Source organism: Ixodes scapularis, unplaced genomic scaffold (assembly GCF_016920785.2).
Source record: "Ixodes scapularis isolate PalLabHiFi unplaced genomic scaffold, ASM1692078v2 PGA_scaffold2__306_contigs__length_199485367, whole genome shotgun sequence".
NCBI classification, from domain to species: Eukaryota; Metazoa; Arthropoda; class Arachnida; order Ixodida; family Ixodidae; genus Ixodes; species Ixodes scapularis.
In genome coordinates, this window is record NW_024609857.1 from 21,926,109 (window position 1) to 22,066,810 (window position 140,702).

General features: G+C 45.8%; 10 protein-coding genes and 2 long non-coding RNA genes across 18 annotated transcripts in view; 7 read left to right on the forward strand and 5 right to left on the reverse strand.

Annotated features, from left to right (window-relative positions):
* Positions 1–1,441: 1,441 nt before the first annotated feature.
* Positions 1,442–5,821, forward strand: LOC115324241. 4 transcript variants are annotated; one of them, XR_005715243.2, is made up of 3 exons: positions 1,442–1,534; positions 5,143–5,305; positions 5,660–5,821. It is a non-coding gene; the product is annotated as an uncharacterized LOC115324241 (long non-coding RNA). The 4 variants fall into 4 exon arrangements; XR_005715242.1 differs by lacking the exon at positions 5,660–5,821 and adding an exon at positions 5,507–5,630 and having other exon boundaries at positions 5,143–5,314; XR_003919279.2 differs by lacking the exon at positions 5,660–5,821 and adding an exon at positions 5,507–5,630.
* On the reverse strand, positions 5,085–14,878 carry LOC115324240 (iron-sulfur cluster assembly scaffold protein IscU). The gene is made up of 5 exons (XM_029984755.4): positions 14,655–14,878; positions 14,290–14,403; positions 6,738–6,848; positions 6,262–6,340; positions 5,085–5,283 (listed from the first exon to the last, which is right to left on the reverse strand). Exons 1-5 carry the CDS (start codon positions 14,736–14,738, stop codon positions 5,195–5,197), a joined length of 477 nt encoding a protein of 158 aa, XP_029840615.2. The 5' UTR covers positions 14,739–14,878; the 3' UTR covers positions 5,085–5,194.
* Positions 14,879–15,067: 189 nt separating this feature from the next.
* Positions 15,068–16,658, forward strand: LOC115312886 (tetratricopeptide repeat protein 32). The gene is made up of 3 exons (XM_029971826.4): positions 15,068–15,414; positions 15,627–15,784; positions 16,118–16,658. The coding sequence occupies exons 1-3, from the start codon at positions 15,254–15,256 to the stop codon at positions 16,219–16,221; spliced, it is 423 nt and encodes a 140-aa protein (XP_029827686.4). The 5' UTR covers positions 15,068–15,253; the 3' UTR covers positions 16,222–16,658.
* LOC121832869 (tigger transposable element-derived protein 6-like) lies at positions 16,429–18,296 on the forward strand. Its single transcript, XM_042291770.1, has one exon. The coding sequence runs from the start codon at positions 16,429–16,431 to the stop codon at positions 18,223–18,225; it is 1,797 nt and encodes a 598-aa protein (XP_042147704.1). The 3' UTR covers positions 18,226–18,296.
* LOC115324238 (ADP-ribosylation factor-like protein 13B) lies at positions 17,963–26,379 on the reverse strand. 4 transcript variants are annotated; one of them, XM_040209320.3, is made up of 7 exons: positions 26,218–26,372; positions 25,537–25,607; positions 21,898–22,147; positions 21,190–21,295; positions 19,258–19,463; positions 19,041–19,164; positions 17,963–18,903 (listed from the first exon to the last, which is right to left on the reverse strand). In XM_040209320.3, exons 2-7 carry the CDS (start codon positions 25,589–25,591, stop codon positions 18,694–18,696), a joined length of 951 nt encoding a protein of 316 aa, XP_040065254.1. In that variant the 5' UTR covers positions 25,592–25,607; positions 26,218–26,372; the 3' UTR covers positions 17,963–18,693. The 4 variants fall into 4 exon arrangements, with proteins under 4 accessions (XP_040065254.1, XP_029840613.2, XP_029840611.2 ...); XM_029984753.4 differs by having other exon boundaries at positions 26,209–26,372; XM_029984751.4 differs by lacking the exon at positions 26,218–26,372 and adding an exon at positions 25,900–26,092.
* On the forward strand, positions 26,366–29,031 carry LOC115312882 (CWF19-like protein 1). Its single transcript, XM_040209317.3, has one exon. The coding sequence runs from the start codon at positions 26,578–26,580 to the stop codon at positions 28,132–28,134; it is 1,557 nt and encodes a 518-aa protein (XP_040065251.1). The 5' UTR covers positions 26,366–26,577; the 3' UTR covers positions 28,135–29,031.
* A 3,630-nt stretch (positions 29,032–32,661) lies between these two features.
* Positions 32,662–49,807, reverse strand: LOC8034475 (tyrosyl-DNA phosphodiesterase 2). The gene is made up of 6 exons (XM_040209318.3): positions 49,517–49,807; positions 49,286–49,380; positions 42,215–42,406; positions 39,449–39,659; positions 38,397–38,567; positions 32,662–33,138 (listed from the first exon to the last, which is right to left on the reverse strand). Exons 1-6 carry the CDS (start codon positions 49,652–49,654, stop codon positions 32,854–32,856), a joined length of 1,092 nt encoding a protein of 363 aa, XP_040065252.1. The 5' UTR covers positions 49,655–49,807; the 3' UTR covers positions 32,662–32,853.
* Positions 49,808–51,603: 1,796 nt separating this feature from the next.
* LOC115324258 (GRB10-interacting GYF protein 2-like) lies at positions 51,604–62,370 on the forward strand. The gene is made up of 4 exons (XM_040209325.2): positions 51,604–52,025; positions 55,880–56,106; positions 57,109–57,375; positions 61,729–62,370. Exons 1-3 carry the CDS (start codon positions 51,768–51,770, stop codon positions 57,371–57,373), a joined length of 750 nt encoding a protein of 249 aa, XP_040065259.1. The 5' UTR covers positions 51,604–51,767; the 3' UTR covers positions 57,374–57,375; positions 61,729–62,370.
* Positions 62,371–63,698: 1,328 nt separating this feature from the next.
* LOC120839099 (U3 small nucleolar RNA-interacting protein 2-like) lies at positions 63,699–76,679 on the forward strand. The gene is made up of 6 exons (XM_040209326.2): positions 63,699–65,194; positions 68,765–68,899; positions 70,318–70,380; positions 71,859–71,992; positions 74,805–74,884; positions 76,433–76,679. Exons 1-6 carry the CDS (start codon positions 65,118–65,120, stop codon positions 76,637–76,639), a joined length of 696 nt encoding a protein of 231 aa, XP_040065260.1. The 5' UTR covers positions 63,699–65,117; the 3' UTR covers positions 76,640–76,679.
* Positions 76,680–80,427: 3,748 nt separating this feature from the next.
* Positions 80,428–81,131, forward strand: LOC120839100. The gene is made up of 2 exons (XR_005715244.2): positions 80,428–80,516; positions 80,687–81,131. It is a non-coding gene; the product is annotated as an uncharacterized LOC120839100 (long non-coding RNA).
* Positions 81,132–82,917: 1,786 nt separating this feature from the next.
* On the reverse strand, positions 82,918–89,994 carry LOC115312872 (kinetochore protein Nuf2). The gene is made up of 4 exons (XM_040213746.3): positions 89,231–89,994; positions 87,852–88,145; positions 86,352–86,562; positions 82,918–84,926 (listed from the first exon to the last, which is right to left on the reverse strand). Exons 1-4 carry the CDS (start codon positions 89,872–89,874, stop codon positions 84,720–84,722), a joined length of 1,356 nt encoding a protein of 451 aa, XP_040069680.2. The 5' UTR covers positions 89,875–89,994; the 3' UTR covers positions 82,918–84,719.
* A 42,090-nt stretch (positions 89,995–132,084) lies between these two features.
* Positions 132,085–140,702, reverse strand: part of LOC115331363 — a 20,737-nt gene continuing 12,119 nt past the window's right edge. The window contains exons 5-6 of the mRNA XM_042291234.1: positions 134,120–134,125; positions 132,085–132,092 (exon numbers count right to left, since the gene is read on the reverse strand). Of these exons, the coding sequence (XP_042147168.1) occupies positions 132,085–132,092; positions 134,120–134,125 (14 nt within the window). The remainder of the gene's footprint in view (positions 132,093–134,119; positions 134,126–140,702) is intronic.

Genomic DNA, 140,702 nt, shown 5'->3' on the forward strand with positions numbered 1-140,702 from the left:
TCTGTAAAAAAATGGAGCTACGGCCAGCAGTATCCAGAGAGCAAGTCGTCTGCTGCTTGTGCAGGAGTTGCGGTGACGTCGTTTGCAGTGACGTCGGAATGACACCCAGCTCTTATTGGCTTTGATTGAAAGGATAGTGGGTAGATCACGATGCTAGATGCTTTGAGGTCTACCCACTATTTCGTTTTTTCAATCAGCCAATAAGTGTTTGGCGTTCTGACATCATTGCAACCCCTCAAGAAGCAGACGAACTAGCGTTCGGCAATGAATTCCGGCAATCATTAGGAACCAGGACAAGGCGACGCTCGAGCAATGGGTTCGCCGGCGTTGTCTCCGGCAGATACGCCGGCACAATCTAGACAAAAGCTTTGTACCGACTAAGGGTTTGTGGACTGTACTTCGTGTTAGGTGAGGAACCGCTTTGTGATTGGTTAGGACAAGTAAAGCAGACAAAATTACTTGATGCAGTTCCAGTCTTCATTTGTGTAGCCAGCCAAAAAGTTCTAGGGCCCTTCCACTTCACGTGACGATGGAGGACCAGCGAAGCTTATTTTTATGTCTAAAACGAAGTTAAGGATGACTTCCAGGACGACGTCGAGGATGACTTCCAGGACGACCTCGAGGATGACGCCTAGAGGACGACCTCAAGGACGACTTCTAGGATGACGCCCAGAAAACAACTTATAGGATGACCTCAAGGACGACTTCTAGAACAACCTCGAGGACGACATCTAAGACAACCTCAAGGACGACTTGTAGGACGACCTCGAGGATGACGCCTAGAGGACGGCCTCAAGGACAACTTCTAAGACGACATTAAGGACGACTTTTAGGATGACCTCGGGGACGACGCCTAGGACGACCTCAAGGACGACTTCTAGGACGACCTTGAGGACGATGCCTAGAGTTGATAACGAGATCAGGACCTCACTATCTAATAATGCCAAGGATCGCTGGCTCAAGCTGGTTGCCCCCTCTTTTTATTTGCCACGACCATTTCTTTCAACATCCTCGGACGCATTTTTCTTAGATCCTGGCGCATAACAGCTTCGCTGTAAAAATTGGAGGCCCAGCTGCAGTACTGACAAGTTCTGCACAACTCTTTTTTTTGTCAGTCACTGCAAATGATTACATTAGCAGACGACACATTTTTTGCCATCCCACGGCACTCTTGCTAGGCGTTTTAGCATTCAAGTGCCGAGCGACGGCGCTCCATGTGCATTCAAGTGCTGTCCGAGGACGTTAAACTGGAGTCACGCTTACCTATTTTAACCTGTGTTCCATTGGCTGCTCGCCTCCAATTTGTTTTAGCTTCAAACGTGAGTGAGGCAAATGCCAGGGCTATACAGCACTACTACTGCTGCCGCAATAGACCGTTTCCGAAATTCAGTCTGGCCACTTTGATCACTATCATCATCTGTGGTACGAGTGACTAATAAAGGAAGACTTTGAAGATGCTCCTAACTGGATGATGTGAGGCTTGTACATTTGGTGGTTCATACGATGCGACATAGGAACGGAACAAAAGAGCTCTGTAAGCATTCATTGCTAACTCGGATTCAGTAAATCTCTGTTTGGCACACAATCAGCTTTAAAGGGGTACTTCAAGCATATTTTAAATGTACCCATTGTGTTCACAAATAGGCTGAATATAATCCACAATATCTGTATATGACATTTGCAAATTTGTATTTTGGGCCTGATGGTTGTACCTTTTGTTATAAAACGGCCCACTCTGGCAACGCTTGGAGAGGAGCCACAGAGAGCATGTGACATCTGCCGCAATCATGACGTAGATTGTCTGGGGACGAGCAAAGCTGCTGTGAGACTGACGTCAAGAGGATGTCCTAGCCGTTCCAGCCACCAAAGCGGCCGAAGCACGCCAGCGATCGGGCCACCGCAAATAACCCCAAAGCTGCTTTTGTACAAATATGGTGTGATGGGTTAATCTATAATCTTGTAGAGGGACAATAGCGACGTCTGGGACACACAAAAGAGTGTCTCGGGGAGAGGGGAGTTCCTCCTTCCTCTCTTCTTTCGTGGTGGCCGGAGGCAAGAGAGTTATCGTCACTACTTGTCAAGGTTCCTAGATGAGTATTACAAACGAGGTGTTAGCAACATCCACCAGGTGCTCTTTGCTAATCGTTTAATTTGTTTTAAAATTCCTTTTCGTGACTTTTTTAACAAGATAGTGTTGTGTTCGATGTGATACTGCTCCCTTGAACACGAATAAACCAAGAAATAGGTGCCAAAATTTCGTTGTAGTATCCCTTTAAAGGGATACTTCAACGAAATTTGAAATATACCCCTCGTGTTCAAAAATACGTTGAATATGACCCACAATATCCATAAATGGCATTTGCACGTTTGTATTTTGAGCCTGGTGGCTGTATGTTTTGTTATAAACGGCCCACTCTGGCAAGCACTCGGAGAACTGCCAGCGGAGACCACGTGGCATCCAACGCTATCGTGACGTAGTTCATCTCGAGACGAGCAAAGCTACGGCGAGGCTGACGTTGAGAGGATGGCCTAGTTGTTCCAGCTACCGAAGAGGCTGCTTTTGTACGTACTTTGAGTGACTGGTTAATCTTCTATAATCTTGTAGAGGGACAATAGCGACTCTGGGTCACACAAAAGGGATTCTCGGGAAGAGGGGAGTTTCTCCTTTCCCTCTTCTCTCGTCGTGGCCGGAGGCGCGACAGTTACCATCACTACCTCTCAAGGTTCCTAGACTGGTATTACAAACGAGGCGTTAGCGACATCCACCAGGTGCTCTTTGCTAATCGTTTAATTTGTTTTAAAATTCCTTTTCGTCACTCACACAGCGCTGCGAGTGTATTTTTTGTGTGTTTGGATTTTGAATAACTGTCTACTTGTGCGCTGGTTCATAATGATGCCTTACCAACTCGCCCAATCTGCAGTATTAACTGGCTTAGGGTCTTAGCTGAGCTCACTAGTTCACGGCCACTCAAGCGACCAAGGACGTCATGAAGGAGATTATTTTTTGCTTGTTTTTGTCATTTTAATTTGCCTATATCTTTTAAAAGGAAGTGAAATTGGAGGAAAGTTTCAGGGCAAGGACTTTTTTACTGGTTTTTAATTTGCACCGAACGTGAGCACACTGAACGTAGTAACTTAAAAAACTTTTCTCGAATTTCGCTTTATTTTAAAAGTTACAGGCAAATTAAAATGACAAAATCATCCAAAAAATAACCTCCTTCATGACGTCCTTGGTTGCTTGAGTGGCCATGAACTAGCTAGAGGAGGGGTAGTGAGCTTAGCGAGCGGTCACGGCTGCCGCACTCCATGTCAACGGCTCGAGAGCGTGCCACTAAAGCAGGTTCTGGCTAGGCTGTATGAAGCGGGCAGCCAGGGCGGCTCACATTCCATTTGCTGCGCGATTAAACATCGATTCAGCATGACACTTCATTGGCCACAAACGACAGCAAACAGTGACTTCGCACTGCCATACCGCCAAAAGGCCAAACCGCAAGCAAAAGCTGCTCGCCGAAGGCCTTGGGAACGCTTGGAACTAGTCGGATCCTTCAGTCCATACGACTGCAGCGCCGCCGCGTACATCCGGGACCTTTCTACGCTCGACGCTCGTGTGTGCCTTATCCCACACCTTTCTAGTATACGCCGCCTTTTTTCACCGCTTGGTGGCGGGTGTGTCGACAGGTCACTTCTTGTTTTTGTACTTTCTAGGCTGCGTTTGTTTCTTTTCTGATCTATAATAGAGAACAAAAAGTACTTTTATAAACAATTAAAATGGTTCGCGCCACTTATATTTTGTATTTCGACTAAACCCGTTTCCACCTCAAGAAAAAGCAAGTTTTGCGCATTGTTCATACGCGGCGCGAAGTAGTTCTTACGAGATTTGGTTGTCGGAGGAAAAAGCGATGCTTTTGGTGTTTGGAATGTGTACGCCTTGATAAACTAGCATATATCTTATCTAATATTCACCTACATATGTCTTAATTATCAACATAAAGGGGAAAATTGGTAATGCTCCGCGTGGAACCGGACTTTTTTTAGTATGGTTCTTAAGGTCAAAATGGGTATAGATAAAAAGAAGCTTTTAGCGGCCCTGACCAGTAGCAAGACCTGGACAAAATAAGTCATATATCATGCGCTTTTGGCACCGCGGGTCGCCCCCGTAGGTGGAGGAGGTTTCCGCGCCGTCCGGCCAAAATATGATACACCGATATTTAGTTACTTTCTCCGTGCCCTCTGGCTTGCCCAAACCCCGAGGGACGTGGAAACCGCAAAAAAGGTATGACGCTTAAATATGATTGCAGGGCCGCCTACCGCAAAAAGTTTGAAAAATATATTCGAAAAATACCAAATTTTTTTGTGCTTTATAAATTTAGTATGCAATACAAAGGCCAAAAACAAATGCCAAAATATTCATTATATGAGAAATCTTTGAATAAACTGCAAAAGAAAAAGGAATTAAAGTTCCGCTTCACTGAATTACCGCAGACAGTTCACGTCACCTTGCACATGGACGTTCAGGCCGGGCGTAGCAGTACTGCAGACAGTTCACATCACCTTGCACGCAAAGTGAATGCAAAATGTGGAGGGGCTGGGGGGGGCTTTTCTGCGTTGATTCCAGTCCAATGATGGCACGATGTCCTCGTCGAAATCGTCCGAGCTAAAATACAATAACTCAGCTGCATCGTTCTCGCTGTTCGATGAAAGATTCATTTCCTCGTCTTCTGAATCTGAAGAGACGTCACAATATCTTCGTTTTTGCCCCAATTTTGAGGCAAGATCGCCACTACGAACGCAGCGACCAGAAGTTGATGCTGCCATTTTTAAATCCCCTGTTGTTGGTGCTGGAATAATTTTCTGCCAAATTCAGAAATTCACTAGATTTTTATTTTCCTTGAAGCGCCATCTATCCACAGCAAAGGTCACTAGAAACACGTGGACTAGCCCAGTTAGTTTATGGTAGCATATTGGAGCCCGAATCAATGTGGACGAGCCCAGCTCGTCTTCGGGAGGAGCGGTACAAACAGTGTGGACGAACCCAGGTCGTCCATGGTAGGGAAAGGGTTAAGTAACATAGGGTGTGCATATTGTAAGCCTTTTGTTTCTCCTTTCTAAGGAACAACTTTATTCTCTCCCATTCTTTTACAGGGTCCGCTACAGCAAAGCAGTATGCACACATCCGGAAGATCAGGCTTGGCGGTCAACCATTGCCGCCTCCTGGCTGAGCCTGCTGCATCTTCTTTTTCTTGTAATCGTTCAGCGCTGCTTTGATGGCGTCCTCAGCAAGCACTGTAAATTGAGAATACATCTGGTGAGATAAGTGAGCCGTATTTGTCATAACCCTTCGGTGAGTTTCACACTTAAACCCACCCTTTTCCCACTTTCCTGGTGGATGCAGACGAGTTAAGCTAGATCTTGAAACCCCTATAATGAGCTTCTTCAAACGTTGCCTTAGTGTTCATTCTGAACCGAGTCCACTGAATATTATACAAAAGAGGTGTCTTCTTTTCAGTTGATCAGAATAAAGAGAAAAGGAACGATTTCCAGCTCTTCTACAAGGTGTTTTGTTCACATTGAACCCATCCTTACCATTCACATAGTTCTATGAATGGCAATAAATATGCTTAGTCAAGCCATCGAGCTTTTTATTTTTTCGTGCTTTCAGAATTATTCACGGGTCAAGCTTTGACCAACCGACGTGGTGTCGGTTGCACTGTCTGCTCTCAGGTCAGCAAATGGAGCATACACATTTCACATGACAGTTTCTTGGGCCTATGTGACAGCCAATATAGTTGCATGCCCTGGTCTGTGACATCATCTGGAGATCACGGACGAAACCATTAAGCAGAAATAACTCGGAACAGTGCCATAGGCACTGTTCCGAGTTAAAAATAAATGCAACTAATAATGGCAAAGAAAAATCTCATCATGTGAATACACCACCGGGCTATGTTTGGCACACCCTTACTGGGCCCTTGTCTTGCCGACAAAGCCGTCTTTTACAGCCCCCGAGAATTCAAGAGTGACTCAACCTGAACAGTTCAAATTCAGGGCAGTGAAACAATGATCAGTTCTCAGGATTTATTTGTAGATTCTGACAAATTATGAAGACTAACTGTATCACTGCATCAACTGCATTAGTATATGTTCTAAAATGTCCTTCAGACAGAGGTGGCTATTGTTGGACGAGGTCTTCGACGCTCCTCCCTACGGCAGAGAGGAATGAAACTTGGCACCGGTGTCCATAGCTTCAAGTGTTTGACTCACTTGAGCAGTGCAGCTTGACAGGAGGAAGGCTCAGCTCTTTTGCAATGTCTGTGTTCTTTATGGTCATGGCCTCATTCACCTGCATGCAAGAGTTAGGTGTGGCTGCAGTGCACGGGTCAGCGGGTCCAGGAAAAGCACAGGACAAAGCCACAGACCTCGAAATGAATCGAGATTAACAGCAGTGTCTCAAAAACAACCCAATTTATTGCGCAAGCACTGCTTACGAAATATTGTATAGAGGACAAAGGGACGCGCACGATAAATACTTGCAAGTTAACGACCATGTGCCGAGTCGCCCAGTGTCGCTAATTTCAAGCCTCTGGGCTTCGTACCAGAAGGAGGTAGACAGCCTTGGGAGTACCTTACAAGCTCAAACAAATGAATATGCTGGATTTGAGAATGGGCGCACTATAGGGCCTTGCCAATCTGCTTTACAAACAAAAAAAAAATTCAAAAAATTTCAGAAAACAGCTTACATTCTTGCCCTTGATCCATTCTGTGGCGAGAGAGCTAGATGCAATTGCAGAGCCACAGCCGAAAGTCTTGAACTTTGCGTCCACAATCTTTCCGTACTCGTCCACTTTAATCTGGAAGTGGAATAGCAGCATGATGTCCCAGTATTTCACTACCTTTCGTCTTCAGAATGAAAAGAGGGAGGTAGACACTCCTTAAAGCAGGAGTCTCAAACTCATTTGGGTGTGTGGGCCAGATAGTCTACCCCTGAAATGGCAAAGGGTGATGCAGGGCCGAGAAAAGGAAACCAACTACTAATTATGCCTCCATAAAAGAGAGCGCACATTTAAACAGCAGTGGTTTTTACATTGCAAAGTAGCCGAATCTCACAGTGGCACATTTAAGATTTGCTAGAGAAGGGACCTTGTGCTCTCTGCTTTTCAATAACTCGCCGTTTTGACATTGACATCTCTAGCCTTGATTTCTTTGTACCTACTTGGCCTCGGGGGTCTAAAATGACATCACACCGACAACGTGCTTGCATTTTTCAACAGAACAAGTGAGCAAGAACACTGTCGTTGCCATGTCACTCAATTCTCATAAATTAATTAAATTCAACATGCAAAAAAAAAAAAAAAAAAAACTTCACACAGCGGTTTTTGCTTGCCTGACCATTTTTGTAGTAGCGTTATAAGGCAATTCTAGTGCTTTACTGGTATTTTTCAACTGCTAGAAACCTGAATTACTAGCTTTATCTTTGAAAGTTGCTGCTACCGAGCAACGGTTTTTGCAGCAGAGGTGCACCATTCAGCCCACGCTCGTAGCTTAGTAGTGGGATTGACATACAAGCGATTAACATGAAAAGGAACCGAGAAGCAAAAATTAAGACGAAACAATACAGAGTCAAAATGAAAACGAAATAGAATATGTGAGCACGTCGTAAGGGCAGAGCTACTTTTCAAGTGTAAATGAACCGACGACATGAGACCATTATCGACGATGACGTAATAGCACTGGGGATGGGAAAGGGGGTTCAAAGTCACTCGAAGGCTGCGTTCCAGTGAATTGCAGGCAGCATATGTGAGACTCCTGCATTAAAGCATTCGCGACTCCAGCAAACTATAGGGGGAGCGCTCTTCAGGCAAAATGGCGAACGAAAAAAGGTTGTTTTCGTCGTTCAGCACGCGGACCACCAAAACATCTTGCACTGCAGCTTAAAATTGGTATTACATATTAAAGCAAAGCGATTTTTCGATGGTAGAAACTTTCTCCTAGTCAGTGCGTAGGAATGACGTGCCGGAAGCATAAAAATAATTACTGGAAACAATGTTTCTATCTGTCTACGAGATTCAAGCGGCGATAGAAAACAACAGAGTCTAAACAACCTACTCTCCTGAGCTTCTCGGCATTGCTGCTACGCAGTGTCAGTTTTGCATGAGTCGCCAATACTCAGGTGGTTTTTGACTTTGCCTTTATTTTGCTCCAACCTTTCTCTTGGCGTCGCGGAGGTGAAAACACGACAACTTATCCGCGCACGCACCCTGCTTACGTAAAACAAGCCCAAGAATTAGCAGTTCCAAGGAGTAACACTTTAGTAGGAAGGTGCCTGACGGCATTCTATCAAGCAGGAATGTAACCTTGACCGTTGTTCACATGGCGTATTAACCGAACAAGTAGTATTGATGTCAACTCGACCCAAGGTTCTCTTCAAACCCTCCGTTTAAGATAGAACTGGGATGCATATGCTCATGATAAGACAAAGTGAAAACAAAAATTGCTTTAGTGTATGTCTAAGTGTTCCTCAGATAAGGTTTCCTGTCAACCATATTCACCAGGCGCGACTAACTAGCGCCGTTTTAGGGTTAGTAGCATGACTAAGTAGTTGCGAGCTAAACGAGAAATCTGCGACTAACGAGCAATTATGTTCTGCGGTATTCATGAGCGCGAAGCGGGCGGGTGACTATCTAGTCCAGGGGTGGCCAAACCGCGGCTCGCGAGCCACATGCGGCTCTCTGCTGGTCACGGTGCGGCTCGCGGATCCCTCGTAAGGGACCCCCCCCCCCCCCCCCCCCCCTTTTTCGCGTTTCCCCAGGAAAACGGAAAATATTCCAGAATAAAGACCAGCTTTCGGTTTGGCAGACTTGTGCCCCCAGACGTACAGTGGAACCGCTTTTCACTCGTATGTTTCCACAGATCTTGTTTCTTTCACTGTTCGGGAGAGTTTGCCGGACCCTAGGGGGAAAGGCATTAAGGACAGGGACTGTCAAAACAGGCTTGCACGGCTTGGGTTCAAGGAAATGTTTTGTCTCGCGGCCTTTGCCCCTCGCCGGTGATATTTGTCCGCTTTAGGTAACGGATGTTCCCTCTATATCGTTTCTTGTTGAAGGTTGCGGAAGTCTGGGTTGACCCCATTCATAGCTTCCACTAGTCACAAACCTTATGTTCAAGTTCACAAAGGAAGAGGAACATTCTCATTGTTAGTTTTACCGACTTGCAGTTGTAACCCGAAAGCTGCTTTTTTATGCTTTCGGGGGGGGGGGGGGGGATAACCAGGTACCGGTGTTTGTTTTGCCCCCCCCTCCCCCCCTTTCTGTGGGCGGCTCTTAGAAGTTTCGGGGGCTTTCTTTGCGGCTCTTACGCCGGGTCAGCCTGGCCACCCCTGATCTAGTCAGAACTAACAAGCGGAAGTGACGTAAAAAGATAGGTCACGCATATGCACACTTAAATGCCACTGTGTAAATGGGTATTTTTTCGTATAAAAACTAAACTTTAAATATTTATCAGGAAAAAAAGTTACAATGAGAGACATATTGTCCGAGACAGAGTTTTACAAAGAAAAATTTAAAAACAACGCCAGGGAGAAACACGGAAGCTGCATTGTCAGCGACAAACAAATATGGAAGCGCCCGTAAATGAGTTTTTTTGCACCGTCCACCGCCCTGCTGAGGTCGCTTTAGCAATATCTCTGGCCGTTGAACGTGGCTATTTACACAATATTTGCTCCTCCGATTCTTTCTAGATATGTCCCCCAGCGTTCCGAGACAGTAAGTGCTTCGTTATAGTGCTGGCAAACAGAGGTGATACGAGTCGGCCATGGCGCTGAGCCGCTAGTCACTCGCTAAACTAGCCCTACCCTATGACTAAGATTTGTTTGTCGACTTCTTAGTCGCACAAGGCGACTAGGCCCTAAACACGACTGGTGAATACCAACCGCTCACTTAGCGGCGACTATCGCTTGCCACGGGATCATTTTAGCCGATGACGTCGCTAGTCAGTGGTTAAACAGGCGCTCCTCGCGCCTGGTGAATATGGGTGATTGTCACTTTGCATAGATAAGCAAGGCTATGTCTAAAATTTACTGATACAAAAAGTTAAAGAGAGAAACCAGTGTAGTCCTGACAAAATCCACTGTGCTTATTGTTGGGCGGAGGGGTTCTGAGTGTTAATAGAAGCTTGCTTTCAATCGTTCATGTATAGACGTTTGCAAGTATGGCCTCTGGGCGCCGACATTTTGCTGCTGGTGCGGGTAGATTGTCCGATTGTCAAGCACTGCTGAGGCCATGGACACAGCTCAGCAAGGCTTGATAATCAGACAATCTACCCACCAGCAGCAAGGTGATGGCACCCAGTGGCCATACTTGCAAACAGACGTCTACAGACCGTAGACTTTCCGGCGTTTATTTCCAAGAAAAATCGGGGGATTTTTTCAGTGTTTATTTATTATTCAAATTTCTGTGTATTTCGGCAATTCGTTTTATACAGACAGAAGAAAAACTAATTGTCGATAAAGAAAAAAATAAGAAACACAGGGTTTCTCCTAAAAAATTCAGTTTTTTCCCACCGCAAAAATAAACTATGCATCGCCGAACACTCATCCCCGCCCAAATGTAGCACTAGAGGTCCGAACCAGGTGCCAAAGTTTCAGCACTAACCATTAACTTATTTAGAAGTTATATATGATCTTCTAAAATTTGCAACAAAAATTAGGGCACCTTTTGCCCGTTTTCGGTACCTGATACATAGAGCTCCACATATTCGAAAGCTCTATGGGCCGCCATTTTCCCACTGAAAATTAAAAAAAACAAAAATGACCTATAACTTCTGAATAAGCTAACAGTTAGTGCCAAAACTTTGGCATCTGGTCGGACCTCTAGCACATTTGGGTGGACAATGAGCATTCGGAGAAACATTGTTTATTTTTGCAGTAAAAAAAAACAAAAAAACTGTACATGTTTTGGGGGGACAACCTATTGGGCAGGAGATCAAACTATAGGGGGCGCTCTGACCCATTTGTTTCCCCACACCTCGGTGTTTACTCAACACGAGGCCGGCGCACATGCCCACAGGCCTTATGGGCATGTCCATGTCATCATCTACAATAGATGATGACATGGACAATGTAAGATGTCCATGTCGATTGTGAGTATTTTTTACAATGTAAAAAATACTAACAATCGACGAAGCGACGTTAAGTGCCGGATCTATCCCGAAAGCAGTCGTCAAAGAATGAAAGCTTGACCCACTTCGGCTTTTGTGCTGAGCTGGGCACCGTGCATGCTGCATTGTCCATGCAGGCCGGAGTGGTACCCAAAAAGAGCCCCTCCTCCCCTTCACCGGAGAACACGAACACTGACGCCGCGTTCAGCTATGTCGGCCGAGCGCCGAGTCATTGTATTTGTTGTCCCTATCCGTGTAGTTCTAAAGTTAACCGCTTGGGGCGTCACGGTCTGTCCTTCTCCCCAATAGTAAATTGAAGGGGCGATGCATCAATTTTTGCACTTTGCGCAAATACCACTTAAAACGGATCCCATACGTTAATGACCCATGAAACACGCGTTCGTTTTTCACCCCACGCAATAGAAGTTCCAGAAAAAAAAAATTAAAGAAAAGCTAGCACCGTTCACCCCCTCAACTCGCAGCCAGAAGCGGCCACGTCATCTGGAGCCGATTATATGCCGCCAATGTTGATCACAGCCACGCGCTGGGGTTGGCAAAGCACAGGACACGCGGTGAGTTCCAGACATTGATATGGCTCGGCTATTGTTGTCGTTGCAGCGATTGTACACGGGCCACTACCCGAATGCATGTCGAGGAATCGATTGTCACGAGCCCAGATCGAATGCGTATGCAGTCTTCGCGTCCACTGTGTGAGCAGTATTTGAATATCGTTACCACAAAGCTCGATGACGCATTCCCGGGGATCGTACTGTTGCCATTGTCCCCACAGCTCAATCGTCAAATTTCGCAAAGGAGCAAAAGGCAGCTTTGGAAGGAGAGACTGAAAGAAAAGCTCCGCTTTCATCCTTTGAATTCCGCTGCGACGAAGACGCTTCTTGGTCAGTGGTGTTGCGTTCGAGTATTCTTGGGTTTCACTAGTGCGAGGAAGCTGGTGTAAAGTAAGAAACATTCCTACCCAATGTCGTTGCACAGCCCCTTTAAGATTTATTTTTCAATTTATATACACCTTTTCGCGATTTCACGCTTATCATAACGCGGCAATACTTGCAAACGACGGATGAGTTTGAACACAAGCAAGGTCGGAGGATTTTTTAAAGGGACACTGACAGGGTATTTTTGCTCGCCCAGGTTTTTAGCTGTATGTGACACATGAGAGCCCAACTACCCAGAACAGAATTTGCGGCTCGAAATTCGGTTTCTTTTCGCCCGAAAACCGCCGATCGAGAAGTGGCCGGTTTGAGTTGCGCTCACTCTCTTTTCCGTGGTCACGGGCTGTTTTCTAAGGTTTCAACGCGACCACCAAATTTAATCAAAGTCATAGGTCATTGAAGGCACACAGTCCATACTAAAAATAGAAAAAATATGCAACCGATTTTTTGTGGCTTCCAAAAAGCTGCAAATACGTTGATTGAAAAAAAAAAGGTTGCACAAACAACCGGAAGCATTCTGTGCGTTCACTGAATAATTCTCAACATGGCGTCGTTTCGAGGGAACTCGTGGGTGGCAGTGGACGACGGGCGTGAGACCTACTTCAGAACTGTTGTTTACGGTACCGGTGAATTCTATCGAAAGAGAAATTTTGAACCCACCAAAAAATTGATATTCATCCCGTACGACACGGCCGACCAGCAAGCCGATTGCAAGAAGACGTCGCCGAGCCGTCGTCCCTTCTCGCGGCTGAAGACATCGCTCGCTCAAACGTCAAGCACGAGGTGCGTACGTCGAGTTGAATACGCACGCATACAGTTTCTTTACTTGGTGCGAATGTGGCAAATGCGTGGTGCTGCCCGACTTCAAGCCGGGAGTGCATGTACTGGAGGGAAATCGGCAGCAAGCTTTCTGACATACAGTTGACCGCTGCCGCTGTCGACCCGGCAGCGGTTCAAGCCGGGGTGCATTGCTACGATTGAAAGAGTTCTTTCAGTAGCTCAGTGGAATGACGTTTGCTTCGCACGCAGTGGGCACGGGTTTAATCCCCAGTGTGGGTGTACCAATTTTTTTTTCAAACATTTTGCGATGTTTACATTTTTTTTTTTTTTTTTTTCACAATTATTACTGAAAAAAACAATTGTTGTGGGCGATACGTCGCTGAACGAAATGGTATGGGATTCCATTTTTGACACTTCTGCCGCACAATGCCACTTTCAGATGTGAGGCAGCTCTTCACGCAACATCTTGGGAATATTCTTTTCGGAGCCGATCACGGGAATTCCTTAAGGGCACTCACTACTAATTGCCAACACTTAAATGTACAAAACAACTCATCTTGAAGTACACAACAGCGAGCGGAACATAAGTGCAAAGGAATCGCACAGCGAACGGATCCCAAACGCATTTCGTCTGCTGCACCTAAAAAAAAAAAAAAAACTCGCACAGTTGGGTGTAGGCACGTGACTTCCGCCACTTACTCTTTCCTCTCCACATCTCCGTGCAGTGCGTGGGTTTCGGTTTCAGTGTCGAGCAGTTGCATTTTTTGGCTGTATTAAAAAAGATATGCGACTCTGTAGCAAAATATTAATTGGGTAGTATTCCGACACCATAATGAATTGCCTGGCAAAAAATGAAAAAATATATTTTTTTGGAGGGTGTCAGTGTCCCTTTAATGTCACCTTACATTCCTTGTACCCTGCTACCCTTCTGCTTCGTGTAACAACTTAATTGTTCTAAAAAAAAAAAAAAGTTTCCGCAGCGAGGAAGGTTTTTGCTTCTCTCGCAAGATTCAACCGATAACGACTGCCAGTGTAGTTTCGAATACTGTCATCCAGTTTGGACTGGAATAGAACTAAGAAATTGTGAACATTTGTGGCGACCGACTAACTAGAGTTTGACCACCAGGGTCAGCTATTCACTTGTTCGGGACTAGCAGGGTGCTTGATCCTCGGGGAGAGGCAACAGAGCACTCTGAAATAGGTCTTACGCCATGACATGACGATGCAAAGTTAAGAGTGCTCGTGCATGGCTTCCATCGGCACACGGAAAGAAAGCACGCGAGGTCGTTCTGGCGCTCTCAATTCTGAGCATGACTTGATTAGAAGTCGCGCCAGCGAAATCCACCGCCAGATGCGCGAGTACAATATTAATATAAAAAGAAAAAAGAAAAAAAATCCGAGTACGCACCTGGAGTTTCATGACGTCGCCGCAGGCCGGAGCTCCGACAAGACCAGTTCCAACATTTTCGTCGTTTTTATTTAACGAACCGACGTTACGAGGATTCTCGTAATGGTCAATCACCTGAGAGAGAGAGTTCGCAATAGGCATTCAGGCGATCAGGAGCGCAAGACATCAACGTAATTAAACTTGAGGAAGAAAACGCGAAAGGACAGACAACCACAAACCGTCCTTTCTCGTTTTCTTCCTCCAGTTAAATTATCGCTACCAACCCGCTCGTTCTGTCCTTACGTCAACGTACGTTTTTGAGAAATCGATATGCATCGGAACTGCGTAGTGGGGAGACAAGCAAGTATCCGACAGCGAAAACTTGCCTTTTCGTGGTAGTTTGCCGAGCTGACAGCAAGTAAAGTTTTTCTCGCAGGCGACAGAGACCTATGAATTGTCCTCAGCAGCATGTTTGATGAGATAGGCTTGCAAATTTTCCTTAATTTTTAGCAATTCCGGAAGAAAAACCAAGCTTCCGAACACTCAGCCGACGGTCGAATACAGTCTGCGGTCGTGTGCAAAACTACTGTCGATAACTCTCGTGTTGCGACTCAAATGCAACATGTTTTTAGGTAAATTATTTTAAAGAATTACACAAAGCTAAATATTGGTACTATTAAGTGGGAAGACGCATTTTCAGTCCGTTTTATTGCAGCTTAGCTAGTTTGAAGCAGTTTTGCGAGCGGTTTTGTTTTTCCTAGCACTTTCTTGAGGCTGATGTTGGCTTATTATGAGGCATTCAACCGAAGACAATCCTAAAACCCTAAAACCATTTGGCTATGGTGTAATTTGGCACTCAAATTATTCCCGTGGTGGCGTGGTGGTTATGCCGTGGTTCCCGTGTTATAAGCTATTCTGAACTATTTCTGTCTCCGAGACCACAAATATCGAGAATAATCTTGTTGGGGAAACTGCTTGACATCGCATGGATCTAGGAACCGAAACAATTACATCAAAGTACGAAGCCAAGCTTCGCCTCGACGATCTGATCGACGCGAAATTGTCCGAGTATCATTCCTTGCAAGAGTTGGCAGGAAGCACCGATGACCGCCTTCCACCGAGTCGGAGGGCTCAGCTCAAGCAAAGGTAATGCCGTTAGACGCCAATAGAAGCCTTATTATTTTCGGAGACGAGATGACTGATTCTATGGATGACTGATGCTATCCTGAGGCCGAGATAGGCGTCCAAACATCACAGGCTCGATAATGTGATATTTTTAGCTTTACCCATAGAATTTATCCTTGGTAGCACGACTTTGGTACGAGCGATCACAGTAGGGGATACCTTTCTACTTGCAGGCGACATGAACTAGCACTGGCGTACAATGACCGTGGACACATTCATTATAGGCTGATTGAATTTGACGAAGCTGTGGACGACTACACAGAAGCGCTGAAATACAACGACTGCTTAGCGGCAGCTTATTACAATCGGGGCACTGTGCACTACAGAATGGGTAAGTCAGTGTTGGTTCGGTAAAAAAAAGACTAAAGAAAGAAAACCGTCATGATGAATGATGCAGTTAATGCAAAGGTGCAAGTGAGCTGGACAAGAAGAACGATCATAATCCCTGAACAAGGGGGACAAAGGACAAGCGAGCTGGACAAGAGGGACAAAGCTGTGTTTGGAGAGTTGTGTTTGGCCTTTGTTCCCCTTCTCCAGGGATTATTATCGTTATTAAAAAACCGTCAGTCACATTTCTTTTTTTTTAAATTTTGAGTGAGATTTGTTGATGCATGTCTTCTGAATTGGAGTTAGGACTTAGCTCATCGCTCTGCTACCATTCCAGGTTGTTTCAGCACCGCACTGCTGGACATGGAAAAGGCCGTGTCTTTGGATCCTAACAACAAGGAATTCTTCAAAGGTCTGGAGGAGACTAAGCGGCGACTTTGAAGCTTGCATTTTATCCGGTGACAAGATTTGCTCAAATATCTCCAGCTAAATAAATTAAAGAAGAAAATCGTGCAGAACAATCACACAACCATAACTTCATTTCTTGACCGAAAAGAAACAAAGAAAAAAAAAAGCTATAATCAGGCCTTATAATTAGTTAGCCGCTTGCATTTTGCTGCATATAAATTCTTACGACAAACTTTAAACATGTCTCAGAAAGGAAAGAAATGTAAAATATCTCTTCAAACTAAGCTTAAGATTATCGAGGCTGCTCAACGGCAAGCCTCGTACACTTCTATTATGAAAGAATTCGACATTTGCAACAAGTCGACAGTAGCCATGATACTAAAGAATAAAGAAAAGTATATTGCTGCAGCACAAAAAACAAATCTAGAGTGCCACAGGATATCGTCTTTTTCAAGATATCCCGAGGTCGACTGTGACATTGAACATTTTATTTTCAAATGCGTACAAAACAGCCATCCGATCAACGTCGAAATTTTACGGAAAGAAGCAAAGAAGTGCGCTCAAAACCACGGGTACACCGACTTTCCCGCAAGTAACGGGTACTTAGAAAAGTTCTTGAAGAAAAAGCGCCGTCTGGACTCTGCCGTCGTGACCAATGCCATGCAAGATTGGGCCAGTAAACTGCTGCCGCAGATGGTCGAGGGGTACTCTAGGGACGATGTCTTCAACGGAGACGAGTTCTCTCTCTCCTACCGCAACATTCCCAAAAAGATGCACCGGTCCCTCGAAGAACAGGGTCGCTACAACACGGAGAAGGTCACGGTGTTTGTGGCTGCAAACTGGAGTTCTAGCGACAAGCTGCAACTTGTGGTTATCGGGAAATCCAAGCACCCTGTGTGCCTAAAGAACAAGGAAGCACCCATCATTTACCGGAGCAGTCAAACGGGCCTCATGACCCGGGAAGTTTTTGAAGACGTCATGGTCGTGTTCAACGAGCACTTCAAGCAGCAGGGCCGGAAAGTCTTGTTTTTGGTGGACATGTGTGACGAGCACAAGCTCTTGACCCTTTCGAATCTCAAAGTAGACTTCTGGCCTCCTGCGGCTGCAGCCAAGCTCCAGCCTCTGCAACAGGGGATCATTCCGCTGCTAAGGGAGAACTACCAGCAGCTGTTCACACAGAAGGTACTGCTGTTAACCGAAGAAGGAGAAGTCCCTGCTGCGCGGAAGCTGACTCTCTTCGACACCAGCTTCATGTTGCATTCTCTCTGGGAACAAGTTGAGAAAGATCAGATCGCAAAGGCTTTTCTCCAGGCAGGTTTCCCAGATTCGAATGTGTCATTGGCAGTGGTAGATGCTGAACGTCGGGTGACCTGCAAAACCTCGGTGGCTGGGGAAGGCACTCTACAGGTTATAGATCTCTGTCGACATTCATTCAACGGGCCTTTTGCAGAGGAGGCAGTGAACTCGTCCATGGAGGAAGACGGTGTCCCCTTAACAACTGGACTGTGCAAAGACAATCTGATAATGAGTTCCGCGCTTGTTAAGGACTCTGTTGGAACAGTTGACCATGTGTCTGTGGAGGAAAGTCCTTGCCTATCATCTGTCAATTCTGAGGAAGTGGTGGATGTTAATTTCTCTGCTTTGCAGGTGGCGACTTTGGGAAATGGCTGTCCCACTGAAGTGGGTTCTCTAACCCTTGTTGAGGATGTTTCCTCTCCCCTACACTCGGTGACCGTTACTGCAGAAAAAAATGAGGCTACAGCTTTAGCCCACAGGAGTTTGTCAAACCGACAGTTTGTTGATGCTCGAGAAGCTAGTCTTCTAACAGAAAATATCATTGAGGCTGCTGAGAAAACTTCCCGACGACTGTCTGGAACAGATTCCCGGACTGGACGTGTATCTGGAGAAAAAGCGCGGGACTTTTTGATGGCCCAAAAAGCACTGCAAGCTGTTCGAGGGTATGTTTCTTCTCAAGGTGCCCCAGAGGCTGTACTGGACATGGTTTCAGGAATTGAAACCTTCATGGAGTCAACATGAAGAACTGGAGCCAAGTGCCAGTGGGCAGCCAAAACACTCGATTAAAGAATGTCAATTTCTTTTACAGCGAATAATTGTGTTTTAATAAGGGTTGTATCAGACCTGTTTCAATCCAATATTTTTTAATAGTTGCTGTGAATTAAACATTGAATTGACTATAGGTTTAAGTGAACACTCATCTCATCTTTCAGTGTGAGCCTAATCTTGGAGCCCCCATAGATCTGGGACAGGATTTAAAATAGGGTAACCTGTACAGCATTTATAGACTACTTCATTCGGGTAGATGATATTTTTGAGCTACTTTTTTGGCATATGAATGCACTTGCACTTTAGAAATATGAGATTTAAGTAGCCATCTTCTACAAAATTACTTCACAAGAAGCTCCCTACTTGCCTCCCCACATCTTCCCCTTGCATGATTTTAAAACCTTGTGGCTCATTTTGCTTAAAAAAAATTTGAAGTTTTATTTATGTGTCGACTTGGGTCAAATGTGTTTTAGATGGCTCGGAAACAAAATCGGCAAGCTCATAGCCTTTGTTGTAAAGGATGGCCGAAGAACTGCGAGTCTTTGATGAGTTTGAGCTCTCCTCTCTTTGGGCAGGATGGACGTTGATTATAACTGCACCGTCTGGCGTGTCAATTCTTGCTTCAGTTTTTTCAACCTCTTCAGCGGAGCGCTGGAAGAGGAAGAGGGAGAGGGAGAGATTATTAGTGTGACAAGAGCGAAGCACATAAAGGAAAATTGAGATTCAAGACAAAGCATGTCTTGAGACAGCTTCTTGGAAAATATCTGGAAGATCAAAAGGTTACCAACCTGCGTGAAGTCAGAGTCGCGTGCCCCTGCTTGCTCGTGGTCGTAATTGAGATCGGTCATTTTGTTGCCATTTCTGTCATCTTCTTCAACTGAGGTTCTTTGTCCAGTGTTTGCCGCTTTTGCCCTATGCACATTTGAGAAATTAGGTTTTGGATCAGTAATCATACCTGCAAAGGCAGATATCCAAATGTCGAGAAACCGAGACACTGTTGCAGACCTGTCCTCTCTGGCCTTCTGCACCCTCTTGAGGCGTTCCTCTTGCTCTTTGGCTTCTCTCAGCCTTTGCAGTTCCGTGTCTGCTTCAACCCGACTTTGGAGGTCTTGGAAGTTTCTGCTGATATGATCCAAAATCCACTGGAACCCCTTGTCAATTCCTGGGTCCTTTTTCCGCTTACGATTTTTGAACCTGGCACAGCTAGTTTCCTTTTAGAAAGAGCGTGTGGAAAGTATAAAGAGGCAGGACGAGTTAGGCAGAGCACAACAGATTTAGCTCAAAGAAGAAATTGCCAGCATTTTCAATTTCCCCTGTATGTCTGGATGGCTGCGATCACAGGTATTGGGTATTGCAAAATAATTATCTTTATTAAGGCCTCTTAGGTCTTAACAAACTTTACCCGAAGAGGCTCCACCTAACTTTATCGGGAACGTTTAGTATTTGACACTAACCGGTCTGACTAAAATGCGAAAAAGCATCAATGTTCTATTTGGGCTAAATGCTGCACAGTATACCTACCTCAGCAATGCAAAAGTGAATGAAGAATTTTATCTGCTGCAATAACAGTGCCTAGGAATTACGACGGGCTGAAATGTAGAATGGAGTTGACCTCAAGGCTCTGATATTTTCCCTTTTATATTATTTTATTACAGTTGACTCTCATTAATTCAAAATCCAGGGATCTACAGACTTTAGTCTAAAATATGAGAAGTTTGAATTATCAGAAATTCATCTGAATATCATGTGAGGCAAAGCAGCGATTTGCTATAGGGATAACTACACATCAAGAAGATTTTTTACACTTTCCTTTACACAGGCCTATTTATAAGCAGGCACACACATAAAACAATTGCTAAGTTCAAAGCAAATAGTAGTTTTGGTCATATTTTCGAATCAAATATTGAATAGTAGTTTCTCAAAGATTTTCATTACCGTGTAGCATGTTTAAAGAAAAATTCAGCTGAACTCGTAAAGGTTGGTCCCAACCTTCCACTTGTCCACTTCTAAGCTCGGTTTGTTTTAATATAACTATATCTATAAACCGTGGCCTCAGAAAGTCCAGTGCCTACATTGGGGTGGCATGTAAATGACAGATTTTATATAAGAGTAAACCCAAAGGGACGCCCAGCTATCGTAATCGAAGGAATCTAGAAATCTGCTTGCTGTATGTTTAACCCCCTCAGAAGAATAAAAACAAGCATAAATAATGAAAGCATATTTTCAGGACAGTTCTGCTTGCATAATCGCAGTGCGTTATTCCCATCGAGTGCGCTTCTCACCGTGCACCCTCATACTGTGGAAAAGCAATGATCGCGAGCTTTGTGGGTATTGCTTTCCCGTAGTTCACAGGTGCTGGGTGAGAAGCGCACTCAGCGGGGCTAACCTGCCGCGATCAGCAGTATGAATGAGGCAGAAATGCTGTTTGAACTAAGCAGCCTATAGATGCATTGAAAACATAGCGGGAAACCCAACATTTTTCAATTGGTTTGAATTAACCGAAAGTATGAAATATCCGAGTTTGAATTATTGCGAGTCTACTGTATTATGTGCATTCCCTAATGTATTGTTCATGGATAAACAACACCAAAGTTAGTGATTAGGAATAGGACTGTGAGCTTACAATTAAATGTATTTGACTTATTTTAGGGTACCTTTAGCTTCATTGTTGCAGGACTGCAATACTGATAATAATGCTTTCCCAAATGTTTTATTAGAGGACCATGCTTTTGCTACTGTCATCTTACTAATGCTGTGCCATACTATAATATGAAGATGCCAATGTGCTCTAAATTAGGAATAGTATATCATTGTTCTGAAATCTGAATCGGGCAATACCTTTCCCGTCACCACATACTTTCCTTTTTGGCAAGATACTTTACTGAATAGACAACAGATGCAGGAAATAGGATTGTAAGAAAGGAGGCAAAGACTCACTACTCTGGTGGGACACTTGAATTGGTTGACAATGTTCTCCAGGTCAAGCAACGAACACATCTCTATTTCGTCCACAACGTTTTCAATGTCTTGTTTGTTGAGCAGTCTGAAAGAGTAGTGGAAGGAATTGCATAAGACGTGCTCTGTGGGATGCAATAAGGATTATTTCCAGGTAAACTACATTCCTGATGTTACAATTGTTTTGTACAATGCAGTCATCTCCGCAGTTTGACTCCTTTTTGTGTGTGGAAGACCTTCAGTTATTTTGCCTCCAGCATGAATCTTTTACAATGTTTTGTCATTGCATGGCTGAACAATTGACAGACCTCCCTTTTCTTCTAAAACTACCATAGAGCTATTGACAGCTCCAGAGGAGGCGACGCCACCTGGCGGAAAAGATGCAAGGGAGAGAAGTGGGGAGCCACTGCCTATCCAAATGTGCAACAAAAACCAATGTGCCCTGGCAGCCGAAATGTGAAACGGAGGACAGCTGATCAAATGCATGCCAGGGGAGTTGTGAATAGGTAGCAGCTGGTTGCTCTTTTATGCTACATCTGTTCCCTCTATTGTGTGAATTTTGACGTAGTACAGGTATTCCTTTGGGGCCATCAGCTATTGGGAACATCCACGTGTACTGCAGCATAGTGTTGCATGCAATCCATGTTTAAGCGTGTATGGAAGCGTGGTAGTGTAACAGTGCACACTCACACGAGGACTGGTTTGCCACTTATGCGTGGGTCGCCCAGCACTTCGGACACGGCCTGGCGGCACTCCTCAGCTCGGTCGACGGCGGAGGCATCCACGACCACCACAACTCCGTGGGCCAGGGCGTAGTAGTTGCTCCAGATACTCCGAATTCTGGCCCCGCCTCCGAGGTCGTACAGTGTCACCCGAAATCTGGTTCGCTCTAGCTGGACGCTTGAAAACCCCACCGTCGGGACCACGTCCTCTGGAGACTCTGCACTCGCGTAAAGCAAAAGTTGAGAGAAATATCTGGGGTTTCATCGTTTTTCGGCCATGGGAGTTCATTCATGCTGGTACAAGAAACAGTGTGCTGTCTTGTCGTTTTTCTTCCTTTCCATACATATCTAGCTTTTCAATGATTTCTAAATATTTTATATTAAATTTTTTAGGGTGATGGAAGTGCTGCACCATTTTTCTCCATGAATGCATGTCTGCTACATGTCGCGCCAAAGTGCAATTTTTACTAAACCAATTGCCCTAGACCTGCGCCAAGATAAGCTTAAGCCTAGCAACAACAACAACAACAAACATATTGTTTGATGCTTCAGAAGGAAAATGGGACATGCATGTATCTTGCCGCCCTTGGGTGGGAACTATCTTGTGCCACGTTGTCGAGGCTAGCGTAGATTCTGCAGTGCTCAGTCTCTGTCGGAGCTCTCGCTCACATATGCGAGTGCGTGCAAGTGAGACTAGACGCAAGACAAAGACGACCTCTTGCGGCAGTGCTGTGATGCAGCACCGTGGAAGCTACATTAAACTTGTGTAGCACAAAAGCGCTCGTCGACCGCGCTGGCAGCGTCATAATCTGAACTTGCAGACGATACAATGCCGCGACGTCTGCAGAGTCACGGAGTTAGGCATTTGGAGAAAAATTCATAAAATGGAGGTATGGCGGCCGCTGGGATTAGACAGAACTAGGGTCTCATACTCCCGATGAAATCACTTGATTGACATCTCGATCGCATGCCTGGTCAACCTTCATCCCTGTGTGTTGAGTTCCTCTGCTTTGCATCGGTGTGCTAGGAGCAGCGGCTAACGCAGGAGAGCACCTGGGGCACATTGTGGTCTCGGAAATTTTGCTCAGTGCTATTACAGGTGGATTTTTTTTGGTCTTGATCGTGTAAGTCGACCTCCTGTTTTAAATACCATAGCCAAGAAAGAAAAAAAAAAATGCAGGCCAATATTTGGTAAGTCAGGTAGTTCCCGCTCACCAGTCGATCGAAGGGGCACCAGACTTTGACTAAACCCCAGCTCCAATGCTTCTAGCTCTTGCAGTGTTAGAGGAGCCTCACTTTTAAAGTGCAACTTTAATTTTTTATAATATTTGTGTAGTGATATTTGCAGTTTATGATATTAGAATCTTGGGTTTCATTGGTTCATAGAACTTAGTGTAACACATCTTCATGGATGAGCATTTGAGCGAGTATGCCAGTTTTTGCAGGAATTTTACATAAATTATGCTACATAAACTATGAGCACAAAAGGGGAGAGGGGAAGATGCTTTATCTGAACTGAAGTGTCTTGCTATAATTCTTTTTTCAGCAATGACTTTTTTTAGGGGTGAAGCTCCTTAGGGTCTAGCCTTGTCCGGCATCCGTGCTCACATCGATTGCCATCCCATCTGTCTTCTTAAAAAAGAAAAAATGTTTGTGCAGTCAACAGGATTCAAACCTGTGCGGGGAGACACCAATGGATTTCTAGTCCATCGCGACTGCGGGACGAGTAGGGGGCTCTGAGATGTGGTAGTAACTCAAGAGCTGGGGTTGTCATGGATGAAACGTTGCATGTAGCCACTCAGCGTCTATACAGGAGAGGGTGCTGTGGTCAAATGCGTATATAATCGCGTTAAACTTTGCATGCATTGTCTTAACGTTTATAGACGAGAGGGCGCTGCGGTCATATGCTCAAATGCGTAACCACGTTCCATACCACACATCCTCTCTCTGACATGGACCGTTGACTTAAGCAATGGAGATGCATTCCCGCGGCTTCTAGCGGATCCGAGCTGATCCGCTAGAAGAACCACTGGCCCTGCATTTCGCCGACCATAAAGCAGTAATAAATGAAGTCGAAACGCAACCCGGAACTCAGCACTACCTATGAGCAATAAAAAAAAAAAAAACAGCATCATAAGCACTACCTATGAACCAGGGATGGGCAGTATTTCAAATACAAGTATTTGAAATACGTATTTTAAATACTTTGTGTATTTTGCATTTGTATTTAATTACAAATTGGATAATGTATTTGACGTGTGTATTTAAATACTAAAATGTGGGTATTTCAAATACAATTGTAATTAAATACACTTTTGTGGGCGAAAATACATCCCTCAAATTCATCGTCACGGTCCAGAGCAGGAAGAAAACTACGTTCTGCATCGAATGCAGTGTCTCTCAATTAAGCACAGGCGTTTAGTGACTTTGTGGTTACGGTGCTAGTCCAGGGCAAGAATAGTGACGAAATCGACGTTCGCAGGCAGGCTGGCTAAATAAGTGCCTGTGACAACTTGTGATGCTTTCCAGCCAGATTTCCATCCATATTTTTGCCTGGAACATTCTAAATGCGCGGGTCGTCCAGATTTTTGTAACTGGTGCGAATTGCAACAATAAAATATTCTGTAGCTAGTGCTGCGCGTCTTGGTTGTCTCGGTTCTTTGTTGGTCTATACCAAAATGTAATTGACAAAAAATGCTGCTTGAAGCTCTGTACTTTTTTCACCTATTACGTCCAAGCTGATTACATTTTTTTTTTGTGATCATATTTCTATTACGTTACTAGAGCCTCGCACCCTAACTACCGAGTGTGCTATGCAAAATTAAAATGAGATACCCAGAAACCCGTTGCAGGTGCCCTGAAGTCGCTGACGCAAATTTTGAGGAATGTATTTGGAAAAGTATTTGTAGGGAGACCAAATACATTTGGTTGTATTTGTATCTTGTACTTAAATGATTTTTTGGAAATGTAATTAGATTTGTAATTAAATTTTTGATGAACTATTTTGTATTTGTATTTTGATACATATTTGCATGTATTTTGCCCATCCCTGCTATGAACAATAAAATCAGTATCATCAGCACCACCAGAGCTTCGCCCCAATCAACATCATTCACCACGTGGAGATGCGGTCATTTTTTTCTTTTTAATTTCCATATTAAATGGAGCCTAGTCTGACTTGAACCTTATCTATAAAAAGAAAGTTGTGTGTCTATTTTGTACTTTTTATGACCATCTCTACGTATTATATATTGCAAAACATAAAAAGCAATATTCTTTATTATCAACGATAAACCCTAAAATATTAGCAAAGATTTACTTATTTAGTTTTCACATGCGACGTGCAAACATATATGTTGGTATCTGCTCCAAACGGGATGATGGCTGCTGCAAATCATCATCTCTCCTGCTAGAAGAAATCACGTGCCCCTTCCATCAGTTTTCAGTACTTACCGAAATCTTCTAATTGTTCCGCAAGTTTCCCTAATTACACTTTTTTACTCGAATCATCTCCAATAAATAATGAATGTTTCACGGGTGCTTCAAGTTTGATGCTCTTAATACTGTACCAATAGAAACTATCCAATTTTTTTTTTTCTTTCCATACCTCTTAGCAAATGTTTGGTTGTTGATGTTTTCCCAGCATTGTCTAGTCCAATCATTAGAAGAGTGATGTGTCTGGAAAAAAAAAAAAAAAAACAGCAAAGCAACCAGTTTTATTTTTGTCTGATGAACGTTGTAAAAAAGTTTGTTCTCGGAGTTGTAAGTGTCGCAGTATATTAACAACAGATTTGCTCTGAGACTTGGTAAGTTTGGCAAGATGAAGCTCAAAAAAAGTTTGTTCTGGGTCTCATTATAAAGTCTGGTACTATTTAAATTGCTGATGAGTTTGAGCGCATGTTAGGAGAACTCATATGCAAGTATGAAATATGCAGCAAGAACGAAGAAAAATAAAAGGAAATGCACCTACCTTTTATTACTTTTACATAGTCTTGGACCCATCCTGAGCCCCTCTTGGTTTTCCTTATAAATGCAATAGGCCGAATTGCTACCAAAACACGTGTTGTTATGGCAACAGTCAAACAGGTGCTAATGGTAAACAGACGAAATAGGGTTGAAACATAATTTTATGGACATGAATATCTGTTCCGCACAGAAAATTGCTTCCCCTTCTAAAAAGTACTTGTAGAAGACAATCATTCTTTGCCTTCTTTGCAATACTGTTACAGAAAGCAGACATGTTCTTGTGTATAGTCAAGTTTAGTTGTTAACTCCTTACCCCTCTCACCTTTAATATGATTATGAGTCGGCGCGCGCAGGCCACACAAGCAACAGCGAGCTTTAGCGCTTGTACAGTGCAGCAAGCACATGATCACATGCTCCGTGCGCGCATTACAGTGCGCACCAAAAGTTCTGGAATGGGGAATTCGGAAAATGGCGGATTCACATCCTGAAGGTGGCTACAATGTGCTCAAGTGTCCATTAAGAGCTTTGAAGTTAGTATCCAATCCAATCCACTTTGATATTTGTGTACGATTTTTTATCGGGCTTCGGAGTTTTCCGCATAATTTTTACATAATGGTATTTTCAAATATACGTCGTTGATGTTTCATAGAAGCTGAAACAGCTGAAAGCGTTATCACCAGCCATGGGGTCACCACTGAAGCTTTTGTTGTGCGGTGACGTGAACGGGCAGTTCCGCAAACTTTTCGACCGAGTGGCTACGGTGAACAAAAAGAGTGGTCCGTTCGAAATGCTGGTGTGCGTTGGCGACTTCTTCGGTTCAGGTTCGTCAGAATGGGAAGCATACATGTCGGGAGCCAGCAAAGTTCCCCTCTTAACCTACATCCTGGGTCCCACTCCGGGCGGTGCTGTTGACGAGAAGATCGCAGCGACCGACGGAAACCTTTGCGAAAACGTCGTCCACCTCGGCACGAGAGGTGTCTTCACGGGGGCATCGGGACTCAAAGTGGCTTATTTTTCCGGTGTGCAGAGCTCGGACGGCAAAAGCACCAAGACCGCTTTCACCAAGAAAGACGCCTTAGACTTCCTTTTGCCGATCATGGAAAGCACTGGCCAGCGAGGAGTCGATCTGTTCCTCTCCTCGCAGTGGCCAAAAGATATCAGCAAATACGCTCACACGGCTCCCGAACACGACAACGGTGAAAAATCAGACGTGATAGCGCTCCTCGCTTACTTTCTCCGCCCCAGATACCACTTCACGTCGTCTCCCGAAACCTACTACGAGCGGTTACCGTACAGGAACCACAAGGTGCTTCGAGAGCCCGCGCGCCACGCCACGCGATTCATCTCCCTGGCATCTGTGGGCAACACGTCCAAGGCCAAGTGGCTGTACGCGTTTTCGATAGTGCCGATGGCGGACCTCTCCAACGCGGAGCTTGTGAAGCAACCGGCCGACATCACGGAGTGTCCTTTTCAGTTCACGGAGGAAGACTTGAAGCTCGAGAAGGCCAAGCAGTTCTTCTACGACCTGGCGCCGGGGCCAGAGAAAGGAAAGAAAAGGTCCCGTGACGGCGGGGAGCCACGTCAGAAGCGGCCGCCTCCGGAGCCGAAAGGTCCCTGCTGGTTCTGCCTGGCGAGCCCCGAGGTCGAGAAGCAGCTCGTCATAAGCATCGGCGAGAGCTGCTACCTCGCACTCGCCAAGGGCGCCCTCACTCCGGACCACGTGCTCATCCTTCCCATAGGACACCACCAGAGCACGGTTGAGGTGGACGAAGACACCCTGGAAGAGATCAACAAGTTCAAGGATTGCCTTCGGGGCTACTACAAGTCTGTAGGCAAATGCCCGGTGTACTTCGAACGGAACTACAGGAGTTCTCACCTTCAGATTCAGGTGGTTCCTGTGGCAAAGACCCTCATGCCGGGACTCATGTCCGTGCTGGTCGACTATGGCAAGTCTGTCGGGGTCGACTTGGACGAGATACCGCAGAACTCTAACCTGCGTCAGATCATGGATCCGGGCCGCCCTTACTTCTACATGGAGTTTCAGGGAGTCAGGCTGTTGCACAGGATTCGGAAGCAGTTTCCTTTGCAGTTTGGGAGGGAGGTGCTTGCCTGTGAAGAGGTCTTGAACTTGCCCCACATGGCCGACTGGAGGAACTGCAGTGCAACAAAGGAGGAGGAAGTGTCGACTGTTGCTGCATTCAGGGACCAGTTTAAGCCGTACGATTTCACACTCGTGTAGATGAAGGATCGGCATGTTGCATCTGCGATGTGCTGGCGGTCAGTGTAGAGCCCCTGCCTTAAGGTTTTAGCACTTTGTTGACATCTGCAAGGCCATTGTGCAACATAAAAAAGGAAAGAAAGAAGTACTGGCTTTTTGTGTAGCAGCTGAGAATAATAATTACCATTTCACTTTATTAGCCAGCTTTACTAAAACTAAACTGTACTAAAACGAAATAATGCAGATTGTTGGGCTAGTTGGTACTGGGAATCTGACGTCATGATGGTGCTTAAGACAAGGACAATCAACGTTCAATGTTCCCCCCCTTTTTTCAAAATAAATCAGTTGAAGTAGCTCTCCGTGTTGTCTAGTCTCCCTTTTGTCCTCGTCTTAAGCGCCATCATGACATCAAAATGTACTAAAACCTGTAACTAACAGATAAAAGGAAAAGAGGGGGGGAGGGGGGGGTAGCATACATAAGGTTCCTGCGCACGTTGATCCCCCATTTATATGTTGCCCCCAGTACATCAAGCCCCAACCACATGGGGCATTGGTTCACACCTACACTGCCTTTTTGAAAAGAAGACTGCTAGTCTGGGCTGGACGGGGCAGGCCATCAAGCAAAATACAATCCAGTGTGTTCGTGCCATTGACACTAGACAAGATGCAACGCGGTCAATGGAACTGCGTGAACGAGCCTATAGAGGTCCGGTGACACTGGTTTACGCTGTAGATTTAGCCAGTGCAGTATAAATGCTAACCTGTTGTCTTTAACGTGCAGTGTGCAGTAGTGATATATGACCGTATGCTGGTACAATGCTCATCCAGATTGAAACGGGCAGGGGTGGGGACTGAATCAAGGATCCCCAAGTTTTGCAGCGCTAGCTTCTTCTCCATGTGCTCCAAACCACGGTGCGCTAACACACTTGGCCACCGATCCCCCCCGCTGTAGAAGTGCCATTTTTAGCAGTCAGTATGCGTCATTTTCCCATTTTGGTTTGGTTTTTCCTCAGTCTTGGGTTTTTGTAAACATGACATTTGCTTATTCTTTAAGTACTGTATCAGTTGTCAGCTGTGCATTACGTCATCATTAGCAAGCCCTTAGGCTCTGCCCTTTTCTTTGTCTCTGACTGTTGGGTTGTTTGCACTGGTACTTGTTAGTGCCACAGCACTGAAGAGTGGCTAACTGTTACTTGCACTATAACCAACTAATGCTCGTAGTATCACTGCTAGAGCTTGCCCTGCCTCTGACACTGGCATGTCTGTCAGGTACAGTGATCCCAAACTTTAAGGGATTGGTGCAGAAATGTTTGTACTTTTAAAGATACCACTTAAAATGAGTGCCCAACGTTTATAACCTATGAAACACGTGTTAGTTTGTCTCCTTGTCCAATAATAGTTGCAGAAAAAAAGAAAGGGCAGCATTTTTTTCTCAACTTGCAACCAGAACAAGCGGCCACGTGATATGGAGCCGGTTATATGCCGCCAATGTTGATCATAGCCACGCTCTGGGGTTGGCAAAGCACAGGACGCACGCCGAGCTCCAGATATTGTTAAGGTTCACTTATTGTCGTCATTGCAGTGATTGGACATGAGCCACTACCCGAATGCTTGTCAGGCTATTGATTATCGCAAGCCCAAATGGAGTGTTCACGCAATGCTCTGGTCTAAGAGCTGCATTCAAATATCGTCACTGTGGGACTACAGGGGACGCTGCAACCTCCTAACTATGCCATCAAGTTTTGCAAAGAACAGATTGAAAAAAAAACAAAAAAACTGCTTGGTTTTATTCTTGAAATTACTCCGCAACAAAGAGGTTTCTTGGACAATGGCATTGCGTGCGAGTATACTCGGGTCCCTCTAGTGCCAGCAGGCTCATGTAAAGTGAAAAACATTCCAACTCGCCACCACCTGAACATCAAGCTGTAGCAACTTAGTCAAAATAATAATCTAACACCAGGCTAATCTGGTGATTGAGGATTCAGAGTTACCAGGAAGTTAGAGCCGTAGCCGCAGGAATAGCATTGAAGTTCTTTAAGCAAGCCATCTCGTGGGCAGCTGCGAAGGGAGCACTGTACACCCCCGCCACAGCTCTAAACTCTGGGGGACCTTTTGTGGCTATGCAGTGGAAGGTATGTGTGTGCGTTCCTCCTCTCTTCGTAAATGCCACAGAAAGTTGTCTCCAAGTACTACTGGGCTATAGTATGCCAGACACCATGGGACCCGTTACCGATGGGACCCACTCACTGAGTAAGCTCTGAATACTGCGGAGAGTGGAATAGGGATAAATCCTTTGAACTGAACGGCATCTTGTGCCATCTAGTCGCCGTTCCTGATATTACTCGCCCAAACTATCAAACTGCTTAGAACACTGTAGAGTGTGCAGACTTCCAAGCAGTTTGGTGGTTTCCATCTTTAGTCCAAGTTCAGAGGTGGAAATTAAGTTAAGGCAGCAATAAGCACCCTCCTCCCATTCAACGATGTTGTGGTCATCGAGCTGGAACAAAAAGGGCCCAGACTCTGCTTCACAACTGAAGGGAAGAATACACCATCATTACTTGCCCAGTTACTTTTGTGGAAGGCCTGGTGCTACTTGTCAGTTGGAAGTAGTCTGTGCAGAGATGGCCCCAGAAGAATGGCTTCAGGTGGGCAAAAATCAGTGGACGCTACTTAACCCAACAGAGACTATGAGCTCCCACACTGAGAAAGCAACACTGAAGAAACAAGGAAATAATACACACCTGAAAATCCAGGTCCAAAGGGGCCAGACGTCATGAATCTAGGGATAATTGTGTTATTTACAGCAATACATGTTGTAAGAACCCCATGGAAAACTAAGGTGGTCCCAGCTGTAACATGCAAATGATGCAGTAGTGATTGGATCAACCAATTTAAAATGTTTTGGCAGATATCAAACAGATCGGGAGGTGGTTCTTGAAGGCCAACTGCTGCAAGGTCAACAGTGCAGTGATGGGAGAGAATGGGGTGGCCACCTCACATACGAAACCATTGAAGCCAAATAAAAATTTCACTACCTGGAACAACTGGCATTCCTATCCAGTGAAGGGCATACCAGGCAAACATACGAGCACATTAGACACCGGGTAGTTGAAAATGGGTTGATCGAGAAAATTGCAGCCATAAACTCAAAACGCAGCCTTTGAAATATTAATTTTTCGTTCAACTTTAGGGTTATCAAGTTATGTTAACCTTCACTTTCCCCGTCAGTTTTTACCCTGTCTTCTTGTTATGAGGTCCAGAGATGGAAAGGGAAAGCCGGGAGAGATGTTGGCCTCTTGTACGGGGAGAGTCACTACCCGGCTTGGGGAAGGGGGAGAAGCCGTAGGTGCTGCTCTTTTAAACCATAGTTTTTCGGAACTTGACAGCTATGAGAATGATTAGCCAAATTGTGGTGTCACGTGTGTGCTTTTGACTAAGATTGTAATTATAAATGCACCATCTCAAAGTTTCAAAACTTTCCCATTGAACTACCCAACAAAAGCTACAGGACTTGCGCATACTTTGGTAACATAAAAAGTTATTAAAGCATGTTCATAATTTTATTGTTAAATAGAACTAGGCAGTTAGATTAAAATTAACTTATCTAAATGAACAAGTGGAAGCATGACAACAACCTTCGCAAGTTCAGCTGGGACGAATAAAGGCACACAAACAGACCAGCCCTTGTATGTGTGCATTTGTTTGTCTTAGTCTTCTTTCTGCCATTTAGTACTTCCTTTTGCCAAATAGTGAGGCAACTAGCCTCTATGCATGTTGATTGTATTGACTGTGTGCTTATATACAAGCATTCTGAAAGCTTCTTTCATAATGTCAGACTGTGCATTTAACAAAAGCAAATGCTCTTCCTTACAAAAGTTTTGAACGTCTTAGCCTTTTTAGGATTAAGTTGAACATGCTTCCAAGGTTCTAAAAAATGTATGAAGTATCAGCATGTGCACCTGAAAGTTTACAAACTATATACCTTCACTGAATTTAGAATCTTCAAAAATGCAGACAAGTCATAGCTAAAAAGATGAGATTGAAGACCTCTTTAGTTAAGAACAAATATCAGCATGTCAGATTCAGCCCCCCTCCTCCCTTTTTATGCTTCCTCCCTTCAGGCATCTCCTCAGGATATAATATTTAAATTGTAATGAGACATAATGCATAATGCACACATTTCAATATTCACCAACCAAGAGTCTACAATGTGCGCCAGTTCGCCATTTCAAAAGATGGCACCAATCGAACGCCCAAGACAGCCTCTGCGGAGAAAAAAAATAAATATTGTGGAACAAGACATTTCAGCAGTGAAATCTACAATCGCATGAGCAAAGTTTCACTTTCTATCAGCCCAGCAGAATTTTGGGTGCAAGCTTTCGTTCAACCCATTTTACAAGAAAAACCTTTGCCTGAAAATTTAGAAACAAATTGGGCGGCAATCGAGGCCTCAAGGAAGCGACCTAGTGCAATGTTGTTAGAACAATCTTGAAATGGTCATCAGTATAATACCTTTAAGGTATTTTTCGACTAAACAGTAGACAGACGAATGTCAGAAATCAAGTTTAATATCACAACAACAAGTCAAATGAAACATAAAATTGTACATTAAAACAGGACCAGTGTATTTCCATAAATGAAAGAGTCACAAGGCTGGCATGTGGATCCTCACACAAATTCTATATTTGCATCGTTCAGCTCTTTCTCGCAATATGCACAACTCGGACAGGCTGTGACCCATCAGGCAACTTTAAAACAGCTCATGATTCCCCAGTGGTCGCTGGGAAAACACCGGTGCGGCTTCAGCCTCTCGAGGCCAATCAGGCCAAAAAACACCGGCATGAGGCCGGTGGGCTTGGAACGCTTGAAGTAGACGCGGTCAAAACGGCACCGCGGTTTGAAACGCCCGTTCCACGTGACGTTGTCGTTGCGGGTCATGTCCCAAGTGTAGCGGGCTTCCTTGCGCTGTCCGCAAGACTCCCAGACGTCTTCGAAACCGTGTGGAAGGCCGCCCAGGTCGTCGAGCTAGAAGGCAACAGTTGCGTAACTGTCTCTGTTCCAAGTACTCTTCCCCGCTCAGTAAGAGCTGAAGCTTAATGATAAGGCAGGTGAGTTGGTACAGGTTCCCCTCAGTCTTGCGCCCATCAGTAAACGCGACTGCAGGAGCTTAAAAAAACACTGACAATCCCCACAATTTTTTTTTTTTCTGGAAAATTATAATGTAGTGTCTAGACGCTACACAGATTACCTTTTTTTTAAACTGTGGAGTCAATAGTACATGTCAAAAACAATCTTGAGAAGTAATACTGAAATTAGAGGAGTGTGGGTCACCGTTACGTCAGAGTGTATTCGCTTCTCGCAGTGGCACACTAAAGTTTCTCTCAACCAACGCATTTTCGGTGTCTCAGTGGTCATGAACAGTGTGTTGCATGGACTCTATTCCCCGATTAATTAATATGTGCCTTAGGTGGCCTACAACTTGGAAATATTATTTTCGTACACTTTGTCGTCAATGCTCGTGGTTATGGCAAAGGAAGTGAGAGCAGGCCTGAACACCGCCCTTTGACTGGAAGTTTGTGGTGGAGAAAAAAGCAGGAACTAGAGCTGCAAATATTCTTTTGTTAACATATAGTGGGGCCCTTGCATATTATGTTTCAGTAAAACCGGTAGCAAGCTGTCAAGCATTTTTACGACAGCCGTACCAAATATACCAGTAACCGGGGAAAATTCTGGGTGGGGCCGGCATTAGGCACAAGCGACCGGGGCGGCTGCGTCGGGCCCTGCGCTGGCACCAGGGCCCTACAACCACGAAAAAAAAAACCTGCGATCCCCCCACAAAACAAAATTATGCATTTGTTACGGTGTCTGTGACGAACGCCTTTACGCATTGTTCTCAGCCTCATCACATCAATGGAATCTACTGCTAAGCAGTCTCTGACTCTGAAGCCACTCCCGGAGACACGGTGAGTATGCCACGTGTGGAGCGTGAAGGAAGTTAGATATCAGTTAGCAGAGGTGAGCGACGCATTAGAGGCTCTTCAAAATGAGAGTTCAGATGCAGCCGCGTACAGCGAAGCAACATCGATTTACAATTCCCTGAGGTCGTATGAATTGGTCCTTTATTTAGTGATCTGGTACGACATTTTCGTCAAAGTGTATGCCGTCAGCAAGCTGTGGCAAATGAAGACGACGCAGTTAGATCTTGGAATGAAGCATGTGGAAGCATTTGTTGCGTGGCTGGAGCATTACCGTAAAATTGGGTTTGCGGCAGCACAGAGAACAGTAAATAGCCCATGTGAAGACCTGGGGACATTAAGAAAAACTAAAGGACTTCCAACAATGGCGAAAACATGGTGCTTGATCAAGAACCTATTGCCGATCCCACAAAGACATTTGAGAGGGATTATTTCCTTGTGATAGTTAACCAGGCGCTCATGTCAATGACAGAACACTTTAAACAGCTTTAAAGTCATCTTTACTTATTTGGTTTTCTTTACAACGTTTTGGTGCTCCAGAAACTAGAAAGGAATTACATGGTTGAAAAGTTTGAGATTCTTGAGACATGCTTGACTATGTGGCACTGATCTTGTAGAAGAGCATCATCTGTCATTCGTTCTAGAAAAGGGCTCGTCAGCCAACGACAGTCTGAAGTATGGTACGTGCTACAGAGCGAGGCACTTAGAAGCTCTTACCCAGAGACAGCAATCATTCTTGGAATTTCGCTCACAGTACTATTGTCCGTTCCGTACACAGAGCAGTTTCTTCAAACAAACTCAATAACTTCACGGGCAACACTTTCCAGAGATTTCAACCTCGTCCCTTGTCGTCGCCGCTACGAAAAAACCCTTTTCCTCGATTTTGGCATGAGGCCGGGGAAGTCGGGTCTTCCCGTCGACTACCCCGTCATCCGACCAGTAACGACACAACGAAAAGAGAGTCTCCCGTGTCGTCTGCTTGAAAGACTTGTTTTCAAACATCATTGCATTTTACGAACTCCTACTTTGGCAGTATCCAGTTGCTACGCATAATGTTGCATGGTTTTAACAACATCCATCGCGCTTACCCACTTCACGGATCACCGAGCACTGGTGGCAGTCGTCAGTAACATCCAGGGCACCAACCACGACAGCTATGAGAATTAACCACGTTGCACCTCCATCCCCAGGTGCATGACGGCACCATTCCACCCGTATTGCGCGACAGTGCTACAGCTATCGCTTTCATATCTTTGCACATCGAGGGCAAAAAATACAACTTTCTGGCTTTGTCAATCACTGAGCACCCTCCATAAACATTATCGATTAGCTTATCGTGCTCCGTGCACGATAACTGAGGGGAAGTATGCGCACGTCTACTTTCCCTCAGAGAAGCAGATGTTTGGAGTGCACCGTCCTTATGGTGCACGCTGCTGTTCTCTCTTTATATAGTTGATATGTTGTAATAGCTTTTGTACTATACTCCAGCCGATTTGCTGCTTCGGGCATTCTTTGTTTGTTAGCATATTCACATGATGTCCCCGCCACATTTTAGGAAATTTGGTTCTTTTTTAGATTTGTAGTTTTTACATTTAAACACAACCAAACGTGCACATATATAACAACAGGATGTATAATCTAAATTCTCTCGCACACATTTAACTTTCCACCCCTTCACAATTTTTTTTCTCATTTCTTTTTTTCCGCCCCGCCCAGGGCCTTGCATTTTTTTTTTTCCGGCCCCGATTCTGGTCATCCCCTAATCTGCAGATAAAAATAATTAGTGAGACACCATGCAAATAGATGGTGCTGGCTTGTGTGATGACAAGCAGTAGCTTTGTTAAGCTTTCGTATTCTTGCATAGTGTCCAGTAATCCCACAACTACATTGAATTTGATATGAAATATAAGAGGCCAAGGGTAAGGCCCAACACTCAACCTGTACAAAAATCCGAGGGAGCTTACGCCATCACGTAACACGTGTCACAGTGACAGCAGCTCGGCGCTTGCATAATTCGCTGTCATTCTGGCGGCGTCGCCGTCGTTTCTGCGCCGCCTCCTGAGCATGATTCTGAGGAAGTTCACGCCATTTTCGCTTCCGCTCTCGATTTAGGTCTCGTGCCTGATCCATACTTTGTCTACAACGAGTGTCCTCACTGTGCCATACATAACTGAAAGTCGCATTCTTTGGACTCACTACGAGCTTTCCGAGGTATAGATATACGGCGTGCAAGTCTGCTTGCTCAGATGGTCGTGCGCTACACCGGCAGAACGAGGTGTTGACTACAGTAACACCTCCTATAGTCACTGTTGAGGTGAAAACAGCTGGGAGTCTTTTTCGAAACCTGACCTCCAGCACGTGCTCATCGACTTCCACCGTGCTTAAGCTGCATGTGCTATGTCAAGGCTCTCGAGGCGCCGAAGCTTTATCAAAAGTAGAAATAAGTGTAATGTACACTGCCTTTTATTCACTGAAGCTTGTTCCATTGACAGCTCAGTTGGGAGAGTGGTTGACTTTAGAGGAGGGGTTGGCAACCAACGCCCTGCGGGCCACATTCGGCCCGCGGAGCAATATTATGCGGCCCCCGGATTGCCCCCAAAACTGACCCCCCCCCCCCCCCCCTTTTTCAGACACAAGGACAAGAGGTACGTTTGGCTGCTTGTTTGGGAATCGGCTGATCAGCCGATTCCCAAACAAGCAATGAGCTTAACAATGCATTTGTAGCGAACAACTTCGTTATGTTTTCCGCTGGCCTCCCTGAATTAAAGCTTTCAAATCTACGAAATATTGCAATGGCCTTGATCGAAGTGTCTGCTACGGCACATATATATCTGCGAATATCCTTTTACAAGATGAAGACTATCAAGTCAAATGTGGTTCTTGCAAATGACAGATGAGCACCTCCAAAATGTTTAACGACTCTCGGTTTACGAGTTTAAAACGTGAAGATTTGCATCGTGGCGAGCAATATTGAACACCCAACATTTTACTGAGATGGGATTTGGGCAACCTTATGTTACACGTGCCTGATTCAAGATAACATCCTTACGTATACCTTTTAGTATGTAACAGTCTTTTTTAATCCTCCACTTCTGAGTTCCATATAAACTGTATAAAAGAGTTCCCGATACCTGTCGCCATTTTTTTCTGGGCCATGCTAGCCAGCGATGATTTGTCGCTGATGGAAAAGGCCGGACCAGCGTAAAACTGAAAGTAAAGGTTTAATCGGCGAACTTGTACCAGAAACAAAAGAAAAAATGAGCGTCGAAAACAGCTGCAGCGAACGTCGTGGCGTCAGTGCGACAGCTGGCTGGAGCGAGATTGCGAGAGAGTGCCTCGTCGTCGGAAGAGTCTGAATGAGTCCTGGCCCGGCTCGGCTCCTTATCTAGGTACTACACTCGGTATCTAGAATATTCGACCTGTCCATCCCTGTGCATTTCTTTAACTTTTATCTTGATATATTACAAATATAGGAGGTATTACTGTATCTTAAGTAACTCGTTTGCTTCTGACCACTATTGAGGCTCAAAATTTAAAGTCTGCACAATTCTACCGGGTGGTTCAAGGAGACGGCAGGCTCTTTAAATCGACCGGAAAATTCGGTTTCTTAACCTATCGCGCTACGACTTTGTGCAGCGCTGCCCACAGATGGTGCATTTTTTTTGTAAAATTTGCAAAGAGCGAACTTACCTGAGGAAAAAGTAAAGAAAGAAAAAGGCTTAGCTCCTATGGAAACGCAGCGACACCACCGGTCTTCAAACAACACAGCGCCGTTTCGCACGGGAGACAAGAGATGGCGCAAGTGGTCACGACGCCAACTGTCGCCATCGAACGAGCAGACGACGCCGAAAGCCGGCGTATTTAGCAGACAAGGAACCGCAGTTCCTAGTTGTTACCGCGCCTGTTTTTGTTTCTGCGATTGTCGCCGCCTGCCGAACGCGCGCCGCTTTTGAGTCGAAAAGATTGTCTACTAAAGACGCTGGCTCTCAACACCGTATGCTCGTTTGTTGGCGGCGTTTGTTGCGCCATCTCTCGTCTCCCGTGTGAAACGGCGCTGTGTTGTTTGAAGACCGGTGGTGTCGCTGCGTTTCCATAGGAGCTAAGCCTTTTTCTTTCTTTACTTTTTCCTCAGGTAAGTTCGCTCTTTGCAAATTTTACAAAAATAATGCACCATCTATGGGCAATGCTGCACAAAGTCGTAGCGCGATAGGTTAGGAAACCGAATTTTCCGGTCGACTTAAAGAGCCTGCCGTCTCCTGGAATCACCCGGTACATGATGCAAGTAAAACACAGAAAAGAACAGGTTACCTCACTGTCTCTCAGGTTCAAGTCTCCAGCGAAGATGACACTTCGTTCAGCAGGCTCTTTGATGCACTTCCTGAGGCACCTTCTCAGCTGCACTTTCCTTGGTTTTGCAAACTCTGCCGTGCTCTCGAGGTGGGTATTCAGCAGCGTCAAGGGCCTGTTGTTGAAACTTGCCTAAAGAGGAAGGGAGACAATTTTTGTAAAACCACTGCCCTGAAGTCCCAAGTATATAGCGCGTTCCCACCAGCTCCAAAAAATAAATTAGGAAGAATCTGACTCTTATAATGTGATCCAAAATATTCCTTACCCCATTAAACAAATGGGAGAAGTCGGAAACTTTGTTATCTATAAAGGTTCAATTAAAAAACGTATAAAACTGAAATTCGGTATTCAATGAAAACAACCCCAAAAGTGCTTATTGGAGTCAGCAATATAGCAAAATAAAGGTCAACAAAAACATGCAAAGTTGGATAAATTATTACATTAGCTCTGCTTTCTTCGTTTCCTTCATGCCCGAGCATGCCTGTTCACCAGATGCAGCTAACGAATCCTTCAGGATTAACTCGAGTAATAGAAGCATGATTAATGATCAAAGCCTGCACATCCACTACATCCCCAGCCGAAAGGGCTATCGGCGCAGATCACATTTTTGTGGAGAACTGCTTTGTCGACCTTGTTATTTGCTGCTTCTCCTAGGCAGAACGCAATAATTGGCTCTGTGCATGCTCTGCAAAGAAGTCGAAACGAGGCTCTTGTTCATGCACTGTATGTCTACCACTAGAGCAAATATAGTATTTGTGGTTTTAGGCTACTGCAAACGCTACTCCCACTGCAGTGGTAGCTAATGTTGCTACCACTGCAAATGCTAACCTCAAAGTGGATTTACATTTTAGAAAGCTTTTTTTTAAAGGTTGGTTCTTGCCTACTACTAGTTACTCTTTTAAAGGGAATGTCCATTCGTGTAAAAATTTAAGTTTTTACTTTGTATGCACCGACCTTCTGGACCTTTAGAGCTGTGAAAAGAGAATGTAAGACGTACTGAACCGTAAGCTTACTTTGACATAGGTAACATTTCTTCCCATTGCCGTGTTTGAAAACGGGTAGACTTCGTGACTCTCATATTTCACCCTACTCTTCCTGAGCAGTGTTGCTGTGAAGTACTCAACAGTGTTCCCAACCAGGAGCTTGTAACCTGGCAGAGACTGCTCCATAACCTTGACAGACGTGGGCACCACCTCTTGAAGGAACACAACATCAATGCCAGAGCTGAAAACAGACCAACATAAAGACATTTGAAAAAAAAGAAATCCTCAATCGTGGAGTATTTTGATTAGGCACTACTGATGAAACACTTTCCAGTCTTTAAAGTGGACTTACATTCTTTCAAAGCAGAGAAACTGTACATACTCTGCTTATAGAAAAGAGTGCATTGGAATGGTCTGCCTCAGTCAAAATGTTGTATCTGCCTAACTATTGCAGGAAGCAACTATCATCGTCGGCATGCTCTGCATAGTTTGCTTGCCGGAAATTTGCAGTGGGCACTTTAAATTATTGCTTGCGCTATAAGAATGCAATTACACACAACACAGCTGGTGCACACAACATTCAAAGGCTGAGCAAGAAGCTTCATTGAAGAGAAATATGATGAAGAGTCCAGCTAATCAAACTTCTGTGCAAGATCTCCAGTTCGAGTACAATCAGCAAAATGTAAGTTCCGCCCAAAATGCGGCACTCTGCAAGGCCACTTCACTGCAATACTTTTGGGGAGTTTCGTGCATGTGACTGTTTCTTGCCAATAAGAATTTGGCAGCAAAGGAAAAAGGAATGCGGTACTTTGGCTCTCCTAAATAGTTATTCTATTTCAAGCAGCAGTGCAATGGTATGTTGTGGGTTTAAGTCTCATAGCAAAAAGGCCTAGAAGCTAGAAAACAGAAAGAATAAAATATAGAGAGGACGAAACAGACCAGCATTTTATTCTTTGTTATCTTGTATACGTTACCAACACGCTCGATAACATAAAATCGAGAAGCACAGTGCAAATCAATAAATCAACCAATCTTATTTTTCTTTCCTGGAAGTCAGGTTCCCAGAAATCTTCAGGTCCCTGGTATGGCCACTACTAGCATACACTCTGGAGTGTGGTGTGCCATACGATCACCACCAGCTAACAAATGCCAGAGCCAGCTGCAGAAATTTTAAAGGATGTCAGACCCAACCTTGGCAGAGGGGCTGTTAGGGGGCTGTGTGTGCCATTTAAGTGCACGTTACAATGTAAGCCCAGAGTCTCCAACACTGAACTTGCCCACATCAAAAGCATAGTATGCTAGCAGTTCACTCTCTGCAGCTACCGACAGGATAGTAACGGCAGAGAAAGATCATTAAGTTGTCCTGCCTGGGCTTCCTACCTTCGATAACACTTCAGCATCTCACGAGTTTATAGCGTTATGATTCACTTTCACGGGAGCCTATCGACGTTAAAAAGTCTGCCTAAGACTCGAGCTCGTCTCCCGGTTTCCTCGACGGCGAAGCGACCATGTCCCTGCAGGCACGTGGCACCCAGTGGATTATTCTAAGAGGTACGTGCTCGGTGCCACCGAGTTGTTTGGAGCCACCCAAACAAAGGATGTGGGGCATCGGGGCTGGCCGTGTCAGCACCGAGAGAGAAAGACTGCATTGCTGGCACGTCTGAGGAATGCATCGCTGCCAAACCATGTTGGCCTGCTTTTCCACGAGACCCAAAAATAACTTGGAAGCAGCTATGCGACTGCTTCTGTGCTAGTCTGTGCGCACAAAGGGCAAAGCCTGACAGACTGGGGCACGACTATTCTACAGGATTGGCCGCAAACTCTGCTACAAGTGATTCCTGGCTATAAATGCAGGGAGAAGACGCCCGTTAAAAAGAGCAGATCTGTGCTCGTGCTAAACGAGCAAACTGTAAATATGCAAACAAACTGGTGACAAGAGACCATCCTGCTGATCTCGTCACCAATGCGTGACTGAAGGCGCTTGTACTAGAAGCTGGGCATATGGAAGAGATGCCCTGCACGTCTTATCCTTTAACTATAAGGTATTGCAACAAGGATCCCCTATGACGCAATACAGTTTCTTTAATAATGACTTCAAACACTTAAATGTAACCATTTGACAGAAATCTGTTTAGTTAGCAGAATCGAATTAAAGAAAAACTTCCAACCGGGCCCTAAATCTCGGAAACGAAATGTTCCAAGCCTACATAGCCTTGTCTTCAGGGGTGATTACTTGCAACGTTTATGGCCTATAGGGAGTGCACTAGCTCCTCTCAGAATGGCTGCCATCTGAATGGTTCTTCGTAGAACAGTGGTACAAGATTGGGTCTGCGATGCGCAAGTAATTCTAATTTTCTACTTCTACAACAGGAGGGTGTAAGCAAGCACCTTCATTCTGAAGCCGATCCTCCAGAAGCTAGGCAGCGCGGTTCTCGCACCTCAGTACCCCATCGCTAAAAGCTGCGAATGGCTATGGCCGGGGAGGAGCAATATCTTTCTTCTTCTACAGTGGTGTTTCTGTTTGGGTTCCCAAGATTTAGGGTATGGTTGGAAGTCTTTTTGTATTAATTTCAAACAATTTTCATACTTTTATCTGATACAAAATATTGAAGGCTAAGCTGCCATAAATTTTGCTTTGCTTGAGCAGCATTTGCATTTTGAGGATTAGATGGACACTCTATCTTTCTAACAAATGCAGACAAACAAGTTGTTTAGGGTCTCTGTTTCTACAGTGACTGTGGGAACCCCACCTCCCTAACCTCTAAACTGTCAAGCAACTCAAAAACCTGCCCAAACCTTTCAATAATAGAGCAGACTGCCTTTGTTCTGAGTAGCAGGTTCTTGTCATCAATGCCATCTATGTTCCATGTGATGAACTTCAGTGTGCCTGGATCTTGTTCCACGCTTGGAGGCGCTCCAGACATACTGCTGGTTGCAGCTTCGGCAAAGATGGCTGTCGCAGCCGCAGCGAGGGTGGGACGACTGCCACTGTAACAGGACACAGGTTCAAAGAGTACAAGGTTCAATGACACTCGTTGGATTCCTCGTAATCTCAACACGGTCAGTTGTAGAAGCTAGTTGCCTAGCAACTGGGTGGTGCTTGACGTACTGTAGCGCACCACAAGAAAGTTGGATCGGACTCAATTTTTGAATGTGGCTGAGCTTGCACTGTATAAAGCCGAGAAAAAGACGAGTGATGTGCATTCTCGGGCCAGTCGGCGTCGCACATCCGGTGTTCCAATTGGAAAAAGAATCTTGCTTGTTTGGAAGCAGTTAGGACTTGGGAGTTGGTTATTGCAACATTGGAACAGTTCTAGCGGAGCGGTTGTCATGGACAGCGGACAAGCTTAATGACCAGACACATTTGTGCTACTGCCGGGAGCTGCTAGGTTTTCCGAGGTTATCACTCTTGACTGCGATCGACTGCATTTCAGTGCAACTGTGTGCAGTTTTCAGCAATGTAAACAATCTATTCGGTGCACCTGGTCAAGAATGTGGCTGGTGGGATGCCGCCCGTGCTTTGGGGAATTGCAAATTATTTCGAAGGGAAGCATTGCGGCTCCCAGCAGCAGCACTAACGCGGCTGGTCAGTGTGCACCCGTTGAGATGGGCGGCGTTATCGCAATTTTCTCCGCTTGAAATGGTACGAAGGTGTTCATCATGCACCCCTAATGGACCTTCCATATGACCGGAGACTCTACAAGCTCCTGTTAAAATAGCATACAACAGTGCGCCTTATTTTTCTTTGCGAATGTGTTCCGACCCCGTGGACATGGAGGGGGAGACCGCAACTCTGTCGGGGGGCCAGCTGTGTTTATACCTCTGGCAAGGAGGGGTGCTCAGACAGGAAAGGAGGACGATCGTCTGCTGAGGGTCTGCTGCCGCGGGCCTCGGCCACCCCCGCGGGCGCTGGGCGTTGCCCGGGAAGGTGAAAAGAAGACACTCAGCTTCCAGGCACCGATGAAGACGTTCGCGTAGGAAACCTTTCAATGTACTCTTTGTCATTGTTTAACCTTATCTAACCGTAATAAAGTCTTTCTTTTATTCGTTTCTTTAAAAACGGTGACTTCTTGGACCATCAAGTTAACAAATCAGAAGTGGGATGTACATCGGAACCGTGCTTTTGGAAGCTGATGTCACTGGAGAGCGTCGACACATCGGAGGGCGTCGACACATCGGAGGGCGTCGACAACGAGGCATGGTGAGCAACGCATGACTTTCAACTGACACCACTGCTACTATCTTTGTGAGGAGCAGTACAGTCGAGGTCAAGTCTTAGTGACAATGCGTCTAAACATTTCTTCGTGAAATCTACTTGCCTCAACATCTAAAGCGATCAACTGTGTGTTCATCGCGTGAAAAAAGAAACTGGAACTCGAAGATGATTGAGGGCAAAATGAACCAAGAACTCATTGCAGCTTTATTAGATCAAAACAAAAAACTGATGGAACTCATGGACAGAAAACCTGAAACATTTCACATAATGCCCGATCTCAACAAAGCCATTGCCGACTTCGATGGCGAGGGGTCCAGTCACGAAGCCCGCGGCTGGCTGAAGACTGTTGACACGATGGCCGTGTTGCATGGCTGGCCAGATCATTTCAAGCTAGAAACGGCCAAGCTACACCTGAAAGGGCCAGCTCGTTTTTGGTTATAAGCTCGGATTGAAGAACTCGCAGGCTGGGAGGACTTTAAATTAGCTTTCAACAAGACATTTGTAGGCCAGAGGAGTACCGCGGAAAAGTGGCGAAAAATGCAGGAGCGGACGCAACAGAAGAGTGAATCCATCACCGCATATTTCCTGGAGAAAATGCTACTGTGCAAAGAATTAAATCTCAGCCTTAAAGATGCCAAAGAACAGGTCTTAATTGGACTGAGATCAAGAGATGCTTGCACCTCACTAACAGCAAACGAGCACAAGGATGAAGATGAGCTTCTGGCGGATTTGAGAAGATTAGAAAGAGTCAGCGGTTCGAGAATTCAGAGGTCTCCTGCCGACAGGGCGCAAGGAGTAACTTCGGGTTCAGCTCAACTTGTAAAGCCTCCCTCGTCTAGACCATGGGCTAGTGCACAGCAGGGAGTCCAGCCTAGTTCGGCTACCACCCAGGTGGATAAGACCAGTGCTACACCCACTGACAGAAGACCAGGAGCCACGCCTCCCAAGCGCGACGCCACGGAACGAAACCTTGCTACAGTAAGATGCTATGGCTGTGATGAATACGGCCATTTAGCTAAGAACTGTCCGGACAAAGCCAAACCCACCGGAAACTTTGCAGCGAATCCAAATAACAACGATCCAACAAAGTTCCTGAAGACAGCCACCATTAACGGGGTTCAACAGGTGTCTGCCATGATCGACCCACGAAGCTCAGAATGTATCATGGGACACGCTGCAGCGGTCAAGTGCGAACTGCAGATTACCTGCTCATCAAAGGGACTGTACGGCTTCGGAAGCACCGACGATTGGATCTGCTTTCATCGACATCTCCATCGACGACTTTGTGTGTAAGGGGGTCGAGGTTCTCATCGTGCCAGACAGCGTACAACCTGTAGACATCCTAGTTGGGCAGACGTGGACGGAGCAGCCCCACATCGCATATCTATGAAATGGCAACGAGCTGCGAATTGGATATGGGATGACCTGCCCTTTTGCAACATCGAGCTGCCTCTGCCACCAACAAAGGACAGCTTAACAGTGAGTGAGACGACCACACTTCCCAAGAAAAGTGTGTGCTGGGTCACCCTGCAGTCCAAAGAAAAACGAGACTCCAATATCATTATGCGTGACGAGCTTGGAGGAGAAAATCTGCACCACTTGACAGATGGAAAGGTGAATGTCCCGATCGTCAACGACTCATCCACTGACAGACATCTTTGGAAAGGTCAGATGTTTATGCATGCCGAAATCTTGGATGACGAGGACGAGCTGCATGTGGCACGCATTGATACTGATCGAAAGGAACCGATCTTAGAGAGTCAAGTGAACTTTGATCAGGACACTGCAGAAGCTGAGGTGTCAGCACTGATGGTAGTGCTCAATAATTACAGACTGTTTTGCCCTCTCTCTTGCGGAGCTTGGATGTACCCATTTGACTGAAATGACTGTCATTGAAAAACCTGGCAGTGTCCTTGTACACTGCAAGCCCTATCGCAATAACTTTGCAGAGCGAAACGCAATTCCAAAAACTGTTACGGAGTGGAAGGACTGCGGGTTAGTAACGGAGACGTTCTCGCCATATGCTAGTCCTGTTCTCCTGGTAAAAAGAAGAACGGAGAGGACAGGTTGGTCGTGGACTTCCACAGGCTCAACAGCCAAACAATCCCAGACAGGTTTCCGCTGCCTGACATCGATGACTAACTTGCGCAGCTCGCAGGCGCGAAGTTGTTCTGCGTTCTGGACTGCGCTAACAGGTATCTTCAGATCCCCCTGAGCGAAGATTCCAAGGCTAAGACAGCATTCATAACCCCAGATGAGACTGGACAGTTTGAGCGGATCGTTTTCGGACTCAAAAATGGTCCAGCCGTGTTTCAACGTTTGATGAACCAGGTACTGGGACCCTTGCGAAACAATGTAGCTATGTGCTATCCCGACGACATTCCCATTCCTGCAAGGAATTGGGAAGAGATGCCGGAGAAGCTGAAGAAAGTGCTGGACACCATCAGAGAGGCAGGCCTTACTCTAAAGCTGCCGAAATGTTTCTTTGGAAGAAGAGAGCTCGAATATCTCGGATTCAGGATACGGGAAGGGTTTCTGCTCCCTGGAGAACAGAAGACAGAGGCAATTGCGAACATGAAACCCCCAGAGGATGTACATGGCGTGAGGCAGTTTCTTGGGGTGACAAGTTTCTTTCGGAGGTTCATCGCGCACTACGCGACAAAGGCAGAGCCGCTGTCAAGATTGCTTCGGAAGAACATAGACTTTGTGTGGGATGACAAGCAGCAGGAGGCGTTCGAGCAGCTGAAAAAGGAACTAACCTCGTCACCAGTGTTGAGGCTGTACGACCCTGCGGCTCCCATCGAGTTGCACACCGATGCAAGTGTTAAGGGCCTTGCTGGCATGCTGCTGCAGCAGGATGTGGATGGGAAATGGCACCTAGTATTTTGCGTCAGTAAAAAGACCACAGACGCTGAGAAGAACTACCACTCTGGGAAGTTGGAGTTGATGGCAATCGTGTGGGCCGTCGACCGGCTAAAAGTCTTACTTTTGGGGATTCCATTCGTGCTCGTGACGGACTGCCAGGCAACCGTGTACCTGAACACGCACCGTACGCTGAAGCTGCAGATCACGAGGTGGTTTGATCTTCTTCAAGAATACTCATACGAGGTGACGTACCGGCCAGGAGAAAAGATGGCCCACGTCGACTGCCTGAGTAGGAGTCCGGAAGGACCAGCAATGGACACAATGAACAAACTTCTGAGTTCTCGGGTTGATGTCTACGTCACCATGAATCTCGATGATCAAGTGATCATGATTCAGTGATCGGACCCAGCAGAGCTGGCAAGAATTCTGTGGAAACCGACGGCAGAAAGGACAGAAGAAGAAAAGCGAAGAGTGAAAGAGCTGAAGCTCAAGGATGGCAAGCTCTTCTGCATCGAAGAGGATGGACGGAAGTTGCTCTTCGTCATGCCAAAAGCGATGAGAAAAACGCTGTGCGTTAAATTTCATGACATGCAAGGACACTTCAGTGTTGATCGAACTGTGGCCAGGATAAAGGAGCTCTCTTGGTTTCCACAAATGAAACGTTATGTGAAACAGCACATCCAAGGCTGCTTCGAGTGCCTCCTTGCCAAAGTTCCAGCAGAGAAGAAACCTGGATTTCTTCACTCAATCCCTCCAGGAAAACGACCATTCGAGGTGGTGCACCCCGACCACGTTGGACCAATCGTCCGAAGTGGAAGACGCAATCAGTGGATCTTGGTGTTGATTGACAACTTGACCAAGTTTGTGAAGCGGTACCCCGTACGAGACACTTCAACAAAAATCGTGCTGCGATGCTTGCAGAGCTTTATCACAGAGTTTGGCCTGCCACATAGCATCATCTCGGATTGAGGATCTTGCTTCACATCACACGAGTTCGAGAGCTTCTGTCAAGAGAAAGGAGTCTATCACACCCTCAACTCGGCTCATCACCTAAGAGCAAATGGCCAGGTCGAACGCGTCAATAGGACCTTAATCCCGACGATAATAACTACGGTTGAAGACCCAAACCACAAAGACTGGGATCTCAAGATCAAAGAAGTTGAGAGCTACCTAAACGCAGCCTACAACGCGTCGACAGGCATCAGCCCGTTCAAAATGCTGCATGGTTACCAGCCTCGAGTCGAAGACGGACTTTTGCGCTGGCTCAACAGAGAAAATGAACAATGGGAGCAGCCGGAGAATCTTCATCAGTCGGGCCAAGAGGCTATACTGCACAAGCAAGAGAAGTCAAGTGAATACTTTGACAAGAGCCATTTCGCCGCTCAAAAGTTAAAAGTTGGAGGTCTTGTTGTGATGCGTTGTCCTCGAGAGCGCACAGGAGAGTCAACAAAAAAACAAGCTAGATTTAGGGGTCCCCTTTTTGTGACCGAAGTTCTTCCAAGCGACACATATAGAGTGTCGGAAGTGAAAGGCACAAAAAAGCGGATCTACGCGACCACGGCCCACATCACTCAGCTGAACTTGTGGAGGAGGCCAGGTGGTGAAACTTCGAGCGACTCTTCTGGTGAAGAACAAGAGGACAACCCCACTGAACCACCGCCACGAAAAAGTGGGAGGTCTCGCAAGCCGCCTGCTTACCTGAAGGACTATACGTCTGTGTGAAGTGAAGTGATGTGTGCAATCTATGGTGTAATGTAGTCTTTTACTTTGGCCTTTAGAAACTGAGGACAGTTAAAACCCAGTATGGCCGAGTTTTAAAATAACATACAACAGTGCGCCTTATTTTTCTTTGTGAATGTGTTCCGACCCCGTGGACATGGAGGGGGAGACCGCAACTCTGATGGGGGGCCAGCTGTGTTTATACCTCTGGCAAGGAGGGGTGCTCAGACAGGAAAGGAGGACGATCGTTTGCTGAGCGTCTGCTGCCGCGGGGCCTCGACCACCCCTGCGGGCGCTGGGCGTTGCCCGGGAAGGTGAAAAGAAGACACTCAGCTTCCAGGCACCGATGGAGGATGTTCCGTGTCGGAAACCTTTCAATGTACTCTTTGTCATTGTTTAACCTTATCTAACTGTAATAAAGTCTTTCTTTTATTCGTTACTTTAAAAACGGTGACTTCTTGGACCATCAATTTAACACTCCACACAAATGTGCTCGGCAACGCTGTGTGCCGTCTTTCCGCAACTGCACAATTCACACGGAGATCTCTGAACCAGTCTTATAATAGGACCGATCGTCGCGGCACCTTGTAAGGGTCAGGCTGCAATGGGAGACATACAGTCGCACAAGGTCGATCCTTTGCAACTCCGTGCCAGCATAAAGTCCATCGCTTGCTCGGGTCACGGGCGGGCTGTCACAAACAACACACCTGTGTATGGTTGAAAAAACCCCGAGACTGCGGGTAAACGATACAACACTAAAAGAGACTTTTTAGTGTTGTGTCGTTTACCTGCTGTCTCGGGTTTTTTCTTCAACCATGTGCAATGTACACCAGCTCGTTTGCGCCCTTACATTTTGTTCATTACACCTGTGTCTCATTTTGTTCCACCTTCCGGCGCACTTAAGGGCCTTTGAGAAAACCTTGCAGTAGTCTGCCGAAAAAGCGCCGTTCGAACTAATTCCGGCAGAACGACCGTCGCTGGAAATTTAGGCAGGGTCCTGTCGACGGGGCGTCCTCAAAGTAAAGGCCCTCCAATGGCCCCATCATCCGGCAAGACAGAAAACTTACTCGACGACAAGAACGACGTCTGCTCGATTATCCGTCCCCGACACTCGGACAGCGCCTTTGTTGTTTCTGTCTTCGAAAAAGTCGTTCACAGATCTCTGCAAGGCAACAAAGGTGAGAATGAGAAGGCCTGGTCACTGAACAGCGAAGTCAGTGGGTAGCACGTATCTTCGTGACAAGATAGTTTGAGAGATGGAGATGTAAGCAACAGGGAAGAGAGCAATTCAAGCTTACCTCCAAGTTCCACGACCTGTCTTGCAAGTAAAACTGTGCGCAGGCCGTGTCCGTTTGAGTAATGGAAGCGAACTCTTCGCACAACTGTTGGCAGACCTTGCCATCGGGAATATCGTCGTCCGTCTCTGAACTGCTCATCGTGTTCAATGTCTATCACGGATTCAAAGGGGACTGCCGCCAACTGCCTGCCAAAACCGCCGTCGTTTGTGGCTCAATTCGGCTATGGCTATGGCTGCGACTAGAAAGAGAAACAGCCGTCAGTCAGAATTTGCGCCCAAAATATGGAATCCAAAACAAAACCAGGGCAGTGCCACTATGGTGCCTGGAGCGCGTCTTCGACTGGTGTGTTTACCGCGGCCAAAAAAGTGGTCCCTCGATTTCCGCCTGGTGACGTCATAGAAGTGTCATGCTGTCGCCGCTCGCGACCCTGGCGGCGTCCCACCAGCTGTGGTGTACGTCGCAGATGCCTGTTCTGCTGCAGGTCGCTTTCCACTGTGACAGTTCACGGAAGCTAAAGCAGCGGGAGTTGGGACGCCTAAAGGGACGCCGTGACGACAGCGACACTCACGTTCGCTCGAGCTTTTCGCCAGCATTTCTACGGCCAACCGCCAGGATCGCGACAGGCAACAGCATGACACTCGCGTCATTTGTTGCCACATCGGGACCACTTTTGATCTATGGGTGGGATAGGACGCTAAACACACCAGTCAAAGACCCGATCCAGGCACCATAGTGCCACTGCTACCCTTGGGTATGCAACCAATACCACCTAGAACAAAAGGCCTGCGCGTTTCCTCCTCTGAACGTCATCACTAGTAGATCCCCTCAGCCGCCTCAGCGCCCCCTAGCTAACCCGGATGAGCAACATCGTCTGCTACATCGTCTGCAACATCGTCTGCAACATCGTCTGCTCCATTGACTGCTTCAGTGGTTTGTGTAGCAGATAATGAAACAGATGCTCATGTCGAGTGTCTTTTGAAGTCGAGGAAGTTAAACGTTCACGTGGAGCGTTAAATGCATGAGTGAAAGTGCCTTACTGCTGTGCGATGGGCCGCAAAGCCCTCCGCTGGGCGCTGGACGCTGGCACTGGACGCCATTTTTGAGGGCGCTGTTCATACTAGAGCACTGCACGGGCCGGAATTTCTAGGCCCGGCCCGACCCGGCCCGGTAGAGACACGACCCGTGCCCGGCCCGAGCCCGGCAAAATTTTTAATTTCTAGGCCCGGCCCGACCCGGCCCGGAAGAGACACGGCCCGGGCCCGGCCCGAGCCCGACAGAATTTTTTAATTTCTAGGCCCTGCCCGACCCGGCCCGATGGCTGTAGCCCGAAACGACCCATTCCCATTTGAACCGGTCCCGTTTCGACCCGTTCCCGAAACGAGCTCCCCATTTGAACTCGCCCTGTTTCGACCCATTCTTTAAACGCCCTTCCCATACGAACCCGTCCCGTTCCGATCAGTTCCCTAAACGCCCTTCTCGTTTGAATTTGTCCTGTTTCGACCTATTCCCTAAACGCCCTTCTTATTTGAACCAGTTTCCGAAACACCGTTTGCGTTTGATCGCGTCCCGTTTCAACCTAAATCTTCCTAATAGTGAACTAGATATTTTTGAGAGCGATGAATCAGACAGGTAGACAAGCATATGACTGGGACTTTATTTTGTTTACAATTTATAACACTGAACCCTCGCTCACACGGAAAAAGCTTGAAGGCTTTCTAGCTTCAAGACCTCTTTTAGTTATTATTTTTAACGACGCTGTAATGAATTTGCACTTCGCTTTTTTTTTTTTTTTTTTGTATTCATTGAACCTAAAAGATTAATGAGCAAAATTCTTGCTATCAACAACAATTTATGATTTACGGCACAAGATTGCCCAGGCACGGCCCGAGAATTTTTTTGTTCAAGCCCGAGCCCGGCCCGGGCCCGAGAAAATACGTGCTACCCGGCCCGAGCCAGGCCAATACTTGGCCAGGCCCGCGGGCCGGGCTGTCCCTCCTCCCTTTCCTCCTCTCCCTCCTTTTTTTCTCTCTCGCGGGGCTTTGCAACACCTCCTAGGGCTTTGCCGTGGGGGGTCCAAGGTTGGGGGGTCTCCGAATACGCGTATCAGTCATCGTCGTGTCGTCGTCGTAACCGTCATGACCGCGAAAATGGAACGATCCTATCCGACATCAGCGACCCGGTGTCGAAGCGCAGTCGTAGGCTGCTCTCGATACTCTGCAACTTCTGGGTGCGACTGGGTCGGCAGTGGAACATGTGGTCAGACATCGAGGTGGGCCTCGCCGCCGCGAAAACTGACCGCGAAGCCAAAAGAGCCGAACTGGACGCGGTCAGGGCCAAGGTCAACCAGCTGTCCCAGCATCAACCCGGAGAGGCTGGCGGCAGCGCAAGGAGAGCTCGCGGCCGAAAACAAGGCGCTGGCGACCAAGGAGCCAAAGCAGGCGGTTGTGATGAACGGCTACAAGAACTTAAAAAGTGCCAAATGCCAGGTGCCCCAGCAGCTGAAGAAAAGGTTTGTTTTTGTCGTTCCTATCTATTGAGTGGACGAGTACTGACGCGAGATTGCCGAGTTCAGGTTCGCATGATAGTGGGTAAGCCGGTAGACCCAAAAGCTGCCTGCCTTTGTTTCCACTAGTGATGGGCCGAACTTTTGCCGAATCGAAAGTTCGGTGCCGAATCTTGGGATTCATCAGGCAAAGCCGAACTTTTGCCGAACTTTTCTAAAGATTCGGCAAAAATGCATTGTTACCAGACTCGTTGATATTTCGGTTTGTTCTGGCGAAAAAAAAGGTTTTATGTTCCTTTTTTTCTTAACTTAAATTTGAAATAAAAAAAATATATATAATCTACGGTGATATTACATTTTGTGGCGTTGATCATCCTTATCCAGCGGACACATCTTCATGAGTCAGGGAATTAACTGTGCTGAACCGTGTTCAGCGAAAATCGAGAAGCGCTGTGGGGTCGTCTGCTCTGTTTCTAGCAGACGACAAAGCGAGGGTGTGCGCGCAGGCGCGAAGAGCGAATCCGCCACATGGGGTATGGGATGGCCGCCGCTGTGCCGAGGCTCTCCGGACGCAACAACGGCAATGTCTAACAAACAGAAACGCCTCTCCGAGTTATGGGAGAGCTCATCATTAAAGCGTCCACGTACAAGTCAACTTCTTCAACTGATCACATTGTAACTGATGTCTTGTGTTGGCTGGCAATGTGCACAATTTTTCTGAAATATATGCATGTTGACTTCATGATGTTTACGCGAGTTCATAGTAATTTTGAAGTTCATTTATTTTGCCTCATTTTACTTGTTTCTATTCCACCACTTCCACATTCTTTGGTATAAATATTGTCATTTCCTCTACGGAGAGACATCGCCTTTCCTAACAAACTATTTCAATGGCGAGGGTAGAAAGTTGGGCGAGTTGGTGATTCATAATACTTAAAAAGCGCAACCAACAGTACAAGGGACACAGGAGGAGACACAGACGCTGTGTCTCCTTCTGTGTCCCTTGTACTGTTGCGCTTTTTAAGTATTATTTCAATGGCTTTGTTCGCGCTTTCGTTTTCGTACATGCATTTTGTATTTTTTCATGACACATCGCCCGTATACATTCTTTCACAACCTGTTTTACGATGTAAGAGGTTTTTCTCACACTTGTTTGTGTTGATGGACATGTCTTTTCTGAACGCGGTCGTTCAGAAAAATGCCGATTCTTTTCTGAACGCGATCGTTCAGAAAAATGCCGGGACGAGTGTGCATGCTAGCTACCATATGTAGGGAGACGCCTGGAGATTCATTGTGGGTGGCATTCTTTCCTCAAAGTACACACAGTACACACAAAGTACACACGGACGAGGTGCCCGTGCATGCATTGCGTCCAGTGTCATCTGCGCGAGATTGCGCATGGCAAAATACAACCACAATAATCAACGTCACTAGAATAAGAGACCCGAAACGCGCTTTATAAACCCCCGAGCGGACGGTTGAACCTTAGCCCCCCCAGAAAAAAAATCCTGGCTACGCGTCACATTTTTTTTTTTGTCGCCAGTTTGATTATTAATGTGTTTCTAATGACCCTTCGTATTCGTGCTTGGGCTGGCAGCAGGAAACAACTGTCATGAAAGTCAACCAGATGACCATGCGAAAGGAGCAGCGAATATTGACGGTACGTCTTTGCGATGTTTTTTTTTTCTACCATGCTATTCATGGTGCTTTTCATACTCTTTTGTGCATGTCGCGCATTTTTAGCACTTCTCGCTATTTTTTTCAACGCATTATAAAAACGACTCATACAGTGTGGATCGACTAATAATTATTTTTATCTCACTTGCAAGGAGTCACTGAAATTGCCAGTAAATTACTGGCAATTTCAGTGACTCCTTGCAGAAGTGGCGTGACAACAAGGTTGGGTAGAAGCGAGCGTGGCGCAGTCACGAATCGCGCTACGAGAGTTTTGGTTTTGAGGCATCATCAGCACAAGCCTGCACGTGTGTTGCTCTTGCTTTCTCTGGGAGTCACCGTTTCGTGCGCGAAAACGAATGCAACGGTTGCTGAGCCTTCACCAGAAGAGAGAATAATAATATTGTAAATATGCATGTTCTCCAATTTTAGTCACTTGACGTCAGCTTTGCATGAAATTGTGAGTCCCATATTCGCAACGTCTCGTTTTTAACGTTTCAAATGCCTGTTTCTGGTGTTAGGACACACACGAACGTTTCGGAAGGTAGGGAGAGTGAATGTCGGATGTGCAACGTCGAGCATTATAACTCTGTGTTTAGTTTTATGCAGATACATGCAAATCGCAAAATAACACTAATTGAAAAAAAAAATATATATATATTATTTTGTTTTTGCACAAACAATACTTGTGAGTTGAAAACAGAATTGTTATAATTGCGAGGAGTGCTTTAAAGTAATTGTCGGCCAATATCTCAATGTTTCAGAATGCACCGCATCATTAGTCACTTGCGCAGTGGACTGCGTAAATTACTAGTCGATCTTCTATTCTTGAGGCAGAAAATATCCAAGAGAACCACACTCGCTCACAAACGCACAGTTACCGTGTTCCCTACCCCACACCTCGCCGTAACCGCTAGTTGTACTACACTGCACGATGGTAACCGCACGACTGCACGGCGTCCATTTGCAATCCAAGACTCCGTTGCACTATCCTCCTTGCTCCGTTGGCTCCGTCCAAGGCTCCGTCGCGTTCTCGCGGGTGCGCAGACATTTGCCGAATCTTTGGCGAACTTTCCTGCAAAAGTTCAGCGTTTGCCGAACTTTGCCGAGTCTGAAGTTCGGCAGATTCGGTCCATCACTAGTTTCCACTACACTCGTCGAACGCGTCCGAATGCGAAAGGCAAATGGCGGACGCCGGCGTTCCGCGTTTTGAAGCGTTTGATGAGTGCAGTGGAGAAAAAAGCAGCTAGCTTGAGGTCTCCCCACTAGTCCTTCCAACCGGAGCTCTGGCTCCCTCAGTTTTGCGGCACATTGTTTCATTTCCTATTTTCCACCAACATACAGTGCGTAAGGGACCTTCACAGTGCCTCCTTTTTAGGCATTTTTCAAAAAATGAACTGTTGGGTAAACACGGCACGAACATAATAATAATCTTAATTCAATGCTGAGGGGTTGTGACAACACAGAAAGGTCATTCGGCCATGTCTGAGGCCTGCAGCGATGCGTAATGAGGCAATTTTTCTCAAATGTTTGCGGCTTTCCGTGCCAATACTGCATGAGAATGTCGCTTTGATCGCACCTTTTGTACAAATTCATGCAAGCAGACAAATGACCAACCTAAATGGCAGCCTTTCAGCCGCTTTTCCGTTTTAGTCCAGTTCTAAACCGTGGCAGATGAAAATTGCTCTTTTGATCACCTCAAAATCTTGTTTCGATTTGTTTCAGTTTCAATGGTGTGAACATAATTGACCAGTACAAAGTGGCGACCCATAAGTCCCTCGGTTAAATATCTGTCAACAAAAGCCTTTAAAGCCAAGTTTTTTGTGGTAAGAGAGTGGTGTAGCACAATGACATATTGAACATTCAGGCCTCATATGTCCTCGGCTTGTGGTAGTATCTTCTTTCTTCCTTCACCAGCCTCAAGAAGGCTGCCATTAGTTAGTCACAGGTGTCATACATAGATGGATGGATGGATGCTAACAACTGTACCCTTTATAACGGGTCGGGCGGTAGCTTGCGCCACCTACTTGCGGTGACAATTGGGATCAAAATTGCCATAGTGAACTTCGAAAAGGGTCTGTGATCTCGTGGTCTGCCACACCCTGTGCATTCTCTGCAGTGAGGTGGAGGTCCTCGACCTGAAGTCTGCAGTGCACGACGTCCGAGCCAGAATCTGCCTTTCGCAGGAGCGGCAGCAACGGTGCGTGGCGGAGGAAGCGAAAACAGCGTCCCAGCTGCAGGAGGAGCGTCGTCATCTGCAAGCCAGGGTAGACGAGTTGCGCCGCAAGATGCAGAAGGCTCCGAGAGAGCGAGAGGCCTTGACCAACCTCAAGACCCAGCTGCTCTTTAGCCTGGCCGTTGCGCAGCGGCTGGAGTCGTTGGTGCAGGCCAAGGACGAAGCGTCCGCGCGCAGGTCCGTCCCGTACTCTGTCTTTTTTCATAGCCCTCCGTCGCACCGCACTTGGTGTCCTAAAACCGCCGCGGCGGCCTGGGCGGTTGTCTTGCGACGAGTTTGCTTCGACTTGTAACGTCGGAGTTCGGTGCGACTCGTAACGTCCTTGCTTAAAAAGCTTGCTTAAAAAGTGCTCTTCTCTATCCGTGTTGTTTTGAGATTGGTTCACATATTGATCGTGCTGCACTGGCTTCCAGCCAGCTGCGACCAGAGGACGCACTGGCGCTTCCATTTTGCCTAGTATATATTTTCTGCCCTGCCGCAGCGCAACTGCCAACCGTAATCTCGTGGCTAAGTAAATGTTTCCCTCATGCTCGTACAATCTAATTTTTTTATGCATCATTCACTTACCGTGGTCTCGAAATAATTCTGACAATGTTATAGGCAACCATTGCTCGTATGTAATGCATAGATTTGTCCTCGCAAAAACTGCGAAACCTTGTCTGTGGACTAGACGTGCTCCGGGGCTGCCTGACAGATGGTGTTCGTGTGCCCTCCTCGTAAGCAGTTGCGAGAGATCGCGCAAGACGCTAAACGCATATGTGTACACCAGTCTTTAAGCGTAATTCTATATCAGGAATAACTAACCAAATATAAATTTTTTTTTTGTTTTCTTTAGGGGAGCAGTTTAAAGGCACGTCTGCACTTTTGTGTTCTCTGCTTTGTTTTATCGGGGGGAAAGTTCCGCGGCCTTTTTGAAAAGAGGAGGAGTGCGCATGCGCAGCCTTGGGTGCAGCTCGAGGCGCGTGAGCACACGTGTTCCCACACCTTTGACTGCATTGCCACAGAATGTCGTCCCCGATTATAGCAGAATCCGAGAAAGTTGTCCCCTCTCCAACTGCTTGAGTTATGCTCTCGTCCCCATACTTTTGGTAACACTGCCCGTAACTGTAATCATTGACAAAGTGATAACGGCGGGAAGGAGCTGTTCTTGCCCCGATTTGCCCGTGCCTTTGAACGCAGGAAGAGTGCGGAGGACAAATACCACCCCCTGCTGAAGGAGAGGGAGGCAGAGGCCGAAAGGAAGAGCCAGCTGGACGGCCAGACGGCGTTCCAGCACCAGGCCATGCAGTCCAAGCTCAGTGTCAAGAAGGGCGTGAGTTGCGATGAAAATCTTCGCAACCGCGAGGGGCGCTGGAGTCTGCAGGAGAGTCAGCGGTCTCTGGTGATCTGTTGGTTCGCGGGTGCCAGCACTCTTCTGAGGCTGCTACAAGTTCTGCTGTTTTGACTGTGAGTAATCATAATATACATTAGGGTAATAATAAATAATAGCCCCTTCCCCTGGCAAATAGCGAGCGCTCGCCGAGCAGATTCTTGTTTCCCTCGCAAGATGCGAGCAATCGCTCCGTGTGCCACTTGTAGATCTGGAGCCAGTGGGGCGCTCGCCGAGCGGCTCCAACCGCTCCGTGGAAAAGTGGCGGAGCGCGTCGAGCGGTCCGGAGTAGTTCTCCGCGCAGCCTTTTTCGGAGGAGTACGACCTTTAGTCGTCTCTCGCAGCGTTTCAGTTTCGTTATCGACATTCCCGCGGGGGAGTGAAGGAGTTTCGCGGCTTTTTTGTTTCGATTGCTGGTTGGGCTTTCTTGGTGTGCTTGTTTCGTTCCCTTCGTCATGACCGACTCGCTGGAGCATAGTGCAACGATGACATCGTTGGAGTTAATTTTAGAAGGTCTAATAAAACGCAGTGACAGAGACGAAGATACCAGCATAGCTCGAGTGACGACGAGGCAGCCGTTCTCGGCGAAGTGTTTGCCGAGTCGTTTGGCTGGCCAGCGAAGAGGCCCAAGATTCCACGTTACGTCGAAGGCGTTGTGTGCGCCTATTCGGATGAAAAGTGAGGTATGTCGTTTGTCCGTTTTGTGGTCTCTGTTATGTAATTGGAATAATTAGAAGACAACACGTTAAATACTCCGCGGATGGAAGTCGCCTTTGGAGATGACAATCGCTTTACGGCTTACATGTTTGGTTAATAGCATCCTACGGCTCGTACAAGTATTTCTAGTTGTCTGCATCGAGCATATAACTGTAAGGGAATATAAATTGTGTCTTAACGTCGGGGTCACCGTTAATCAAGTAGTAAACAATCAATTTTATGTCAAAGCATAAAATTCCGATCAGAGCTTCATGCTTTCAGCAAGATAGCAATGGGAACCGCAACTGTTCAAAAGCGAGAGCAGACACTCTGGAAGTGGTGGCGCTGGGAGCGTTACGCTCGATTTGCTCCGCAGCGCGTGCCACTGGGATGGATCACGTGACCGATCGCTCACGGAGGCGGACCGCTCGACGACCGCTAGTGCGGAGCGCTCGGCATTTGCCGGGGGAAGGGGCTATAAGTGTATTAAGATGAGCTCAAGCTAATCAAGAGTTGAGCTAATGTCATTTCGGTCTAATTCAAGTCCACTGGGTGAAAAATAACTCGTAGAAATCAAAAGAGTAATAATAATGTCAACTGAGTTCATTATAGAATATATCATTTGGAGGTATAATAACACAAAGTAATCAAACGAGCAACCAAAATGTCAATTAGGCCGAATTAAAGTTCATTTGGTCAATAGTAACTCAAAGTAATAAAACAAGTAATTGCAATGTGAGTGAATAATAAATAATTTATTAAATATTAGCCCCCCAAAATTATAACAGTCATCGCAATGTCAATAGGCCGAATTAAGGTCCCTGGGGCCTGGATCAAAAGTAACTCAAAGTAATCAAGACATAATAATGACTGACTGAGCTCACAACCGATAAATTGGTGCTATAATTACACAAAGTAAACAAGTCGCCAAATGTCACTTAGGCCGAATTAAAGTCAGTTGAATTGAGAGTAACTCAAAGTAATCATAATGTCAATTAATAATCTTCACATAAAAAATAAATTTGTTGAATATTAGCTGAAAGTAATGAAAACTCATTAATATGGCGTTTAATTCGAATTTACGGCCAATGGGTCAATATTAACTCGAAGTAATAAAAAAAGGAATAATAATGTTAACTGAGTTTATTATAGACAAACTGGAGCAAAAATAGCATGAAGTAATTAAAAGAGTAATCATAAATATCAATTGTACTTATATCATCTAAATTGTATCAATGATAAGTTGAGTAATAAAAAAAGATTAAACAAAACGTCCATTCAGCTAAAATAAATTCGAGTGCGCCATAATCACTCCAGGTTACAAAAGAGAGTAATAGACATATCCATTACGCCTCGTCAAAAGCGGGACTAGTTACTCCAAGTAGTCACAATAGTGATCAAATGATCAGTTGCCCCCCCCCCCCCCCCCCCCCCTCAAAAAAAAGAAATCTAAGTGTATAAACAATTATTCTAAGTTACCAAATGTGTAGGCAAAACACGACCATTGTGGATTAAATTGACTGACCCCGGGATTAAAGTGGGCAGTGCAAGGATTAATTTGTGTGGCGCTGGGATTAAATTGAGTGGTACTCGGATTAAATTCGACCTCGCTTAGGTTAAGATGAGCGGGAAAACCTGTAGTTCAGTGTGTAGCATCTCCGCATCAAGCGGCGATCAAACATTTGTCATGCATGCACACTTTTCCTGGACATTTTTTTGCCGACTTATTGAAATAAAATACTCGGAGCGCTTACTGACGCCTGTCCATGCACCCTTTCGAGAAAGAAAAAGACTGTCAAAACAAAGGCTGCTTCAGAAGCAAGTAGTTTCTTGCGCTTGGCCTGTGTGCTTCGTCTTTTTGTCCCTTGGGAACATCCGGAGGTTGCTTAAAAAGTGCTCTTCTCAATCCGTGTTGTTTCGAGGTTGGTTCACATATTGATAGTGCTGCACTGGCTTCCAGCCAGCTGCGACCAGAGGACGCACTGGCGCTTCCATTTTGCCTAGTATATATTTTCTGCCCTGCCGCAGCGCAACTGCCCCCCGTAATCTCGTGGCTAAATAAATGTTTCCCTCATGCTCGTACAATCTAATTTTTTTATGCATCATTCACTTACCGTGGTCTCGAAATAATTCTGACAATGTTATAGGCAACCATTGCTCGTATGTAATGCATAGATTTGATCTTGCAAAAACTGCGAAACTTTGTCTGTGGACTAGACGTGCTTCGGGGCTGCCTGACAGATGGTGCTCGTGTGCCCTTGTCTTAAAGGGGCCCTGCAATGACTTTTTGACTGGTTTTTAATTTGCACTGAACCTGAGCGTGCTGAACGTAGTAACTTAATCCAACTTTTCTTTTCTCAAATTTCGCTTTATTTTAAAAGTTATAGGCAAATTAGAATTACAAAAACAAGCAAAAAATAACCTCCTTCATGACGTCGTAGGTTTTGGCTTGAGTGGCCTTGAACTAGAGAAGGAGTAGTGAGCTCATCGAGCGCACACGGCTGCCGCACTCCGTGTCGACGGCTCGAGAGGGCGCCACTAAAGCACGTGTTGCGTAGGCTGTATGAAGCGGGCGGCCAGGGCAGCTCGCATTGCATTTGCAGCGCGACTAAACACTAATTCGGCATAACATTTCATTGGCCACAAACGACAGCAAACACGGGGTAAAGATAAGTTCAGAACGGGAGCCACTTCGCGCTGACGCACCGCCAAATGGCCAAATCGCCAGCAGGGCCCGCGCCGAAGGCCTTCGGAACGCTCGGAACCGGTCGGATTCTTGAGCCGGTATACGACCACAGCGCCGCCGCGTACATCTGGGACCTTTCTACGCTCCTCGTTTGTCGTAGCCTCATCCCACTAGCCTTTTCTAGTATGCGCCGTTTTTTTCCGCCGCTTGGTGGTGGGTATGTCGACAAGTAATTTCTTGTTTCCGTACTTTCTCAACTGCATTTGTTTCTTTTCTGATCTAAAATAGTGAACAAAAACTACTTTCATACATAATTGAAACGGTTCGCGACACTTATATTTTGTATCTCGACTAAAAAAAACCTCTTAGCGGCTTTGACCAGTGGCAAGCCTAGGACCAAAGACGTCACATTTTGCGCGCTTTCGGTACCGCGGGTCGCCCTCGTCGGTGGAGGAGGTTTCCGCGTCGTCCGGTTAAAATATGACGCAGTGATATTTAGTTACTCTCTCCGTGCCCGCTGGCTTGCCCCAACCCCAAGAGACGTGGAAACCGCAAAAAAGGTAGACGCTTAAATATGATTGCAGGGCCCCTTTAAGAAGTTGCGAGAGATTGCGCAACACGCTAAACGCACATGTGTAAACTAGCCTTTAAGCGTAATTCTATATCAGTAATAACTGACCAAATATTTCTTTTGTTTTCTCTAGGGGAGCATTTTAAAGGCAGGTCTACGTTTTTGTGTTCTCTGCTTTGTTTTATTGGGGGGAAAGTTTCACGGCCTTTCCGAAAAGAGGAGGAGTGCGCATGCGCACCCTTGGGTGCAGCTCGAGGCGCGTGAGCACACATGTTCCCACACCTTTGACTGCATTGCCACAGAAAGTCGTCCCCGATTATAGCAGAATCCGAGAAAGTTGTCCCCTCTCCAACTGCTTGAGTTATGCTCTCGTCCTCGTACCTTTGGTAACACTGCCCGTAACTGTAATCTTTGACAAAGGGACAACGGCAGGAAGGAGCTGTTCTTGCCCCGATTTGCCCGTGCTTTTGAACGCAGGAAGAGTGCGGAGGACAAATACCACCGCCTGCTGAAGGAGAGGGAGGCAGTGGCCGAAAAGAAAAGCCAGCTGAACGGCCAGACAGCGTTAAAGCACCAGGCCATGCAGTCCCAGCTCAGTTTCAAGAAGGAGCAGTTGGCCCAAGCGAAGCAGCGCCTTGAGGAGCTCCATCTCGAGCGCCAAGAGGTGGTCTGCTCCAAGGATTCCGAGGTCTGGCACTGCCAGCTGGCCGCCATTCTATAGTAGGCAAGGAGGTTATAATGGGCAGGAGGTGGCATAACGTCACGGAAGTGGGCGTGGACAAAAAGTGTCCCCACAGTCTTTCGGCCAACAGGAAAATAGTCCCGTGTGCTCTGCTTTTTGTGCCAAAATAGGCAACGCTCATGCTTCCCCTCCTTCCTCAATACGTGACACGTTTCCTCTTTGTCAAGTTGAGAGCCGAAGAGAAAACCTCTGTAGTATCCTGCGCAACAAAGGCTGCTTGCACTCGGCACCATGCAACATACGGCAGTTTGCTCTTGGATGTTCCATTCTGGTTGTGAACTGCAAAGGGTGCATTTTTCACTCTTCCTATGAAATTCGCGCGAGTGTGCAGGTTGCTTTGCCATATTTGGGCATCTTCTTCTGCGGGCCCCCAAATCCTGTATTACTAATTTTAGGCGAAATCGGATGAACGCAATCTCGCTTCGTGTCGGTTTGGACCGGAGAAACCCGCGTCTCGTTTCGTGCACATCCTACCGTTTGCCGCCTTGGTACGACTGTGGTCGGACAGCATAAAGGTTTTTGTTGCACGGTGTCCCACTGCCTGTGCATGGGATGCGTTAAAAACAATTTACAGAATGTTTTTCGCCACAATAACAAACATATTGCCGGACGGTCGGCCTTTGCCCAAATGTTGCACTATACTTTGTTTCAGCTTCCGTCATTGCATTATAAAAATGTTGGAAGAGTCAATGATGTGGTCGGTCATTCATGTTATTTTTCCTACACGCGCCTCCAGCCTATGTTTACGTAAAGCCCCAATTGCCCCTTAGCAATAGAAATAATTTGTGCGACAGACTAGGCGGCAGCATTGTGGAAGGAAACTGGCCTGATTATATCTGCCATGTTACATAGCATAGCGTGACTACCAAAATTTTCAAATCTGTTTGAATTAACCAGAAGTATGAAATATCAGAGTTTGAATTATCGCGAGCCTATTGTATCAATTACTTTCTGCAGCAACTTTGCACTTAACATTGCAATAAAGTGATTTTTAGGCTACCGTAAAAAAACCGGGCAAGCGCCCACTCAAAATTTAGAGATAATCGCGAAAAAATGGGGGATGGGCACTTGTCCGGTCATCAATTTTACAAATAAATGTACTGTGCATACTTTTTCATATTTTAGAAATTTGGATATGGGCGTTTAATGTGCAATGGGTGAATGCGCGGTATTCTACTATAAATTCATTTTTTCGGACTGCTTGATTAATCTGAGCTTTGCATGATCCCCATCGAGTCCGAAATATTGGTCGGTGACTATCAAACTTAAACACAATGGTTACACACCACAGGTCCCGAGGACCAGGACATCAATGAGCTGGCCTTCACCTTGTCCTAGGCAGCAGCGGAACACTATGGGCGGGACCCTGGGTCACTGCACCAGCCAGCTCATGGATGCCGTACTGTACCCTGCACGGCACTGCGTGTGGCTGAACTGGCCAAGCAGAGGGTCATTGCACGACTTTTATGAGGCGTCGCTAGCCATTGCAAGTATATATTTTGGACACTCATGTCTGGTAATGTACTTTGGTACTCTACAACAGAACAGATTTGGTGGCGGTTCAGTCTTGCCAATGAGGCCATTTTGAAACTGAACACATTTAGTGGCAGCTCGGTTTCTGACTCAGCGGTCTTGCAGCAGTGTCTAGACTCGGCACAAACTTCTTTGTACTTCATTGTCAGGGCTAGTGTAATTTCTGCAACATCGCTAGGTGCGAATTCGCACAGTTCGAAGCTCAAGGGGCCTTTGCACGTTGGTGCCGTCTCTGAAACGTTCGTGGATTTAGAAGGCTGTGTTCACCGGGATCACGACGGACGAGCTGGTTGGCCATTGTAGTGAATGGAACAGAAAACATTCATTGACAACATGTCTGGTTGCGCCGTGAAGCGGAGATTTATTCGTCGATGCTGCATGGCTTTTGTGGAATTGGAGAAAAGAAACAAAATAGCTTTATACCGCCGTGCGTGATTCGTCACTCGCTCTCCGAGAGCTATAGTGTTGATAAACGTTCCCCCTACGTCGTGGCGGTCACATTAGGAGCTCTTGTTAAACGTACGCACGGTTTTGCAGCAAAAACTATGAATTAAAACACTCACTTTGCTTGCTCTTTCACTTTTATCTACCGATTTATAAAACCCTGGCCTGCGCGTTCTGCATGCGAGCAGGAGTATGCGGCGAACTTCCAAGCAAGCAAGAGTGTTTCGGTTAAAGTCAATGTTCGATTGTTACCGGTTACCTAAATTGTTGAGTGACTTAAAACGTGTAGATGGGTTTCTGTGTGCCACAAGTAAAGCGAAAGGCTTCTGCGGACCCTGCTTCTGCTCGATGGGTAAAGCTATCTGCGTAAGCCTATCCCACACAGAAAGGCGACGAAACCGTCGCACGTCAATCTCGCAACTCCAGAATGCTCCAGCGTTCCGTAATAAGCAAAGAACATTACACAAAGTCAGGTATGCTAATCGAAAACAGCAGATGCAATCGGTTCATCCCCAGTGAGCCCACCTATACCTTCCTGCCGGCGCCATTGCAACCCGCGCACTGATACCGCTGATACGCGTTTGAGGAACAAGCTGACGTCACTTCTAAACATGCGCTTGATTGGCTCTGGCGGTCCGTAGCTTTGGCTCAGGGTCCAACGTAAGATGAAACGGCGGTATACTAGCTTTAGGTCTACCCACTAGTCATTCCAACCAGGGCTCTGTGTTCTGACGTCCCCACACTTTCTCGTGTCCTCCTCTTCTCAGTGTTTTGGTACATACTCAAGTGCTCTGCATCATGGACAGATCTTTTTTTCTTTTTTCGGAGGGGGGGAGGGGGGGTGAGTTGTGTTTCTCTTTCAGGTTAACTTTTTCTTAATGAAAAATCAACATACTCCAGCTTTTCTTAGAAAGAAATGGTTAGTTTTTGGTGACATAACAAATATTAGGTCATATATTGGGCTACATTTTGCCCATGAAATAGGTATCTCCTTGCAAACTCCCCCTTCTCCCCCACCCCACCCAGCCTGACCCATAAATTCGCCCCTGCTCATTGCCCTGCATGTTCTGGTCAGATATTGTCTGAGTTGACCTGATCGACTCCTTTGTTCCCTGCATTCATCATAGGTTTCAAACCGTCCTGAATCATGGACGAAGCCTTGCAAGACTGCACTCTTAGTCCCAGTCCTTTTTGGTGGATCGGGTCTTGCCATGTTCCCTTCTTGTGGGTTCCTGTCGTAATTAAATAAATTGTATTTTTTTCTGATGACGGTGCATACCTACTGGTACACGTCAGAAAAAGAGTGTGGTGAATCTATACCATGGATTACTGTGAAACATGCGAGAATGTAATTATACAAAAGATGAAGCTCTAAAACGCTTGATGGAAAGAAGATAGATATCCCCGTTTAATTTTTTTTGCCACCTTAACATGCTATGTCCAAAGTATTGCAGTCTATCGTGGCATTGGCTTTTGACCATTCACACTTTCAAGGGAAGGCTATCAGCAAGAAGGGTTCCCAAGCCTTTTCTGTTTGCAATAATTACTGAGAAAGGTTTATGCGGAGCGCAGGTTTGTCTGCTTTTTTTTTGCAGGGGTTGTGGTGAAGTCGAAATGCCAAGCTCTGATTGAAGGATGGTGGGTACACAATGCTAGCTGCCTTCAGGTCTACCCACTATCCTTCAGAGCTCTGCATTCTGACATCACCACAACCCCTGCAAAAGAAACGGACAAACTTGCGCTCCACTAGACATTGCCAAGTGGATTTCAATACGTCTAAATGCTTAAACTTTACACCATTTTGTCACCATGATTTTAATGAGGTTTTGCTAGGGGAAGTATGTTTTCCAGAGAGTTTGCAGTTGCCATACATAAATTTAAGGAAAAAAAACATTAACTACATTTGTCCTCAGAGTTTTTACAGAACACACATCGCTATCACCATCACTTTATTTGAATCACCATCACTTTTTATTTGGGTGGATAGCACTTGTGTTGAGATGTTTTACTTCCGCAAGTCCAAAAAGCATCCTTGCCGGGCAGCTGTCAACAGTCTAGTGTTGAGCCGAAGTGGGACGGTAATGTTGGAGATATGAAACAGAATAATACCCAGTGTTAAATATTTATTTGTTTGCTGGTCTGCTAGGCATCACTGAGGTGCTTTGTTTGGCTGTGTGCCTTTATTTTATGCTAATAGAATGTGCTGCACCCACAACTACTGCTTAGTCGCACTCGTGCAGGGGTCTACGACAGTTGACCGAACACCATTCCATAGAAGCATGTTTTCAACTACGGGCACATTTCATCGAAGCTCAGTTTACAGCAACATTAATTATTGAAAAAGGATCGCCATTTAGTGAATCTATTCGATGGGCATAAGCAAATCTGGAAGCACCTAAATGCTAGTGCGATTTACTGAGGCATATTTGCCTATGCTTTGAGCACTCGCTCTTCTCTCTTAGGTTGTAAATCAGGCAAAACGTAAAAGTATTCTTGCGAAAACAGCAGGGTTGTGACGTGCACAGAACATGTCTATCATACTCTGAATGTGCTGGCCGCCCAAGCGAGTGATTCGCTGACTGGCTCGGCTTCACCGTTGGCTGAGGCAGAGCAAGCAGTCGAGTTCGGTGAACTGTGTTTTCCCGAAAACAAATTTGCTAAAAGGAGGTTTGTTGCCATTTTCTCTAAACTGTGTCTTTCTGAAAGGATTTAATAAAATGGTTTTTTTTTTAAACCGGTGCTTGAGAAAATAGGTGCCTCCGCTCAGGCCCTAAACACTGTTGTTCTTAGATCTATCAGTTGACGAGCTCCACAGAAAAGCAGTGTTCAAAAACAGTTCTCTGTTGCTGGCACGCAAGTGGGTAAAGGTACATAACGTTCCTAGTGCCATAGTGTCAATGCCTCCACGGTCAATAAAGAACATTTTTGGAACGACACTCTTTTTGCACTAAAAAAAATTAATGCTGTGAAGACCTTATGTTTACTGTAAGAACCACAATAAAATCACTTTCCACCGCAGGTAATGTGCATCCAACCTTCCACCAGATCTGTCCATAGGACGGGCCTATAGTGTAACAGGTGCCATTGAGCGGATGTGCCGCAAAAAGGCGTCGGGCGTTTTTCGAAGCTTGTCAACTGACCTAGATCTAAGAACATGTGTACACACATTGCTACCATTGCCAGGCGAGTCCAGACATTGTTGGAGATCTGCTGTGTTTGCTGAAAAATGTTTTTACTATGTTCACGCTTTGGTCAATGCAAGCACATCTTCTGTAGCAAGAGCTACACTGAGCGAGGTTCAGCAGTTTTGCGTGGCTCGCATAATGAGCCGTGCGCCGTGCTGCGCAAGCGCGAGGAGCAGTGACGTCAAACGGTGCTCAGCTGGTGCGCCGGAGCCGCCACCGCGCGCGCCTCGCTGGTCTGCGCATGCGCGAGGAGCAGTGATGTCACACGGCGCACAGCTGGCGCGCTGGAGCCACCGCGCACGCCTTCCCGGTCTGCGCATTCCAGAGAAGTGACGTCATAGCCGCGGCAGACGCTGCACCGGAGCTGCGCAGTCTGACGCTGCACCGGAGCCGCTTGGTAGCGCCTCTCATTTTGTGCGCATAAGCTCACGCTACGTATACCCTGGCATAGCCGAACTAATTTTCAGTAATAATGACTAACATTTCAGCAATCAAGGAAGTTGATACTGAAATGTTGAAAGCAATAAAGAAATTAAATCTAGGCTGTTCCTTGGGTGGAGATCTTATTTCTTGTTATATTGTTAAGAACAGCACTGATTTTGTTTGCCCCATCATTGAAGCATGCATATCACCCGAGAAATCTGATCTTCCATCTTGTGGAGAAAGTTTACTGTATTACCAGTAAAGGAGGCTGGTGACATGTCTAGGGTAGACAACCATTGCCCCATTTCCCTACTGTATGCTCGTTTGAAAGTGAGATAGTTATACAGACATGGGTCTGTTTACTCGTTACAAGCAGCACCATGGAACACAATTTTTTTTAGAGATTGCTCAGTACAAATTAGTTTCTGTACACTTGAATACACGGTGCCATTTCTTCTTTCTTGGAAGCAGGTCGATATTATTTATTTAGATTTATAACAAGCTTTTGATAAGATCAACCACAATCTGCTTTTGTAAAAACCTTTATTGTATGGTGTAGCATTGCCACATTTAAAATTGTTTAATAACTCTAAAAACTCGCAAGATGAGGACGGCAGGGAAAAGCTTCAGTTGCCCTCGCTCCAACATGAGCTTCCTACCTTTGGCAATGCTTCAAGCCCGGGCATTTGTAAGACACGCCCAGACGTTCTCATTCTGTTACGGACCATATCTAACATATCGCCCAAATCATGTTCAGGCGTTCTTGCGAGCCTCCAGAATGCGCGCGCAGACAGAGCATGAGAAAAGGTGCTTACTGGAGGCTGGGTGCCAAGAGATGCCAGATGCCCTGCATTTCTCATCTTGTCAGCGACTATTAGCACCGCTGGTGACATCTTTTTTTGTTCACAACATCAGAGGCAGTTTGATACTTCAGCACAGGCACGTAGCCAGGGATTTGTTTCGGGGGGGGGGGGGGGGTTATGAGATGACTCATAACCAGGGTTATGAGTTACCCTCACGTAACCCCCCCCCCCCCCCCCCCCCCTGAGGTCACGTGGCCTCAGGGAATCACCTATCCCCTCAGTACCCTTCCATCCTCCTTTTCAGGAGCTGCGCTCTAGTCCGGCTTTATGGGGAGTTGTAGACAGCTTTCACTTTTTTTGGTCTACACCCCCAACCCCCCCAGGTTTGGACATCAGGACGCGGTGACGGGTATCGACAGGTACACTCGAGAGCGAGCCGTCACTTGTGGGGGTCGTGACAACACGCTGCGCATCTGGAAGGTCGTCGAAGAGTCACAGTTGGTGTATCAGAGCCACAGGTGTGTATATTTGCTCTTTCTCGCGTGATTTGAAACGTGGTGGCACAAGTGTGCAAATAGCCCCCAATCACTTCCGACTCTGAACTAGACAACGGGTTCCGCAGTATTTGCAAAGTCAAGTATACACGCTATCTTCTGGAAATGGCCACTTATAGCACTGTCAGACTTAATTTATTCTTATTATAAAAGAATGAGGAGTAAAAAATAGGAAATGTATGTGAACCGGAAGTGTGCCAGGGCTACCCAGTAGGTGGCACCACTGAGTTTGCTGCCAAACAAAAAAGGAGCGAAGACTGCTTGCGAGATGTTTCTGTTGTGGCATGATGGCTAGAATGTGTCTTCAAGTGGTGCGTCTTGCATACTATAGGGCAGTTCCACACGGATTTTTTTGGCTCATCACTTTGCTAGGATCTGTGCTAGTAACCCTTTGCCAACACGCAAGGGAAATGTATTTCAGCTTGCTCAAGCTCTTTTGCATTGTGATTAATTGCATCAGCTGGAGAGGTCAGTGACGTAAAGTAATGTTGGCTGCTACTATATTCTTTTACAAACCAACTTTTATTCGGAGTTGAGGCGAGCTGGCACTCGAGCAGTCAGCTCGTCTGCCAGCAGATAGGCCCCAGATGACGCCGGCACGATTCGAAACACAAGAAATTGAAGTTAACAGGGGTTTGTGTGACCCCAAGTACGTCCCCTACCGTGCTCCTCGAGTTCTGCCGTCGACGGGGCCGCTTACCATACTTCCGCATTACATGAAAACAAATAAGGCAAATGGTGGAAAAAGTTTCCCAGTATTTTTGGACCTGTGTATCGTTAGTGAAATTGCCCTAATACTGCTGGTCAGTCATGGAAGCGATGGCATTCTTGACCAGAAACTCTGGTCGTGATTGTCTGCCGAAATCTTTGTCAACTGGCCAGCTGGCAGGCGGGTGGTAGAGAAGACCTGTAGTCCTCACCTCTTTTCTGCTGCCAAACCTGTCGGTTGTTCTAGAAAGCAGCGTCTGCCAGTGTTGCAACAATCTGGAATGTCACCGCGTTAAATGTGATCGAATAGAAAATGGGCATTGTAAGCACATCAGTCGGTTGCAGACGGTGTCTTTTGCACGTGTTTTGTGCCTGGTTTTGGAGATACTACTTTTTCTTTTTATAATTTGTGGAGCTATCCTTGTTGCCATGGTAATGAACAAAAATTGACAGGAGGCATGTCTGTTCTCATTGTGGCCTTGCTGGTGCTCGTTCCTTTGAAAACTGCAATGCAGTGATTCTATGCTGCAGCATTAACCACACGGTATGCCAGTAACAGAATACTTATCTTGCTGGCATATGTCGAGCAGAAGTTGAGGTTTTGAAGTTTACCCAAAAGGCATCTTTTAAAGCTCCTCAAGAATAAACTGGTTGTTGCTTTGGATTTATTTCAGCTGCTCTGTGGACTGTGTGAGCATGATCAACGAGCAACACTTCATTTCTGGTGCTGACGATGGGTGAGTGTCTCCCTCCACCTCTAGGACATTTTTCTAAGCCTGATCATGCAGTCATCTTCAACTCTTTTATGCTACTATTAGGGAATGTTGGGATTGCATTCAACCATATGTTGAGCACGCCTTTAATACGAAACTTTCGTAGGTACTGTATTGTATCATATTTTCCGGACTATAGTAGTTTCCGGACTATAGGGTGCATGGGTGCAGGCAAGCTAGTGAATATTAACCATGTTGAATTAACTTGAGTCTGAATAACAAGAGAAACATGAGACCGTAGAAAATAGACAGGACGACGTCTAAATTTTTAAACATTGCCCAGCCTATTTTTATTTTTTACAGCAGTGCTGTTAAGGGCTAGGTTCCCCAGGATTGTGTCCGTGTATGTCGACACAAGCCTACCTGAACAGCTACCGCCATCTATAAGCGAGGGCGGGAAGCACACAACCAGTATGGTTTCCGCCGTCGCTCGGAGATGGCGGCAACCTTTCCAGCTATATAATAGAAGAACGGATAGTTGGGCATGTTGGTGGGAATTCATCGTAGGAAAACAGCGCGAAAAACAGATGACGACGAAGAAGAAGCACACAGTGTATCGAGTACAGCTCCGCTGGTCTTCCTTCTTCACGAGAGTGGAAAGGCTGTTTGCACACTTTGCTACAGGCGGTTAGAACTTCGAAGTGTGAACGCATAGCACATGGAAACCATTGACGACGCTGCCACAGAATACGACCCCAACTCCGATAAGGTGCCTCCCGACTGATACCAACACTCAAAATGGCAAGCGGCACAAATGATAACTAGTCGTGATGTCAGAGGTCCAGTTCGATCTTTGTTTTCTGCAGTGGGGGAGGGGTGGCGAAAGCAGTTGGCAGTTGTGACAGACAGACAATGTGAGCGCTGTCGGTTCGGCGCGCTCCTCCCCCTCAGAATAAAAGTGAGCCCGTCCTCGATTGCCTCGCGGTGGAGTCGAAGAAGCTTGTGGCAGAAGGCGTGATAGATTCGAAAATCCCTACTCGCATCCTTTCTGTCGTGTTCCTTTGACGTTTAATGTTTCTCTCCTTCCCCAGTCTGACATTAATTCAAACGCGTTTCTAAGTTAAAAGTTTATGAGGCGCAGACTGTCTACAAGTGCGGGCTGTACGAGGATTAGTGTTTTCTAGGTTGTTAAATATTATGAGACGTGACGGATTTCGAGAATTATAGAATCTGCTAGTGATAGTTTGCGTACGACACAAGCTTTTTTGTGGGCTAGTAAAGGAGGCATTTGTTAAGGCATGCTGCGTACGAACATTGTTTACGTCCCAACAGGGTGCCAGGTGCACACTGCTCCCGGTGCAAATTATCCAAGGAAAATGTTTTTTTTTTTATCAGAATTAATTTTTGTTGATCATACACTGTGCGGACTACATTCTGTAAAATATGCTACAACTTTGACTTCTTTTCGATGACTATACCGTGCCCGGCGTATTTCGTTTCAGGTCCCTGTGCCTGTGGACGGCAATGAAGAAGAAGCCGACCTGCACTGTTCACCAGGCCCACGGTGCTCGCGACGGGTCTCCGTTGTGGCTCACTGCTCTGGCTGCACTCAGCTGCACCGACCTAGTTGCCTCGGGTATGCGCATTGCCCGTAGCACTCTACAGACGTCCGGGTGCTCCTGCATTTGAATGCAGGTTTCTCTATGCGTGCGTATAAGGACTCCGGCGTAAATGCAATGGAACCTCATAGATACCTTCTTGGCGCACCGCGGTAAAGAAGCGTGTAATCTGGGAAAACATAATGGCTGGTAACACTTTTGGGGGTCTAGATGTGACAGAAAGCAACTATTGCACAACAGTGAACTGCCTCTATTCAAATATAAGCGTGCAAGTGTGTTTCTTTTTTCCTGCCAATGCTTTTTATGGTTGGGGATCAACTAATATCTGCAACCAAAAAATGTCAACTTAAAGGAGTGCCAAAAATATTCAAAGCACATCGAGCCGGCCGAGATGTCTTCTGCTCCTAGCACGCTGGTGCGAAGCGGTGAAGCGTGATTTCAGTCTCCCATTGAGGGTATCAAAGGTCCATTTTTATGTTGTCGGAGCAAAAGCACAAAGATGCTGTAAGTAATTTAGAGGTACTATAGTCGGTTACAAGTCAAGAAGGTAGGAGAAGCTCCTCCCACAAGCGTGATGCGCCCGTTTAAAATCTTTCCGCAGTCGAAAGAAGAGTTCACTGCAAATGCTCCTTGTTCCGCTTCAATGGATAGATATTAGCTGCAGAGTGATGCCAACTTATCTCCGATCCCACTTTTTAAGAAAGCGACCTTTGTATTCATCGGAGGGGGAACCGAGCCCCTGAAAGCAGCCTTTCCTGGAAGTTGTATTTGTTTCCATCGGAGGAGGAAAACTCTAGTCTCCCTCTCGTGGCTTCCACAATGCTAAGTCAAAGTTGAAAGATAAAGCAAATATGTACAGGAAGGCAAGACCCTCCTCGCGCGTTGGCCGCAACGTCACGGAAACGATGGGACGCTATTGGATGCGGAGGCGGCGGAGGGTTATATGATTCCCTTTGAGGAGCATTTGCTGCTACCTTCTCGACCTGTAACTTACTATAGCAGGGGTTCTCAAACTGGGTTTCGGGGTACACAAAGGTTCCACGAGCTGGTCTCATGGGTTCCGCAAACACCCAAATTGCAACCCCCCATGCCACAAGCTGCGCGGAGGACCATGCAAAGCACCTTCATCTCACTTTGTGCTGACATTGCGATTGATATGGTGGGGATATGTGGGAAGCAACACAAGCAAAATTGCCTACAATTGTGCATCTGTTGCTTCTCGGTCAACAAATATGGAGGGGGGAAGAAGAGAGAGAGAGGGGGGGGAGGGGAGGAAGGAGGAGGAGGGTGTTCAGCGGCAGTTTTTGAGGCTTCCTGGGGTTCCGTGAGGCCAAAAAGTTGAGAACCCCTGTACTATAGTATACTGCCTATCAAAGTTTATAGATGGACAGTACTACCTGTTGAGACAAATAGGTCAAACCCATGTAAATTGCAAAAATCAGTTTCATATGATGTGGCACTAATTCAATCTGTATATGTGGCTAAGTGGTGCATCTGATTTGTGAAGATACGGTTTAAAAAATTGGGTAAGAAGGAAGGAAATTTTTGCTTTGCTCTTGTTGACTTGTTTTTCTAATTTATTGCCTTAATGATGTTTTTCTAATTTATTGCCTTAATGCATTAGCATTAGTACCTACATGAGAGTGAAAAGCTGATGTCTGTCTGCAGACAAAACAGTGGAAAGAAAAGCGTGCCACATAGAGAGCAGGAGAGTAGTGAAGAACAAAGGCGAAAGGGAGCCAGCGTCATGGGGTGGAAGCCAATGAGTTTGCGGGAAACCGGTGAACTGCAAAAGCAGCGTCCGGCAGCGGATGCCATTGCTAAGCATGCAAGGCAAGCGAATTAGGCGGAGGAGTGGAAGTAGTACCTAGCTCTACTGTCCGAAATGCGGCGCAAGAAGCGGCCAGCCGACGCAGGTCTGTGTGCGACAGAGGTTGGAGAAAAGTGGGCTCGGCGAGCCTACTTAGCTGGAAAAAGTTTTAGGGAGGTCCATCAGTGGATTTGTAAGGAATGCATCATCATGACACATGAAAAACACCACACATGTCCCCCTTTGGGAAATGCTAACACTGACCCCATAACGAAGCCAAAAAGAGGCAGCAAAAATTAGAGAAGCAATACAGAAAGCCAAAACAGAAAAGTGAAGGGGTCAACGTCAGCGTTTCCCAAAGGGAGACATGTGTAGCGTTTTCCAAGGGTCATGCTAATCCATTTCCTAAGAATCCACCAATAAATCTTCCTTTATTTTTTTTTTTTTTTTTTTACTTTGAGATTAAGAAAGCTGAAGCAATGTGGTGAATTGGGTCGGTTGGTATTGAGACGACATGATGACAAAACGCCGCACAAAGGACAGGACGACAGGAGAACTCGTAGGACACACGAGCTTGTGCATTCTATGTGTTTTTCTCCTGTTCTGTCCTTTGCGTGCTGTTTTTTCATCATGTTGAAAAGGCTAAACTCCATATCACACCTTAGGAAAACTTGTTTTTGTCTAGCCGCAGACACTATACTCCGTGTCACTAGCTGCGTGCAGTACAGGCGAAGGCAACGCCAGGCGGGGGAAGAAAAGGCAAGCACTAGGAAGGTTGGGAAGGAGGAGAGAAACCTCCTCTCTAACGTTCCTAGTGCTCTCCCTTTCTCCCCTCGCCCTCCATTGCCCTCCTCTCCCGTCCCACCTTCCTAGTGCTCATCCTTTCTCTCTTCGCATGGCATTGCCCTTGCCTGCATTGCAAACAACTAGTGACACGGAGCATAGAAGGTGGGGGGGGGAGCATTTGTGTGATAGCTCGGTGTACCTGACTAAGTATTCCTCTTCTTTCTTTTTTTCAGGATCTTCCAATGGAGAAGTGAAGTTGTGGAGTTGCGGTGATGACTGCAAGAGGCTGACTGAAGTCATCTCGATTCCTCTGGTACGAAAACCAATGGCGCAACTGCCTCACTACTGCAGCATCATTTTTTTTCTCTTGTCAACTTTAGAAAAATCTGTTTTGCATAATCACCTCTTATGTGAGGGTTCTGATCCAGGTATATTTTGCTTATGCTAGTATATGGTGACTGAGGTGCTGCGAAATCTTTGTGCATGCTCATGACTGGCCATGTCTCTTAAAGACTGACGTGCAAAATATTTGTCAACCAGGGTGAAAATCCTTCTTGCCACCCTTCCCATTTCCCCTCTCCCGCTCTTAACTTGATGGGGGGTCCTTTTTTTGTTGCTGCATCTTGGGACCGGATATGCCGGGAGCTTATTCTGTCTCATCCAACCCCAATATCCGGCAAGAAAAGGAGTCCACCCCCCCCCCCCCCCCCCCCTGCCATCAAGATAGCGGTGGGAGATGGGAAATCGGGAAGATTTTCATTGGTTGAAAAATATTTTGCAAGTTGGCCTTTAAATTCGAAGGGATCATGAAATTATTTGTTTTCCACTTTGGCTTTTGACTGTTTTCCACTAGTGCTCAGTGCTTCATGGTGTACTCAATTCACATTCGTAAGGCATGCCGCAGACATCAGCTTTCGTTCACAAGTGCTGGTTTCTACAAAAGGAGGAGAAATGGTTCTATGAGTGTGGGACCATCTTTGTGCTTCACTCGCACGAGAGTGCATGCAAATGGGATGCTTAACGAGACCATGTGCTCACCCCAGTAGCTTTAACAATGCTTTGTGCTATGTGTGAGACTAAGTACAGCACCTATTTTCTCCTATTATGCCCCTTATTGAAGCAAAAGAAAGGATTATCTTTTGGGGATCATACTTTGCTTTGTAGGGCTAGTCATAGGTTGGAATATCATGGGGCCAACCTTGAGTTTATTTAAACGGGAAAACGACAAAAACAAAAATGGTGTAGTCAACAGCTACTTCAATTGCTGCCTCGGTCCCTTCTGCAAGCAGGCTCACTCGAGACAAGGGCCCCAGTGACGTCCTAAGAAAATGATAACACAATGCAGAGAAGGGTCATCCGGTCATCTGCTGCCAACTTTTAATTTCACAGTTCCTTTAAAAAAGCACAGCAAACTTCTTTCGACAAACGTCAGGCTTTAAGGCGTGTTTACACCGGCGATACAAAGCAGTCGTGCGATATGACTAGATAGCATCACAAAAAAAAATTGGACATTCACACTGCCGTGCACAATGAGCAAGTCCAACGCCTTCGTTGGCGCGTCGCCTCTCGAAAACTCCCGCTCCAAACACCGTTGATTGGCTCAGCTGCTCTGCGACTAGATCGCATCGCAAAAGGTCGGGTCAGGTAGCGACTGCTCAAATCGTGTTGCTTTTTTTCCGCGATGGTCGCTTTTGTGATGAAAGGTATCGCGCAGCTAGATTGCATCGCCGGTGTGAACGCGCCTTGAAAGACTATGCATCTCGCGAAAAAGTGGGGCCATGACGATACTAGTTTTACTACTTGCTTCATTGTGATCTTTTGTCTCCGACTAAATTTTAAGATGATTATGTTTGTCCAACAGGAGGGCTTTGTGAACGAGCTTGTGTTCAGCAACTCTGGACAACTGCTGGTTGCGGCGGTTGGTCAGGAGCACAGGCTGGGACGCTGGTGGAACCTGAGGAAAGCCAAGAACTGTGTCGCCATCGTACCTCTCAAGATTTCCGACCGACCAGTAGCAGCCCTGGCAGATGCCTCTGCTAAGCCTGTCCTCAAAGGAAAAGTGCGATGAGATACTGGTTAAAAATATAAATAAAAAAACTTTTTTGTAAGATGTTTTTTTATATATATATTATATTTTAATTTCTGATGGGAAAGTCTCGCCCATTCTGTGTTCTGCATTTCACACTCCTTGAACTAAAAATTACTTCCATGACCATCCATTGATCTGGCTCGAAGTCCACTGAGCTATTCTGGTTGGCTCTTGTTTCATGAATTGTTTACATTCAAGCCAAGTCTATCAGGATTCTTGAGCTGTTGCAATTTACCAGGCGACCCTATTGGAGAGCCAGCCTAGCCTCGTTAAACTGGTGTTTGACAGTGAGAGGCACTAAAAACAATGTACTCGTTTGACTGCTTCGGATTAAGTTGCATCATGGCTGTCTTTTTTTTTTTTTTTTGGGTGTCGTGAATTCGGATTGAGCCTACTTGTATCCGGGTGACCACCCGTCCCGCGACTCTCGGGAATGTCCCGCATTGAGGGCTCGTGTCCTGCGTCCTGCGAGAAATTCCTGAATCGTCCAAATGTCCTGCATTTCACACTGTCGTAAAATTCACTCCGCAACTCGTGGTGCTGCCGAACAACGGGACACGGGGAGGCACGGAGGTTGTTGGTAACCGCATGAATCGCAATGGTACACCATTTTCTGTACAAGCATTGCGGTAAGCGACCATCGTTCATGAAAGAGAAATGACGTGCATGCGCCGTTGTAACTCTGCCCTTGGTGGCATAATATTGTAAGAGAAAATTGCTCGCCAAAAGTTTAAATTATTTTCAAATCGCTGTGTCAATGCAAAAGGGTAGCTGTCGAATTTTTTTTTTAGTGGAGACACCCATACAATGCAAGAAGCCTGCAACTCAAATCGGTCTATAAAGAACATAAGCCCGAAGATTTACGGTTGCTTATTTCCATTTGATGCATTGATTTCTGCTGCAGTCAATCTTTATGTTTTTCAACTTCGACAGATTTAATAACATATTTAGCATAAAAAAAATATATCGCTGGGAGTAAACATTATTTAAACTTAATTGCTGCTATACAATTTGTAGGTGTGAAAACAGCGCAGGATATTAAATGTGTTAATAGAGCGTCGGTTCGTGGTGTGCGTTAATAAATTTCCTCTACCTCTCCCCCTCCCCCCGTCCCGCGTGTTCCGCATTTTGCTAGCAGGAAGGCGGTCACCCTGACTTGTATGTTTTAGATTATTTTCTTGTGACTGCATGAGGGTGACAACAATGCTAGTCACCTGTTGGCATGATCTGGAAAGGCACTTAAATTGTTGGAAAGATAATGTGCAGAAACGGGGAAGAAATGTCCAGGACGTCTGCGCAGCCTGGTTAGTTTTTATTGTTGAAGTATAACAGGATAAATGAGTATTCCTGGATATTTCGACGCTTCCTTTGTTCTTAGAGTCAGCGGTCGCGGGCAGAGTTGCTCTTGAAGGTACACTTGCTGTAGGAGTGCTTGGAAAAAAAAACTATGTTTACTAGGCTAGGACAGAAGTATTGAGGACTGGAACATATAAAACAAAATATGAGGAAATGGATATGCGGTGTGCCGTATGCTAAGGGGAAGACTAGACAATGGAACATGTGAAGTTGAGGCGCACAGTGCTTGCTCCCACTTGCTCCCACCCACCCCGAGGGGGCGATGAATTTAGCCGGAGCGCTGGAGTTTGCAGACGAGAATGGAAGAATGAATGTTGAGTGCATTTTAATAACGAAGTTTAGTTTAGAAGAGTGGTGCAAATTAGGGAGAATTGAATGACGTAAAACTAACACAGCTGGGGACAGGCGAGGCAGGAAAATTAGGACTCCTTGCGTGGCTCCGGCCCAAAGTCTCAACTAGTGCATGCAAATATCTGTCAAACCGGTTATGCGGTTAACCCTTTCCCGCCTGACGGGACACATGTGTCCCAAAAGTATGTGATTTTTTATTATCTCCTGCATGCTCCATATCCCGGCAAAAACCTGTCGGGACACTGGTGGCATTGGCTGCATTTCCAAATCGCACCGTTTTGGCGCTGCGATCACAGTGGCTGCGGCCGCACGGATGGGCCGCACGGTGACTGCTTTTTTGGGGGGACCGAGGGCCCTGGGGGCACTGAAGTAATTGAAAACCCAACGAAGTCAGGAGAGGCACCCAGGGTTAAAAAGAGGAGAAAACGTAAGAACAGGTATAAAAAAACAGCACAATCAGACATTGGATATATTAACATGCAGGGTGGTAGAAATAGGTTCAAATGGGAAGAGGTAGAGGAGCAACTAAGAAAGGAGGATTTAATGGGTTGTGAAAATATTCAAATAGTTGTTTCAAATTATCCGGTATTCACTATTTGCTTCAAAATTAATTGCAATATTCACATTTTTCGAACTGTTGATTGGTGTGCCGCAAAGAAGCAACATCCGTGGAAGAGGGTGCCATGGGTGTTGTTTCTCCGCAGTGCACCCGTGCTCGGTAAGAAGCACGCTCAATGGGGCTAACCTGCCACGATCAACACTTGGAAAGTACAAATATTGCCATCGCATACTTGGGAGGAAAGCCCACGTTCAAAGTGGGATTATGCACGCAATCACCTGGTGTATTTGACATCAACTTTTTGAATGTTAATGTTTATACCACAGTAAAACTAAAAAAAAAAAAAATTTGGCTATTATTTAAGAGTGTGGGGAATGTGGCCACAGTTTAAGAATGTGGGCACTGAACTTTCTGAGGCCACAGTCCATAAATATTGTTAGATAAAAATCATTTTAGCTTAGAAATGGACAAGTGGAAGCTCGGGAACAACCTTCACTAGTTCAGCTGCTTTTTATTTAAGCATGGTGCCTAGCGAAAGGTTTGGAGAAACTATTTGATATTTGATTAGAAAATATACGGCCAAAACCACTATTCGCTCCGAAGTCAAAATCCACTTCATATTTGCACATGCCTAGGATAGATAAACTCTAGTTGTCTAACTGGCTCGTCTGCTTCATTGTGCAATGCTATTACTGGACTACAGTGTTGCTTAATTAGATAATTGGAATCGCCAGGCCACTTGACGGGGAGGATTGATGTTGCAAGCATTCTGTTTCGGCACTCTCAAGCACCTTCTCGCAAAGTGCAAAGGATCAACCAGCACATAATCATTCGCTTTATAATTATTGTTTTCCAGTAAAAGTATGGTGTAAAACATTCACTTCAAGTGTGCTCTCGTAGATTTGATTATTCTAGGGACGAAGCCCAGTTGTTTTTATGTTCCTTTGCAACAACCATAAACTTGGCATCTGGATTTTAATTGATCTAGCTGGTGATGCTATTTTTTGTTTCTTCTAATTACACAGGTGTTTGTCTTTTTTTTAAGGGAAAATGTATTACTGTTGCATTGTGAGCCCGAGTTTGCAATAACAGGATGGTACTGGCGATCAGTTACATTTTTTCACATATTTGGCACATTTACTGTAGCACCGGTGTTAAGCAGGTGCACAAAATTAAATAATGAAAAAGCATTTCAAGCAACTAGTCGGGGCTCTTGGGAATTGCATTATCAAGGAAAGAGTAGACCTTTAAATGGACAAAAAAGGGGTCTGAACATGGACAGTACAGATGTACAAAGTGTCTCTTAAAAAAAAATAGGAATTCTTTTTTTGTTGCAAAAAATTAACTGTATGCACCACCAATTGCTGTCTCTGCCCAAAAGTGGCGCTAGCAGTCCGGACCATATGTCAAAGTGTCGGTGCTTGATGTTATTTGGTTCAAACGTCATAAAACAATTTTCGTAAATTTGCAATGGAAAAATGGCAGCCGACTATGCCCACGAACACGTGAAGCTGAATGGCATTGGCCGCCAAGAACGGGTCTCATTTTTCCATTTTAATTTTCAGAAAATCACTCGGGAGTGAGATAATGGTTAGTTCTGACCCATTTGGGTGGAATCTGAGCTTTTAACGTAGCATAGGTAGTTTTGGTAAAGAAAACACCATCAAATTATTTTGGGTGCGCAGTGTGGGTTCATAGTCAATCACTCAAAGGGCTGCTTGCATGCCGTCCATTTAAGAAATCGCACAACCCTCTCGCAGCTCTTGACCACGTTGTCGATCACCAAGAGATCTGGGACCGACGCCAAGCAGGGAGGCTGCTGAGGTTAAATCCCGTCGTCTGGAGGGCCGTCTGCTTCGACCAGTCTGCCGACGTCTCCTCGCACCGAAGAGCCATAGACAGGAAGTGGCGATAGAAGCAGATTGCAAGCCTTTCATCAACAACAGAAGTCGGCGTGGAAGTGGCAGCCTTCCGGCGATGGGGAAAAAACCGTGTTTTGTCGGGTATCACTGCGCAGCTTCTCGCACTTGCGAGACAAACGACGGCTGTGCCGCGAAACCCAGAATTTGGGAGCGGCCGGTTCGATGTTGCTGCAGCAGTCGTTCCCTCAAGCTCAATCGCAAGATTGCTTGTTTTTTTAAACTGTGCAGAGCTTGTTTCTTTGTAGTGTTATGCGCTTTGCAATAAATATTTATTGAGCTCTTATCATTCTAGTTACATCCCAATTTTACTGCGGCTACGACTTGATATCGAGGGGCCAGGTGGCCCAATGGTGGCATCTAGCACAGACTACTGTAGGTAAAGACTACATGTTGATCAGACTGCATTCAAAGCTGAGCAATCTCTCTGGTAGCCATCGTGAATTTTTTATGGATGTATACCATATACACGGACATTGCAAGTAAAATGTGCCATTCAAAAGGAATTCTTGCAAGATCTCATGCGAATTACAAAGTGATCGGGTAAGGCGTTCCAAAGCACTTGATCCGACTTTTGAGCCTATGCCTCTTACCTCCATGTGATGGAATGATGCAAGCAGTGATGGAATTATTGCGCTGCCATGCTGGCCATGTCATCATCTGCAAGTTCAGACGATGACATGGCCATGCTGACCATGTCATCATCTGAACTTGCAGATGATGTCGATGATGTCGGAGCTCGAGAGGACGCTTAATCTTCGATAGCTAAACATATAAACCCACTCATTCTCAAGCCATGCAAGCCTGCCTGCATGGCCTAGTGGCTAGCATGTCTGGCTCGCAACCTAGGTCATAAATTGGAATCCTGCCGCCGCCTAAAATTCTTTTTGAATTTTTTCTTTAAGGCAAATGTATTGCTTTATAGCAGGGGTTCTCAAACTGGGTTCTGGGGAACACAGGGGTTTCACGAGCTGGTCTCATGGGTTCCATGAACACCCAATTTGCAACCCCCCCCCCCATGCTGCAGGCTGCGCGGCAGGACCATGCAAAGCACCTTCATCTCATTTTGTACTGACATTGCAATTGATATGGTGGGGATATATGGGAAGCAACACAAGCAAAATTGCCTACAATTATGCATCTGTTGCTTCTCGGTGGGCAAATATGGAGGAAGTGGGGGGGGGGGGGGGGGGGGGGGGGGGGTTCCGCGGCAGTTTTTGAGGCTTCCTGTGGTTCCGCGAAGCCAAAAAGTTTGAGAACCCCTGCTTTATAGAGTGAAATCATTTCAGACATGCAGTGACCTTGAATTTACATTACACGTCACGTTTTAGTCACTTTCATTCCACGTGAGCATTTGAAATTCCCACGCGAGTTTGTGTGGCTGGGATGTTGACCCTATCGACCAATCAGGATTTTTCCATTCCACGCCAACGACACTTCTGCGACACAAGCTCCTTAAAGCTATCACTTTCAAATTAATAAAATGGTGGTATAGCGGTAGCTCTAAAACAGAACCAACGTCTCGTACTCCCGATGAGATCTCTCAATCATCATCTCCGCCACATGCCTCTACACCTTGACACAACCGCTGCTCCCATCAACCTTCACCACCTTGCACAGGCACGCATGCATCAAACTTCTCTGCATCGCATTGGTGCGTTGGGGGAAGTGACTTGTGCGGCCTAACACCTGTGGGTTAGCACGATGGGCTCAGAAATTATGCGCTGTACTATTACAAATCACTTTTTTTTCTTGATTGTAGGTTGACTTAATTTCAAAGAACAGTGCCAACAAAAAAAAGGAAACAAGAAATGCACTTATATTTGAACAAGTAAACAAGGTAGTTTCCATTGAGCAGTTTACTCTAGCCTGGGGTCAGCCAGTACGATGATCATCCAGATGGAAATGGGCGGGGTGGGGATGGAACCGAAGTTCCCTGGATTCTGCAGTACGAGGTTTTTCTCCACGTGCTCCAAGCTGGTGTGCACTAGCCCACTCTGCCACCGATCCCTTCCACATATGTTTATTGATTTTACTATGCACATAAAAGAGGGAGTGGGAGAAGCGTGAAGTATTTTGCTATAATTTATTTTCAATCTTTATTTTTCTTAATTTCTATTGTAAACAGAACCTACTTTGACCCGAGCATTCTAAAATACAGTTGTGTGTCATGTGCTTTTCATGACTATTTGTATAATTACAAAAGGTAGCAAGTAAAACATTTGTATATCAAAGCTGAACCCTGCATTATTATTGAAGATTGGCCCTTTTAGCAGTGCAATAATTTAATTTTAAAGGGATGTGCTAACACACATTAGGATTTGCTCCAAAAAAAACACATGACTGCTCCAAGCAAAATGTTGCTTCCATCACCATGCAAGCCTTTTAACCCCAATGCACAAGTTCTCAAACCTCTACCTAGGAACCCAGAGGCTTCGCATTCCCAAAGTTCTCAAATTTCCTCGGTCAATCCAGCCTTTGATGTTGCTGGCATCCCCAAAAACACTATAGTGGTTTTGACATTGGTGCTCAGAAGTTTTTTCCATAAAACAGATGAAAAATAAACCTAACGTGCAAAGACATAAAACGCATAAGTAGCACATCAAGAGCCAGAGTTATAATAAATCATTGCAGGTACATTCCGGTATTTAGAGAGAGAAATAAGTATTCTGGTTTAATAAGCAATACAAACTAAAACCAGAGGAGGATCCAATGCTTTAGAAGTGATTTAGGAATATGGCTACACTTGTTACATGCTTTTATGAAACTGAAACAGCATGCACACCAACATTAAATATATGCATTCATCACCACGTGCACGATGCAGCATTGGAAGCGTTCAAGCCAGAACTTGGCAGAGTTTGGGATAACTGGTGGTGAACTAAACCCTAAGGGGGCCTCAGACTCCAGCATTAGCCTCTAGTACCAACAAACCTCTGAATTACATGAAAAAAAAAAAAAGTAACACTTCTTGGGACAAGGATCATGTGATGGGCTAGTTGGTTATACATTACAAATTTAAAAGTAGCGCTAAAGACAAGGACAAGTAGAAGACACGGACACGGACAGGCGCCGACTCATAACCGATACTTAGTGAAGAGTAAAAGGAAGATAAAACAGAAGTGCAAGGACATATATATACAAAATGAAAAAGAAGACTAAACAAAATGAAAGAAAGCAACAATTATTTTTGACTTCAAAATTAGGAAATAAGAAAAAAGTATGGTAAAAATTAAAATCTTGGGACAGTTTTTTGTGTAGTCACCTACTTGTACTGGGCAATTGCAGAGCAAGGCAGTGAGCTTTCACAACGATAAAAACTTACATTATGCCTAGTAAAACGTTAATACTCACACCATGCAACCTTTGTGTTGTTAAATATCTATTAATGCACTGCATTCTGTTCAGAAGGCAGACTCAGCAATGCGGACATGCTTAAAAAAATTACAAGTTTCAGAACTGTTGGCGTAGAGCACTCCACCAGAAGGCACTCCACGAATCCATCGTCGCATGCTGCAATACAACACTAGTGGCTTGCTCTGGCCATAGCTTTCAGATTGTGAAGTTTCACTGAACCAAAGCAAGCAAAGATACAGCCAAAGGTAGTCTTGAGAGCAAGGAAGAATTTCGCTTTTGTATCTTACTGCCCTTGATAAGCACGAAACAAGAGTGAATTTCCCCATTGCTCTCAAAACCTCCTCAATGGGCCAGTGCCAACCAAGGTGGCACTGCCACATAGGAGCGAGCCCGCTCAGGCGAAGCGTGCCAGGAGACTCGACTTGTTTTAGAAAGACTACATAAATGACGAACACTAAGACTTTTCATTAAAAAAAATACAAAGCAAAAAAAAAAAAAAAAGGTGCGGACACGGTTGTTACAGATTAGATGCACCCTCCGCATCTTTGGAGGGTTCTTCGTCCTCGGGAAAGAACACCTTCTCGGCCATTTTGAGCATGGCCTTGTGTCTCGCAAAGACTCGCTGGGAGTTCAGTCTTGTCTCGGCCACTTTGTCCGCCAAGGACTGCCGAACCTTTTTCGCTTCGTCCTGGACTTGACGGATTTCAGCATCCAAGCCTGCCACCTGAGCAGAGATCGGACAGTGTAAAACACAGCATGCAAGGAGACAAACACGGCATGTCCCCCTAAAAAATTTACAGGGTTTGTTTTTTTTTCACCCGGGAAATAAACTGTGCATCGCCGAACACTCAGACTTTGCCCAACTGTAGCGCTAGTGGCCCGAACGATTTAGTTGGCAGTCACCTCGTTTCTACTTGTTTTCTCTCTCTGTTACTGCTTCACAGCGCACAAGATCAGCAGCGTGAGTGTTCTTCCTGTGTATGCGTGAAATTACTTTTAATTTTAAGTGTGTCTGATCTTGTGCGCTGTGAAGCAGTATCATGAATCACCAACTCGCCCAAGCTGAAGTTCTGTCCAATTCTCTCTCTGTATTTCGGGTGCGCGGAGGAGATGTGGATTGGCTTCGCGACCGAAATAGTCATTCCGGAATGACCGGAGACATCGTGAACTTCGCGTGCAGAATTTCAAATAAACCTCTCGCCGTCAATATTGCTCTAAAAATTATTTTTTTCGCTCAAAATTTATTTTTTGACACGCAAGTCTCAACCAGATTGTTCAAAAAAAAAAAAAAAAAGTTTCTTTTCAGGGGTTTTTCAAGTGGAAAAAAAGGGCCCTTTCTTGGGAAATGACAACGTTCATCCCCACATAGCTGCCATTTACCCACTGCCAATTTCAGAAAATTGCTTACAACCATTAAAAAAGATAGTTCTGGAGCTCTGGCGCCTGGGTCCGGACTGCTAGCGCCACATTTGAGCAAAGGCTGAAAACGGCAATATGTTTGTTTTTGTGGCGAAAAATATTCCGTAAATTATTTTTGAGGCGTCCCATGCACAAGCAGAGGGACACCGTGCAACAGAAACCTTTATGCTGTCCGATCACAGTCGTACCAAGGCAGCAAACATTAGGATGTGCACTAAACGAGACGCGGGTTTCTCCAGTGCAAACCGACACGAAGGGGCATTGCATTCATCTGATTTCGCCTAAAATTAGTAATATAGGATTTGGGGGCCCGCAGAAGAAGATGCCCAAATATGGCAAAGCAACCTGCACACTTGTGCGAATTTCGTAGGAAGAGTGAAAAATGCACCCTTTGCAGTTCACAACCAGAATGGAACATCCAAGAGCAAACTGCCGTATGTTGCATGGTGCCAAGTGCAAGCAGCCTTTGTTGCGCAGGATACAGCAGAGGTTTTCTCTTCGGCTCTCAACTTGACAAAGAGGAAACGTGTCACATATTGAGGAGGGAGGGGAGGCATGAGCGTTGCCTATTTTGGCACAAAAAGCAGAGCACATGGAACTCTTTTCCTGTTGGCCTAAAGACTGTGGGGACACTTTTTGTCCACGCCCACTTCCGTGACGTTACGCCACCTCCTGCCCATTATAACCTCCTTGCCTACTATAAAATGGCGGCCAGCTGGCAGTGCCAGACCTCGGAATCCTTGGAGCAGACCACCTCTTGGCGCTCGAGATGGAGCTCCTCGAGGCGCTGCTTCGCTTGGGCCAACTGCTCCTTCTTGAAACTGAGCTGGGACTGCATGGCCTGGTGCTGGAACGCTGTCTGGCCGTTCAGCTGGCTTTTCTTTTCGGCCACTGCCTCCCTCTCCTTCAGCAGGCGGTGGTATTTGTCCTCCGCACTCTTCCTGCGTTCAAAAGCACGGGCAAATCGGGGCAAGAACAGCTTCTTCCCGCCGCTGTCACTTTGTCAATAATTACAGTTACGGGCAGTGTTACCAAAGGTACGAGGACGAGATCATAACTCAAGCAGTTGGAGAGGGGACAACTTTCTCGGGTTCTGCTATAATCGGGGACGACATTCTGTGGCAATGCAGTCAAAGGTATGGGAACACGTGTGCTCACGCGCCTCGAGCTGCACCCAAGGCTGCGCATGCGCACTCCTCCTCTTTTCGGAAAGCCCGTGGAACTTTCCCCTCGATAAAACAAAGCAGAGAATACAAAAGCGTAGACCTGCCTTTAAAATGCTCCCCTAAAGAAAACAAAACAAAATTAACATTTGGTTAGTTATTACTGATATAGAATTATGCTTAAAGGCTTATTTACACATATGTGTTTAGCGTGTTGCGCGATCTCTCGCAACTGCTTACGACGAGGGCACACGAACACCATCTGTCAGGCAGCCCCGGAGCACGTCTAAAAAAGTCAAATTTGGGGGTTTTACGTGGCAAACCTAAAACGGGCATCTGGCACGCTCCAGCGAAGGACTGAGGATTAATTTCGACCACCTGGGGATCTTTTGACGTGCAACCGAAAGCTCGGTTACACGGCGCCTTCTCCGCAATAAGTTTCCGTCAGATTGCGGGCACCTCGGTCGGGATTCGAACCCGCCACCTGGGGATCCATAGGCCGGCGCTCTTGCCTCGGAGCCACCGAGGCGGCTCCGGAGCACGTCTAGTCCACAGACAAGGTTTTGCAGTTTTTGCGAGATCAAATCTATGCATTACATACGAGCAATGGTTGCCTCTAACATTGTCAGAATTATTTCGTGACCACGGTAAGTGAATGATGCATAAAAAAAATTAGATTGTACGAGCATAAGGGAAACATTTATTTAGCCACGAGATTACGGGGGGCAGTTGCGCTGCGGCAGGGCAGAAAATATATACTAGGCAAAATGGAAGCGCCAGTACGTCCTCTGGTCGCAGCTGGCTGGAAGCGAGTGCAGCACAATCAATATGTGAACCAACCTCAAAACAACACCGATAGAGAAGAGCGCTTTTTAAGCAAGCTCCGGATGTTCCCAAGGACGTTACGAGTCTCACCGAACTCAGACGTTACGAGTCTCACCCACCTCCGACGTTACAAGTCGCAGCAAACTCGTCGCAAGACAACCGCCCAGGCCGCCACGGCGGTTTTAGGACACCAAGTGCAGTGCGACGGAGGGCTATAAAAAAAGACGGAGTACGGGACGGACCTGCGCGCAGACGCGTTGTCCTTGTCCTGCACCAATGACTCCAGACGCTGCGCAACGGCCAGGCTGGAGTGCAGCTGGGTCTTGAGTTTGGTCAAGGCCTCTCGCTCTCTCGGAGCCTTCTGCATCTTGCGGCGCAACTCCTCTACCCTGGTTTGCAGATGACAATGCTCCTCCTGCAGCTGAGACGCTGTCTCCGCTTCCTCAGCCAAGCACCATCGCTGCCGCTCTGGCGAATGGCAGATTCTGGCTTGGACGTCGTGCACTGCAGACCTCAGGTCGAGGACCTCCACCTCACTGCAGAGAATGCACAGGGTGTGGCAGACCGCGAGATCACAGACCCTTTTCGAAGTTCACTATGGCAACTTATGAGAATCCCAATCGTCACCGCGGGTAGGTGGCGCAAGCTACCGCCCGTTATAAAGGGTACAGTCGTTAGCATCCATCCATCCATCTATGTATGACATCTGCGCCAAACTAATGGCAGCCTTCTTGAGCCTGGTGAAGGAAGAAAGAAGATACTACCACAAGCCGAGGACATACGAGGCCTGAATGTTCAATATGTCATTGTGCTACACCACTCTCTTACCACAAAAAACTTGGCTCTAAAGGCTTTCGTTGGCAGATATTTAACCGAGGGACTTGTGGGTCGCCACTTTGTACTGGTCAATTCTTATGTTCACACCAATGAAACTGAAACAAATCGAAACAGGATTTTGAGGTGATCAAAGGAGCAATTCTCATATGCCACGATGTAAAACTTGACTAAAACAGAAGAGCAACTGAACGACTGCCATTTAGGTTGGTCACTTGCCTGCTTGCATGAATTTGTACAAAAGGTCATATCAAAGCGACATTCTCATGCAGTATTGGCACGGAAAGCCGCAAACATACACGAGAAAAATTGCCTCATTACGCGTCGCTGCAGGCCTCAGACATGGGCGAATGACCCTTCTTTGTTGTCACAACCCCTCAGCATTGAATTAAGATTATTATTATGTTTGTGCCGTGTTTACCCAACAGTTCATTTCTTTGAAAAATGCTTGAAAGGAGGCATTGTGAAGGTCCCTTAGGCACTGTATGTTGGTGGAAAATAGGAAATGGGACAATATGCCGAATAACTGAGGTAGCCAGAGCTCCGGTTGGAAGGACTAGTGGGGAGACCTCAAGCAGGCTCCACTGCACTCATTAAACGCTTTAGAACGCGGAACGCCGGCGTCCGCCATTTGCCTTTCGCATTCGGACGCGTTCGACGAGTGTAGTGGAAACAAAGGCAGGCAGCTTTTGGGTCTAGCGGCTTAGCCACTAATCATGCGAACCAGAACTCGGCATTCTCGTGTCAGTACTCGTCAACTGAATAGATAGGAGCGACGAAAACAAACCTTTTCTTCAGCTGCTCGGTCACCTGGCATTTGGCACTTTTTAAGTTCTTGTAGTCGTTCATCACAACCGCCTGCTTTGGCTCCTTGGTCGCCAGCGCCTTGTTTTCGGCCACGAGCTCCCCTTGCGCTGCCGCCAGCCTCTCCGGGTTGATGCCGGGATGCTGGGACAGCTGGTTGACCTTGGCCTTGACCGCGTCCAGCTGGGCTCTTTTGGCTTCGCGGTCAGTTTTCGCGGCGGCGAGGCCCACCTCGATGTCTGACCACATGTTCCACTGCCGACCCAGTCGCACCCAGAAGTTGCAGAGTATCGAGAGCAGCTTACGACTGCGCTTCGGCTCCGGGTCGCTGATGTCGGATAGGCCGAAGTCGGGGACGCCCAGCTTCGTAAAGACCACCTGCATCAGTTTGTTGAGGTGTAATGTTGGCACGAAGCTGCTCACGTGTGCCGGCACGAGGAATTGGGACATTTCGAAGGCGGTCTCGTTCAGGCCCGCCTCCTTGAAAACGCCGTAGAAGACTTTCGTCATAAATTCGCTCGTCGGGGCTTCGACTTCTCGTCGGGTCACCTTGTCGTTGAGCATTTCACTTAGCAAGGCTGCAAGGCGTTCGTGGCTATCCGCAGCTCGTGCCATTTTCGCGGTCATGACGTTTACGACGACGACACGACAATGACTGCCCGATGGCCCGATCTGCCAGATTGTCTTCGCGCGCGCAGCAAGATATCTTGGCTTGGATTGGATTACACGTTGAGTTTGTCTGCATGTAAAACCAAAACTGCTGCTTCTAAAGCTTGTAAGTTACATTTCTATAATGGCTACACCTTTCAGTATTTGGAACGAATATTTCTACCAAAATTGAAGGGTAAGCGCCTTGATGTTGGCTATAAACTCGCTCGGAAAAATATTATGACCTCCGCAAGTCATAACGTCACAGCATGGCAACGTTGGCCACCGATTCGAAGTACATAGGGCGTGGCCACTGATGTCACAGACGTTAGAATAAGTTATTTTGACATCCGTAACGTCACAGTGGTTTATATTTGTTTTGTTCTTTTTTTGACAAAAAAAACACAAAAAAAAAACATGGCGTGCAACGTTGGTCGGGCGCTCGGCGACTCGGCTGACTCGGCGGTGTCCGCACTGGTGTGTGTTGTCGACGTGCAGCCTGTGCTCGTCGCGTTCCTGGCTTTCATTTTCGAATTTCGCCCTGTGCCGAGAAAAGAATTATGTGGCTCGGAGTTGGTTTTGGAGGAGATCGTTGCCCTCCCTACTCTCCAGGGTTAAAATTGAGAGTTTTAGTAGACCGTTTTCGGTTTCCCGCTCCGCTCTATGGAAAGCGGAGTCGCCATCGCGCATGCGCGACCCGCTCTGGGATTTGAGCGTGTAGCGTCAGTACGTTCCACTCTCATGGCGAATTCCACTGGTCGTTTTGGAGCGCGCCGGGATCGACTTTTCTGGAGCGAGCCTATTTCACCGGGCGATCGGGATTGAGACAGACATGTTTCACTGGTCGTTTTGGATTAGCTCCCGCTCGAGATCTTGATCTGGATCCGATGGCGAATTCCACTGGGCGTTTTGGAGCGCGCCGGGATCAATTGACCAGATCCGGAATGGAGCTCACAATCCGAACGGGGTCGCGCCGGCGATGGATCCCCATGTGGAACAGGACCACTTCTCCGGGATCGGCACTTGCCTTCATGTCATTCGACTGCCGGGGAATCCCCTTTCCGCGGCCGCCGCGGTCGTTTCGAAGACGTTTTCGCAATCGCGGTGCTAACACGTGTTAAGGCCGGTTCAGACACTTGCGTTTGAGTGCGTTTGACTGCGTTGCGTCGAGAACCGAGAGCGAGTCACGGGCATATCTGTGCTTCGTATGAAGCGTTGAATCCAATTCAAGGAATCACTGTGGCACGCGATATAAGCAGCAGGTATGTCCTGGTTTCTTGCAGCCGCAACGCAGTCAAACGCAGTCAAACGCAACTGTCTGAACCAGGCTTTAGACGCACGAGCGGCAGGAATGGCTCAGGAGCTTCTAGCAAAATTGCCGGAATGCCCGTAGCGCGGCAAAACCTTCTCTTCTTTTTCCTGGAAAACGAACCGGCTGTCGAGCCAAGAGGTAAAGGCCCTGTCACACTGAGGGGACTGTTGGACAACTCTATCCGGCAACACGAGGAAGTCGTGTTGCCGGCGACCCTGTCACATCGCGGCAACAACAACAGTCGGGCAACATGTTGCTGCCGCCAGGCAGCAGTTTTGCCCGATTTGTTGTCCGACAACCCTGTCACACCGTGCTGACGGCGAGGACAACACGGGGAACACTCCGCCATCTTGATTGTTTACCTTCGTTCGTGTGCGGCGCGGAATCGCTGGAAATGTGACTCTACAAAGCGCTAGTGCGTCCGAAGGGCCGGGAATTACCACGGTACGACATCAACCAGTGGCTGTAATTAGAAAACTTGACACCGGGAGTATTTTCCGCTCTTTATTTTATCGAGATGTTCTTCACTCGCTGACAAAGCAGATAGCCCTAACCGAGGAAAGTGACATCGCTGATATATGTTCGGCATTTACGCCACCGTATGAAGTGTTTCTGTCCGGTTCTTTCATGCGATTCCTATTTCTACTGTGAAATTGCGTTAGCACCGGCAGTACCCCAAACCGTCTTTTGTAACGTAGTGTTGAGCTGAACTGACAGTGCTTCAAAACTGCGACACCGACACCATCGGCCTTCATAACAATTGGTGGAATGAATATTTTTCAACGCTGTCTACTTGTCCACCGCCTGCTATGTGATCGATTCATTCCCCCAGAACGTCTTGGTTTTTTTTTTTAACAAATCAGGTGTCTGGGGTGCTATGTTGCGCTTTTTGCACTCCCAGGAGACTTGGAAGAGGGAAGTGACGTCAACGACACAGCATATGCAGATTGGATGTTGACAGAAGAAAACGAAATCAACACCCAATCTGCGTTTGCTGTGTCGTTGACGTCACTTCCCTCTCCCTAGTCTCCTGGCAGTCCAAAAAGCGCAACATAGCCCCCCTGGTAGCGGCTGGTTCCAAGTTCCAAGCTTCAACGTTTTCGAGATCGCGGCGCTAACACGTGTTCGACGCTCGAGCGGCAGGAATGGCTCAGGAGCGTCTAGCAAAGATTGCCGGAATGCCCGTAGCGCGGCGAAACCTTCTCTTCTCTTCTCCTTCCTGCAAAACGAACCGGCTGTCGAGCCAAGGGGTAAGCAAGCGGCCATTACTATTTCTTCTGAGGCGAGATCAGGCGAGATGCCCGCGAAAAAGGAAGTCACGTGTATACGCGAGGGCTGACCCGGCTGGCTTCCGGTTGAATCCGCCGAAATCGGGGGAGCGACTTTTCTCGGATCCAGATCGAGATCTGGAGCGGGAGCTAATCCAAAACGACCAGTGGAACAAGTTCGTCTCGATCCCGATCGCCCAGTGAAATAGGCTTGCTCCGGAAAAATCGATCCCGGCGGGCTCCAAAACGACCCGTGAAATTCGCCACGAGAAAAGTCGCTCCTACGATTCCGGAGCCCTCGGCGCACACACGTGACTTCCTTTCTCGTGGGGCATCTCGCCCATCTCGCCTCAGAAGAAGAAGAAGCATGTCGCGGGCTCGGCTCCTAGATTGTCTCGACATCAGAAGAATTCGTAATGGCCGCTTGCTTAACCCTTGGCACGAAAGCCGGTTCGTTTTCCAGGAGGGAGAAGAGAAGGTATTTGCCGAGCTACGGGCATTCCGGTAATCTTTGCTAGAAGCGCTTGAGCCATTCCTGCCACTCGTGCGTGGAACACGTGTTTGCTCCGGGTAGCGAAAACGTCTTCGAAACGACCGCGGCGGCCGCGAAAAGGGGATTCCCGGGCAGTTGAATGACGGGAAGGCATCCGCCGACCCCAAGCAGTGGTCATGTTCCACTGAGGATCCGTAGGCGGCGCGACCCCGTTCGGATCTTGTGCTCCAATCCGGATCTGGTCAACTGATCCCGGCGCGCTCCAAAACGCTCAGTGGAATTCGCCATCAGTAAAGGTTCACTAGATGGTGCTTTTCTGGAAAGGTGGGTGCTCGCTATTTGAAATCATGCTTGGGAGCGCGCTTGACCGTTATGAACCTCGCTGCACTAAGAAGCTGCGCAGATTTTGTTTGAAAAGGCGTCCCCCAGAAAACGTTTCAGGGTGGTCAAGAACCTCTGGCTGCTTCAAGAAATCGCTAGCCGCAATCCTTTCACGGAGGTGCTGCCTTGTCTAAGCCAGCGGGCTCGATTTTTCTTTGCGAGATGACGACGACGATGTTGAGAGGATGACACACCGGGCGACGGCGGTGTCTCAATCTGAGCCCTGGGCCTCGGTTCCCGGGAGGCGGCAGCTTCTACTTCGGCTGGACTACCTCCTTGGATCATGATTCTTTGACCCCAGTTGACCCCAGTGAGCAATAGCGCCATTATGTTCCTGGTGCTCCTTCATGCACTGATCGAACGGCGTGCAAGATCCTCATAGCTCGCTGCTCACCCGCCCAACCCGCCTCCACGAAGTCTGGACTTCTGCGAATCGGACTGCCACCCTCCCCAATACCAACAACGGGTCCATATCACAAGAGCGAATGACATTTTAGCGAACGGCGACATTTGAGCGAATGGTCGTTTTAGCGAATAACGGGGGCGCGCGTTAACCCATCCGTCGCGCTGCGCTTTACGCCGCTTCGCGGAGACAGTCTGCGGCAACTCATTACAATAATATAAACTCACTTGGCCCACCCGAAAACGCCGCTTCGCGGCGTCCGACTATTCGCTAAAGTGTCGTTCGATGAAACGTGGGCGTTCGCTAAAACGTCATTCGATCAAGTGAGTGCCTCCCACCAACAACCCATGTCGTCGACTCGTCGTCATCTTGCACGTATATACTCATCACATTACCATGTTCCCTAGACGCGGCACCGCGGGTATGGTGCCGGGATCGCGTCTTCAACTGGTGTGTTTAGCGTCCTATCCCGCCCATACATCAAAAGTGGTCCCAATGTGGCAACAAATGACGCGAGTGTCATGCTGTTGCCTGTCGCGATCCTGGCGGTTGGCCGTAGAAATGCTGACGAAAAGCACGAGCGAACGCGAGTGTCGCTTTAGTCACGACGTCCCTTTAGGCGTCCCAACTTCCGGCTGCTGTAGCTTCCGTGAACTGTCACAGTGGAAAGCGACCTGCAGCAGAACAGGCGTCTGCCACTTACACCACAACTGTTGGGGCGCCGCCAGGGTCGCAACAGGCGACAGCATGACACTTCTATGACGTCATCAGGCGGAAATCGAGGGACCACTTTTTTGAACCCGGTAAACACACCAGTCGGAGACGCGTTCCAGGCACCATACCGCGGGCCTCGGTGGTACGGGCTGCTTCCTTTCCGCGGTGCCGCGGCTCTCCAGAGCCAAAAATTAAAGGTTAAAGACCAAAGACTAAAGCAGTCGGCAAACGAACAGATATTTTGTTTGGTTACTTCAGGCAGCAAGACAGTGAAAATTAGCGAAAGCGAGTACTCCATTTATATCTACTTTTTTCCCCCAATGAAATAAGTCTTTTCTTCTTCGTATGCTTCGGTTTGTGATATGGTGCCTTGGTGTTTATGTACACTGCGCGACACTGTTAGCGGGAGCATTGAATATCCTGTTTTCATTTTTCACCTTAAATTCGAGGGACTGACATTTGCCTATTGGTGTGGAATAAAGCGCTCGTTTGGGGCCCTAATCTGAGCGACAAATTTTTAGCTTTTTCAATAGCTGTCAAAGAAATAAACTGCAAATAAAAGCGATTTTTTTCGTGTTCGTATTAACAGTGGAGCGCAGTGTATGTATCTGCCTTGGGGGGTGACATGAAACCATTTTGCTTGACTATACACTTTTTTTTATTTCTTTTGTGTGTTTATGAAAGTGCGTTTTTCAGCTTAAGCTCCTGCCTAGTTTCTGCCTCACTTGTGCTACGGTCTTTTCTTGCAATAGAAGGCCACGCAACATAGGCTACTCTTACAATGCTGAATTCAACAGTAACACTGTAATTTGGTTTGATGCAATATTCACACGCACATCTGAGAAGTAAAATGGGAGTCGCTAGTAAACGTTTTTTATTAAAATATTTCTAGATGCCTTTCAGCCCAGTTGGACAGGTATTTCGCTCAGTAGAAAAGCTTGAATATGATTTACTGTGATAATTTTATGCATTCTAATATTAAACAAACAAAAAAATGCCCATGGTTTTTGTAGGTTTTGTCCAGCCGTCAAATTATGCCATCTGCGCACATCACTGCCTGGTGCTTCACGACGAGCACCGTCTTGTGGTCTTCTTCTGATTTTTTGATGGACGGCATATGGGCATGCTGTGCGGTCAACAAAACCCCAACAGTTGTTTAGAGGTGTTCCCTTGTCCTTGAAGGCCTAATAAAAAAAGACAAAGAAAAACACTCTTACAACATGGCAGTATTTAAACACTACCAAAACATGTGATATGGGACTTGTTACTCTTTAAGATAAAGCGTATTTCTATTGTAGGGTTGTAAAAAATTGGGTATCGTAAATTAATATATATATATATATATATATATATAGTTGTTCTTTAATTCTGCTAAGCTTTGAGGCCGTCAAACTGTGCATGCGAGGCCCGCTACGCCGGAATTCAAAACGAAACTTCTGAAAACTGTTCTAATCTACCACTACTGCTTAGAAGTCCAGGGTTGTGTTTGCTAAATTTTGCATGTTACCACCACGACCGGCTTTACCGGTCGTGGTTACCACCGGGTAACAAATTCGGCCGCCATATTTTGGGCATCGCTTTTAGTGCGAGACTTGTGACTAGAACCAATTTCATATTCAGTATTGACGCAGCATTCGTGTCTAATACATTTAGACTCGCGTCCGCGACAAACAATGACGTAGCTCTCTTGCTCCCTAGTCACTTGGCCAAAATAAGGCGGCCTCAAAGACTAGCGGCACCATGGGTTGCAATTTTAAAAAGGCTGCATTCAAGTTTCTATTATTTTCTAAATCTACCAAGGAAATCCAATGCGAACATTTCTTGAGGAAAGTTAAACAATTCAAAAGTTGCGAGCGAGTGTGAATAAATAAAGCTGAGAGGGGGGGAATGGTTTCTTTTGTGCAGCTTGCGAGCGCTATGCTCGTGGTCAGCTTTCAGTGGCATTTTCGACAGGAGGGCGCATGCACCGATATAATCGGCGTTCAAGCACGCGCACCCGTACATCTGACTGCATAGCCATAGGACGTCCACAAAACGCGACGACTTTACCGATCCGTGCTGGTTGCAAAGTGATACTCGTTCACTTCGTTTGATTATGCCGTTTTGTGTTACATAGAACTCAAATCGAATGGTTTACTTTTTACGCGCGGGGCGTACGCTTTACTTCTTGATTCGACCTCTTTCAAGCTGAGGTCACGGTCAAAAACATCGACGCGTATTGAGTAAGTGCAGCCATCTTGAGATCTAAGCGATCACGCTAAGGACGCTGAGGGCAGTCTGCACTACAACTTGTGAAGCGGAGCGCACGCTCACTCCGCTAACTATACGCTCCAACTCGGAGCGGGCCACGCATGCGCGGTGGGGACGATGCTTCTCGCAGAGCGTAAAGTAGAGCAAAGAGGGCTCATAAAAGTGGCCTACTAATACTCACAGATTACGAACGCGCTCGTTGTGACTTGTCCTGACACTGCCCATGTACACCTTTGGCGTATAGAAAAAAGTAACTTTTCACCAGACAGGGCAACTGTGAAAGAAACAATGGAAACGCGAAATTTACACAAATCATGCAGGGTCTCACCTGTGAGCACAGCTCTAGTTTCGCCAGGGTCAACCACCTATGTTTGTTCATGTCAGCGAGCAGGTGGCCGAACCTCTCGTTGATGTGACCCACGATGAGGTTCACAGAACTGAAGAACACCGACAAGTTCTGTCCAAACGCTCATCCAAGTACGAACAGACGGTTGGGATAGGCCAGTCGAGGAAGAACCATGCAAAGCGTCTCGCCAGATTGGCAACACCCTGCGCCGATCTGTCGGGTGCTGGTATTTGGAGGCCCGCATGCAGAGCAGCCAGGTCCTTCTTTAAGCAGGATAGCTTCCTAAAGGGTTTCTTTTCTACGTTGGAAATATCCAGCAAACCGCGTTCGGAAAGGAAGCTTCGGCGCTTGATGGCACGAGGGATACGAATCATAGATTCGATGTCTCGCCAGCTTAATCTCGTTAGTAGAAGTCTCCTTCCTTGAGAACAGCCTTGAGCAACACTGTACTCGTACTACGCAAAAGGATGTACTCGCAATGCGCAAACTTCGTCCTTTTCTTTTATTTTTCTACTTCGAATAAGTAAATCTGTTTCAGTTTTAATTCGAGTGGAGCAGAAGCTACAAGAGCGAGTGCCGGCCTTTCAGCGTCCTTAATAAGCACGCGCGCTCGTGCAGTGCAAGTACCGTTTAGAGCAACATGCTCATGCTTATACCTTCGGCTTCACTCGCACACAAGGTGGAACGATTATATTTATATTTTATAGCTTAATATTTCTTCAGGTTTGTGCCTACTCTTTTGTGTTCATTATTGTCGCCTTCGTTTTTACTACCTCTACAAACAAGCTCCCTTTCACTTTCTTGGTGTTAACGTTTAGGTTTTTTTGTCTTACTAGTACTATAAACGTCCACTTGTGGGGCTACGCAAGCAAATTTTTCGAACCCGCTCAAAACGCTCTTACGCTGAAGAAAAACGCTCTACTAAAACGCGTTTTTTGACCCCCGCTTTCCATTCCGGCGAAGCAGGCCGCGCATGCGCAGTTTGGCACCCCCAGAGCGGAGCGGAAAATGAAAACGGTCTACTAAAACTCTCTAATGTCTGTAGTCACCTCTCGCCTGCACCCTTGCTTTAACTTCATTACTTCTACCTAACGCAGACATTGTCCCAATATCTACTTCTGTTCTTTCCCTAATGAATCCGAGAGACCTTTATTGCAAGCAGTGAGAGAGTGCAGGCGAGCTGGTAATCAATCGTCATCTTGTAAACCCTGAGATGGGGAACGATAAAAAAAAGGACGGACACAACAAAATCTCAAACTCAGCTGAAGTTTTATTGATAGAAGCATACCAATAAATAGACTTTTACACAAAAGGAAAAGAGAAAGGGCAACAAAAACTCAAAAGCAAAAACAAGACGGCCAACGCGTTCACCCCAGACTCCCCGGCTCCAACAAACCCCGGAAAGGGCGCCGACCACTCGAACAACAACAACCCCACGGTCACCACACACGGTGACCTCCAAACCGCTAAAGCCTAATCCCCAAATTTCTTACTCGAAGCAAACGCTTCCCGGTCCCCCCCCCCCCCCCCCCCCCCCCCCCCCCCCCCCCGCCTTTTTCAAGGTTTACAAAGCTCCCTTCAAACAAGCAAAAACTCTTTCATTCGATCAGTGATCACCGAGGACGGCTGGCTGACACAATTCCCCCGCTCGCGAATGCATAAAGTCTCCTTAATTAGCCTTCTAAACAATTCTTTTTCGTTACACAACACAGAAGTCTTTTCCCAAAGAGGGGAACAAAAATTACAAGAACTAACATGATTAACCAATTCAGAATTCTGCGCCAAATTTTTTACACACCTTTTATGCTCCACAAGTCGGTCATTCAAACAACGGCCCGTCTGACCAACATAACACAATCCACAGTCAAAGGGGATCTTGTAGACTACCTCTGTGACACAGGAGACTGAGGGATCTCTGCGTTTTTTCCCAAACATCGCTCACGTCTGAAGGAAAACGGAGTAAGCCTGTCTAAACGGAAGTCCGTCCTAAAAACTACATTAACGTTAAACTTCGCACCCAAGGCCTTTAGGCTATGAGAAAAACCATGAAAATAAGGAATTACAGCAAAAGCTCTACCTTGAACCCTCTCAGCGGTCACCGACGCGCGTACAAGCGGAAGAAACGATAAAATCCAAACTATAACCCGCTGACAGTAGACGTTTGGTTTGAACGTCGAAAGCGTTACCAACACAATGAGAACAAGATTTTTTCAGTGCACTGCCAATTAATGATCTCACCACCACCCCTTTTACCAGTTTAGAATGAGCACTCCATCTAGAAAGAACCTTCTTTACGGTTTCCCTACCATAAGACCAACAAAGCCCCCCTTTATTAAATAGTTGCAAGTCCAAAAACTGTAACTTCCCATCTTTCGCTAATTCAGAGGTGAATTTTAATTCCGGTGCAGCGGTCAAAATAAAATCATGGATCTGAGTAGCACAAACCAAGATATCATCAACAAACCTCCGAACCAGAAACCTTTCTCCATCCAAACAGCCAATAAAATCTGTTTTTCTTGTCAAGAGTGTTAAGATAAAACTCAGTCAACACGGGAGCCACCGCCGAACCGATGCATACACCTTTCCGCTGTATATAACTGTCACCATTAAAGTTAAGCACAGTTGCCCTCAGATAGCACGTCAGAAGCTCCAGTACCGCATCTACAGAAATACCCGCTTTGGCCTGAAAAGAGACCAAATTATTTTCTAAAAGCTCCCTAACCCTTTCCAGCAACAACACGCTATCTAAAGAATAATACAAATCTTTGATGTCCAGGGACATCAACGTGCACGAGCTGCGATGCAGCGGAGAAATGCCCTCGATTAATTCTTCCGAGTTCCTAAGGGCAATACTGCCCTCCAGAGTGACATGGCCCAAACATCCCTGAAGGAAAACCGCAAGCGACTTCTGCCAAGAACCATTTTCGTTAATTACCACACGGAAGGGGAAATCTACTTTATGATCTTTTACTAAAAACTTTAAACCAAAAGAAGAGCGTGAAGCGCCCCTCATCTCTGTTTAGCGTAGCCGTGATGTCCTCCTCTGCCAAAATCTTACAGCTTGGTCATCGCGCCCCCTCACTCTGTTTAGCGTAGCCGTGATGTCCTCCTCTGCCAAAATCCTACAGCTTGGTCATCGTGCTGCGGACTTGGAGTCGGACGCACGCTACTTCAGCCTTGCACTACGGAAACGATGTGGTGGAGGTTCTAACTTCAGATATCTGACTTCTGCAAACATTCAGTTGCGTTTTAAGAGAAGAATCCTCAAGTGTGATCAACTTAAGTTCGTTCATGAAGCGTCAACTAAGCTGTGGGTTGCTGTCCACGGAGAGAACTTCACCTCCTCGCTGGACCTCAAGGCTTGGTATCGACTGAAACGAGACTCCTATCATCGCCTTTGGCTGCCGAAAAGAACCCAACTGTTAAAAGTTTCGCGGAGCTAAAGTACGCAACCTTCAGACCTTCGTTCTACATCTTCAGCGAGCAGCCTCATTAGAACCTTTCGTAACGCACCGGATTTCGAAAGGAGTCAGATTTATGATCCTTTTGATGTACCCTTGTCTGCCTCGGGTTCACGTGTATTAGAAAAAAGCCCCAAGTTTTGTTTGAACGTAAAACCCTCAAGAATAGACATGTTAGCAAATATTCATGATGGTTGCACACACAATCTCATCTGACGATGAAAGGTCAGCCTTTATAGATCAATCTGTGAAAAGGTTAAGTACCATTGTTGACAGTTCGTTTAGGACTAATAGTCGTGATTTTAGAGCTGTGCGCGACGTGAGAAAAGAATTATGTAGCTCGGTGTTGGTTTCGAGATCTGTGTCGTGTTGTCCTGCTTGTCCCCACTCTCCAGGGTTAAAATTGTTATATTCAACTAGCTTGCCTGCACCCTTGCTTTAACGTCACTCCTGCTGCAAATGAAGATTACGTGTACCAGAGGCGACAGAGCCCAGCCGCAGTAATTTTTTGTACACTTTTCTGGAGCTGTAGCTGTGTGTAATACAACCGATTATCACCCTTGCATAGAATAGCTGCGAAGGCCGTGCAAGCGGTGAGCGAGTAGCCTTCATTGCCATGTCTGGAGCACCCACGGCAGGAGCGCTCGTACCACGTGATCTTAAGCAATTGTACTAGCTCGCACTTTTAGCACATGCGGTTCAGTGAATTCAGCCGCCGACTTCCCTTTCATTGCTCAAGTGTCGTGCGTTGCCTTGCGTCTTTGCGTCTCCTAGTGCTCTCATCGACTTGATGGCTTCTTTGTTATCTGCACTCACTGCAGAGAGCAACTTCAGATGCGAGGCGGTCGAAAGGAAACCTTGGTACGTGAGAACCTAGGCAGGCACCTGTCGTCTGTCCACTGCCACGAGTGTGAGCAGCCTGACCATCTTCAAAAGCAGTGACTGGCAGAACCTACAAACAAGCAAAGGTGGAACGCCGTGGCGACGAATGGCCAAAGAAACCAGCAGAGACGCTGAACCCAAACAGCAAGTGACCTATGGCTGTTACTGTCCCTGGGAGCAGTGAGGCAGTGACACTGATCCCATCGGTGTGCCATTATGCTTTTGGGTGGTGGGGCCATTATCTCTCTTACAGGAGACTTTGCTTTAAACCCCCAAAAGCGAAAGAGGTAAGCCTCAATATGTGTACACGCTTACAATTACCCTCTGGCACAGCATCCTCACCTGGAGGAGCCCGGATGCCGCAAATGCAGCTTAACAGGAACAGAATCAGCACTGCGAAATTGTGGTGCCTGTGATCTTGGGCTGAGATTTGATTGCAGACAAAAGCACGACACTTGACTTTTCTGGCGGTGGCTGGAGGTTGGGGCAACAACCAGAGCTGACCCTGTTCACTTGACGAGAGGACCGCACCTGTAACCCGGAGCCGTATATGTAGAGAGTTTGGCCATTCGTTGGGAAGTAAAGGAGACAAATGAGGAGGCGCCATTGGCCGAAAGTGGGCTGGGCGTGTTCCAGGGCATCTTCAGAAATTCGAATGTCGCCAACCATAAGCCGAAAATAATACCCTGGCGGTGGTCGCGAGAAACAAACTTTACAAGTGCGTCGGAGTAACTCTCGGTGACTAAAAATATAGTGCACGTGATGTTTCAATCATGTTGGAAGAGTGTGACTAGCGAAACGATCGACATAATCCACACGCCAAGCGCCGGGAATCTGCCATCCGAGCGGTCACACTCTGTCCGAGCAAAACAGAGTTGAGTGGCGCATTCATTTCTTACATCTTTCTGCATGATCATGATCGAAACATCACGTACACCCTATTTTGAACCATAAAGGGTACTACACTTCACTCTTACGCGCTTATTAAGACCTTATACCAACATATACCTTGGACCAAAACAGTTTCTCGCTACCACCGCTAAAGGATTTTAGGCTTCTGGTTGCCCAAGCGAGCCTGTCTAGCCCACTTTCTGCGTCTGGTACACGCCCTGGCTCTGCCCACACCTCCCATTGATCAAACTCTCTGTATACACGGCTCTGCTGTAACCCACCCACGCCAGCCGAGCTTGCCATGATGCCACGTGCCTTGCGTGCCAGCAGCCAGGACTAACTGTGCTAGTGAGCCCTGGATGCCAATGAGCCCTAGATTTTGACAGTGACAGTTTGTGTTAAATGGCTATGTCGAAAGTGTTAGTTACATGTTGTTTTTACTTCTTGGCAGGGATATTGAGACTAATCTTTGCCCTATTAATAAACTGCGAGAAGCCCTGCTTAACAAAGCCTTTGAAATTGTTTTGCATTATGTACCGGCCAGACTAACCTTCTTCAGGAGGTTAGAGACTTAAAAGAAAAACAATTGTTTGAAGAATCACTAAATGCCTTGACCACATGATGACAGTCTCTTTTCAGCGTCACATATTATGTGCCTCGGGCACTTTTGTCAGGCACTCAAGTTTTCTTTGACACGTTTTTCACCCCAGGAGCCAACCCTATGTGTCTAAATAAATTATTTGTATACCGTAAAGTCCCGAGAGATAACCCACCTATCAAGAGCAAATCAGGTGAAAATATGGAGTGGCCTAACTTTCAGTGTACAATGAAGAAAATTTTAAAACATTACTATTTTTAGGTCATGTTCCTTTCAAGCTTGTTATGGTGGCGAGGGGCAAGGAAGCAAAGATAACTGTACTTCCCAGTTAGCAACGTTCGCTTATATTCCGCCATAGCTAACTAGCTGCATTTACGCCGAGGTCATCATTGACCCCAATACTACTATTATTAGGAGTCTGAGGGTATCTTTCGGTGTTTAAAAAAAAAAGAAATAGCAAATCAAGCCAAAAATAGGGGTGGGCTATCTTTCGGGGGTGGGGCATCTCTTGGAATTTTACGGTAGTTTATTTAAATTCATAAATAGATCAAGCAAATGTTTTTACTACAATCATGATTCCTCCATATAATCAAAAGCAACTTTTGGATTTGTTATGAAGGCAGAGCTTGATGCTTTCAAGAAACACACAGTGACTACTTACATTGTCTATATTTGCAGACTTTAAGATCGTAAATGTGTAAATATACCTTGTGCTTCTTATTGCACCACTAACACTTAAGCAAATTTCCAGTGTCATAAATAATTGGCCTCTCAACCCTTGTCTGTCTTGGGGACCTCTACATACTCGATGTGCGCCAGTGCTAACGCTGATTCCTTTCCTCGACGGTGCATATATAAAAAAAATGTGCAGAAGTTGCGCACATAATGATGGCATGCAGTTCGGTAGTAAGTATAAGACAAAATAAAAAATTGGGGCTCCTATTCACGCTGTAAAGATAGTTGGCCAGCAAAGCTGTGGTATCACCTGCAACCATTGCCCACTGCACTATACCAAATGATTGACAAAGCAAAAGTAAATGCATTGTAACAAAACATATTTTTGTAAAGACCATTTTCTTTGCAAATGCCACCAGGCGGTGCTGCAGTTTGATGTCACAGCGAACTTCCAATTCACAGAAAGAACGCCAAAAAAAAAAAAAAAAAAAAAAAAACGAAGAAATGGGAGATATTGTAAACAATTTATTTTTCGCGGGCTCAATATTTCGCAATTCAGGTTAAAGCTGAAGTTTTGGAATAATTCGAGGGTTCTAATTTTCGCGACACGGTGGAATGTCATTATAGATTCCAATGTGTTTACGTTTTACCAGAATCGTTCGTGTGACCTATTTTTCACGAAATGTAGGCGGTTCGCGAAATTTAAGTCCTTTACAGTATGTTAATATGTTTCGAATATTTTGTAAACCAACTTGCCTCATCCAAGACATTAAGTTGTACAGTCAAATGCCCTCATTAAATCTCCAACTTTGTTCTCCGTGTAGCATTTATTCATTCTAGCACTGGTGGCATAAGCAAGCTCAACAGACTTGCACAGACTGAGCGATCGGAAGTCGCTTGGGATGCAAGCAGCAGTTCTTGTTGTAAACAGCAAAAGGGTCTATGTGAAAGACTTTGTATGGCGTCGTTGCCACGGCAGCTTATGAAACCACAGTTTTTACCGAGAGACTCATGCAGGGAGCACTATGTGTTTCGCATTGTTTGTGCACGCCTTATCGAACATGTGGTTTTGACACTTGTGGTTTTCTTATTGAAAACTACAAGCGTCAGAACTACACGATAGAAGACAAGGAGCGCACAATGCTTTTCTGTCCACTACTGGTCTGTTGACAGACACAAAAGAAAACTTACCGAGTCAAATACAGCTTCGCTGTAAAATTGCGGTAAAACGCGACGAAAAAACGAATACATTGCGTTCGCGAAGGGGAGAGAGGAACGACGATTTGAAGCCACCTTATGGAGGCTATGTCACGTGATTTCAAGATGGCAACACCCATGCGACGGAGGGTGAAAAAATCCATAGAATTTTAGAAATAAATTGAAGGGATGCCATAAAACCATCTGCAGGGGGGGATAACCTAGCTTGGAGCCTAAGCTACTGTTGCACTGGTAGGAGACTACATTTGGAAGATGGAGTGGCGGTAGCTGGCTTCAGTCGCTGCATTGGCATGTGCATCTATACATTAGAATTTATTGTGCAGGAGGAGACTGGTGTGGCGAGGTCTGGTGCATGCTTGCGCTCTTTTGCAGTGTTTTTCAATGCGGCCGCAGGACATGAACATAGAGTAGAGTTCTCAATAAGGACTGAATGTGGATGGCCAATATTTTGACAAGCCTTGCATGAAAGGCGTTTTTTTTTTTTTTTCTCACCTGGAACATGGTGCTGAAGCAGGCGTGTAGCCGGGGTGGAAAGGAGAGGAGGGGCATGCCCCCCCCCCCCCAAAAAAAAAAAAAATCTTCCATTTTGCTGGGACCTCCTCTCCCCCCTCCCCTTCATACAGCATTAAATCTTCCAATTTGGATGGCACTTTCCCTCCCCCCTCCCCTTCATACAGCAAAATGCTGTATGAAGGGGAGGGGGGAGAGGAGGTCCCAGCAAAATGGAAGATTTTTTTTTTTTTTGGGGGGGGGGGGGGGGGCATGCCCCTCCTCTCCTTTCCACCCCGGCTACACGCCTGCTTCAGCACCATGTTCCAGGTGAGAAAAAAAAAAAAAAACGCCTTTCATGCAAGGCTTGTCAAAATATTGGCCATCCACATTCAGTCCTTATTGAGAACTCTACTCTATGTTCATGTCCTGCGGGCCGCATTGAAAAACACTGCAAAAGAGCGCAAGCATGCACCAGACCTCGCCACACCAGTCTCCTCCTGCACAATAAATTCTGCTTGCTATGGTCACCAAATGTATAGATGCACATGCCAATGCAGCGACTGAAGCCAGCTACCGCCACTCCATCTTCCAAATGTAGTCTCCTACCAGTGCAACAGTAGCTTAGGCTCCAAGCTAGGTAATCCCCCCCTGCAGATGGTTTTATGGCATCCCTTCAATTTATTTCTAAAATTCTATGGATTTTTTCACCCTCCGTCGCATGGGTGTTGCCATCTTGAAATCACGTGACATAGCCTCCATAAGGTGGCTTCAAATCGCCGTTCCTCTCTCCCCTTCGCGAACGCAATGTATTCGTTTTTTCGTCGCGTTTTACAATGCGAAACACATAGTGCTCCCTGCATGAGTCTCTCGGTAAAAACTGTGGTTTCATAAGCTGCCGTGGCAACGACGCCATACAAAGTCTTTCACATAGACCCTTTAGCTGTTTACAACAAGAACTGCTGCTTGCATCCCAAGCGACTTCCGATCGCTCAGTCTTTGCAAGTCTGTTGAGCTTGCTTATGCCACCAGTGCTAGAATGAATAAATGCTACACGGAGAACAAAGTTGGAGATTTAATGAGGGCATTTGACTGTACAACTTAATGTCTTGGATGAGGCAAGTTGGTTTACAAAATATTCGAAACATATTAACATACTGTAAAGGACTTAAATTTCGCGAACCGCCTACATTTCGTGAAAAATAGGTCACACGAACGATTCTGGTAAAACGTAAACACATTGGAATCTATAATGACATTCCACCGTGTCGCGAAATTAGAACCCTCGAATTATTCCAAAACTTCAGCTTTAACCTGAATTGCGAAATATTGAGCCCGCGAAAAGTAAATTGTTTACAATATCTCCCATTTCTTCGTTTTTTTTTTTTTTTTTTTGGCGTTCTTTCTGTGAATTGGAAGTTCGCTGTGACATCAAACTGCAGCACCGCCTGGTGGCATTTGCAAAGAAAATGGTCTTTACAAAAATATGTTTTGTTACAATGCATTTACTTTTGCTTTGTCAATCATTTGGTATAGTGCAGTGGGCAATGGTTGCAGGTGATACCACAGCTTTGCTGGCCAACTATCTTTACAGCGTGAATAGGAGCCCCAATTTTTTATTTTGTCTTATACTTACTACCGAACTGCATGCCATCATTATGTGCGCAACTTCTGCACATTTTTTTATATATGCACCGTCGAGGAAAGGAATCAGCGTTAGCACTGGCGCACATCGAGTATGTAGAGGTCCCCAAGACAGACAAGGGTTGAGAGGCCAATTATTTATGACACTGGAAATTTGCTTAAGTGTTAGTGGTGCAATAAGAAGCACAAGGTATATTTACACATTTACGATCTTAAAGTCTGCAAATATAGACAATGTAAGTAGTCACTGTGTGTTTCTTGAAAGCACCAAGCTCTGCCTTCATAACAAATCCAAAAGTTGCTTTTGATTATATGGAGGAATCATGATTGTAGTAAAAACATTTGCTTGATCTATTTATGAATTTAAATAAACTACCGTAAAATTCCAAGAGATGCCCCACCCCCGAAAGATAGCCCACCCCTATTTTTGGCTTGATTTGCTATTTCTTTTTTTTTAAACACCGAAAGATACCCTCAGACTCCTAATAATAGTAGTATTGGGGTCAATGATGACCTCGGCGTAAATGCAGCTAGTTAGCTATGGCGGAATATAAGCGAACGTTGCTAACTGGGAAGTACAGTTATCTTTGCTTCCTTGCCCCTCGCCACCATAACAAGCTTGAAAGGAACATGACCTAAAAATAGTAATGTTTTAAAATTTTCTTCATTGTACACTGAAAGTTAGGCCACTCCATATTTTCACCTGATTTGCTCTTGATAGGTGGGTTATCTCTCGGGACTTTACGGTATACAAATAATTTATTTAGACACATAGGGTTGGCTCCTGGGGTGAAAAACGTGTCAAAGAAAACTTGAGTGCCTGACAAAAGTGCCCGAGGCACATAATATGTGACGCTGAAAAGAGACTGTCATCATGTGGTCAAGGCATTTAGTGATTCTTCAAACAATTGTTTTTCTTTTAAGTCTCTAACCTCCTGAAGAAGGTTAGTCTGGCCGGTACATAATGCAAAACAATTTCAAAGGCTTTGTTAAGCAGGGCTTCTCGCAGTTTATTAATAGGGCAAAGATTAGTCTCAATATCCCTGCCAAGAAGTAAAAACAACATGTAACTAACACTTTCGACATAGCCATTTAACACAAACTGTCACTGTCAAAATCTAGGGCTCATTGGCATCCAGGGCTCACTAGCACAGTTAGTCCTGGCTGCTGGCACGCAAGGCACGTGGCATCATGGCAAGCTCGGCTGGCGTGGGTGGGTTACAGCAGAGCCGTGTATACAGAGAGTTTGATCAATGGGAGGTGTGGGCAGAGCCAGGGCGTGTACCAGACGCAGAAAGTGGGCTAGACAGGCTCGCTTGGGCAACCAGAAGCCTAAAATCCTTTAGCGGTGGTAGCGAGAAACTGTTTTGGTCCAAGGTATATGTTGGTATAAGGTCTTAATAAGCGCGTAAGAGTGAAGTGTAGTACCCTTTATGGTTCAAAATAGGGTGTACGTGATGTTTCGATCATGATCATGCAGAAAGATGTAAGAAATGAATGCGCCACTCAACTCTGTTTTGCTCGGACAGAGTGTGACCGCTCGGATGGCAGATTCCCGGCGCTTGGCGTGTGGATTATGTCGATCGTTTCGCTAGTCACACTCTTCCAACATGATTGAAACATCACGTGCACTATATTTTTAGTCACCGAGAGTTACTCCGACGCACTTGTAAAGTTTGTTTCTCGCGACCACCGCCAGGGTATTATTTTCGGCTTATGGTTGGCGACATTCGAATTTCTGAAGATGCCCTGGAACACGCCCAGCCCACTTTCGGCCAATGGCGCCTCCTCATTTGTCTCCTTTACTTCCCAACGAATGGCCAAACTCTCTACATATACGGCTCCGGGTTACAGGTGCGGTCCTCTCGTCAAGTGAACAGGGTCAGCTCTGGTTGTTGCCCCAACCTCCAGCCACCGCCAGAAAAGTCAAGTGTCGTGCTTTTGTCTGCAATCAAATCTCAGCCCAAGATCACAGGCACCACAATTTCGCAGTGCTGATTCTGTTCCTGTTAAGCTGCATTTGCGGCATCCGGGCTCCTCCCGGTGAGGATGCTGTGCCAGAGGGTAATTGTAAGCGTGTACACATATTGAGGCTTACCTCTTTCGCTTTTGGGGGTTTAAAGCAAAGTCTCCTGTAAGAGAGATAATGGCCCCACCACCCAAAAGCATAATGGCACACCGATGGGATCAGTGTCACTGCCTCACTGCTCCCAGGGACAGTAACAGCCATAGGTCACTTGCTGTTTGGGTTCAGCGTCTCTGCTGGTTTCTTTGGCCATTCGTCGCCACGGCGTTCCACCTTTGCTTGTTTGTAGGTTCTGCCAGTCACTGCTTTTGAAGATGGTCAGGCTGCTCACACTCGTGGCAGTGGACAGACGACAGGTGCCTGCCTAGGTTCTCACGTACCAAGGTTTCCTTTCGACCGCCTCGCATCTGAAGTTGCTCTCTGCAGTGAGTGCAGATAACAAAGAAGCCATCAAGTCGATGAGAGCACTAGGAGACGCAAAGACGCAAGGCAACGCACGACACTTGAGCAATGAAAGGGAAGTCGGCGGCTGAATTCACTGAACCGCATGTGCTAAAAGTGCGAGCTAGTACAATTGCTTAAGATCACGTGGTACGAGCGCTCCTGCCGTGGGTGCTCCAGACATGGCAATGAAGGCTACTCGCTCACCGCTTGCACGGCCTTCGCAGCTATTCTATGCAAGGGTGATAATCGGTTGTATTACACACAGCTACAGCTCCAGAAAAGTGTACAAAAAATTACTGCGGCTGGGCTCTGTCGCCTCTGGTACACGTAATCTTCATTTGCAGCAGGAGTGACGTTAAAGCAAGGGTGCAGGCAAGCTAGTTGAATATAACAATTTTAACCCTGGAGAGTGGGGACAAGCAGGACAACACGACACAGATCTCGAAACCAACACCGAGCTACATAATTCTTTTCTCACGTCGCGCACAGCTCTAAAATCACGACTATTAGTCCTAAACGAACTGTCAACAATGGTACTTAACCTTTTCACAGATTGATTTATAAAGGCTGACCTTTCATCGTCAGATGAGATTTTGTGTGCAACCATCATGAATATTTGCTAACATGTCTATTCTTGAGGGTTTTACGTTCAAACAAAACTTGGGGCTTTTTTCTAATACACGTGAACCCGAGGCAGACAAGGGTACATCAAAAGGATCATAAATCTGACTCCTTTCGAAATCCGGTGCGTTACGAAAGGTTCTAATGAGGCTGCTCGCTGAAGATGTAGAACGAAGGTCTGAAGGTTGCGTACTTTAGCTCCGCGAAACTTTTAACAGTTGGGTTCTTTTCGACAGCCAAAGGCGATGATAGGCGTCTCGTTTCAGTCGATACCAAGCCTTGAGGTCCAGCGAGGAGGTGAAGTTCTCTCCGTGGACAGCAACCCACAGCTTAGTTGACGCTTCATGAACGAACTTAAGTTGATCACACTTGAGGATTCTTCTCTTAAAACGCAACTGAATGTTTGCAGAAGTCAGATATCTGAAGTTAGAACCTCCACCACATCGTTTCCGTAGTGCAAGGCTGAAGTAGCGTGCGTCCGACTCCAAGTCCGCAGCACGATGACCAAGCTGTAGGATTTTGGCAGAGGAGGACATCACGGCTACGCTAAACAGAGTGAGGGGCGCGATGACCAAGCTGTAAGATTTTGGCAGAGGAGGACATCACGGCTACGCTAAACAGAGTGAGGGGCGTTTCACGCTCTTCTTTTGGTTTAAAGTTTTTAGTAAAAGATCATAAAGTAGATTTCCCCTTCCGTGTGGTAATTAACGAAAATGGTTCTTGGCAGAAGTCGCTTGCGGTTTTCCTTCAGGGATGTTTGGGCCATGTCACTCTGGAGGGCAGTATTGCCCTTAGGAACTCGGAAGAATTAATCGAGGGCATTTCTCCGCTGCATCGCAGCTCGTGCACGTTGATGTCCCTGGACATCAAAGATTTGTATTATTCTTTAGATAGCGTGTTGTTGCTGGAAAGGGTTAGGGAGCTTTTAGAAAATAATTTGGTCTCTTTTCAGGCCAAAGCGGGTATTTCTGTAGATGCGGTACTGGAGCTTCTGACGTGCTATCTGAGGGCAACTGTGCTTAACTTTAATGGTGACAGTTATATACAGCGGAAAGGTGTATGCATCGGTTCGGCGGTGGCTCCCGTGTTGACTGAGTTTTATCTTAACACTCTTGACAAGAAAAACAGATTTTATTGGCTGTTTGGATGGAGAAAGGTTTCTGGTTCGGAGGTTTGTTGATGATATCTTGGTTTGTGCTCCGAATCAGCTTTTTGCTACTCAGATTCATGATTTTATTTTGACCGCTGCACCGGAATTAAAATTCACCTCTGAATTAGCGAAAGATGGGAAGTTACAGTTTTTGGACTTGCAACTATTTAATAAAGGGGGGCTTTGTTGGTCTTATGGTAGGGAAACCGTAAAGAAGGTTCTTTCTAGATGGAGTGCTCATTCTAAACTGGTAAAAGGGGTGGTGGTGAGATCATTAATTGGCAGTGCACTGAAAAAATCTTGTTCTCATTGTGTTGGTAACGCTTTCGACGTTCAAACCAAACGTCTACTGTCAGCGGGTTATAGTTTGGATTTTATCGTTTCTAGTGCACGTAGACTGCTTGTACGCGCGTCGGTGACCGCTGAGAGGGTTCAAGGTAGAGCTTTTGCTGTAATTCCTTATTTTCATGGTTTTTCTCATAGCCTAAAGGCCTTGGGTGCGAAGTTTAACGTTAATGTAGTTTTTAGGACGGACTTCCGTTTAGACAGGCTTACTCCGTTTTCCTTCAGACGTGAGCGATGTTGCGGGAAAAAACACAGAGATCCCTCAGTCTCCTGTGTCACAGAGGTAGTCTACAAGATCCCCTTTGACTGTGGATTGTGTTATGTTGGTCAGACGGGCCGTTGTTTGAATGACCGACTTGTGGAGCATAAAAGGTGTGTAAAAAATTTGGCGCAGAATTCTGAATTGGTTAATCATGTTAGTTCTTGTAATTTTTGTTCCCCTCTTTGGGAAAAGACTTCTGTGTTGTGTAACGAAAAAGAATTGTTTAGAAGGCTAATTAAGGAGACTTTATGCATTCGCGAGCGGGGGAATTGTGTCAGCCAGCCGTCCTTGGTGATCACTGATCGAATGAAAGAGTTTTTGCTTGTTTGAAGGGAGCTTTGTAAACCTTGAAAAAGGCGGGGGGGGGGGGGGGGGGGGGGGGGACCGGGAAGCGTTTGCTTCGAGTAAGAAATTTGGGGATTAGGCTTTAGCGGTTTGGAGGTCACCGTGTGTGGTGACCGTGGGGTTGTTGTTGTTCGAGTGGTCGGCGCCCTTTCCGGGGTTTGTTGGAGCCGGGGAGTCTGGGGTGAACGCGTTGGCCGTCTTGTTTTTGCTTTTGAGTTTTTGTTGCCCTTTCTCTTTTCCTTTTGTGTAAAAGTCTATTTATTGGTATGCTTCTATCAATAAAACTTCAGCTGAGTTTGAGATTTTGTTGTGTCCGTCCTTTTTTTTATCGTTCCCCATCTCAGGGTTTACAAGATGACGATTGATTACCAGCTCGCCTGCACTCTCTCACTGCTTGCAATAAAGGTCTCTCGGATTCATTAGGGAAAGAACAGAAGTAGATATTGGGACAATATCTGCGTTAGGTAGAAGTAATGAAGTTAAAGCAAGGGTGCAGGCGAGAGGTGACTACAGACATTAGAGAGTTTTAGTAGACCGTTTTCATTTTCCGCTCCGCTCTGGGGGTGCCAAACTGCCCATGCGCGGCCTGCTTCGCCGGAATGGAAAGCGGGGGTCAAAAAACGCGTTTTAGTAGAGCGTTTTTCTTCAGCGTAAGAGCGTTTTGAGCGGGTTCGAAAAATTTGCTTGCGTAGCCCCACAAGTGGACGTTTATAGTACTAGTAAGACAAAAAAACCTAAACGTTAACACCAAGAAAGTGAAAGGGAGCTTGTTTGTAGAGGTAGTAAAAACGAAGGCGACAATAATGAACACAAAAGAGTAAGCACAAACCTGAAGAAATATTAAGCTATAAAATATAAATATAATCGTTCCACCTTGTGTGCGAGTGAAGCCGAAGGTATAAGCGTGAGCATGTTGCTCTAAACGGTACTTGCACTGCACGAGCGCGCGTGCTTATCAAGGACGCTGAAAGGCCGGCACTCGCTCTTGTAGCTTCTGCTCCACTCGAATTAAAACTGAAACAGATTTACTTATTCGAAGTAGAAAAATAAAAGAAAAGGACGAAGTTTGCGCATTGCGAGTACATCCTTTTGCGTAGTACGAGTACAGTGTTGCTCAAGGCTGTTCTCAAGGAAGGAGACTTCTACTAACGAGATTAAGCTGGCGAGACATCGAATCTATGATTCGTATCCCTCGTGCCATCAAGCGCCGAAGCTTCCTTTCCGAACGCGGTTTGCTGGATATTTCCAACGTAGAAAAGAAACCCTTTAGGAAGCTATCCTGCTTAAAGAAGGACCTGGCTGCTCTGCATGCGGGCCTCCAAATACCAGCACCCGACAGATCGGCGCAGGGTGTTGCCAATCTGGCGAGACGCTTTGCATGGTTCTTCCTCGACTGGCCTATCCCAACCGTCTGTTCGTACTTGGATGAGCGTTTGGACAGAACTTGTCGGTGTTCTTCAGTTCTGTGAACCTCATCGTGGGTCACATCAACGAGAGGTTCGGCCACCTGCTCGCTGACATGAACAAACATAGGTGGTTGACCCTGGCGAAACTAGAGCTGTGCTCACAGGTGAGACCCTGCATGATTTGTGTAAATTTCGCGTTTCCATTGTTTCTTTCACAGTTGCCCTGTCTGGTGAAAAGTTACTTTTTTCTATACGCCAAAGGTGTACATGGGCAGTGTCAGGACAAGTCACAACGAGCGCGTTCGTAATCTGTGAGTATTAGTAGGCCACTTTTATGAGCCCTCTTTGCTCTACTTTACGCTCTGCGAGAAGCATCGTCCCCACCGCGCATGCGTGGCCCGCTCCGAGTTGGAGCGTATAGTTAGCGGAGTGAGCGTGCGCTCCGCTTCACAAGTTGTAGAGCAGACTGCCCTCAGCGTCCTTAGCGTGATCGCTTACCCAGGTAGCACCAAACATTGTAGTAACGTTATTTTATTGTTGCGTATGTTTAAATAACGTTATGTGTTATACCTGAACATTAATGTAACGTTCAAGTTAAACATAATAGCGAGTTTTAGTAGACCGTGTTTCCCGCTCCGCTCAGCCCCTCCGCTACCCGGAACTCTACAGCCAAGGCCATCGGCGCGCAGGCGCAGTGGCGGTTTCTTCGTAGCGGAGGGCTAGCGGAGCGGGAAACACGGTCTACTAAAACTCCCTATTATGTTTTAGTTGTATTTGAAACATTAGTATAACGTTCCAGTAAAACATATAATGTTATATTTTGTGTTATTAACGTTAATATAACATCACATATGTAACTGCGAAATAACGTTAAAAATAGAACGTTCAAATAATGATTTTGGAACATTTATTACTAACATTATTTCTGTGTTAATACTTAAACGTTAATGTAACATCACATATGTAACTGTGAAATAACGTTAAAAATAGAACGTTCAAATAATGATTTTGGAACATTTATTACTAACGCTATTTCTGTGTTAATATTGAAACGTTAATGTAACATCACATATGTAACTGTGAAATAACGTTAAAAATAGAACGTTCAAATAATGATTTTGGAACATCTATTACTAACGTTATTTCTGTGTTAATATTGAAACGTTAATGTAACATCACATATGTAACTGTGAAATAACGTTAAAAATAGAACGTTCAAATAATGATTTTGGAACACTTATTACTAACGTTATTTCTGTGTTAATATTGAAACATTAATGTAACATCACATATGTAATTGTCAAATAATGTTAAAAATAGAACTTTAAAATAATGATCATTACTAACATTATTTCAGTGTTGATAATAAAACGCTAATGTAACTTTATTTGTAGAACAATAAAATAATGTTGAAAATAAAACATTAAAATAACTTTATTTGTAAAACAATAAAATAATGTAAAAAATAAATGTTAGCCGGTTCCTTTTTTTTGCCCGATTTTTTAAAGGTTTTTCTGAAAAGTACTTTACCTGCCCTGTGATAGTTGCAAGGAGGTGAAGGAAGAGGATTAAGTACGGGAGAAAACGGAAAGAAGAAAAAAGGAAATTTTTCTTAATTAATTAATTCGATGCTAGGTGGCGCAAGCTACCGCCCGTTATAAAGGGAACAGCCGGAACAGCCAATATTCATCCATCCGCGTTCCCGCCACTGCAACCGCTGCATGCTGCAACTGCTGCCGCTGCTGCAACTGTGGCCCCTGCCACCGCTGGTTTCGCCGGTTCGATTTCTTCGAGCGAACTTCTGGGACAGTTTGAATAGCTTGAACTAGTTTTAACTTTGAGTTACTTTGATTTCCAATTAAGCTACGTCCAGCCGCGTCCACATCGGTGACTGCTGACTGATAAAGCGGACAACCGAACAGCTTCTGGACGGCGGGACTCGAGAACCGTAAGTAACCACCTTTTTGATAACCACTGTGCACGTGCTTACTTTCTTGAAAACAATCTGACGTAAACTGGTATCCTGTCGTTCTCTTTGTTTCAAAAGTAAAAAGAGGGGGAAAAATGAAATGACATAGAAAACCGTTACATCGTCTGTGCAACCGGCAAAAAAGAATTATTGCCGAGAGCGTCCGCGACCATCTTGCAGACATTTTTCCGAACTCAGTTTTTGTGGCGGCGGATAGGGATTTGATGGTCGACAGAGCGGAGGACAGCGACAACGGAGCGAAAGAGGTTTTAAGCAGTGCTACCGAACGGTTTCAGTGATCTTTGCGTGGACACAGATTCAGAGTCGGGTGGTACTGAAATCCGGTCGTAAGGTCTTTTGAGCTTGGCAAGCGAGCTATAGTAGCGACATGGGCTAGGTCATCAGTGCGACGGTGTGCCCAGCAGTTTCTTTGCGATTTTGGAAATTCTTCGTGAAATTTGGGTAAATGCTAGTGAGACGTCTGGTCCCACATGGAGACACGGCTGGCTGTTTTGCCTGTTGCAAAAGCTGAAAATGTCAGTCCCCACAGGTATGCACACTGGCAAGGGGGCAGGAGAACTTTTCGAGAAGCTTGTTTGAAAACAGGTGCAACTCGCACTACTTTTTCAACAAAAATGTTTGCTATTAGTCGACAACTGCCCACATTATCTCTCCGTCATCCCTGCAAATCTTTGACAAAGGGCTGAATATTGAACTAAGCGAAGTAAGTTCAGAAAAGCATGCTATGCTTCCTTTATAGCACCTTGTTAACAAGTTTAGGTGTTTTGTGTTGTTTTGTTTGCAGGCAAAGAAGCCCTGAGCATCGTGTCCAAAGCAGGAAGTGCTGGTGCGAATCTCAGCTCTAGAAAGACGACATTCTGTGTTTCCTTTTATTTTATCCTTTAAAAACTATTTATTCATGAGTATTTGCCACCTGCTCAGTATGGCAATAATGTTTTGTTTTGTTTTTTTGTCTTGCTTTCATCTAGTCATCGGTTGTGGACATTTCTTTTAAAACCTTTTCCTAATCATGTGTTCCAGACAGGTTTTTAAGCTTTTTGTAGCTCTATTTTTACTTTTGCAACTTGAACATATATAGCTGCTCGGTATGAGAATGCAGAGAGCTCAATCTCCTCTGAAACGCCCTCGCGGTTGGAGTAGGATGTGAACGTTTGAGAACATTTATTAAATTATAATAAAGAGAAATAATTTTGGTATGAAGCGAGTCCACTGTAAAACCATAAGGTGACATTTTAGTTCTTGTAGCATTCATTTTAATGAGAAAGTTTGTGAGCAGGAAAGATAATTATGCTTTCTTTCATGATGGCAAGCTTTTTCCACCAAAATTAGTGCTAGCATTCTCGGTGCTATTTTTTATGTACCGCAAATTAGGCTTAAGATGGACGTCAGCTCATAGAGAAATTTTTTATTATCTTTTGATCCATGTAATGTCGTGTTTTCAAACTTTTGTACCCTACTCCAATCGCCAGGGCTACATTCTACCAGAGTTTGAGGTCGTTGGGATGTCTAGTTTATTTTTGCGGTAGAGAAACACTGTTGAGTTTTCTCGCTCCTTTCTTTAATTACGTGAGCTTCATGAACCCAATTTACAGGCCTTCAAGCTTCTTCGAAAGTGTAAATTTTTTTCATAACTGTTCACTTTAATTTTTTTTTTTCAGAGGGAAGATAATTTTAACTGCATAGTCTAGCAATATTGTCGCTGCTCATGTACACTTCAATGTTCCAAATTTGGACAGTCAATAAATTTACTCATAAACATGTACCAAACTGTTTTCTTTTCACAGCAGGGGTAGACTGCAATTAATCACCTGGGAATCATGGTGTTCGGCGCAAAAAAACAACGGACATAAGAGAGAAAACAGACATACAGGTGCCACTCACAACTATATATTTGAAAAGTTCAGAAAAACAGGAATACATCTATCGTCATCTTCTCCACGTCCACGCATGCGCTTAGCCATGTTATTACGCCTCATCTAACACATGGCTAAGCGCATGCGTAGACGTGATGAAGATGACAATGTATGTATTCCTTTCTTTCTGCACTTTTCAAGTACAGTTGTGAGTGGCACCTGTATGTCTGTTTTCTCTCTTGTGTCCATTGCTTTCTTGCGCCTTACACTATGGTTTCCAACGTTCACCAACTAGCCTAACTACAAGTTCTTCTAAAATTAATCACCTGTATGGTAGCTTGTTTGTGCTGTGCTAAATCCGGTGATGGTTGTATCCCACACTTTCTACCAAGGGAACACTTTTTTCTTCAATTAGTGGTGTGTCGAGTGGCATTATGGCTAAGCTAACTAAATGAATTTCTGATTATTCCTCCCCGGGAAAGTGTGAGGCGCACACAGCTGTTTATGTTCCGAACAAGTGTCTTTCTATATTTATGCTTACATCTGTTGTCACAAAGAAGCTTTGTGATGGTTTAGTGTTCAATATTTTAAATTATTATGCCTCTCACAAACACATTCTGTTCAATTACTGGGACAACCAGTATATGGCCAAACAGATTTGACAAGTTTGGGAGAATGATAAACATAGATCAACTTTTGTTTGCTTGTTTATCATTCTCTGCTTAGATCTCACTTGAAACTTTGGGTGAAGAGTGCAAAGATATTACAATAATCATAAGTTAAAAGGCCACTTGGAGTAGAATCCTTTTCTGACATATATGTACAGACGTGGAAAGATTCAACGAAGCCACAGGAGCGTGCGGCCTTGAGATACTCGCGCACTTCATGACGGCAGCGAAAAGAACTAGTATCGATGGCTGCTGCAGCTAGCTGTGAAATTAGCTGCTGTCAGCATCCGTTTAGATGACCTGCTCTGCTGCCCTGCTACCATACTAACGACCATACGCCTAGAGTGGCACTCTCTACACTGCATCTCGATAAGGCTGGTTATCTGTATCGAATAAGCTGATCGTGTGTACTTGGAATTGCGGAACGCAACAGAATGTCTTTCCTTTTTGTTTTCGCTACAGTTCCAGTGAAGCACAATAGGCTTTGATTCACATCACGACAACCATATTGAACCAAAAGCACGCATCGTTGCAAATAAAGTTCTTGAAAAGCGCATTGTCTGTTCAGCTGACAAAACATTTCAATGTCAGTGTACAGTGCGCCACTTTAGGCAAATGACTGTCAGTACGGCAGCAGTGCAGGTCATATAACTAGGTGTTGATAGTCGCTAATCTCGCAATCTGCCAGTATTAGAGGGGATAGTTCCCCACGCCACCGGCAGGACGCGCACACATAGTTCGAGGTTGCACGCTACTGTGGCTTTGTTTTTTTTTGTTGTTTTTTTTGTGTTATGATTGTATTAGCAAAAAGCGCACCTAGCTTGGTTAGTGTTCACGAAAAAAAATGCAATTGCTTTTATGAAAAAAATGCTTGGAGGGACTGTTAAGAGTCACGAAGACAAACCATACATGTCTGTTTTATTTAGTCTTTTCACTGGTGTGGAATATTGAAATGTGTTCATCTGCTGTTTTGAAAAGGTCTAATAATGATTGTGCCTCACATTTTTATGCTCATTGCAAAGCCCCCATCTTCTGAGTAAACAATACTCAATAATAGCTAGGGTGTCATTGCTGTGTAGAATTGTTTTGGCCCACCATATATTGTTTCAAGGAGTGTTAAAGCTTGTGAAACAGAAGAGAATGTTACTGCACTGGTGAAATGTCTGCAAAGTTTGGAGGAACACTTCTGAACCATAAAGGCATATATATACTGTGTGTAGGGCACATCTGAACTAAGGACTTCAAACACTAATTTGACTGTGTTGCAGGGCTTGCACCTTGGTAAGACGACTGAGTTACTGTACGTGACAGGTGTTGCCATGGCAATTCACCGTCTTTCGGCAACAGCCCTGGCAATGCAGTCAAACACAACTGTCTGAACCAGACTTTTACAGTATATATTTGTCTTCATGGTTCAAAACACTCCTCCGAACATTTTGCATACATTTTGCTGTAGTCGGTGACAGGTCAAGAACCAAGTTGAAGCTCCTCCCACCTCTTTCCTCTTTAGTAGAGCGAACACTGGAGAGGAGGCGACCTCCTCTCCAGCGTTTGCTCTACTAAAGAGGAAAGAGGTGAGAGGAGCTTCTACTTGGTTCTTGACCTGTCACCGACTATAATGTGGTAATAACATGTTTTACGAATGTTACTATAACGTTTGCCAGAACATTATTTCAATGTTTTGTAAACATTATATTTCTGTTGTAATAGCGCTGCGTAAAAAATTTATTTATGTTGTACAAATGTTACTACAATGTTTACAGTAATGTTATGCTAATGTTTTCCGGACATTGTATTTACGTTCCAAAATTGTTTTCCAAGTATTCAAATAACGTTTATCAAAACGTTATAAGAATGTTCTGCCAAACGTTCAAATAGCTTTATACAGGCGGACATTAAGAACATTCCTCGAACGTTTGGGACGAACATAAAAATAACATTATTCTAATGTTTTCGTGTTACCTGGGTAGATCTCAAGATGGCTGCACTTACTCAATACGCGTCGATGTTTTTGACCGTGACCTGAGCTTGAAAGAGGTCGAATCAAGAAGTAAAGCGTACGCCCCGCGCGTAAAAAGTAAACCATTCGATTTGAGTTCTATGTAACACAAAACAGCATAATCAAACGAAGTGAACGAGTATCACTTTGCAACCAGCACGGCGTCGGTAAAGTCGTCGCGTTTTGTGGACGTCCTATGGCTATGCAGTCAGATGTACGGGTGCGCGTGCTTGAACGCCGATTATATCGGTGCATGCGCCCTCCTGTCGAAAATGCCACTGAAAGCTGACCACGAGCATAGCGCTCGCAAGCTGCACAAAAGAAACCATTCCCCCCTCTCAGCTTTATTTATTCACACTCGCTCGCAACTTTTGAATTGTTTAACTTTCCTCAAGAAATGTTCGCATTGGATTTCCTTGGTAGATTTAGAAAATAGTAGAAACTTGAATGCAGTCTTTTTAAAATTGCAACCCATGGTGCCGCTAGTCTTCGAGGCCGCCTTATTTTGGCCAAGTGACTAGGGAGCAAGAGAGCTACGTCATTGTTTGTCGCGGACGCGAGTCTAAATGTATTAGACACGAATGCTGCGTCAATACTGAATATGAAATTGGTTCTAGTCACAAGACTCGCACTAAAAGCGATGCCCAAAATATGGCGGCCGAATTTGTTACCCGGTGGTAACCACGACCGGTAAAGCCGGTCGTGGTGGTAACATGCAAAATTTAGCAAACACAACCCTGGACTTCTAAGCAGTAGTGGTCATACTTGGGTAGTAATTGAATTACAGTAATTAAATTACTGTAATTTAATTACTTTTCCTGGTAATTTGTAATTCTAATAACTACTTTTGCCTAAAAGGAATTGTAATTGTAATTTAATTACTTTCTAGCGTCAGTAATTGCTAAATTTCTGGCACAATTACAATTACTTTTGCAAGATTTTGCGGCGGAGGCGCTTTTCCCCCCTGGCCACGGAGACGACAGCACAGCCAAAGCGACAGGGGAGAGAATGTCTCCCAACTTGCTCAAAAAAAAAAAAAAAAAGGGAAAAGAGGGATGGGAAAGAGAGGCTGGGATAGAACGGAATGAAGGATTTTGTAGACTTTAAAACGACTTAATGAAGAATTTGAGAAATAATTTGATAAATGAGGGCTACATTCGCGTCCGTTTTCGTTCCTGTCGTAGTTGAATCTGACTCTTCGTCTCGTTCGCTTCCTGTTGCTCCTGTTTCTAGGGGTCTTTCTTATTTATCATTCCCACACGGGTGCATCGGGGGTCGAAGTCGAGCTGGTTGGCTCCGATCACATCATCCGGTCGAGGCGGGGAGGTTCGAGGTTCTCCTTACGCGTCTTCGCCGCTGGCATATTGGCTTACATATTTCAGTCAAGTTTGGGGACTTTTTTGTTCATGAAATTATTATCTTTTCTTTATGAGTTTTTTACGTCCTTCTCCTATATCTCGTATGTTGGTACCACTAACAGTAAGTCGTGCTAGTCTAACATCGAGGCGAAGAAGCAAAGAAGCAGCAGGTCTCATTAACACGACTCACCCTGCCTTACTTCCAACTGTTGTTGCTACACTGCTCTTCCTTCTCCCAATCCTCGTCTACCTTTTTGTATAAATCTTCATTATTTAGTGTTCACTCTACCTAACCCTTTCAACCGTTTGTCAGCCTGATTGGACGAGATTCCAAAACTTACAAACCGCGGCTTTAGACTGTAGGGAGCTTGTTTTTACATTTGTTGTTCGTTGAAGGCTTCTTTTTTCTTTTTATAGAGGGCTTGGCTTGCACTCTGTTTTTACACCTCTATCGTGACCCTCCACGCGTTGTCCTCTCGTCCTGGCCTGTGGAGCCGTCCCGAAGCGCGCAGTGCTGCTTTGCATTGAGAACCTGGAACAGTCTTATCTACAATGGAAAAGGAAAGGCTGTCGGGGCCTTGTTACGAAAAATTCTTTAAATAGATTAGCAGCAATGCAAAAAATATAATCGTGAGGTGCAAACTCTCCGCACCGTCTCTGAGAGCAAATTCAACAAACCGAAAGGCGACCTCCAATTTGCGGAAACATTTGCAGGTTAGCAACTTTTTTGTCACTTTCAATAATACTTACAGTTTAAAAAAAAAATAATAATGGCTCGTCTATATCTTCCAGCTGAAACACGCTCAAGTAAATCATGGAATTGAGGCGTCCAAGAGGCCGTAGTTTTGGAATAATTCGCGGATTCTAATTTTCGCGACGCGGTGGGGTCGCACTATAGATTCCAATGTGTTTACATTTTACCGGAATTGCTCGCGGGACTTATTTTTCGCGAATTGTAGGCGAATCGCGAAATTCGCGAAAATAAAGTCGTTCACAGTGTATCATGAATTTTTCGAGGTTGTTCTTGCCATGCTAAAGTCAAATCGGTCTTTTTTATGAGACGCATAAGATCGATACGATCATTGCTATCCTAATGATTAGCTATATGGCGATCCTAAATTTATTATCTATCTCAGGAGATTTTTGGGTGTTACCGTGCACTGAATTACCCAGAATCCCTGGCAATAGAGTTGCTGCTATTGTGACACTAGTTTTGTGGAAGCGACCACAGTTCACGTGCTACGGTTACCCACATCCGGCATGTTACAATTCCACAGACAGGGAGAGGCTGCGAATCATCGTGGCTGAAATGTTTTCGTAAGTTTTCGTATTCTTTAAATGTTTGACGTCGTTTACAAGTTTCTCTTATTAGCCATTTTTACGTGAGTTTTATGATACCGGTGCTGTCGCATATTTGTTTCCTTGTATTATTTTTAAGTTTATTTTTTGTTGGTTTGACTTGGATGCCATTTGCATAAGCTCTAAGGAGATTCACCTCGCACCTGTGAATTTTGTCGCCCTTTATTTTTATTTTTTGAGAATATAAGAACGCAGGAGTTCATTACTCTAAAATATTAAGTTCTATAATCCATTTAACGAATTTCATAAAAGGAAAGTACAATGCGTGACATTTATACAGCGGCCATATAACTCGTTTACAGTTATATGGCCCAAGGTGGGTAACTGTCAGAAATAAGTAATTCTAAAGTAATTGCATTACTTTTAAAAAGTAATTTGTAATTGCAATGAACTACTTTCGCGTAGCAGTAATTGTAATTGTAGTTAAACTACTTTGGGAGCTAAGTAATTGTAATTGTAATTAAATTACATTTTGAAAGTAATTTACCCATGTATGGTAGTGGTAGATTAGAACAGTTTTCAGAAGTTTCGTTTTGAATTCCGGCGTAGCGGGCCTCGCATGCACAGTTTGACGGCCTCAAAGCTTAGCAGAATTAAAGAACAACTATATATATATATATATATATATTAATTTACGATACCCAATTTTTTACAACCCTACAATAGAAATACGCTTTATCTTAAAGAGTAACAAGTCCCATATCACATGTTTTGGTAGTGTTTAAATACTGCCATGTTGTAAGAGTGTTTTTCTTTGTCTTTTTTTATTAGGCCTTCAAGGACAAGGGAACACCTCTAAACAACTGTTGGGGTTTTGTTGACCGCACAGCATGCCCATATGCCGTCCATCAAAAAATCAGAAGAAGACCACAAGACGGTGCTCGTCGTGAAGCACCAGGCAGTGATGTGCGCAGACGGCATAATTTGACGGCTGGACAAAACCTACAAAAACCATGGGCATTTTTTTGTTTGTTTAATATTAGAATGCATAAAATTATCACAGTAAATCATATTCAAGCTTTTCTACTGAGCGAAATACCTGTCCAACTGGGCTGAAAGGCATCTAGAAATATTTTAATAAAAAACGTTTACTAGCGACTCCCATTTTACTTCTCAGATGTGCGTGTGAATATTGCATCAAACCAAATTACAGTGTTACTGTTGAATTCAGCATTGTAAGAGTAGCCTATGTTGCGTGGCCTTCTATTGCAAGAAAAGACCGTAGCACAAGTGAGGCAGAAACTAGGCAGGAGCTTAAGCTGAAAAACGCACTTTCATAAACACACAAAAGAAATAAAAAAAAGTGTATAGTCAAGCAAAATGGTTTCATGTCACCCCCCAAGGCAGATACATACACTGCGCTCCACTGTTTATACGAACACGAAAAAAATCGCTTTTATTTGCAGTTTATTTCTTTGACAGCTATTGAAAAAGCTAAAAATTTGTCGCTCAGATTAGTGCCCCAAACGAGCGCTTTATTCCACACCAATAGGCAAATGTCAGCCCCTCGAATTTAAGGTGAAAAATGAAAACAGGATATTCAATGCTCCCGCTAACAGTGTCGCGCAGCGTACATAAACACCAAGGCACCATATCACAAACCGAAGCATACGAAGAAGAAAAGACTTATAGCGAGTTCGTTTCACGGCACTAGCCCACTCGCGGCGTAAAGAGAGTTCGTTTCGGCAGGCACTCCACGAGTAGTTGCACTCTCCGAGTTCGTTTCAGTGGCGGCACCGCACGCGTGCATGCGCCCGCTGCACCGAGAAAATCGGGCGTGCGCCAGAATGCAATCCCGTCATGCCTCGCTCCGGCAAGGCCGGCGAGGAGCGAGAGCAGACGACGAGGGTTCGTCTGCTACGACGTGTCGCGGAACCGAAAGGAAAATTAGTAGATTTTCTGATAGAAATCGCGTCCCGTGGGCAACGGAATCAAACGCGAGCTTGAATTGTGAGCGTCTGCTATTTCGTGAAGGAAGCAATTGACAACCCGTGCTTTATTTGCAGTTTTAAGTCGCTCTATTGCCGTACAGACGCTGAACTATACCAGTGTGTCAAGAAAAGCTCAGAACAGACGCACCAGCGGCACCCGAGATGTTTATCAACATCCGTGTGCGGGTGAAAAATTGAACATTTGTCGGCAAAACTGGCTCAGCAGAAAACTCTGACTACCAAATAAGCATCAGAGAAATCTAAACAGTGACTTTACGCGAAGCTTGGGCAACATCATCATGTTTAACATTTACCTACGTCAGCTAACTTGCCCCGCCGTATTTTGTTCGAGAAAACTCTCGTTCTCGACGTCCTCACGTGTAATGACGATCGAAATCGAAAGTCCCACGAAAAGTTTTGCTGGATATTCCAACAGACTAGTTTTAAGCCGTACCCTTTCAGTGGTTCACGCATAATACCATGCTCAAACGGATCAAGCTTCTGCTCGGACAGCATCATCAGTTTTCTTCAGTGTAAACGGTTATAAGAATTGAAAGATCGCAACCAGCTGCTTTGTAGACAGCTGGGTGCGGAAATTTACGCCGTCTGTAACTATCTCTACGACAGCCGAGTTGCTTGAAGTCATCGCAACTATAAACTACAGGTTGTGGCGTTCAACGTTTGTAGATAAACGTTGGTAGTGACTGCACTCTCGCATTCCCACCCATCACTCCGAACAGAAAGGCGCTAGGTTCGGTTTAAGGTCGGTACATTTTCTACAACATAGATGGCGGCAACATCAGTCTTCTGCACTCGGTGCATTTGGCGAGTTCGTTTGAGTCCTGTTCTCCGTGCAACACTCTGCGAGTGCGCTGCATTCTGGGAGAGAACTCGAACGGGGCCGGTGCGTGTGAAACGAACTCGCTATTATTTCATTGGGGGAAAAAAGTAGAGATATAAATGGAGTACTCGCTTTCGCTAATTTTCACTGTCTTGCTGCCTGAAGTAACCAAACAAAATATCTGTTCGTTTGCCGACTGCTTTAGTCTTTGGTCTTTAACTTTTAATTTTTGGCTCTGGAGAGCCGCGGCACCGCGGAAAGGAAGCAGCCCGTACCCAATACCACCTAGAAGACAAGGCCTGCGCATGACGTTTCGTTAGTAGATCCCCGACCCGCCCCAAGCGGCAAACACCCCGAAGCTTGACGAGAGTAGGGGCCGCGTCGCAACTACGTCGCATTCACTTGCGGCCGTAGCTCTGTGCGTGACTGCTGAGCGCGAATTGATAGCGAGCTTCCAGTGCATTTGCGACGTGCACGCGAACGCTCCCTCGGCCAGGAGCGCGAGCTAGCACGCGCTCCTGGCTTTGAGACGCGCATTTCTAGCGCGCGCGCTTGTTCTGCGGTAGAACGCTTCGAAGCAGCTACCCGCGGTATAAACAGCGCCTTCGAAAATGGCGTCCAGTGTCAGTGTCCAGCGTCCAACGAAGGGCTTTTCAGCCCTTCGCGCAGCAGTAAGGCAATTTCACTCATGCATTTGACGCTCCACGTGAACGTCTAACTTCATCGTATGCTATTTCCAAGAGACACTCTTCGTGAGCATCTGTTTCATTATCTGTTACACAAACCACCGAAGCAGGCGATGGAGCAGACGATGTAGCAGACGATGTTGCTCATCCGGGCTAGCTAGGGGGCGCTGAGGGGATCTACTAGTGATGACGTTTAGAGGAGGAAACGCGCAGGTCTTGTGTTCTAGGTGGTATTGCCGTACCACCGAGGCCCGCGGTATGGTGCCTGGAACGCGTCTCCGACTGGTGTGTTTACCGGGTTCAAAAAAGTGGTCCCTCGATTTCCGCCTGATGACGTCATAGAAGTGTCATGCTGTCGCCTGTTGCGACCCTGGCGGCGCCCCAACAGTTGTGGTGTAAGTGGCAGACGCCTGTTCTGCTGCAGGTCGCTTTCCACTGTGACAGTTCACGGAAGCTACAGCAGCCGGAAGTTGGGACGCCTAAAGGGACGTCGTGACTAGAGCACTATATAGCTCCTTCGGAGCAGAGTAGCGCAGAGCCGTATATTGGGAGAGTTGGGCCATTGGGAGGCGCAAGGGCCGCCGCCAGTGCCAATTATTCCCCAAGCGGTTATAGCTTGAACTTTAAGTAAGCCATTTGCACCAATCAGCAAACCGTTACGTCACAACATTGAAAACGACATTGAAGGCGTGTAAGTGAAGCGTTCAGTCTGGGTTCAGTCGGTGTAGCCGGTAGCGGTCGGTGACACAACCGGCGACAGAGCAACGGTGGTCGCCGATTGAGTGCGGCGTGACTGAGGCTACGAACAAACTGATAGAAACGTTCCCATAATCGAGACGGTAGTCTGTCTTCCGTGGAAATTAGACTTCCTTTTTTGTCAATAACAGGTGAGTGAGCGCCAACCTAATCGAAGAGAGAAGGCATCGGGATTTCCGCTGACACCTAACGGCTCTGTGCAGCGCCTTGCTTACAAGCTGCATGTACCAGAATTTATATTCTGCACCAGAGTGGACTGTAGTACATCCCGCCCGGTGTCGGAGTGCGTAGTGAAAAGCAACTCGCAACCGGCGGAAGCTAGCGGTATCATGCTATCCTGCGAGGGCGAGCACCTCGCTTTTGTACCCACCTGCGCTGCTAGAGTGTTCGTCGTGGACCGAAGTGGTTGATGCATCGATCAGAGCCCCGATGAGCGGCGCCGGAAAAGAAGCTACACCTCTGAGCCACACAAGCGGCTTGTTTGATTGAAATTTCTCTACCACTTTAATAATTTCTGCCCCGGAAGTATGCTTAGCAGACTCCGCTACCACACCGGGAGTAAAGAAGCTAGATTGAGATGAAGCTCCCCGGGTGTTGCGGTTTTGTCCAGTGGAGGTTGCCTTTTACACCAAATTCGCGTCATATAAAGTCACTCGATCGTTTAGGACAAAGACAACTCTCATTTGGACCAGTGCATAGAGGAAGCTAAATGTCCGATCAAGCGCCACAGCCTTCATCACACAATGCAAGAACGTTGACAACGTTTACAGGTCAACGCGATAAGGCAACATCCATCCACCCTCAAACTTGAACAAAAGGATCTCTTCCACTACTACTATTCTATACACAGTTCATACTTCTGTTCAAGTCGACCCGTAAACATTGTCAACGTTCTTGCATTGTGTGATGAAGGCTATGGCGCTTGATCTGTATAGACTTCGTCCTTTCGTGTTGGTGGAGATGACTTTGAGATTGAGACTATATTAGGAGGTGGACTAAATAAACGAGTTAGCTGAGTTTGAGACGTCGTCCTGTCTATTTTCTGTCCCTTCTACGTTTTGATGTTTCTTCTCTACCCCAGTCTCGGGTTAATTCAACATGGTTAATATTCACCAGCTCGCCTGCACCCTTCAGATTTTTTCTAAAAAAAGGCTGTTGTAGCTCATTGTTTGCAATCAAGTAAAAAGACAATTGGCGAAGTACCTTTTTACATGAGCGGAGCATAAATCCTTCCATATCAGAGCTAAAATGTAAACTTATGTTTGGGCACACAGGCATGTGCACAAAGTTTTGTGTCCACGTACCTTTTTTGTGCCTGTGCCTTACTCACCTGCTGCAAAACTTTTGCTTCGATGTGCTGGCAGTGCGTCAGTGTGATTATTTTTTATTTACCTTCTGTCCAAACGAGGTGAATGGGCCAATAATTTTTCAGCAACACATGCATCGTGCCAAATGTTTTATTAGCACCTCCATAAAACTTGCACTCCTGGCTTAAAAAAAAAAAAAATCTGCATTACAGAGGTATGCCCACTATACCGAGGATCACATCTTAGTATGCCTAAGCTTCTCTTTCATTAGTCACGGAGTCTATTATAAACTACTCCCAACGAATTATAATGTGGTGGTACATAAAAAGAAACACACACAGCTACCAGTATGCAAATTTATTTCGAGAGTCACTCACAAAAGGTATAAAATATGCTTTCAGAGAGAGCAGAGCAACTTTGCTGGTTAACGGTCAAATGGCGCACTGGAAAGAGTGCAGGAAATTGCACCAATGATGATACATAGAAGAATAACATTGTTGTTTTGGATGCTCAATTATATCGACAGCGTGTCCTTGGTGGATGCACCTCCTAATTATTGTGTTTACGGAATTACTACGCCACTCTTCTACCATTATAGGCGCAACTTCTTGTGCACACTTTTTTTTTCTTTTAAATCTGGTGACAAACGGCAAACCTTTAACAATAAATCCTGAGAGCCTATTGCCCCTTCATAAATTTTGGAGTACATTACCTTTCTCCACTTGGTGATCCAGACATCCCATTAGAGTTACAGAAAGCATTAAGGCATGTACCACACATTAGAGGGGAAACAGTGTACCACAAATGTTAAAGCAAAAGCATGACATTTTATTATAAAGAGTGTGAGGCAGTGTCAGTTATCCGAGTACCAATCTTCAGTAAAGCTTTTAAGCTTCTTAAAGAAGAATGATTTGTGCACTCCTTAATCTAAAATTGGCAAGTTTTGATATTTGCTTGCAGACTTGCAGCCTACAGTAAAAGGAAGTATTAGTATAAACAAGTCCTGTGTCTTTCATTAGTAATAAAAAGTTTATTTAAAATGTATTAAAAATTACTGAAAAATAATTAACAGTGAAATTTTAAGCCTTATATTGTTCCCATTCAAGCAAGGGGATTCCACTTAAAACTCATCCCAAAAAGAACAGAACCGAAGAATGATAAATACTCAAGATAACTTACCATGCTCAGGTGTCCTGTTAATTTTGCAGTAAATGGCATGTTATGCATGTATGATATCAAAATGTGGTTAAAAACAGCTTCCCAAGATCAGTGTTATTGTGCTCTTGGTATAACAAACAAATCTTACCACAATCGTTTTATGAACAATGGGTTAGAATCATAATCCCCAAGTTTGTCAATGGGTTTTCAAGAGTTTCGCAGGTACTCCACCAGCTGGTGTTTAAGACAAAGAAACTGGCATTCCTACCAGAAGCTATGTGCCGTAAAATATTGAGAAAGCGCTCATCAAATGGTTGGAGATAATTGTAAAAAATATGGGATGGGCACTTTGCAGGTTCCAGCGCTGAAAGTCAGAACGGTGCAGGAGCAGTGTTGTAGTCTGGTGGGACCCCTATTTTCTTAAAGCAGTTGCACCGCTTGCATCCAGCCAGCTTTGTGCTGGCACTCTCATGTGAAGCTTCATTGCTTCTTACCGGAGTGAGCATGGAAAGCTTCACCGCTCTGCACCAGCGCACTGGGAAATGTGGTTGATGCGGAGGAGCACCTTGTTTCCTTCAATACATTCAGAAGTTTACTGGCCTGGGTGCTTGATATGTTCTTAATCACTTTTTAAACTTTCAAAAGTGGGGTGGACACCTATTGCGATATGAGCACATGCTCATCATTTTATGGCACATGGAATGGCAGAGATAAAAAAGTAAGGCAAATATTTTGCCTATCACAATGGCGGGTAGTAGAAATGCATCGAAATGACGTGTTATGCGTCACGGAAAGTTAAAAACATGAATGGTTAGTAGTGACTACTGCTGCATTAGAAGGAAGAAGGAAGTGCAGAAAGGAAGGCAAAGAAGTTATCTTGGGGCATTTTATGCTGCATCAGGTAAGTTATAGTAAAGTTTATAAAACACAACATTTTAGAGACAACATGCCTCCTATAATTTATACAATTTTCGTCATGGCAACATACCCCCCCCCCCCCATACACATCCCACACATTTAAAACGCTATTGCATGCCATTATAAATAGGGTGCTATGGCAACTATTTAGGCATCTCTCTTGACTTGTAACATAGCAGACATTGTAACATATCACGGCACAGGCAAGACCGTGAATTTCAAACATTACTAAATCTTAGGTGCAGGAAGACCGAAAGGAGAAGACACAAAAAAAAGAGCGACAACACTGAACGGGATGGTGTGTGTGTTGTCCCTCTTTTTTTTTTATCTCCTCTCTGTCCCCTTGCATCTTAGGTTCACTGATGCTATGACATGTTCCAATCAATATATCAAGACTTAATCATTTCGAAATTGAGAAATATAACATGCAAAGCATACTGCAAGATCATAGGCGTGCACAGGGTCCTCCTATAGGGGGAACCAAATTCACTGCAGCCCCCCCCCCCCCCCCCCTCACCCCCGTCTCACCGAGACCCTTACGCCGTAGGGGTAAGGCTCTGGGGGTAAGGCGTTCCAGTGTACCCTAGTAGGAGTGCACTAGAACACCATATTTTAACCGCGAAATATGACTTCCAAGTTTACTTCAGTGTCACTATAAAACTACCTTTCAGTTTACTTTCCCACAGATTACTTGGAAGTCGAATTATTGCGGTTTACGAATGAAGCCCGGAGAATGATAAGGCTTGAAATATGTTTGAACCTAAAAATTAAATCTCAGCTGTGACACCGAACATGACGTAATGCTACAAAACGTCATACTTGCCACTGTTACGTGTCATCGTATCCATATCCTCGTAGACCACAGTAATTGGATTTGCGAGTGCTCTGCGTGAAAGTGGACTTACATGCGCTTTGAAGTGTGGGAGAAATAAGAAGATGAGATAACTTTTCTAACAACAAAAACGATTTATTGCCAAACAAAAGTGGAGACCCCCACGATAAAGAAACCACAGCTTGCACTCGTAGGGCACAAGCGCCATCACAAAACACAAAGAAAATGAATCGCACGAGGGCTCAGACGATACACAATTTCAGTTCACAAATGGTACTCTAAAAAAAAATTTAACACAACACAACAACAGGGCTGGTGCAAATGAAAACAGTAACACACAGTGAAATTAACTACACTATACAAAAGTGCTATTCAAGCTGAGCTGTGCAAAAATACTATTGGTGTGAGAGGCGAACCTTAGTTCGGACGGAATCGGCTGTAAAGCACCCTCTTCCGCCGGCTGTCAACCAACTAAGGATAAAGTAGAATTATGTGACATTGTAGGTTAATGCGAGAGCATATCCTGCGAAATTAAAACACATTCATAACAAAAGTTTGCGCGTTTTAGTCGTAAAATGCTTTAAGATATTATCACAACTGATGGATGTTGCTAGGTCCTGCTCCACAAAGGGCAGCATCAGCCAACGAAGCCGTTCCTGCGACATCATGGGTCTTAACTTGGTCTTTACATGTGCGAGCTTCGAAAATGTCCTTTCGCACGAGCAACTGGTTACAGGAATCGAGGAAAAAAGTTGAAGAGCGCGAGAAAAGTCCTTGAGTACTGACTTGTCCAACCCATTTTCTTTGAGTGAATCCAGCCAGTCATAGGCGGTCATGCTGTTTGTTTCTTCGTCGCTGGTTCGGGACTTCAGGAGTTGCATTTCAGCACCCAAGCTGTCGGGATCTACCTCAAAAAGCTACAAATAACAGATATTTGTTCGTCGCTCACAGAGAGGCCCAAAAGGTTCTGGAGAGCACGCACAAGCTCAAAAGTTTCTTGTGTGAACCTTTCCTCGATCCCTCGAACACAGGAGTCAAGCATCGGAAAGAAAACACCGACACGAAATTCCTCCTCTTTTGTCGCATAGAAACATTCATTCGCCCAGTTTTGGTCAAATCGCTTCGATACCTTTCTTCTTCGAACTTCGGGAATCTCGATTTCATTCATCTCGCAGATCGAAGAAGCTTCCGCAAACATCTTTTTAAAGACTGTCCCATCTTGCCTCATCTCTCGCAGCGCTTTTTGCAGATGCCTGACTTCATTGAGTGCAGTGGTAAGGTTAATTTTAGGGTCCTGAAGAGCTCGGCTAACCTTCAAAATAAGCTGTAGAATAGGGTGAGCTATTTCCATGCTGCAGACAAAGCTCATCACCTGGGAAAGGAGTCCCTTGCCTTTTGCTTTCGTCTCCGGGTGCTTTGTGGAGTCCACAATCGTTCTTACTGCACTCGACAGTTCGCTGTAGCTCTCACAGCGAACTGGCCTTTACTGCTTCAGCACGACATGCCCATCTGGTTGTAGACAAAGACTTCAAAGTTTTCAGCTGTGTGCCGACAGTTTGAAAAATTCGCTCAAAAACAGCATGGCGCACAACACTGTTTTCAATAAAGTTGTACGCAAGTTGCACAACGCCAAAGAAATCAAACATCATTCTGTTTTCTGCTCAAGACAAGCATGCATCGACAAGCACCAGGTTTAAGCTGTGGGCATAGCAGTGAACGTAGACGAGCTTGTTGTTCTGCTCTTTGCACTTTGCTTGAACGCCAGCAACGTGCCCTGACATAGTAGAAGCCCCGTCAAAGCAGACGGAACTCACAGAATTCCAGGAAACATTGATGGCGGTGAGAACTGCTTGCAATGTGGAAAACACAGAGTCGCTGTCTAAATTTTTAAGCCTGTCGAGAGTAAGGAAGACCTCCACTGGCCTGTTCTTAATTTCGCAGAAGTACCTAATAACAACGGAGAGTTGTTCATGATGACTGCAGTCACTTGTTTCGTCGCACATGAGCGAGACTGTTTTACCTTCTATGCGGTGGACAATCGAAGAAAAAATGGCTGCATGCAGTGACTCTAGGATGTCATTTTGTATTCTGTTGCTGATGTAGGAGGCGTTTTTTGGGCCTGACTCTAAGTGGCCCCGCAAAACGGGGTCGTACTTCTTTAAGATATTAACTATCTCTAAATATAGACCTTGCTCTGCGCTTTCCTTATTTTCACCGTGCCCTCTGAATGGCCTTCCTCCCTTTGAGAGAAGAACAACGATGTCAGTAAGGCGCTTTAGCACCTCACGATTTTGTTTTCGTTTTTCTTCAACTTCAGACGCTCGTCGTTCAAAGCTTTCATCCAGCATTGAAGCAATCAATCTGTTTGCTTTGGAGCAATTCCATGACACAACACTGTTAAGATGGCCCTCAGACCTTTCATGCTGATTAAACCTTTCTATCGCTTTCTTCCAAGTTCGAAACCCAGTTGAAACAAAGGATGGGTCTAAATGTGCTTTGGTACCACTGCCCGGCGGAAACGCCCGACAACAAAAGCAAAAGGCTGCATCTTTTGCTGGACTGTATTCAAGCCAGCTGAACTTTGCAAACCAGTGTTCACAAAAGCTGCGCTTTCGATTATTCGTTTCTGTTTGGGCATAGCTGCCCAGATGAGGCTGAAAAGGACCCCGTGCTTGCCTGGCTTGCTTGTCCAGGTCGCTAGTCGGCATTGGCAGCGACGGGTCGTCGTCAGACACCTGGTTCTGGTTGGTGGAAAGCGTTGAGCAAAATCTCGGAGGCTCATCTGGTGCATCAGCGATGTGGCTTGGCGTCGTGGCACAGCTTGGCGTTGGCACACAATTTGGCGTCGTGGCACAGCATGGTGAAGTGGCGCAGTCGTCAGCTTGCTGGTGGCTGGACATCTTTTCCGGTTCATTTTGTTCATGCTGCTCTTTGCAGCTTGTTGACTGTGCTGCAAACAAATAAGAGAAGTATAACTTTTTAGTTTTCTTTTTACCTGTTAACATGGCTCTTAGAACACGCTCGAAAAGAAGTCTGAGTAAACAATTACAGAACCAACTGCGCCAATAATAAATATATATTTTTGGAAATTTTACGACAGCTTTCTCATCGACAGCTCAGCATAGTCTCTCCAAGCTAACAACAGCAACCGCTGCTCGGAGGCGAGCCAAACACGGCCTGCTGATTGTGTTTTCTATGTTTTAACGTAAACAACCTTTTTGAAAAAAACTAGGTTGCTGAAAAGCTAGTTTTTTTTATGTCGGTGATGTTAGTCGCGCTAGAGTTACTAGTCTGGCCGAGGAGCATTACCTTCTTTGTTCACCGCGACAGAAGTTCGCGCCCTTCTCGTATAGTTAATAATTTCTAGAGAGATAATCCTGCACAGAGCGTATACACGAGTCAAACATTTTAAGACTGCGTTTTATTAATGGTGAGCACTGGCGCTGGGCACGGAAATGCCCAGAGTTGCTGAGTACGTCAGTGAAGACAGACGGGGCTCTAATAGAAACGTTGCTAAATTCGTTAGACACATTTTCCTTTGTGAGGACTTAAACATTCGTGAGTGGGTGCGTCTCTCACTCTCACTGTTGCCTTCGTTCATGAGGCACTTCATTCACCTCAACAAGATCAGTCATTTCGCTCAACGGGGTCCTGTTGAGGTGCCACGCTATCGTCTACGAACAGACTTCATAGAATGATACCGACACGTGCTGCTATATAGAGACTTTTAATGAAAAGGATATGAATAATTTAACCAACTAAACTGAGATCTGGAATGAATGAATTCAACAACGAAGAAAAATACTACAAGGTCAGTTTACTCGTTTTTTTCTTGGAAGGATCACATTATGTGAATGAAATGGCCTCTAGGAAGCCTTCATACAAGCACTGAACGTCCCTGAATTGACTCATCCAATCACCAAACCAGTACCGATGTGCACGGTGGACCCCTTCTTTCGTTTCTAATAAATTGCACTGTTCTCTCTTTCTATACTGCTCCGGCAATTTATGGGGTTCTAAAATAGCGGCGTTGTTTGCAGTGGCGGATCCAAGGGGGGGGGCGGTGGGGGCGATCGCCCCCCCAAACGCCTCGCCAGGCACCCCCCCCCCCCCCCCCCCCCCCCGGGGTTCTTCGTCAGCTCGAAGAAAAAACGTATGCAATCGACGCAGGATGCAGCTTGTACAACCAGGTGACCAATTGCTTTTCTTCTCAACTGAGAGAGGAAGTAAATGCTCTGGGTACAGTGTAGTCTGGGTCTGAGCTTCTCCTGAAGACGCTCCGGACTTCCCCACGACCTTGGCTTAAACATAAGCCCGCTTTCGTCCTCGCCTCCATCCCTCACTGAGGATCAGATCAGCGCCGCAGCGCGGAATACAGAAAGAAGCCGACGAGCGCCAGAAGGGGGAGATGTTTTCTCTAATGGGCTTCATACTGCCTGCGGTACGACTTCTCGTGGCGGGAAGCTAATAAAAGAAAGATAAACGGTACGAGCACTCTAAAGGCTGGAGGCTGCTTACGCTAGGGAGCCTTCATGTGCGCTCATGAAGGCACCCTAGCTTACACGGGGTCCTCAAGCCGACGCCGTAGGCATTTATTTGTATACAATGCCGTTTCAACTTAGGGTGGCGGGACATATTTTAGGAAAGGCGCCTGCTACCCCTTGTCTCCCCTTGGCGCCGTCTTTACTTTTCGAGTTAAACGCGGCTTCTGTGGATTGACGGCAGAGCTTTCGCGCGGCTTTGCAGGAGCGAATATGTGTGTGTCTAATGGAACAGAGGGGGGGCTTGCTGGTTTCCGACTGCGGCTTCGAATTCCCTACCTAAGGGACTTGGGGAAAACGAGCCTTTTCAAAGATCCGACTATACATAAATTAAGTAGAGAGTGCCTGTGCCCCTTCGAGTGAACACCGACTCTCAAACATCCATGCTGCAGTCGTGATCGGCCTTTAGCCCAGTTGAGATTCGCCGACCGGACAACCGCTCTGCCCCATCATATCTCTGCACCTGCCCTCTCGACCCTGACGAATGAGCTAACTACCCAGAAACAAGCGTTCTTTTCACACAGAAAATATCCAGACGAATTGCAATTGAATATAATTTGGAAGGATCCATTGCTGGTTTAAGGTCTTATCTAAGTTTAAAAGTTATAGTTGCAGAACTGCAACATGCTTTCATAAATATTCAACAATTATTCGCTTTCGTTCTCTCGAGTTGCATCCAGAACACGTGAAAACACGAGTTTGGGTTGGCAATGCCGCATGTGCTGCGCTCTAGACATTCCAAAAATACGGCGAACAACCGACGAACTTGCCTGACAGCTTTCGTTTCGCTCGCTGCGTCAACAGTGTTTTGACGCCGCGAGCAGCGTCGAAGCCGCCGGGCCATTTTTGTCGCTTGTTTGCAACGTACTCGCTCCATTGATTTAAGCCGCTCTTCCCGTTGCCGCAGCAGTTAAGCAGTAGCTCCAACCAGGATGTCTGCCAAGGCAATGTCTTTAAGCTTCCCTAAATCGACTGCTCACGTAGTGTCGGTCTGAAACCCAAGTTTCAGAAAGGATAGTGCCACCACAATTTTCGAGATACTTGCCTCTAGCGTGGTCACCCGAAAGGTTTTAATTCAAAGAGTTCATCCCCGACAGGTAAACCGATACAAAAGCTCTCAAGATCTATATTATGTTATCAGAGTTTAGTAAAAACGATAACTCTACAAAAAATATAAACACTCCCTCCCCGCCGTTTTACATCGAGGAACCGCCCCTGGTCGTTTGCATGGGCACCGACAGGACCTTCTTTCTAACATTTGTCACACATTCAGTTTTAATATCCAGCCACTAAACTACCAGTATATACCATGGAAAAGTTCAAAATATTTTCACAATTTGGACACTCAAAAAAACTTCAAATTAATTAATCAGATAGCATGAATGATGTGAAATGACAGAAATCTGATATTCGTCCACCCGAGTAAGTTACCAAGCTTTCACCTAATTACGAAAGATAAAGGCAATGTCACTGATGGGTCTGGCTACCAGAGGGCCAGTACTCCTGAGGACTTTCCTGCGAGCTTGGATGCAAGCAAGTCAGTCGTTCAGCTCGATCACTAGGTAGATGGACTTACCTACCTATCTCAACAAGCTGAAAGCCAACCTGAAGGTTCCTGCTCCATGGAATTGCAATGCACTTTGTTATTTCTCAGGATTCATCATCTATAGCATGCAAGCTGCCTGCCTCAAATGTTTCAGCTATTGGCTCCATTCAACCACCTGCTCCGGAAAAATGTGAAATAGAGGTGTGTATTAAAGGAAGACGACGGCTTTAACAAGGCAAAGCAGACACTGCTGCGTCAGGCTCCTGGTGTATCGCAACCACACTGAGGAACTGATCCTGAATGTGCCACACCTCCAGAGGCAGTTGGACCAGTGTCGTCACACAACATCCATGGAGTCAAAAGGCCCATAGGAGGTTAACCTTCTTCCAAGAATTCCATGACACACGCATGGGTATCAACGCAATGAGGTAAGGCAATGGTTGATGCCGTACAACCTTGAACAATATGCCAACAGGCTGCATTAATGCCACCAGAAGCAGAGCCACAAGCTTGGCCAGAACCCACGGCTTTATGGACAAGAATTTACATGAACTGCACTGCACCTATCGAAGGTAAAACGGTGCTAATTGTGGTAAACAGTTACCAAGATTGAAAGAAACCACTGGCATCGGCAGCCAGCCAACTCCACTGCAACAGTCGAATATCTGAGGAACACGGTCGCCTGGTTAGGACTTCCTGTTTGCTTGGTGTCCAATAATGGAACACCATTCCCCGGCACGCTGTTTACCGACTTCATTACTCAGAATGGAATTGGCCACCTAAGGACTGCACCTAACTATCCACAGTCAAACAGACTTCCCGAGAGAGCTGTCAGAACGATCAAGGACAGTCTAAAGAAACTCTCGGGTGGTTCTTTGGCCGCATACTTGCCAAGATGGCTCCTTGTGTACCGCCGCACACCGCCTACCACAGGAGGACAATCTCCAACAGAGCTCGTGTTCAACTTTTGTCCTAGAGTTTGCTGCATGGACCTCATCACTGAGACCCAGGAGCCAAAGGTAGACCTGGAAAGACCTAGCAACCTTAAAGAAAGCAGCCCTGTTTTCAAAAGAAACATAGGAGCCGTAGAACAATGGGGACCAAGATCATCTTCCAGGTTGTCGAAAACTGCATGACTTTGTTAAAATCCACCATGGCACAATGAAGCACCGCCTGGGCCAGTTGTGCCCCAGACGCTTTAACTCAACTCATTTTTAGTCAGATGACGAAATTACCACTGGGCACTAATTTGATTGGCAGTTAACAAGTGAAAAAACCAGGCTATGGACCAGGAACTGAGCAGGCATTTTAAGCAGTGCAAGGATGCCCCACTCAGGCACGGGCGACACCAACCAAGATGAACCTTTAGCTTGTGCGGCAAAGTGTTGGATCAGGCCACCACCAGGGGTCAGTGTTTCTGGGGGCTTCCCTGTGCAACGGCCATGGGCTTTCTCTCTTTTCCCACACTTTCCAGTGACCATGTAACAAACATGTATGACACGGCCATGTCAATTACTCCCTAATAAACAAATAGGTATGATCCTTGCACTCCATGGATGAAGCAACCACCAACAATTTCAACATTGGTCTGTATGGAGTCAAAAAACAAGGAAATAAAGGCACTTCTGACACACAACTATTCTTGATGCATGCACACAATAGACTACTTCCATAAAGCCCTGCATGCAACACGGCGCGCGTTGCACTGTGGAAACTAGTTGGCCAGGGAGGAGAGTGGCATGGTTTCGGTTTCGATCGACACGTCGACCAGAGATTACACACAGAGCGTGGACTATAAACGGCCATTATCTCATGTTTTCTGGTCCCGAGAGCGTCATTTGTGGTCTATAAACTAACCTAAATGGCCAGACCTCGAAGCTTTAGCACAAGCCCGAGACGTATATAGCTTCTTTTAACACATGCTTGTTCTATTTCTGTACTTGAGCCTTTTTGTTAGCGTTTCGAGGTATCTGGACGAGCCAGTGCTGGGAATCTCGACGCTGCGAAGCTCGGGGATCTTGCTTATGTACGAATCAACAGGCTGTAGCAACCAATAAGTATGCATACATCAAGCTCGCGCCTTTACATTATATGTTGTTGATCAGGAAGTTTGTTCGTTTCGTGCGTCCATAGAAGAAATATTACTTTTTGCAATTACTGTTTTCTTAATACGCCTGTGTACGCAAAGTAAAACTCGGAGGTGCCATTGAAAAGCTCAATTATAACACACTTCTTATCTCTTATCTGTACTGACCCGCAGCACTGGACGAAGCGAAGTCCCCACCCACTTGCATTTTACTAATATTCAACATCGCGTATGCACGTAAAGTTATCCTGCAATCGTATAGGCACATTCGCGCATACAAACCGTTTTAAGAAAGCAAAAGTCAAGCACTTGTGTGAAAAATGTTGCACCATTCGCCAGAAGTACGCCGGACGGGTATGAACCCCTATGCGGTGCGCCAAACGAACGAAATTATTCAAAGTGCATTTGACGGTTGCTAATGGCCATAATATTTGTCATGTGTTAGCTTTCTTCCTGCCTGAGTATGCTGCGATAATTACGGACACACCGTTCAGGCACAGATCTTGGGCGTCAGTAAAAGCTCGTCCAAAAAGGCTTAGCGAGGAGTAGGGGACGCTTGTTAGGGCCTCCGTCGTAGCTAGCCCATCTCTGCGTTTGCGAAAACTTAATCGTCTATCAGCATTGTTAAGTGCTGAGTAATCAGGAGTCGCTTACGGAAGGCACAACGAGTAGCTTTACTCTGTGATCGTGATGGCGGCGTGACCGAATGTCCCTGCATGCGCAGGCACGTACACTGTCTGATGTCGCAGAAGAAGACGAGGCGCGTCTTCTTCTTTTTCCATGTTATGCCGGACATAACACCTCCCCCCACTAGACGTCATGTCCATATCTTTGAGGTGGTCGCCGGTCTCGGGAACTTCTTCGAGTGCCTGAAGTGTCAGGCTCTGCCGGCGGCACAACAGGAAGCGATTCCTCGGGAATAGCAGTTGTGCTGTTGTCCCTGATGGTTGTCGCGGGTTGCGGAGCCAGGTCATCACGGCTGTTAATGTCCCATGCGGGTGCCACAGCTGTCTGTGGAGGTTGATTATGCGATGCCACTCTTCGTGGCCGTATGTGGTTGGTGTGCCGGCGAATTGAACCTTGCTCTACCCGAATCATCCAAGAGCGATGTCCCAGCTGACGTTCGATCACTCCCGGTATCCACTTTTTACCGTCTGGAAATGTTTTAACCCACACTGCTTGGCCTACATTCAGCTTGCGTCGGTTTGTAAAGGTGGCAGTGCTTTCAGGTGTCTCGGGGCTGAACGTCTTTAGTCGCTCGAGAGCAGACGGAAGTTCTCTTCCAAAAAGCATCCAAGCAGGTGTCTTTCCTGTTGCCACATGGATTGTTGTATGTTGTTTGAATAAAAATCTG

Bases quoted from the DNA above. Each gene is read 5' to 3' on its own strand.
- LOC115312882 (XM_040209317.3), top strand. From the start codon at position 26,578: ATGGGGTCACCACTGAAGCTTTTGTTGTGCGGTGACGTGAACGGGCAG.
- LOC115312872 (XM_040213746.3), bottom strand. From the start codon at position 89,874: ATGACCGCGAAAATGGCACGAGCTGCGGATAGCCACGAACGCCTTGCA. The intron at 88,146-89,230 runs GTTTGTTTTCGT...CATTCTCTGCAG, and splicing joins ACCGAGCAGCTGAAGAAAAG to TGAGGTGGAGGTCCTCGACC. The intron at 86,563-87,851 runs GTCCGTCCCGTA...TTTTGAACGCAG, and splicing joins GACAACGCGTCTGCGCGCAG to GAAGAGTGCGGAGGACAAAT.
- LOC120839099 (XM_040209326.2), top strand. From the start codon at position 65,118: ATGGACGAAGCCTTGCAAGACTGCACTCTTAGTCCCAGTCCTTTTTGG. The intron at 68,900-70,317 runs GTGTGTATATTT...GATTTATTTCAG, and splicing joins TTGGTGTATCAGAGCCACAG to CTGCTCTGTGGACTGTGTGA. The intron at 74,885-76,432 runs GTACGAAAACCA...TTTGTCCAACAG, and splicing joins AAGTCATCTCGATTCCTCTG to GAGGGCTTTGTGAACGAGCT.
- LOC115324240 (XM_029984755.4), bottom strand. From the start codon at position 14,738: ATGCTGCTGAGGACAATTCATAGGTCTCTGTCGCCTGCGAGAAAAACT. The intron at 6,849-14,289 runs GTGCGTACTCGG...TTCCACTTCCAG, and splicing joins GCGACGTCATGAAACTCCAG to ATTAAAGTGGACGAGTACGG. The intron at 5,284-6,261 runs GTGAGTCAAACA...CTCAATTTACAG, and splicing joins TGTCAAGCTGCACTGCTCAA to TGCTTGCTGAGGACGCCATC.
- LOC115324238 (XM_029984751.4), bottom strand. From the start codon at position 25,931: ATGGGTCCAAGACTATGTAAAAGTAATAAAAG. The intron at 21,296-21,897 runs GTGAGTGTGCAC...CTACTCTTTCAG, and splicing joins AGTGGCAAACCAGTCCTCGT to ACTGCTCAACAAACAAGACA. The intron at 19,464-21,189 runs GTGAGTCTTTGC...TCTTTCTAAAAG, and splicing joins TCAAGTGTCCCACCAGAGTA to GAAACTAGCTGTGCCAGGTT.
- LOC8034475 (XM_040209318.3), bottom strand. From the start codon at position 49,654: ATGAGCAGTTCAGAGACGGACGACGATATTCCCGATGGCAAGGTCTGC. The intron at 42,407-49,285 runs GTAAGTTTTCTG...GTCCTGTTACAG, and splicing joins GACGTCGTTCTTGTCGTCGA to TGGCAGTCGTCCCACCCTCG. The intron at 39,660-42,214 runs GTTTGGGCAGGT...GTCTGTTTTCAG, and splicing joins GTCTGCTCTATTATTGAAAG to CTCTGGCATTGATGTTGTGT.
- LOC115312886 (XM_029971826.4), top strand. From the start codon at position 15,254: ATGGATCTAGGAACCGAAACAATTACATCAAAGTACGAAGCCAAGCTT. The intron at 15,415-15,626 runs GTAATGCCGTTA...TTCTACTTGCAG, and splicing joins AGGGCTCAGCTCAAGCAAAG to GCGACATGAACTAGCACTGG. The intron at 15,785-16,117 runs GTAAGTCAGTGT...CTACCATTCCAG, and splicing joins CACTGTGCACTACAGAATGG to GTTGTTTCAGCACCGCACTG.
- LOC115324258 (XM_040209325.2), top strand. From the start codon at position 51,768: ATGTGGTCAGACATCGAGGTGGGCCTCGCCGCCGCGAAAACTGACCGC. The intron at 52,026-55,879 runs GTTTGTTTTTGT...TGCCTTTCGCAG, and splicing joins CCCCAGCAGCTGAAGAAAAG to GAGCGGCAGCAACGGTGCGT. The intron at 56,107-57,108 runs GTCCGTCCCGTA...CTTTGAACGCAG, and splicing joins GACGAAGCGTCCGCGCGCAG to GAAGAGTGCGGAGGACAAAT.
- LOC121832869 (XM_042291770.1), top strand. From the start codon at position 16,429: ATGTCTCAGAAAGGAAAGAAATGTAAAATATCTCTTCAAACTAAGCTT.